Genomic DNA, 121,896 nt, shown 5'->3' with positions numbered 1-121,896 from the left:
AAAACCCTAGCTAAACCTAACACTAAGCTAAGCCTACACTAACTATAAAATTACCCTATATAAAAAAAAAACATTTATCGACTATGAATTTGAAAACAAAACTGTATTTGAGGGGCTATTAAATGGTTCAATCCTGGGAAAACTTTCAGAATGGAAGGCCCAGTGCTCCCTTTCTGTCCTCCAAATGTCTGCGCACCTGCTCCATATGGTGCTCCAATGTTGCCACCCTTAAGTTTAGATCAGAGAGTAGCCTCCTCTCCTCCCTGCAGAGAGCAGATGGCTGTGCTGGCGGGGCAGGTGGGGCTAGTGCAGCAGGTGGGGCAGGTGCAGCAGGTGGGGTAGCTGCAGCTGGAGTGCAGGTGGGGAAGCTGCAACTGGTGCGGCTGGTGGGGCAGGTACAGCAGGTGGGGCAGCTGAGGGAGGTGTGGCAGGTAGGGCAAGGTGTCAGGCACTAGAGGTCCTGGGCATAGGATCTGTCTTGGTGTGCTGGCTTGCAGTGGCTGATTCCGTTGCACTTGCTGTTCCAGCTCTTCGGGCACCTTTGGGGGAAAAGATCCATCTCCCTCGGGCCTTTTCCTCCTCATATCTTCCGTACATTGCCCGGTACCCCTTTGTCACCCTCTGAAAATGGTGATATCTGTCCCTCTGGAGTTTGAAGGTTTTGGCTGCCTCAGGTGACATGTTGTCTGTAAGAAAATAAACACATGACAAGATGTATGAAACAGGACAAACAACAATGGGTAACTAGTTTTTCAAAACTCAAGTTTACACCAACAGGAAGGTAACAGTCTGTAACAACTTTTCACAGCTTGAAGCTTGGTGGGGCCATTCACATGTATGGTCTATGTCAACTCACAACATCAAGGGTAATGAACCAAATGGCACATAGCAATGGCCGAGCTCTACAGCATCAGTGGATGGTCTCCTAAGTGAAATACTGACATTCACAAATAGTCAGACTGAGTCTACCAGAGGAACGTACACAAGGAGACTGAATTACATGCCCATTGCGGTCCAAGGGCATAACCTTTACCCATACTCACAAGATGCACTTGGTGTTGTAGTGGCATACAACTAAGCACTAACGTGTTTTACATGAACAAAAGTCACTCATCTGTCAATTACAATGCACTACATAGTCTGATTTGTCTCCACAGCTACATATTCATGGTTCATCCTGTATTCATCTACTTGAAGCATGTGAGTACTTGCAGGTCAAAAGGAAACTTGCCATACCACATTGTTAAAAATACATATTACATGCGAAGTAATAAAAGTTACAGTGGTGGAAAGGGTAGTTGGACACATCACATTGTCCAATAATACAAATCTCAATTCCAGCCTGTTGTAGGTCTGGGGTGGACCAGCCATCCAAACCTCAGATATACGACATGTCCCAACATGTGTATGAAACATGCTCATTGTATGAATCACTGTCACTGACAAGTGTAGCTGTAATGCTCATATCCTCTCTGATCACCATTTCATCCTCTGGTATGAGGCTATTTCCAATTGGATGAGATGTAATTTCCTCCAATTCAATGTTAGGAAGACTGAGAACTTGCTCTTTGGAGAGGCCCCTTTACTGTGGACTCCTGAATGGTAGCCGGTGGACCTTGGTGCTCCTCCTGCTCCCAAGTCCCTTGTTAAGAATCTAGGCATTCGCCTGGACCAGGCTCTAACCTTGCAGGAGCATGCTGCTCAGACAGCTGGCTCCTGCTTTCGTACGCTGGGCCTAATACGCAGAGTTTTGTAGATTGGAGTTGGTCCAGAACACCGTGGCGCGACTGGTCTAAAACGTCCCCCCAGGACCGCTTCCCGCTCTCTTCTCTGTCAGCTCCATTGGTTCCCAGTACGCGAGCGGGTTAAGTTTAAAGTTTGCTGCACCGTTCATAAAGCCTTATACAACCTCAGCCCCGCCTATCTTGCAGAGAAATTCACGCCGTGTATGCCCTCCACTCAGGTACTAAATCCCTTCTTGTGGTCCCCCGAATCAGGAAAGCCAGGCTAGGTGAGAAGTCATTCTCCCACCTTGACCCTCTTTACTGGAATCAGCTCCCCATTCACTTGAGGCAATGCCCGGACCATCTTCAATTCAGAAAGCACCTAAAGACCATCCTTTTCTGTTTCTGATTTTGGTCTTGTCCATCAGTTTTTCCTGTTGTCTGTCCAAAGTGCAGAGATACCCCTCCAGGGGTCGATTCAGGCGCTATATAAATAAATAAATAATAAATAAATAAATAATAAATAAATAAATAAATGCCAGTGTGTTCATGGCACCCAAGTTCGGACATGGACATCACCATCATCCCTTTTTCATATTGTTGCCTGTATCAACACTGTGAAACACAGATGCAGAGGCAGATAGGCATGTGACACAGATGTACAAGGAGATAGTGCTACAGGAATTTCACAAGGATACCATACTCCCAGAGTCACAATGGCCTACACCATGTGTAGTAAATAACGTCTGCCCATCTACTGTGGAGAAATGATTCTATGTACACATGCTACACTACCAAGCAGGCATATTTGCCATGGGGTTAGCAATGGATGTTGATGTTGACTTCACAACACTTCACCCATTGCAGGTACATGGTGTAACAAGTACACACATAATCAAGATCTGTAGCTCCACCATCAGGTTACATCAGTTAAAGGATGGGCCCAAAGAGCGTTCCCCACTGATGGTGCTGCTCGGCTAGGTGAAGGACCTCCCGACAGATAGCAGAAAGCTTGCTGCGCTGCTCCTGCTACTTGCTAAGCGAAGAATTGCAATGACATGGGGTATAACACGTGCACCACAAATCAAGGCATGGCTGGGAGACGCAGCGTTTCACCAGGAACAGCTGTCCGCATACTGGGATCTAATGCCCACACAATCCCGACCGAAAGAAACATGGGGCCCATTGCTGCTATACTTGGGGTCACTGGCAGCAGATGAGGAAGCGTCACACCCCTAGACCCCAGTAGATCAGAAATAACCCGCGACATGCCTGCCCTGTGCACCAATCGAGACTGACTCATGCCCCCTGACTTGACAAACTTGAGAGATCTCCTCCCCCCTCACTCTTTCCCCCTGGGCCCGCTCCTTCTCTCCCTGTTGAAAGTAATGGCATGTCCCCCTGCGTTCTTTCTGTTTTAATCTTGTGACCATTGAGGAAAATTGAATTTTGCCCTGTCATGTGTCCCTACGTGTTCCCCATTATATGTTATATGTGCATGATCGATATGCATATTCATCCCTCGCCCGAATACAGACGCAATTATGGTTGTGTCCAACGTTAGTATGCCAGTTATCCAGTCCCCCCTGAAAGCAACAAGTATTAGGCCTATGTTGCCAACGTCTTTACACTGTGCACATTAATTCATCGAGTTGTCCCCGTTTCTAGGCCTCACAGGGCCCGGACACCAGATTCAAGCCTCAAGTCTCCTGAAACCACTCCGAGGAGCGATGCAGCCCCTCCTGCATCCCTGACCCTTCACTTACTTTCTGCCAAGCAGCGCGGTGCCCGGCCTGGCCTGCCTGCCTGTCTGCCAAGAATATGTTATGCCTCTAGTTATCAGTTCAGCTCCCCGGCTTCACATTCCTAGCTAACAAACCGCTTAAACATCTTCATCTATAGTCTAGCTTTTCTGTCTCCATGCAAGAGAATTACTGAATTAATGTCCATAGAAGATTCATAGCACACACAAAATACACTAAGAAATATATGTATGCACCAGCCTTAGTGACAAGTAGCCTTTACCCTGATGACTTTTAGATTCTATCAACATGTTCTCCAAACACGAGATATCAGATATGCTATAGGTACATGTCGTCCTGACATCCCAGACTTTAGTCTCCTCTTCTAGTGCCAGAAGTCAGAGCCCCCAGTTTTCCCCAGTTACACGTCATGACTCGTTTGCGCGCACCAGTAGGTTAAAGGTTCCAGCTGCCCAGGTAGCCCCCTCCATGTATCCACCCACTTATGACACTTCTGTGACGTTTACATCACATGTCTCCGTGCACGCCCTGTGCACGCCTTCTTTTCACGCCCATGTGTTCTTATCTTTCGTTTGTCATTTGTTACGCCTACTGTATTCAATGCAATTGTACTGTTTTACTATATATACTGTATAATGTTAATGAGACGTTGCAGCTGCCATTTCCCTTTTCCCTGTGTCTGTCCCTTCCTGAACCTTTGCAGGTGATGGAACCCGATGGTCCATTGGCTCGAGCCATCTAATTAAAGCCCGTATGACTCAGATACCACGGATTTTGCCTCTTATTTATTGAGCTATCCTTTTCAGTTAATGGATAGAAAAATAGTACCGGTAATTATTTATTTATTTACCACATAATGGCGCCCAAACAGGGACGAGCCCCTTCCCCACGCGCCGGCGATGTAACGCAGGCCCCCTGACCCTTCTACAGCCGTGACGGACCCCTACTGTGCACGTGCAGATATTTCTGCTTCAAGTCTCCCTCAGGCCCATGGAGGAGACGGAGACTGCGGTCCGGCATCCAGACGAGGCGGTGAGGAAGGCGGGTCGTCCCGACCAAAGCCCAAGCCGAGAGAGCAAGGTCCGAGGTATCCAGAGGCCCACCTGTTTCCGAAGCCCGAAGCGCATGCGTAGTGTGTAGCAGTAACCAGACGTCGTAGCAGTCCAGTCCAGTCCGAGGCCTTCAGTTTTGCTTCCCGGTGAGTACCGTTGCTGGGGAAGTATCTAGACGGGTTATGCCCGGTCCGACGGGTTTGGGTACACAGATCCGGTCCGACGTGTTCACTTAGGTGGATACGGTATGACGTGTCTCTTTAAGGAGACCGGTATGTTCTGTACTGTTTTAGCAGTGCATCTAGTTTCTGTACTGTTTTAGCAGTGCATCCAGTAATTCTAGTAAGTCTGTTCTCGAGAAAATTCAAGTATTATGTTTTCAATGTATTTAGTAGTATCTGTTCGAACTGTTATTAATGTGTTTTTGCTGTCGTGGTATGAGTGATTGTTTTTGCTATTCATTACTGTGTTCATTGTGTATCGTGTTCAAGTTCAAGTACGGTTCAAATATGCCGCTGTTTTCTAAGTTACGTCAGATAAAAACCAGAAAAGGGTTACTCGAAGAATCAGTTCCTGTCCCTCCTAGGGACAGTCCTGGACATTTCATGTATCATAAGCATGGCTTAGATGCCATACTGTATCTAGATTTATGGGTGGATTACACCAAGCATCTTGAAGAGAAATATAGATGGCCTGTTTCAGGAACATGGGATGCCGAGTGCATCATGAGAGTAGAAGAAGCATTATGGAAAAAGAAAGCCAGACAATCCCAGAAAGATGCCATAGAATTATGGCGTAAAGAATCCCATAAGAGAACTGAAAAGGAATTCAGAAAAGCAGAATTAAGTAGGGAATCTTCAGAAAAAGCCCAAGAAAGGGAATTACTAGAAGAAGGTGAACGAGTTAGAGCAGAACAATCAGACAGACAAAGAAATGCCCTTATTAAAGGTATGTATCCCATTCTCGCCGAGGGTTTGCCTAAGGCGACCCCGGAAACACTCTGTAATTTACCGCCACCATTGGTCCCGATTAAGCTCCGTCATAAACCGACCGCAGCTGAAATCTTCCTTTCTTCCTATTTAGATGACACTGTCCCAGAATATGCAAATACGAATTCTGCTCCGCCTATTCAACCTCAGCACCCTGTTAATAATGTAATTACTGTACCTCCAGTCGTGGGTCCCGGGAATCCTGTCCATATGCCAGTACCCCAGGACCAACCCACATTACGTACACCTGCTTTACCAGTCACGTTACCAGCAGCCGCACATTCAGTATTAATTGACGATTCTAGTTCCGGAGGAGCAGGGGGAGGTACTCCTATCACCCCGCCTCAAACTAAGCGCCTGACGCTGAGAGACGCAGCATTACAGCGTACGCCAAAAGTGGCCACGTACGACGCACTCAAGAAGTACCTTACTGATTGTAGATATGATCCAGTGCCAGGTGAAGATTACATGATATTGCATTCCGTACGTTTACGACGAGTTGCAAACTTTTTGACTACCATGTCAGATATGAAAGAACATTTAGACAGAATATATCATTTCATCCGAACAGGGGAGAAACCAGAAAGTATTCACGAAGCCATGTCACATAGGAAAGTCGAGACTCAAGGCATGATTTTGCAATTTCTAATAAATTGTTTAATAAGAGAACAGGATCGTCCTGATAAAAATCCAGAAGAGATGAAAGTCCTGACAAGATGGAGTGACAATATAGCAGACGGAAAACACAAGACGCAGAATAGTATAGAAACTATGTACAGAAAGATTCGTAAAGAAATTATAAGCATACACGAGAGGGAGAAAGCAAGAATAGTAGCAGAGAAAGAGAATGACTCTTCAGACGAAGAGGTAGACGACGAGAATCCCACCAGAATAGCGTATGTAGGTAGGACAAGACCTTCTGATAGATACACACGCCTAGACTACAAGAAAGCTTTTCCTCCTCCCGTGCCAGAACAGTGTTCTCTTGAACAAATATTCCAGGCTACCGATAAAGTTCTGAAATTACGAATAGGTTACAGTGAGCTTAGTACCATGCATGAACAAGAACTAGCCCGATCAGCAGTTCGATGGACTAGTGATTCTGCCACGTATTCAGACGAAGTAGTGGCTCAAATGTTTCTGAAGCTGCCCCCAGCCGAGCAGCGACTGGTGGGTATGTACATGATCCAGCACCTCATTACACAGTACGAGAGTCAGCATTCTGATCCAGGTCCTTTATATAATGTATTGAACGAGTTACTCCTAAACCGATGGAAAGGTCTAGGTACCGATTTAATTAGTGTCATTTTAGAACAGCGCCACAAATACAGAACGTTCCTGACTCCGCATTTTGTTCCTGTTTCACCCCCATTCTACATAGACAGACAGAATCCGTTGCGAGAAGTGCATCCTGTTAAGGGAACGGGGGGTGAGCTCGAACGAGTATTTGTTTACACCCCTATAACGAAAATAGAACTACTCGAAATGAAAAAGTTAGTGCCCTGTCACGATAAAGATCCAGCAGGGTTCCACGAGAGTTAAAAGACATGCTCCGTATGGGAGAATACACGTATCCTGATATCATCAAAATGTTAAAGGTCCTGTTGCCTGCGGGCATATATGAAAAACTTAAAGAAAAAGAATGGGAGGTGGGAGAGAAAAAGATTGATTGGACCGCGTTAGAGAACAAAGATAATACACGAGTCCCAGGTACTGGTCTTGGGGCTAAAGCCAAAGAATTGCCCGAACTGTTAATACAAGTCTTGCCAAGATTACTAGCCACGAAAAAGGAAGACTGGGATGCCATCTCAGCCTGTAAACAGAAACAAGACGAAGACACTAGTGATTTTTATTCCAGATTTGAGAAATGTTTCATTATTAATAGCGGTTTGAAGACAAGTAGTGAGTCGTATCCACATCTTTTTGTTACTAAACTAGTTGAGAATTCTTTACCGCAAGTTAAAAATCGAGTATTAAAAGTCGAGAGTACATGGCAAGCTAATACCCCGTCCCAAATGCTACAGATGTTACAGTATTACCAGAACAGAATCAGGGAAGAGCAAGAACACGAAAGGAGACGTATGAAGGACACGAAAATGAAAGTACTAGTTGCACAGTCTGTTCCAGCAGATAGTCAGAAGAGGGGTACGAATCAAACCAGTCATTCTGCAGCTCCCGTTAAAGGGACATGCAATTACTGTAAACAGCCAGGTCATTACATAAACGAATGTGCAGTTCTGAAACACAACATAGCTACAGGTAAGACGAAAGAGAGACCGCGTCCTCCTAGACAAGAACATGTTCCGCAGGATTCGCAACCGCCGCAGAACGCACAACAGACAGTTACAGTACCGCAGCCTATAGCTGCCACACAACACGTTACACAGCAGATGTACCAGTACGCACAGTCAGATTATCCAGAATATCAGCAGTATTCATGAAACAGCCTAGAGAGGGAGGTTGGCTTGCCTCTCATCGAGGTTCCTGTAGATCAAGAGGGTCCCTATGTACACAGTCAAGTATTAGGGAAAGACAGAAAGTTTCTGATTGATACAGGGGCAAGTAGGACTACCATCAGTCATGACGAGGTTCCAGGGGCTCCGCTCTAAGGCTCAAGAAATGTTTCCCTGGGATTTTCAGGAAAGCCTATTGTTAATGAAATATCGAAACCAGTTTCCCTAGAAGTTGGTCCATTGTCCCGAACTACAGACTTGTTACTTACGAAATCATGTCCAGAAAATTTACTTGGTATTAAAACATTGAAAGAACTAGGTGCAGTCATATGTTGTTCTCCGGAAGGAGTGAGATTGTTTTTACGTGATTTTAAAGGTCATTATGTGTTACGTGATTTTGATCCAAGATTACTGAATGTACCACAGCATTTATGGGCGCAAGGTCCAACTGATGTAGGTTGTATGCACATTACACCATATCGTGTCACTCTGAAACAAGGTGTTGTTTTGCCACGAATCCGACAGTACAAATTGCCACCTGAGGCTGTAGCAGCCTTATCGAAAATTATTGACGAGCTCATTGCTCAAGGAGTAGTTGTAGAAACTGACTCCAATGTATGTAATTCTCCTATCATTCCGATTCTTAAACGTACAGATCCAAATGCACCTCCTGTTTATCGATTAGTGATTGACCTTCGAGAACTCAATAAATGTATCATACCCCAGTACCCAATGGTTCCAGATATCTCTTCCCTGTTGACTGCCATTGATTCCGAAGCAGAGTTCTTTACTGTTATTGATCTCAAGAACGCATTTTTTAGTGTCCCCATTCAATCCCCGAATCCTGGGCGAACAGTGTCATCGTTCCGATATTTAAAAAAGGCGACAGGTCGGATCCCGCCTGTTATCGCCCGATCTCACTGATCGATAATACGCTAAAGGTTCTGGGAAGGGTGATTTTTTAAACGGATAAGGAACTGGGCAGAGGACAATAATGTTCTCCATTGTAGTCAATTGGGCTTTAGAAGCCAAGTTGGCACTGTCGAACAATGCCTAAACTTAAACCTAATCATGGCCAAATATATCATTGTTAAAAAATCCCCTCTTTATTTAGGTTTTATGGATTTGAGTTCCGCGTTTGATTTTGTTAATCGTTCTAGGTTGTGGTCACTTTTGCTTGATTATGGTTTGGATGACTCACTGGTGTATTTTCTTTCTGACCTGCATCGGGACTTAAAAGCCAGAGTACGAATTAATAATGATGGTGATTTGTCCAATGATGTTTTTATTAGCAGAGGAGTTAGACAGGGCTGCGTACTCGCCCCACTGCTTTTTATTTTATACATTAATGGACTGAGCAGCACTTTGTGTAGGATTTGTAAGGATGTCCCAATTATAAACGGCTCCCCCATTACTACTTTACTTTATGCGGACGACGCAGTATTAATGGGGCGTACCCCGAATGCCTTACGCATTCTAATCTCTGGGTTTGTAGCCTTTATGTCAGATCTTGGTTTAAATACCAATTTTAAAAAATCTTTCATCATGAACTGTGGTCCAAAAAAGTACAATATTACCTCAATTAAATCTGGCAATAATATTCTAAAATGTACCAACACTTTTCCTTATTTAGGGCTGCTGTTCTCCAATTCAGGCTCATGGCAGCCACATGCTGCGCATGCTAGGAATAAAATTAGTAAGTCAATTAATTCAATTTTGTCTCTCCGACAACCCAAATTGGCTGATGTCGTTACACCCCTGCTTAACATTTATCGCACTCAATGCCAGCCAACGGGGACTTACGGTGCAGAAGTGTGGGGTTACTGTAACAGTAAGGCTCTCCAGTTGGAGGAAAACAGATTCTGTAGAAGGGTGTTGGGGGGAGTCCTCAGCGCCCCTACATTTATTTGTCATAATGAACTGGGGCTGCCGTATATTGCTGATTTTATTAGGTCTAGGCCTGCTCTTTTTTGGATCAAAATATGGTTAAATCCAGCAGCATCCCTAACGCGCAGTATAATATCCGACTGCTTGTTAAGTGATAGATCACAGTACATTCCCTGGTTAACTGCAGTTAAGAATAGTCTGGAAAGTGTGGGGCATGGTTCTTTATTTAGCTCCCCTAGTTCTATTGTACCTGCCCACAAGAATAATATTAAACAGGCATTGCTTGTCCTCTACAAAGAGGAACGCATGAGTTCAGAATCTATCAAACCTGCTGTTATCAGATATCTGAGTATTATAGACCCAGGCGGTGATAGCTTGGTTAATTTTTACAGATATCTATCACTACCTCTGGGAAAGTGGAACCGGAGTCTCCTGTTTAGGTTTCGGGATGGAAGCATAGTTAACTTGCTTAGCTTCCCCCTTGGCTATAACACTGGACTCGAAGAGCGGGATTGCTCATGCCCCCATGGTGGAAAACAAAGTCTGTTGCATTATCTCTTTTTCTGTGGCCATTACAAACTGTATACTTGCAAATATTTAATCCCGATTCTGCGTAAATATAACATCAGAGATCATAATTTCGCATTAAAATTTTTTCAAATGTTACATTTTGATGATGTTATATATACTTTAAGCTGTTTTATAAAAGCTTGTGTGAGATCGAGGGCAAGTATGGAACATGGATAATGGACAATAGTTTTAACGTAATCTGACGCATTTTTCGCATTTTATTCTATGCACATTATTAATTCACTGGAAACTGAACATATACTTAAATAGGTGTTTTGTTATAAATGATTGTTTTTAGAACTTTGTGATTAAGTACCCCAGTGATTAATGTTTTTCTCCTACTATGTATTTTGCACTTTATATTGGTACATCGTACTTTATGACATATATGCTGCTTAAGATCTGTATTTTAAACATGTGTCTTAACCTGTTTTAATTGTATTCATTCTGTATGTACTTTTATGGACTTATTCAAAATCCGAATAAAGATCATTTGAATTGAATTGAAAAAAATAGTGTCCCCATTCATCCAGACAGCCAGTTCCTTTTCGGATTCTGTTTAAATGGAAGAAGCTATAAATTCACACGTGCACCTCAAGGTTTCACAGAAAGTCCTAGTATTTACAGTCAAGCACTTAAAAGACAACTGGACAGTATTCACATGCCAACTGACACTGCCCTGCTCCAGTATGTCGATGATCTATTGATCACAGCCCGTACAGAACGTGACTGCGAACGTGCATCACTGACAGTCTTGTATTTTCTGGCAGACATGGGACACAAGGTGTCCCCTTCGAAACTGCAATTCTGTGTCCAACAAGTGGTATACCTTGGACACTTGTTGTCCAAGAGGGGTAGACAGTTGACACCTGACCGTATCCAGTTAATAGCACATCTTCCACAGCCCAAGACACAGAAGGAGGTACGAGCTTTTATCGGCCTCACTTCTTACTGCAGACAATGGATTCCTCAGTATGCATATCTAGCCAAACCACTGATACAGTTGACAACACAGGAGGCAGCCACATCGACTGTCCTCCCTTGGACCCAGGAACATACACTTGTTTTCAATGAGTTAAAGAAAGCTTTATGTAATGCACCTGTTTTAGCGACACCGAACTATAGTAAGCCTTTTACACTTTTTGTTACTGAACGTGATGGTACAGCATTATCTGTTCTCACACAAGATCAAGCAGGACAACACAAGCCTTGTGCTTATTTTTCTAGCACATTAGATCCAGTAGCCCAGGCTCTGCCTGCGTGCCTCAAGTCAGTTGCAGCCACAGCTCTAGCTATCAGACAAAGTGATTCCATAGTGTTAGGACACTCCCTGACAGTACAAGTTCCACACTCTGTGGAAGTTCTTTTAAACCGAACACAGACTCAACACTTGACAATTGCACGTTTAACAGGATATGAACTGACACTGTTTCAGCCACACATAGAAATCAGACGCTGCAACATTTTAAATCCTGCTACACTGTTACCCTCGACTGTTTCCAATCCTGCCACACATGATTGTGTGGAAGTTATTAACACCATGACAAAGCCAAGACAAGACTTGACGGATATTGCATTACCTGATCCAGACCTGACACTTTACGTGGATGGTTCATGTATGAGAACAAGTACAGGAGAGTTAGTAGCCGCGTATGCAGTGACTACTGAAACTGAAGTTATAGAAACACATCGTATTGACACCCTGTCTGCTCAAGCAGCAGAGCTCATCGCTCTGACCCAAGCCTGCATACGAGCCAAGAACCTGAAAGTAAACCTATATACAGATTCACGTTATGCATTCGGAGTCGTACACGACTTTGGAGTCCTCTGGCAAGAAAGAGGTTTCATGACCTCTCATGGAGCCAAGATTCAGCATGGCCCCCTCATTCAAGCTCTGTTAGAAACAATACATTTACCGACAGCCATTGCCATTATGAAGTGCAAAGCACATACGAAAGTCACTGACGCCATTTCCCAAGGTAACGATCTAGCAGATCGAACAGCCAAGCTTACAGCTCAGACCCCAGACACTTCAGTTAACATGACAAAGACAGACGTTCCAGTCCCGACAACTTGTATGACAGTCAAGGACCCTACACAAGATGTACTAGATATCCAGTCACATCTACCCCAGACGAAATCAAGAAATGGTCTGAACAAGGAGGGGTCCAGACAGATCAAGGATGGTTGACGAAGGGAAAAGCCACATGGTTTCTCCCCGACTCTATGGTTCAAGTCATTATTAATACAGCACATAGTCCAGCACATTTAGGAGAAAAAGCCATGTTAGACAGTATCCAGAACCTTTGGTTTAACAAGCATTTACGAGCAGCAGCAAAGCAGAAAGTACGTACCTGCATGATCTGTTGTCAGTTCAATCCAGGAAAAGGTGTTCCGGTGGAACAAGGTGGATTCCATCCTCCTGACCACCCTTTTGAAGTCCTCCAGATGGATTATATCCAGATGGAGCGATGTCGAGGTTTCAAGTATGTCCTCGTAGTTGTATGTGCTTTGTCCAGATGGACAGAAGCATATCCAGTCCCAGATTACACTGCCACGACCACTGCCAGGCAGTTGGTTCGTGAGTTTTTTCCCCGCTATGGTTTGCCCAGGGTCGTGTATTCAGACAACGGCCAGCCATTCTCATCCGAACTCATGAAACAAGTATCCCTTCTGTTAGGGTACCAGTGGAAGTTCCACTGCGTACAACACCCCGAGGCAGCTGGCCTCGTCGAGAGACACAATCAAACTCTGAAAATCCGTATTGCAAAAGTCTGTGCCGAGAAAGGTGTAGACTGGATGGTAGCCTTGCCAGTTGCCCTTTTTTACATGAGAATGGTTGCTCACTCCCGTTCAGGTCTGTCACCCTTTGAAGTCGTTTTCGGTCGTCCCCCAAATATGTGGGGTACACCTATGCCTCGTAAAATTACAGATGTTGACAGTAATATGCTGACAGATTACCTAGCTTCCTTGATGTCTGCACTACTCTCTTGTCGTTCACAGGTCGCGGCTGCCTTTCCAGACAACACCCAGGTGAAACCGCACGAGGTCGTTCCAGGAGATCTGGTATTGATCAGGAATTTCGATCGTTCAAGCCCGCTGGAGTCCCGCTGGAAAGAGCCGAAACTAGTTCTGATGACCACAAGGACCGCCGTCAAGATAGAGGGACGCAAAGGGTGGCTACATTCCAGCCACGTAAAACGTTTCCATGGACTCCGTCCAAAGACTTTTCTCAAGGACTGCCCCGATACTGACTCTAAACTCCCCCTGTTAGAGAAAACTCCGCAGCAGGAGTATAAATTAAAGTTACGGTCTAGCAAGTCAGACAGTTTAATTGTTTAAGTCCCTCTCGGGTGAAGCGGTTAGACAGGTTCCTGACATGTATAAGATAGACCCACATAGTGAGAGAGATAGAATCTCCAAGAGAATACGTTATTGTAAAAATCTGCGAAGTCGATGTATTATTACTTTATTGTTTATGTTATTTCTGAGTCTTACGATCACATGCATAAGTTATGTTTTACATGTATTTCTTCCTCCTTTTGGTTCGCATGTACATCTTTCCTCTAATGATACAGTAGAGCACACATTTAGTGACCTACCCCCTCACGAGTTATCCTACCGACTTGCCATGCGCAACAATACTTTTATCCGTATGCTACACTATTCACACCAGACCAGTAATGCTACTAATTGTTGGGTGTGTGGTCGGCTCCCCCCTTACCAGACACCGAAGGGAGTTCTGCCACTCTTTCCCTATCCGTTTTCACACAATGGTTCGTGTGGAGCATGGTTTACGTTGACATCATCTTTAGACGACAAGTCCCTTTTGAATAGAACATGTGTCCCAGACGAGAAAGGTCTTTCCCATAGGACAGGGTTAGATCTAGAAAATGAAGTATATGATCTAGGTAATTTCTCCTCCAATTTCATGGTTTTGGATGTTCAGTCCGAGACCACTCCAGATTTGCCTGATATAACAGTTCTACCAGTGAAAGGTGAATTATGTGTTAGAAAGAATGGTTCAGTACATCTAGGACACAGTGATTGTACTACTGTGGTCGAGTATAGTGACAGTGGGAAATCTACTTTCAAAGCCTCACGTCATTCATATTTTATATGTGGTCAGACCGCATATGTACGTTTGCCCCTAGATTGGGATGGAACATGTTACATTGCCTTCCTACTGCCACCAGTTTTTCTAGCCCCATCCGATTATCACAGAAATATACATCTAGTACACGTCAGACATAGAAGGGAGATCGAGTCCCCAATTGTCGATCAGACTGAAACTGCCTTAAAACAGTACACAGATTTCAATAAAGGTTTCTTTTTCTTCATAGGTCCTGTCCAGAATAGTAAATTAATACGCAGGTTAACCAGAACCCTTGAAGCAGTAGTGAATGAGACTACTTCCGCCCTAGGTAACTTAACAGAAGAGTAATCTGCTATGAGATTTGTCGTTCTTCAGAACCGCCTTGTTCTTGACGTCATATTAGCCGATAGGGGCGGAGCTTGTAGAGTCATCGGATCTAGTTGTTGCGTTTTCATTCCTAATAACCCACCGTCTGTACGTCATATTAGCCGACAGGGGCGGAGCTTGTAGAGTCATCGGATCTAGTTGTTGCGTTTTCATTCCTAATAACGCACCGTCTGTATATTCAGCTATAACAAGACTTCATAAAATAGCCCATCAGTTACACCAGAATCCAGGCACCTGGACATGGTCCGGTTGGCTCTGGAATATAATATCTGCCTGGGGATGGAAAGTACTGTCATTCCTAGGGATAGTAGTTATGATCATATTCAGTTGTTGTCACTGTTTACAATGTGGCCCTGCGATTTGCGGCTTGTGCGCTACCTCTTGTATTCCAAGTCCAAAGTCCCATTCCCAGAGGATAAGAGACGAGCAAATGATGCTATATGAACAGATAGATGGTATCATGAATATTGATGTTTCCTGAAGGAAACGTAGGGAACAAGGAGGGAATGAGGAAAATTGAATTTTGCCCTGTCATGTGTCCCTACGTGTTCCCCATTATATGTTATATGTGCATGATCGATATGCATATTCATCCCTCGCCCGAAAACAGACGCAATTATGGTTGTGTCCAACGTTAGTATGCCAGTTATCCAGTCCCCCCTGAAAGCAACAAGTATTAGGCCTATGTTGCCAACGTCTTTACACTGTGCACGTTAATTCATCGAGTTGTCCCCGTTTATAGGCCTCACAGGGCCCGGACACCAGATTCAAGACTCAAGTCTCCTGAAACCACTCCGAGGAGCGATGCAGCCCCTCCTGCATCCCTGACCCTTCACTTACTTTCTGCCAAGCAGCGCGGTGCCCGGCCTGGCCTGCCTGCCTGTCTGCCAAGAATATGTTATGCCTCTAGTTATCAGTTTAGCTCCCCGGCTTCACATTCCTAGCTAACGAACCGCTTAAACATCTTCATCTATAGTCTAGCTTTTCTGTCTCCATGCAAGAGAATTACTGAATTAATGTCCATAGAAGATTCATAGCACACACAAAATACACTAAGAAATATATGTATGCACCAGCCTTAGTGACAAGTAGCCTTTACCCTGATGACTTTTAGATTCTATCAACATGTTCTCCAAACACGAGATATCAGATATGCTATAGGTACATGTCGTCCTGACATCCCAGACTTTAGTCTCCTCTTCTAGTGCCAGAAGTCAGAGCCCCCAGTTTTCCCCAGTTACACGTCATGACTCGTTTGCGCGCACCAGTAGGTTAAAGGTTCCAGCTGCCCAGGTAGCCCCCTCCATGTATCCACCCACTTATGACACTTCTGTGACGTTTACATCACATGTCTCCATGCACGCCCTGTGCACGCCTTCTTTTCACGCCCATGTGTTCTTATCTTTCGTTTGTCATTTGTTACGCCTACTGTATTCAATGCAATTGTACTGTTTTACTATATATACTGTATAATGTTAATGAGACGTTGCAGCTGCCATTTCCTTTTTCCCTGTGTCTGTCCCTTCCTGAACCTTTGCAGGTGATGGAACCCGATGGTCCATTGGCTCGAGCCATCTAATTAAAGCCCGTATGACTCAGATACCACGGATTTTGCCTCTTATTTATTGAGCTATCCTTTTCAGTTAATGCATAGAAAAATAGTACCGGTAATTATTTATTTATTTACCACACCATAAAAGGTATCCTGCGACTGGAAAATACTCTTTGCAGTGGTACTGCGGAAGGGCTAACAGATATGCGATGATATAATGGCATGCATTTGTTGGAAAACAAGATTGTACATCAGGGAAGAGAGATGAGACTGCCTGCTGACAGTATAAGTGATGCTCAGTGATGGACGTTCTGTAACTACAAATTTTGAATAAAGAAAAGTTTTTAAAAAAAGAAAAAAGGGATGGGCTGAATGGGTGACCTAGTACTGAACATCTGTGTGCAAACATGTACAGGGGAATCCTTTCAGCAGAATGGTGGAGTGCGGTGTCATGGCAAAATTAATGATGATGTGCTCCAACATTCGGAAAATGCATGGAAGCAAGAAATGTGCAATAATATGGGACAACCCTGCACTTTCACAAGCACTGGTGCCATATTTAGCGTGGCACCAGTGCTTGGGAAAATGCAGGGGTGCCTCGTAACATAGTACATAGAGGTCATCCCTGCATTCAGAACATGTAGGCGTGCAGCACAGCAGATTTTGCTGCAACTCAATGCTACAACATCTTCTCATGAATATGCCTTATTGTGGTTGAGGTAATATCCATGTTATGCACACACAGGGTGGGATCAATACTCTACAAGACCAATCATCATAAACACTAATTTGGGGATAAAACGTACATGGAATAAGGCACTCACAATTGTTGTGGGGGTTCTTGAAGCCATTATTGTCCCCTTGTGCGAACAAGGGGTGCCCAGCTGTAAAACAGGGAATAGGAATAATAATCAGTCAAGTGGCACTTGTATCGTGTCGTCACAACTTATCTACATCGAACATCTAGTAATTTAAACCATGTGTAGGTTCATGTTGCATAGATGAAGGGGTGTGAAATGACTGACTCACAGACAACACGTGCTCAGTGAAGGATTGTGTTGTACAAGATAATCGGGGGACAATATGTGCTTCTCTTGTGACTACAATTTGAGAGTGGTAGTAACATCATTCATCACTGAACCTACTATTGACAGCTGAGTGTCAGAAGACACCTAACCTACATAACTTGTATTTCAAACACTGCAAGGTGTTGTTATTTTCCATCTCACCAGCACATCAGACTCTGAGACATCAGTCTAACATTATACTCACATACTTGGAAGCATTTAAACAGTCACCATATTGCCAACAGAGAAACATAGTGTGGATGCTCGTGTGGCATTGTGTCATGTTCATTAAGTACAAGGTGGTGCAGTGGCACTTAGTGTTTCTTAGGCAACCTTGTAAATATGGTCCTTATCACTGTAGTCCACTACTCCAAGGGGGCAGGCAATAGGTTCGGGGTGGGCACAGGTGTGGCCGGCACCGATCGGAGGTAGGAGGGTGGGAAGGGGGAGGGGATGCGTGCGGTCGGGAAGAGACTGCTGGAGAGGGAGAGGAGGTGGGGGAAGCGGCTAAGAAATCTTTTAATTACAAACGTACCTTTTCAACGCTTCCTCGCACGTCCCCCCTCCGTAGACCTCCGTCACTCGGAGTCGTCCGCAGGAAGCACACCAAGGCTCCCAGTCAGCCAATCACAACACTGAAGCGTTTTGATTGGTCTGAGGGACGTTTTTCGGTGCTCAGATGCTGACTGGAGGCCTAGGCAAGTTCTTCATGTAGGCTGCAGCGAAGTGCACATGACTGTTTTGGGCAGCCCAAGAGGGCAGTCCAAGCAGTCATTACGCACTTTAGGAGGGTGCAACCACTCCTACCCTTCCCCTGCCTCCTCATGCAAAGCTGCGGGTGAAAGTAGCAGAAAATATAATGATAATGACGTGAGTTATTATAATTGTATTTTCTCTATCTTTCACTGCAAAAATGCAGTGGGGCAATGCATGAATTTACAGTGAGATATAGTTTTTATGCAGGAGGGTGTCTCTTCATGCACAAAAACCTTTAACCCTACAGCGCATGCACATTCTGAACATGGCAGCAGGGTGCCTGCACAAGTGCTAGACAGGTAACTTAACACAAGCACTATAGGATGCACATTGGTATCTCTTCTCTAACACTCATACAGTGCATCCCTGTCCTGTAAAAATATCAGACTGTGGCATTGGCAAATTGGCCACAGCTCCACAGTCTGTGGATTTTGGGTACACATGCCCCTATGTTCAGCATGACATAACACAACAAGTTGCATATATCTATTGGCCACAGGGGACATGGAGTCTTCAGGCTGTTTCTGACCTGACATATAAACATTGTGTAAAGTTATTGTAGAGAATAATTTAAATACTCCTTGCTTCTTTTTTCTTCTCCTTTTTACTTCCTTAACAGCATCCCAGTGTAACAGTCGTCTCCACTCCACTGGGATCAACCTTCAGCTCTGAAGGAATCTCCCTTACATTCTAAATTCTACTTGGCAACTCTACAGTTATATTCATGGGACACACAGTGTGAAAGCAGAAAATCTATTTTATATATTTACCACCTTACCTGCCAACGATGATGCCCAGGTGGTCCAAGAGATCGCCCTCCCCCCAACGCAATCCTGCCACCGATGTTTTATTTGGTGGACCGGTCTGACCACACTAAAGATGTGCAGCGGTACCAGTCACTTTGCGGACCTTGACAGGGTAGCCCACCAATACACGTCACTCATTCTCAACCATCCTGGGGTGTTAAAAGTTCACCAGCCAGAGGAATCCCCAAATGCATTTTCTGACATCCACACCTCCCTTCCTTCCCCAACATCTTCCCCCATAGTCCTGTGCCCACTAAGAAATAAAATCTAACCTAAACTAACACTAACTAACCAATAATTAATTATACACCCAGTAGACAGACACCCAACGAGTACAAACGCAAAAAAACTGACGAATATGCAACACCGGACTAGACAGGGACAGTAAGGGACAGCATACTATACACCACAACTTCTCCAAACACAACCACACAGCTCCAAGGACGCCAACAGTGTGAGGGAAAGTGAAAGTGAAAGTGTACAGCACAATTCCTGGTTACAGGATGCTTGCTGACATCACTTCCTGTGCATTTGCGGCAAATTTTTGGAGTTGGGGACGTTTTTTGCTGCTAAAGGTTCAGAGTAAAAATTTCCATTGACAACTCATATACTTTGTGAGTTTTTTGTATTACGGTTATGAAAACTACACGCTAATGTGTAAAGCAGTAAAAGATAAAATAACAGTAAGTGGTATTTGACCTGTAATTGTACCATTGTTTTAGCTGTTGCATGCCTGGCAAGTCTATGGCTATGGCATGTGACATATGTTAGGCATGTAGCTTTCCTTGGTCAGATGTCTTTGGTTTAAAATGTATATAGACTCTCAACAAAAAATCCTTCACAGAATCATGATGCGCCATACTTCACAATGTTTGATTGGCAAAACATGCAATTGTACAGGTTATACTATCTTCCATATGCTGTATATGTGGCAAGTATTCACCCAATTCCAGTTACGTGTGTACTACTGTCATGGGATTGAGAGGCACACTTATGTGCAAACAAAGCATTTACTACTTGTGCTATAGATTTTGGGGCATGCATACAAGGCGCAACCGCCAAAGGAACGTCACTTTCGTTAATGCGCTGGTGATGTTAAAATCATCCCCATTTTTACAGTGTTGCACAAAGCCACTTAACATGCATTAACGCCCCTTGTTCATATTCGCCTTCCCACATCAGTCCATGACAGCAAGGGGTTGGCAAATTGGTGTTGGGTTGGAAGTTCCACCACAACACCCATAGCTTTTGATGCAACCCCATATTTACACATCTACGGCTGTGGCAACTTTAACAGCTTTGAGAAGGCAACATTAGACAGGCAAGACAAGGAGAAATGTATTAAGTTTGCCTGCATTTCTGGTCATTCCATGTTTGCTGCTTTCTGCAGCACACATGGATTAGGCAATTTCCCTTTCTAGATTATTTTTGCGCAGGAAGGTGTCCCTTCATGCACTTAATAAACAACCATGCAACAGAGTCACCCTTGCAAATGGCGCAAGTGTGCCTGCACTGGCACTGCCAGATTTGTTGGCACCAGCGCAAGGGCGCACACAAGGATGCACCATAAATACGGTACATATGCCTCATCCCTGTGTGTTAAGACAAGATATAGTGCTGTGTTACCAATCTTTGCACAACACCAGCCTTAGACCTTTCTTCATAGATTACTCCTAGCAATTCTGAATGGCAATTTCCTGTTTTAATGTGGGCAGCAGCATGGATCAGACATTTGAAGAGCAAACTACGAGGAAAATGCAATGATTGATCCTCGTATCACCCTTCTTAAGTGTAGGAGAGTAGGGTCTGCTATCCTATGGTCACCCCAATGTTTGCTTTTTGCTTCACTGGTTTTCGACTTAATGTGGCTGTGGGCCTGCCAATTAGACCCCCAGCCTGCTTTTCTCTCTCTAAATTCACAGACATGTACTATAGGTACATAACCAATTTGGTACTGGACACCTTGTCAGCCCCTATCCAGTGCACACTAGGTGCCAAGGGCATAGGTGCATTCAAGGCTTACCAGGGGCTGCAGCATATCTTTTGCCACCCCTGGCTGGTACTTAAATCGACACAACTGGCTGTTCCCACAGCTGGGGCAAGGTGGGGTACTCACCCCTTGCTTAGATGTAGTATACCTATGTCTAAACCTATATCTGGACACATCTATACCTATCAGTCACTCCTATGGCAGGCCTTTACAGTCCTGGAGGCAGAGTGCTTGGTTTTATGTGAGATGGTGCTCTAGCATGAGCTGAGCCTGTCTGCAGTGTTGGGACCAATTCCTTAATGCTGTTCCAGTGATACTGCCATACCATATACTCTTAAATGCATTATAATCCTTACGGTTATTGCAACTCTGGTTTGGCTTTATCAAAACATGTCGTGTTTGGTGTCATACACATTGGAATACTATCCCCTTGCCAGTCCTGGTAATGGGGATAGCATCCCACCCTTCTAGAGGGTGAAGACATGTTACTTACTGAAAACGCGGTTAATCCTAACTAGAGCCCCAGCAGCACAAAATGGGTGCTGCTGCCACAGACACATGTCTGGCCTTCTGCTGCTGACCGAAACTCGGCAGAGGGCGCCTGGACAAAGGGTTTCCTGTCACAGGGAGGTGTCACACCACCCCAGACAGGAGATAGTGGATTGTAGCAGGGAGGGTTGAAAGAAGCAAGACACTGCCTGGGGCGCACAAGGTGTCCCTGGGCAGATTCCAGTCAAACCGGTTCTGGGGCCATCCAGCCCCAGTCCTGGCGCGAAACTGGACAAAGGGAAAGGGGTGTAATCACCCCCTTCCCAGGTCCCACCCATAGGAGGGACCTAGCAGGTAGTCCAGCCCCCAGATTTGGAATATAGGTGGGAGCAGTGCCAAAGCACATCAGATTATCCTGACTGAAACTTATGAAATGAAACTCTGGACCCTTCGACATCCCACTCGACGTGGAAGACTGAAGAATCTCCCTTGTGGTCAAGGAGTGACCACCCTGTGCAAACAGGCACCATCCAGCACCTCAACATTTGCTTTGTTGCAGTTCCCGCCAGAACTCGAGCGACAGAGATTGACAAGACTCAGCTTGCCTGCCTTCTAACAGCCCGATCCACAGTCCCTGCAGAGCTGAGACCCGTGAAGGTGACCTGAAGCGTGGGAGCGGCCATCTTGGAAGAACTACAAAGCACTGACCGTGCAGCATCCGAGGCTCCCTTGAAGCTGTGCATTGGAGTCTGAGAAGCTCCAGCCCCGAGCAGCTTGTGCACCGAAGCTCACCCCTCCACACTCGACGAATGCTGCGTGTGGCCCTTTTGCATTTTCCTGCTTGACGCGCTGGTCCGGTCGCTTGCCTGTTGGCTAGTGGCCCCAGTACCGACGAAACCTTGAATTTACACAGCTAGTCTGGTTGCTCCAGACTGGCCCTCGCTCCCCTGAAAAGGAGCACCTGCTCAGACCTTGCTGGTCTGAGTATTAAGCCATCTTTGAATCCTGCGTGGGTTGCATTTGCCAATGCCTGTTGACTCCGATCTTGAAGCCGACACCGCCAATAGCGAGAATATTTGTGGGACAGCTCGTGAGTTACTCCAGGACATCCTCGGTGCCCCAGAAATCACGTGGCAGCGGAGAGAAGCTATATGACATCGACCCGATTGCGCCCAACATTGCCTTGTTCCTTCCTGGTTCCTTCCTGGTCACTGGATAGTGACCCAGACTCTGTCCCCTCTGCTTTTAGGTACTCTACAACTTCAATCCACCCTTGGATTGCACCGGACACTTCTCTTCTGGACGCCTGCAGTATCTTCATCTCCAGGCACCCTAGATCTTCGTGACGAAACCCGACACATCTTTGCACCTGTGCACCCGCTTCCTGTGGGTGAGGTAACTCTTGAACGCCGGTGTTCCTATAGTGGTTTACATCTCTAGTGTCTAACTCTAAAGTTTTGTCCTTCTAGTCCAGTCGGAAGACTCTTAAAACTGTAACTCGATAACTTTTACGCACCATTGACTTTACATTGGTACAAGCTTGTGCTTTAGGCACTGCACCCGAATCCCGCGGGCTACTTCCGTCCTAACTGCTGTTAGTCCAGTGTAGTCCAAGCGATTCACAAGGCCCTAGGCCTTACCCCTGATCGATTAGTGATTGTTATACCACTTTATTGATATATGGTTTGAGTGGCTACCGGCCTCATCCAAATTGTGCAACTTGTCTATGTTATACTGTGCTTTTATTTAAACGCTTGTGCTTCATTGCTCATAAAGAGTAGTGGGGATTATTCTAAGAATAAATACATATATTTTGATAATATATAACTTGTGTGGGGTCCTTTCATTTGATATTACAGGATTGCATATGGTAAAACAGCTGGCTTCACATGTTCTCTTGAGTTAAGCCTTTAGGCTGCTTAGTCCATGCTACCTCTAGGATAGCTTGTCTATAAGGTTGACTTACAACCACCACCATAAGGGATTGTTTGGACTGATATAAGGTGCCCCCAGAATTGTAGACATCGTACATCAGGCCAACTTCTCACATTGGTGAGCAGCGGTACGGATTTGAGCTTGCTGTTGTTTTACCTTTGCAATCTTTTATCAAATTGAAAGATCACATTAAGTACCATAGGTACATATAAATAAAAGCTTAGCATATTTAAGTTCTACTGAACTTAGTAGTTGTAGGTAGAAGGGCTTAGCACACCCTGACTACAACTCACTAGCAAGGTACAGTAGGAAAACACTTAGTGTAGGTAGGTGCATCACTTACACCAAACTAGAGTCATGTCTGGCACAGGTGAAGCTACAGGCTCTCTACCTGTGACGGTTGACCCTCCACAGGCAACCTCCAACTATGACAAATTCAGCCATAGAGACTTGAGTGCCTTGTGCACTGCAAGGAAGCTGAGAAAGGGTCACAACCCTACCATTCCTATCATGATAGCCATCCTAGAAAAGGATGATCTTGAGAGAAACAGAATAGTTCCCTCAGTGTCAGGAGAAGGAGTGAATCCCCCAGATAATGAGAACACCTTCCTAGAAGTAGACAATGAGGAGGCAGACCCTGAATCAGAAGGTGATGAGTCAGATCATGGTCAGAGGGATATCCAGGTGCCAGTGGTAAGGCTTAGCCAAGCCAACTTGGCCCTACATGGGAATGGAGAAGGACACTTCCCCAGACCCAATAGCAGGATTCTCCCAGGCAATAGGAGAGAGAGAACCCCTTCAAGGGATTCTCACATTTCTAGTGCCTCAAGGGAATCACAGAGAGGAATGACTTCCCCTCAAAGAAGAGAGCAGAAAGCCAGGATGAGAGCAGTTAATCTCCTAATAGAAAGAGAGGAATTAGCCCTGGCCCAAGCTAGACTAGCTTTTGCAAGAGAGCAGAAGTTAAGTGGGGAGATCCCCACTGGTGGCAGCATTATCCCAAGAGATAAAGACAGGTCCTATGATCATAGAAACCTGAGTAAGATTGTGCCCCCCTATAGAGATGGGGATGATATCCAAAAATGGATAACTGCTTTGGAGAGGGCTTGCATGGTACAGCAGGTCCCTCAAGAACAGTGGGCAGCAATCTTGTGGCTCTCCTTTTCTGAGAAAGGGAGAGATAAGCTCCTCACAGTTAGACCTGAGGATGCTAAAAACTACTCTGTCTTGAAGAGTGCTCTTATTGAAGGGTTTGGCCTAACCACTGAGCAATACAGGTTGTTGTTCAGAGACACCCAAAAAGCACAGACTCAAGACTGGACTGATTTTGTTGATTGTGCCACTAAGGCTCTGGGGGGTTGGTTGCAGGGAAGTAAAGTTTCAGACTATACAGGATTGTACAATCTTATAATGAGAGAGCAGATCCTTAATAACTGTACAAACCAGCTGTTGCATCAACACCTTGTAGACTCTGATCTGACCTCTCCCCAAGAATTGGGAAAGAAGGCAGACAAATGGGTCAGAACAAGGGTTAAGCAGAAACCCCAGAACCAAGGAGGTGATCAGAAGAAAGCAGACCAGAAGGGTGGAGATAAGAAAGAAAAAGACCAGAAGTCTTCCACAGACCCCCAAAATAGTAATAAGGAGGGTGGTTCCCAGAATGGTAACAAGAAAAAGAAGAATGATGGCCCAAAGAAACCTTGGTGCAACTTTTGTAAGTCCACGTCTCATTGAGGAAGTGAATGCACTAAGAGAAATCCAGTTTCTACCACTGCAGCCCTTAAGGCACCTGCACCCCCTAGTGCAGTTAGCAGTGGTAGTGCACAACCCAAGGCTATAGTGGGGCTAACCCTGGGTACTGAGATGGAGTCTGGCTTAGTCAGAATCCCTACTCAGGCAGTTCTGATCTGTGAGGGGGACATAGCTATGTCCTCTACTATAAGTCCTAATAACTTGGGCAAGTACAGGCAGACGCCTTTAATTAATGAGAAACTGGCTCAGGCCTACAGGGACACTTGTGCCAGTGTCACTATGGTGACACCTAACTTTGTGGACCCTGAACAGATGATACTAGGTGAGAATTACCTAGTGACCAACGCTAGCAATGCCACCACTACACATAGTGTGGCTGTTGTTAACTTCTCCTGGGGAGGGGTAACTGGCCTCAAGAAAGTTGTTGTTAGTGCAGACCTCCCAGTTGATTGTTTGTTGGGCAATGATCTTGAGGAATCCTTATGGTCAGAAGTGGAGTACAGGACTCATGCAGAAATGCTAGGGATTTCAGCCCATGTCCTTGCTGTAACCAGGTCCCAGGCCAAGAAGTGCCTACCTGAACCTGTGGTGGATCTTGGAACAATAGACCAACCACAACCCAAGAGAAGGAGCAAGAGGGTCAAGGCAGTGCCTTCCCACTTGCCCCAGGTTGAGGATCAGACCTCACAAGAGGGTGATTCTGTGATCCAAGAGGAGACTGTCTCTGAAGAGCTTGAACCTGATCAGGTTGAGTTTCTGGGGACAGGGGGACCCTCAAGGGCAGACCTGGGGCAGGCTCAGTTGACTTGCCCTTCACTTGAACCCCTCAGACAGCAAGCTGCTGCTGAGGCTGCAGGGAATGCTCAAGGTACCCATAGAATGTATTGGAATGATGGGCTCCTTTATTCAGAGGCTAGAGACCCCAAGCCTGGTGCAACCAGGAGGTTGGTTATACCTCTGCAATTTAGGGGCTTCCTTCTAACCTTGGCCCATGATATTCCCCTTGCAGGACACTTAGGCCAGAACAAGACTTGGGACAGGCTTGTCTCTCACTTTCACTGGCCTCACATGTCAGAAGATGCCAAGGAGTTTTGTCGCTCCTGTGTCACCTGCCAAGCCAGTGGCAAATCAGGTGGCACCACAAAGGCCCGCCTTATACCTCTACCTGTGGTGGGGGTGCCCTTTGAGAGAGTTGGGATTGACATTGTTGGACCAATGGATCCCCAAACAGCATCTGGGCACAGATTTATCCTGGTGGTAGTGGATCATGCCACCAGTTACCCAGAGGCAATTCCCCTGAGGACCACAACAGCTCCTGTTGTGGCGAGGGCCTTACTTGGAATTTTCTCCAGAGTGGGCTTTCCAAAGGAGGTACTTTCAGACAGAGGTACCAACTTCATGTCTGGATACTTAAAAGCAATGTGGAAAGAGTGTGGAGTGAACTATAAGTTCACCACACCCTATCATCCTCAGTGCAATGGGCTTGTGGAGAGATTCAACAAGACCCTAAAGGGAATGATAAAAGGATTACCTGAAAAGCTCAGGCGTAGATGGGATATCCTTTTACCCTGCTTACTCTTTGCTTACAGAGAGGTCCCACAGAAGGGAGTTGGCTACAGCCCTTTTGAACTTTTGTTTGGCCACCCTGTGAGGGGTCCATTGTGTCTTGTGAAGGAAGGATGGGAGTTACCTCTCAAAAAGTCTAAATTTGATATTGTGGACTATGTACTTGGTCTCCGCTCCAGGATGGCTGAGTACATGGAGAAGCGGTACAAAAGGGGGTGGTGACGGACGGAGCATCTGAATCAATCAAACACTCACACCCAGTCAATTGATCTGGGTGTAATCCATCACCGTTCTTTAGCCCACTCTGCCACCCCAGTTCAGACATGGCTATATGCAAATCAGTCTGACCCTGTGCCTCATGGGAACAGTCCAGCCCGAACTGCCAAGCCATGTCTTCCCTGGACCGGAACCAAGCTTCCGAGGACCGGTTTCTGGCATTCCAGCCGTCTTCAGCCCGGCTTGCTTGAATCCAGTGGCAAAGTGAGCAAGGGACTCACGTCTGAGCATACCCTGCCACACTTATGGTGGCCAAAAGCGGTACAAAAGGGGGTGGTGACGGACGGAGCATCTGAATCAATCAAACACTCACACCCAGTCAATTGATCTGGGTTTAATCCATCACCGTTCTTTAGCCCACTCTGCCACCCCAGTTCAGACATGGCTATATACAAATCAGTCTGACCCTGTGCCTCATGGGAACAGTCCAGCGTGAACTGCCAAGCCATGTCTTCCCTGGACCGGAACCAAGCTTCCGAGGACCGGTTTCTGGCATTCCAGCCGTCTTCAGCCCGGCTTGCTTGAATCCAGTGGCAAAGTGAGCAAGGGACTCACGTCTGAGCATATCCGTCCATCACCACCCCCTTGAGTACATGGAGAAAGCATCCAAAAACCTGGAGGCCAGCCAAGAATTACAGAAAGCTTGGCATGACCAAAAGGCTGTTCTGACTGAGTACCAGCCAGGGCAGAAGGTGTGGGTGTTGGAGCCAGTGGGCCCAGCAGCTCTCCAGGACAAATGGTCTGGACCCCACACCATACTGGAAAAGAAGGGAGAGGTCACCTACTTGGTGGATCTTGGAACCCCTAGGAGCCCCCACAGGGTGCTCCATGTAAACAGGTTGAAAGCATTTGTTGACAGAGAAGACATGGGCTTGCTCATGGCTACAGATGGGGATCAGGAGGAAGAGAGTGACCCTCTCCCAGACCTGCTTTCCCAAAACCCTGATGATGGCTCAGTTGATGGAGTAGCCTTGGCAGGCAGCCTCACTGACCAGCAACAGATGGACTGCAGACAGGTTTTGCAAGCCCATAGACACATGTTTTCACTTACACCCAGTCAAACTAACTGGTTCACCCATGAGGTGGACACTGGTGACAGTCTGCCTCTGAAGAATAAGATCTACAGGCAACCTGATCATGTCAGGGGTTGTATAAAGGCGGAGGTGCAGAAAATGTTAGACCTTTGAGTGATTGAGCCATCAGAGAGCCCCTGGGCCAGCCCAGTAGTCCTTGTGCTAAAACCTCATACCAAAGATGGAAAGAGAGAAACGAGATTTTGTGTGGACTATACAGGTCTCAATGCTGTCACTAGGACAGATGCTCATCCCATTCCAAGGGCAGATGAGCTCATTGATAAGTTGGCTTCTGCCAAATTTCTGAGCACATTTGATTTGACAGCTGGCTATTGGCAAATCAGGTTAGCTGAAGAGTCTAAAGCCAAAACAGCATTCTCTACCCCCAGTGGACATTATCAGTTTGTGGTGATGCCCTTTGGTTTGAAGAATGCACCTGCCACCTTCCAAAGGTTGGTGAATCAAGTCCTTTCTGGGTTGGATGACTTTTGTGCAGCATATCTAGATGATATTGCTGTCTTTAGCTCTACCTGGGAGGTTCACCTGATCCACCTGAAGAAGGTTCTGGAGGCCCTGCAAAAGGCAGGCCTGACTATCAAGGCTACCAAGTGCCAGATAGGGCAGAGCAAGGTTGTGTACTTGGGCCACCTAGTAGGTGGGGGTCAAGTTCAACCATTGGAGAGCAAGATCCAGACCATACAGGACTGGGCTCCTCCAACTACCCAGACACAAGTCAGAGCCTTCTTGGGCCTGACTGGGTATTACAGGAAATTTGTAAAGAACTATGGGTCCATTGTGACACCATTGAATGATCTGACATCCAAGAAGATGCCCAAAAAGGTTCAGTGGACAGTTAGCTGTCAAAGGGCATTTGATGACCTGAAGAAGGCCATGTGCTCTGCACCAATCCTTAAGAGTCCTGACTACTCCAAACAGTTCATTGTTCAAACAGATGCTTCTGAGTTGGGGGTGGGAGCTGTGCTTTCACAACTTAATGTAGATGGTCAAGACCAGCCCATTGCTTTCATTAGCAGAAGGCTGACCCCCAGAGAAAAACGTTGGTCAGCCATTGAGAGGGAGGCCTTTGCTGTGGTTTGGGCCCTGAAGAAGCTGAGGCCATACTTGTTTGGTACTCACTTCCTAATTCAGACAGACCATAAGCCCCTCTTGTGGCTTAATCAGATGAAGGGTGAAAACCCCAAACTACTCAGGTGGTCCATTTCCCTACAGGGGATGGACTTTACAGTGGAGCACCGCCCAGGGACTGGCCATGGTAATGCAGATGGTCTCTCCAGGTACTTCCACTTAGAACATGAAGACTTATCTGTCAAGGTTAAGTTTAATGTTCCTGCGTTTGGGGGGGGGGTTGTGTAGGAGAGTAGAGTCTGCTATCCTATGGTCACCCCAATTTTTGCTTTTTGCTTCACTGGTTTTCGACTTAATGTGGCTGTGGGCCTGCTAATCAGACCCCCAGCCTGCTGTTCTCTCTCTAAATTCACAGACATGTACTATAGGTACATAACCAATTTGGTACTGGACACCTTGTCAGCCCCTATCCAGTGCACACTAGGTGCCAAGGGCATAGGTGCATCCAAGGCCTACCAGGGGCTGCAGCATATCTTTTGCCACCCCTGGCTGGTACTTAAATCGACACAACTGGCTGTTCCCACAGCTGGGGCAAGGTGGGGTACTCACCCCTTGCTTAGATGTAGTATACCTATGTCTAAACCTATATCTGGACACATCTATACCTATCAGTCACTCCTATGGCAGGCCTTTACAGTCCTAGAGGCAGAGTGCTTGGTTTTATGTGAGATGGTGCTCTAGCATGAGCTGAGCCTGTCTGCAGTGTTGGGAACAATTCCTTAATGCTGTTCCAGTGATACTGCCATACCATATACTCTTAAGTGCATTATAATCCTTACGGTTATTGCAACTCTGGTTTGGCTTTATCAAAACATGTCGTTTTTGTGTCATACACATTGGAATACTATCCCCTTGCCAGTCCTGGTAATGGGGATAGCATCCCACCCTTCTAGAGGGTGAAGACATGTTACTTACTGAAAACACAGTTAATCCTAACCAGAGCCCCAGCATCACAAAATGGGTGATGCTGCCACAGACACATGTCTGGCCTCCTGCTGCTGACCGAAACTCGGCAGAGGACGCCTGGACAAAGGGTTTCCTGTCATAGGGAGGTGTCACACCACCCCAGACAGGAGATAGTGGATTGTAGCAGGGAGGGTTGAAAGAAACTAGACACTGCCTGGGCCGCACAAGGTGTCCCTGGGCAGATTCCAGTCAAACATGTTCTGGGGCCATCCAGCTCCAGTCCTGGCGCGAAACTGGACAAAGGGAACGGGGTGTAACCACCCCCTTCCCAGGTCCCACCCATAGGAGGGACCTAGCAGGTAGTCCAGCCCCCAGATTTGGAATATAGGTGGGAGCAGTGCCAATGCACATCAGATTATCCTGACTGAAACTTTTGAAACGAAACTCTAGACCCTTCGACATCCCACTCGACGTGGAAGACTGAAGAATCTCCCTTGTGGTCAAGGAGTGACCACCCTGTGCAAACAGGCACCATCCAGCACCTCAACATTTGCTTTGTTGCAGTTCCCGCCGGAACTCGAGCGACAGAGATCAACAAGACCCAGCTTGCCTGCCTTCTAACAGCCTGGTCCACAGTCCCTGCAGAGCTGAGACCCATGGAGGCGACCTGAAGCGTGGGAGCGGCCATCTTGGAAGAACTACGAAGCGCTGACCGTGCAGCATCCAAGGCTCCCTCGAAGCTGTGCATTGGAGTCTGAGAAGCTCCAGCCCCGAGCAGCTTGTGCACCGAAGCTCACCCCTCCACACTTGACGAGTGCTGCATGGGGCCCTTTTGCATTTTCCTGCTCGACGCGTTGGTCCGGTCGCTTGCCTGTTGGCTAGTGGCCCCAGTACCGACGAAACCTTGAATTTACACACCTAGTCTGTTTGCTCCAGACTGGCCCTCGCTCCCCTGAAAAGGAGCACCCGCTCAGACCTTGCTGGTCCGAGTATTAAGCCATCTTCGAATCCTGCGTGGGTTGCATTTGCCAAAGCCTGTTGACTCTGATCTTGAACCCGACACTGCCAACAGCGAGAGCCTTTGTGGGACAACTCGTGATTCACTCCAGGACATCCTCGGTGCCCCAGAGACTACGTGGCAGCGGAGAGAAGCTAAACGACATCGACCTGATTGCGCCCGACATTGCCTGGTTCCTTCCTGGTTCCTTCCTGGTCACTGGCTAGTGACCCAGACTCTGTCCCCTCTGCTTTCAGGTACTCTACAACTTCGATCCACCCTTGTAATTCTGGGGAGGCATCATGGGGATAAGTATGCTGCAGCAGAAGACACACTGCAAAACCCTTTGCACCAACCTTTCACACTAAGTGAAGCATGTACATTTGGCTAAATTTCAATGCAGCATTCAGCCACTTTACGTGGTTTGACACCACTTTGTCAATCAGGAGAAGAGGAGTCTGCCATCAGAATGTCACTGAAAATGACACTCTGTTGGCAGTATCCCCTGGTAAATATGGCACTAAGTAGTTATAACACATTAGACATGTCCTTTTACATGGGGAAATTTGTAGAATTGTATCCTGCATGCTGTTGCAAAAGTTGCTCATGTCTCACTATGTTCTTGGGCCCATATGTGCATGAATGTGTGGGGAGATTGTAGCATAGGATGATGTGACATTCATATGATATTTGTGTGTGTTCATGAGTGTTGTGCAGATACCCGGTGACAGACAATACTATGAGACATGACCATTTCCTAGGAGTGCATGCTCTTATTTGTGTTCAACTATGCTTGAAAATGTATAGATATGTTGACAGGTGTAGTGTTAACAAGTACCTAGATTGGCGGTAGAGGGAAGCATGACGGCCGGAAGCTAACGGCCGTGACGGAGCTCCTCCCCCTGTGTATGGCGTTTGATCTTCGCTAGCGGTTGGCGGTGGACGCAGTGGCAGCTCTGATTGCCTTCGGTTTTCCTCTCTCCTTGCTTATTGTTGCCTCAAGAGTTTATCGTTTCCGAGGGGGAAAAAAGCCTCTTACACGTTGGCCCTCGGTAAGACCCCTGTAATTGCGAGATATTTTCGTTGCGAGGGATATAACAATGAGTCCCTGCCTGTCGCTGTAGATATTCCCACGCATCCGAGGGGGGCGAGCTTAGCCTGGGGGTGCAGGGAACGAGTAAATTGTGGGGGTATATTTGACATTGGGGTTACTTCAGTAGTTGCCCGAATCTATCCCACACAGGATCTTGGCAGTAAGGAGCGGGAGCCTTGTATGGAGAAAAGTGGTCACAACGCTGCTAGCCTATACTCTAGCGCCCACCCAAGTAATCTGGGTTGTCCTTTGACAATATCCACTTCTGTGGTTGGGGTCAGTCGCTATACATTGCGAAATCAGGCTGCCAGTATAGCGCCAGTGCCCTCGAAACTGTCTATTTCCCCACCAGTAATCCAAATAAAAGCTACCTCCCGTAAAGTGAAGGGGAACCATAGTGGTGCAGATACCCCACCGGGGAGAGGGAGAGGTAGGAAAAAAACAAAGGGCGGTGCATCTGTTGCACCAAGAGTCACTCCATCACTGAAGTCCTTTTATAAAGTCCTTTCCTTTGGTACTTCAGATAGAGCTAAAAGGATGGCTACAATTAGTCCCACAATCACTATGGTGGCAGAAGATACTACTTTAGCTATGGCTCCTGCAGTGGCTTCAGCTTCAGCTAGCAGTACTTCCATATCTTTCCAGCCTAGCTCACTTCCTCAGCTTTTTTCGTCCCCGGTGCAGGATATGGTGCACCCAACAGTAGAACTCTCAAATAGGTTTTCTGCTTAGGAAATCCATGGCACTGAGCAGGCCGATCTGGGGGATTTAAAGGATGATGCAACCAGTCCTAAAGGAGAAGGTCCCCATGGAGAAGGTCCCCATTTACCCATTAAAGGCACACCTACAGATAACACTCTACAGACAATGTCAGTTCCTGGAACTTTGGCAGACATCCTACTGGGGTTAAAGGAGGACATTGGGAAGCGATTCACAATTTCAGAGACAAATAAGATCGCCATCCAGGCGTCCTGTGAGGCGTTGGCCCGAAAAGTTGAGGAAGTTTCATTAAGGACAGATGCACTAGAAGTGGAGCTACCTAAGATCAAGGAAGCCCTAAGTACCTCTGCAGGTGCTATGGATAAGCTGGTACAGCAGAATCGGGAGATGAAGGATGATATCGAGAGGCTTGAAAACCACTCAAGGAAGAATAATCTTAAATTTTTTAACGTCCCTGAAGATCTGGAAGAGAGCGACATAAAGGCATTTGTGGTAGTGCTCCTTAAAACGACAATTCTGAAGGATTCCCCAGATGTCGATTTAGATCTACTAGCTGACATCCAGAGGGTCCATCGGCACCCATATAGGTGGAACCCAGGGAAGGAGCGCCCTAGGAAGATTTTGGTGAACTTCCTTACTTATGCCACCAAAGAAAGTATTTTGTCCCTGGCCCTTAAAACAGGCTCTATAAAGTCAACTTCCTTTTCCAGCCCATTTACTTTTACAGTACGCTAAGATATCTCCCATATAACTGCTACAAAACAATGGGAGATGGGCAAGAGATTGGCAACATTTAACTCCTTGGGGCCCCGTGCCCCGCTGAAATTCCCTGCATCACTCTGCGTAATGTGGAATAATCACATGTACAACATACGCCAGATTGAGGATGCAGACAGTTTGGTTGAAAAGATCAGGGCAGGCAGCAAGGGGGGAAGTGGAGAGCTGATGCAAGTAGTTGTGCGGTAGGGATGGGCGACGCAGTTGCGTAAATGAACAGCAGGGCTAGTAACTCGCTACACATTATTCATAGCATATGTTATTTGTCCACTCGTTAGACAGCCGCCACTATTGACAATTTTTGTATCGTATTATTTATACACCACACTCAATCATACACAGAGGGCGGGCATCCGTTTAAGAGCCTATGCTCAGGAAGAAAGGGAGGGTTCCCCAGGGAGGAAGGGGGCTTCGGGGCTCACGGGGGGGGGAAGGAGGGGTAAGGGGGGCACGGGTGGGGTGGCAAGGGGAGAAAAGAAAAAATGGAGTCCTCATTTCACCTTAATCTTCAAGAGTTTCCAAGTGAACAGACGGGCGTATGGGTGTTCAGTTAAGGAGTGGGAGACGGAGGTCAACTAATGACTTGTAATAAGATACCATTTATATCTTGGACTGTCAACGGGCCCCGGTGTCCCAGGAGACGTAGGCTGATATTGAAATTTTTGGAACAATCTCTGGCCAAAGTAATTCTTCTCCAAGAAACCCACCTAAGTTCCACTGAGAGTAAAGAGATTTTTGGGAAACTTAGATGGATAGGATAATTTTGCTGTTCCGGGCAGATGGTGGCAAATAAGGGAGTTGCAATTCTGATTAAGACTGGGATCGGAGGATCCATAAAGTCAGTATTAACTGACCAGTCAGGAAGATGGGTCTTGGCGCAGGCTGACTTCAGTGGAAGTGAACAGACAATTGTATCTTACTACGGACCGAATACAGTTGATTCTGCCTGTCTATTCAGAGTTCAGTCCAATTTGGTGGAGGTCACTCCTTATGTGGTTATAGGAGGTGACTTTAATGTCCTTCTTGACCCCTGAGGGGATCGATCTAATTATAGCCAGTATGTTGCTGCCCCGCGATCCCGTCGGGCCATGGTCAACATGATGCATGAGTTAGGTCTAATGGATGCCTGGAAGGTCAAGAGGGGGACGGCTCCTGGTTTCACTTATTTTAGCAAAAAACATGGGCATGCGTCAAGATTGGACTATGTCCTTGTGGATAGGCCATGTTTAGAGGCCCTGGTTGATATTAGAATACTCCCTAGCATCCTATCTGATCATGCCCCCATTATGTTTACTCTCCTAACTGGTAGGGCTAGGGGTATCTCAACATCTAGATGGACTCTGAAAAGGGCTGTTTTAAATAATCAGGATATAGTCACTGCGGTCAGTACATCTACCGATAACTATTTCTCTGACAACATTGCCTCAGCTCCACTCGAGTTTGTTTGGGATGCTTGTAATGCCCATATTCGAGGACAGCTCCATAGCCTGACAAGCTCATATAATAGGGAGGAGGCAATGAAATTTAAAAATCTGGAAGATAAAATCTCGTCTTTAGAGATCATAAGACTGAGCACTCACCCAGATAACTTGCCACAGGTATTAGTTGATCTGGAACGCCTCCGCTTAGAATATCGAGGGCTGTTAGATCTAAAAGTCAAGGGACAATGGGCTGTACATGCTATGGAGAACTACAAATATGGCGAAAAAGCTGGGGCAATTTTGGCCCGTAAGATTAAAGCAGATCGGGTGAGGAACAACATAAATAGGCTAATTATAGATGATCAGGCAACCATATCCTGTCTCCAGGAGGATATGGAAAAACATTTGCTTTCCCTGTTCTCTAAATTATATGAGGAGGAACCGTCCCCAAGCTCTGTTAACACCTTTCGGTGGTTGGAGAGTAAGGCTCTACCCAGTTTAACAGATGAGAGCCGAGATATGCTCAATAGCCCCTTTTCGAGGAAGAAATTAAATCTTATATCAAAAAAATAAAGAACAACATCGGACCTTCAGCGTGACCGTCCCGCCGTACCAGTCCAAATACCATCCGTTGGATCTGGGGGTCCCCCAAGGCTCCTCGCTGAGTCCTACGTTGTTTAATCTATATGTAAGGCCGCTAGCTGAGGTTGTCCGGCAATGGGGTATGACAATGGTGTCATACGCCGATGACACCCAGCTAGAGGTCACGATCAGCGGGGATGCCGATGTGGATGCACCCAGATTCCAACAAGGACTGCAGGCGGTCGCGGGCTGGATGACGTCCAACTGTCTCCAGCTGAACGCCAGTAAGACCGAGGTCATGATTTTTGCCAAACAACCGGAACTTTGGGGAGGCAGATGGTGGCCAGGGGATCTGGGTCCTACACCTACCCCAGTCTCTGAGCTTAAAAACCTCGGGGTATGGTTGGACCCTTCCCTTACGTTTGCTTGCCACACTAAACGTACGGCGGCCTGTTGTTTTGGCATTCTACGGGGGCTCCGTCCTGTGCTTAAGTTTTTTGATGCCGCCACCAGGCAACTTGTGATCCAAGCCACTGTCATCTCTAGGCTGGATTATGCGAGCTCCCTATTGGTTGGCCTGAACCAGGCAGAAATTGGTCGCCTGCAGCGAATCCAGAATGCCGCTGCGAGATCGGTGGTAGGACTACCCAGATCATGTCCTACCTCCAGTACCCTGCGCTCGCTGCATTGGCTCCCGGTGGCTCAGCGGATCCAGTTCAAGGTCCTCTGTGTCACCTATAAAATACTTAAGGGGTCCCCGGCTATGATCTTGTCCAAACTTCTGGTCCATTACATCCCAGCGCGAGCCTTAAGATCTGCTGATTTAGAACTGGCTGTTGTCCATCGCTTTAAACGCAGTAGAGCTGGCGGACGTTCTTTCCAAGTCCGTGCGGCTGTGCTTTGGAATTCCCTTCCCCCGGCGATCCGCGCCCTCAGGGACCTGCTCTCCTTTCGCCGTGCGGTAAAAACCTTCCTGTTCCCCTAGTTTTATTTTTATGTTTGTTGTTCCGTTGTGTTGTGCTGCTACCTTGTCGCGGCGCCAGGACGCTCCTTCGCTGGAGCATCTGTGCGCCTAATAAAAGTGCATAACATAACATAACATAACATAACAAAGCGGCCGGGCCAGATGCCCTTCCCGGTGAAGTGTATAAAGTGTTTCAGGATGTCTTGGTGCCAAGGCTATGTGAACTGTTTAACTATGTTTACAACCCAGAGGGTAGGGCCCCGCCATCGTGGAAAGGGTCCACAATTGTGCTTATATTAAAACCAGGGAAGGACCCCCTTAAGGCAGACTCTTTTAGGCCCATCTCCCTGCTAAACGCGGATTATAAGATCTTTATCAGCGTTTTGGCAGGGAGATTGGCTAAATTGGCCCCACAACTCATCAATTCTGACCAGAAAGGTTTTATACCTGGAAGATGCAGCCACGAGTTGACCTTGCAATTGATTGGCAGTATAGACTTAGTGGTGGCGCGGTCGGAGCCCTTGGCGGTGGCCGCATATGACTCTGCAAAGGCCTTCGACCGTGTCAACTGGGGCTTCTTGTGGGATGTATTGAGTACCTTGGGTTTTGGTGTAACCTTTATCCAAACATTGATAGGGTTTATGAGGGCGCCTTGGCTGCGATATTATTAAATGGCTTCTTGACATCGCGTTTTAATATAAAGAGGGGAACTAGGCAGGGGTGCCCCATTTCGCCCCTCCTGTTCGACCTCTATATCGAGACTCTGGCACAGGCCTTGCGGATCGATGACTTGATTACACCCTTTAGAGTCAAGAACTACACCTGTAAGTTGGCTTTATACGCCAATGATTTGCTGGTTTATACCAGCAATCCGGCTGAATTGTTCCCTAGAGTCGAGGAGGTAATGACCGATTCGGCCTGTATTCTGGTTATTTGATCAATAACTCAAAAACCGAAATAATGTGTTGGGGGGTTGACAACTGGGAGGGAGTGCGAAGCAGCCAGTTTAGGTACTTGGGCATTATAATAACATCAGATCTCAATATTATAGCGCAGACTAATATCAAGAAGGTAGTTAAGGATATCGATCATTTGTTGTCAAGATGGCAAAACCTCCCTCTGACAATATATGGCCATGTCAACTTGGTCAAGATGGTAATCGTGCCTAAATTAACATACTTGTTTAATATGATACCTCTGTCGTTTCCTGATAAAATTCTGGGAAAAATTCAGGGGAAAATAGGCAGCTTTATCTGGGCAAATACAAATTCCAGATTATCCTGGAAAAAGCTAAAAAGGAAACTATTAGAGGGGGGACTTGCGCTTCCGGATGTCCTTTGGTACGCATTCTCCTGTCAGCTAAAAAATATCCGAAGCCTCCTCACTAGCCCTGAAGATTCCAACTGGGGGCAGATCTTGAACATAATGGTTGATCAAGAGGGGGGCGGGTCTGGATTTCTGTATAAATTTGGCGCACCAAAGTACTACAAAAAGGTACGCCTTAAGGTATTAAAACTCGCCCTTTCAATATGGAATAGAGCCAAAGGAATTTGGGGCATAAAATACTACTCCGACTTTGCCCCAATTTGGGAATCTCCGGGCCTGCCGCTATGCCTTGGGGATAGGCTGTCCCTTCCCATTAGGAGAGCAGGGATAACAATATGGTCGGACTTAGTAACACCAGAGGGGGTTCTTCCTTGGGAGAGTCTAAGATCAAATATTGGGGACTCCTTTTCCAGGTTCAAATATATCCAACTTTGTTCCTGGTTTTCCACTGAGAAGGACAACATCTGACTCAGATGTCTATCTTATTTGAATCTACACCGAGGGAAATATTTACCCAGGACCCGACCTCTGATTTGTATGCCCTCCCATCAATATATGAACTTTTGATGGGAAAGGAGGCCGTAGGCGCACTGCTGAGAAAAACTGGTTGCAGATTCTTTAAGTAAACCCGGTACAAGGTTCCCCTTGGTGCATGGGATCTGTGGAAAACACTGCAGAAACTATTACAGATCCCTAGGATTAACACGTATACGCCATTGTGGAAATCAGGTTTTTTTCCGAATCTGAGCGCGGACGGGGCCTGGAAATGCTGGGAACAGAAGGGTATCCAGACAGTGGGGGACGTAATGCTGAATGGCAGTATTATGACACTCGAGGCTATACAGCAGAAGTATGGTTTGCCGACCGGCCAAAGCTTTAAGTATTTCCAGGTCTCGCAAACGCTTAAAGCTGTTGGCTCTGTCGCTGCTCTTGGTGCTCGTAGTTCCACACTTGAATATCTATTGAAAGGAGGGAACAGGATACGGGTTATATACCAGGAATTAACCGAAAAGGTGCCAGATGATCTCGAGAAGCATGAGGCCGCCTGGGCAGCCAAACTGCAAGATCCAGATACAGATCTTGATAAAGCTCTGTATCTGGATAGGCAGGTACTTCGGTCCTCAAATCTGAAGGTACAGCATTTCAAAACTCTTTTTAATCTGTACTACACTCCATCTAAGCTGTATGACTGGGGTATGAGGACGGATAGTAATTGCCCCAGATGTCAGAAAGGCCCGGGGGACTTGCTGCATATGTTCTTTTTTTGCGAACAGCTTACCGTGATTAAAACCAAGATCGAGAAATTCCTAGAGGGGCTGCTAGGCTCTAAGATCAGTCTATCCCCGACAGTGATGATTCTCGGGAGCGATAGTAAGCTGGGTTTCAGCAGTGGAGAAACTGAGGCATTCATTTTCCTGGCTGTTGCCGTCCTACGTATTTTGCTGTCAGCTGCCTGGAAAGACCCAAATGCCCGACTTTTTCAATGTGGTTGGCCAGGCTTCTCGCTATCCATAATATAGAATCTACGCTGTACCTGCACAAGGGTAGGAAACTGCGCGATTTTGGCTGTAAAATATGGGCCCCCCTGAAAGAGTGGAGGGAGGGTCAGGCTTTAAATAAATAATTAATCAGGGTTGGGCCGCGGGAGATTTGATATCTGCAAATCTCCCCTGATGATATTATGTATTGATCATCTGTAAAATCTTAGCTGGTTATGTATATATATATATATATTTCGAAGGTTGTCACTCCAAGGCAAAGAAACCTCCACCAAAATATCCAGTAACAAAGAGTCGACCCAGAAGTGGTGGTGCAAAACGATTTATTTGCGTGAAGCCAGCGCTGCCGCCATGACGCGTTTCGCCTCCAAGGAGGCTTGATCACATGACAAGCTGCACGGAAGTGAGCAAGGCATTTAAAGCGACAGTGCGATATTGTTTGTCATAAACATGGAAGAAATACTATAATGCTGCTAACATGCAAATCATCGAGAGTGCCAATGGCAACACATTGTTTTTCACACGATAAAAATTGCACGGTCAATAAAATCATATGTACAGATTTCATAGAGCAAGAGCAAATTTCTGCAATTAAAAATGGATTACTGAAATTGATTTTCGCGCTGTGGCTTTTGTTCGCGTTCAAGCACTTCTGATTGCCAAAGAGGTCCGCGCCTGTTGTTTCCGCCACGTTTGGCGGTCAGGATTCAGCATTGAATATATATATATATATATTGATGGATATACCTATATGTTGCTTATTTATATATCTATATATTTATGTTTTGTACGGATCTTTTCTCTGCTCTATAAATGTAATTATATCGAATTGTATTTATAACCTGACCTGTTAGCATTTTTAAGACCCATTGTTTTATGAATTGACTTGTATACCTACTGTATAATTACTTGTTTTTTGATACCGTATGAATTCTCAATAAAAAATATTTTAAAAAAAGAGAAGGACAACATCGGCGGTAATTGGGATATTGAGTCTGCTCTCCAATCCCCTGGCTCTAGGAAGAAGGAAGTGGGTTTTTGGTACAGAAAAATGATTGAGGCGGAGGAAACACAGGCCCCCCCATTATATCAAATCTGGAGCTCCTCTAGGTTGGAGAATGCCTCAGTTACCCTTTACGATACATCTCTCCAAATTTTGTATAAGTATGTTAGGTCTGCCTCTCTTAAGAAAAATCATTTTTTACCATCAACAGGCTATACTACATGCCCAAAAAAATTGCAAAGTTTGTGAGCCCGTCCCCTCTGTGCCCTAGATGTGCACTAGTCGAGGCAGATGATATCCATGTCTTCTATGATAGTCCTATATTGGGTCCTTTTTGGGTTACTGTGGAGAAGGCCTAGAGAGTATTTTTAAGGTTAAACTGAGTTTGAACATAGTTAGAGTTTTGTTTGGTTTGGACACTGATCTTATTGGTGGGTTAAGGGGGACACAAGTGGCTTTATTCTTTAGCCTTATTCTCATTGCCCTTAGAGAGATCTGCAAGTTATGGAAGGATGCTAGTACTCCTTTATATGAAAACTGGCTTCGTGCAGCATTGAGAATTGCACGTTTAGAATCTGATGTTACACATAATGTAAATAGCACGGTTTGGGAACCTTTGATAGAATGGGGAAGAGAAATGAGGCTGGTCTAAAGCCCCAAAAAGGTCCTATGATTACACCATGCCTCGGAACAAAGGGGCATTCCGGGTCGGCTCCAGGCGAAAGCAAGAACATCAGCCCTGGGCGCCCAGGACGGAATGGGGTTGTAAGCATTTATTTGCACTAGCTAATGGTGAAATGAGGACCTAAAAAAAATGTTTTTAAAAAAACCAAGTACCTAGATTACATCCATTAACCTATCACTGTTCAATTGGTTGTGTAGCATTTCTGAGCAAGGTGTTGCCTCTTCATTGTGGTACCATTTGCTTTTTGGAATTTCTGACCACATTGTATTTGCCTAGGAGGGTGTAATTAGTTGTATGTCACCTTGCATGTTTGGGCCATGCTTGTTGGGATCCCTGACACACTCTACTCATAAGACTTGTATCAGTTGTTTTGTGGATTGAGACACACAGTAAGTTTGCTGTGATGAGGATAGTGCCTGCTATCAAACTTGAGTGCCATTCCACATTCATGGTGGTGGCCATAGGACATCCACACATTGTCATCATTGCATTGTTATCCTATTTTGTCTAAGTGCACATAAGTGAACGCTGTTGCTTCCTCAGCCATGACATGATTAACGTATGTCATTAAGGCCATTAGGATTTTTGGTATTTAGCTCCAAAATGTATCTAGTCTCAAGGAGACGGAGTTTGGCCTCACGGTCACCTCCCCTCCTTGACGCTTCGACACAATCAATTAGAAAAAATTGGAGTTTATCAGGAATGCCCAGATGTTTATCCTGAAAATGCCTGGCAACCGGATAGTTATGGTCATGCCCATTTATTGCAAGTATGTGTTGGAGTATCCGTTTGTGGGCGGGCAGTTTAGTGCTGCCCACATATTGAAGCCCACACGGACACTCCAACACATAGATGGCATAATGAGTTTTGCAATTGAGCCACTTTGAGATTGCAATAGGATGTTCATGAAAGGGACTTTTGAAATGGGTCCTATTGCTGCCATACCGGCAGGCTTTGCATTGGGGGCATACCTTAAAGCCCTTCTTTAGTGCTGCCCATGTAGTAGAAATCTTGGGCTCCAGAGTTTTACTGACCAGTGCCTTGGACATAGAGGGGGATCTTCTGAAAGTTAATACTGGTTTGGTATCAATTTTGTGACCAATTACTGGGTCACTAAGAACCAAATTCCAGTTGTTATTCATGATTTTACGAAGAGCCCCATGTTGACGATTAAATGTCAAAATAAGTCGTGGGGAGTTAATTTGCCCATCCCCTGCCAAGGAAGTCTCCAAATTGATGTTATTGGTTTTGGGAATCAGTGCCTCCTGTCTGCTTATTGAGTTTGAACGTCTAATAGCTTTCATGATATTTTCAATTGAATAACCCCTCGCGAGGAAGCGTATTTTACATGCCTCTTGTGCAGCCGCACATTCGGCATCCGTGCTGCAGATTCTCCTGATTCGGAGCATCTCCCCTAAAGTAATGCTCCGAATCAGGTGAGCCGGATGTTGACTATTGGAGTGCAGAATACTATTTCCCGCACTGGGCTTCCTGTAGAGTCTCGTATTAAGGGTAGAATCCTTCACAAAAATCTCAACATCCAAAAAACAAATGGAATCAGAACTCAAATTTGCAGTGAAATTAAGATTGACAGTATTCAAATTAATTAAATCAACAAAGGCCCTGGCACTTTCATGGCTACCCCTCCAAATTACAAAAACATCATCAATGTAACGCAAATATAAAACAATTGTGATGTATTCCTATAGGTTCTGAATCGATCCCCCTATTCCTGACCCTATTCTGGTTAAACAAACCAACAAGTTAACTAGCAGTCAGCCCATGAGGCAGAAAACCCCCATGATGCAGATACCGTTATCTGACGCAGTCACACTACGGCACAGGAACGTGTTATCTGATTAGGTCATAACGCTTGCGATCTAATTAGACAAGCGATATTCCTCCAGCCCCTGATAAGGCATACGGAGTTCTCTAAACAAATCAAACCTATGACAACCTGGGCAAAACCCTGCGGCCATTGTTTTGATTTCACCGAGAACTTCAGCAAAAGAATGTGCTAACGAGCAAGTCGTATGACATCCTTATTGACGTATCTATGTCCATCCTTACGTCAATCTCGGCACCTTAAAGGTATAAATATTACCGATATTGCCCTATGCAAACACACGCGGTGGTGACGAGATGGAGCAGCCATACTTGCCGAAGCCCAGAGCAGAGCAGACCCCGCTGGCGCAGCCCCGCCTTCCTGACGCGCTGAGAACGAGACGCGCTGCTTTCTCCTGCCGAGAAATCCAGCACCGGCGCTTCCGGGTAGCCCTCGCAGGCAGCCTGGAATATCGAGACCAGAGAGAGAGATACCATCCCTCATTCATCCTAACTTCCAGGTACAGAACTGAATAACCCCTCACAGAGAATTCTTTAGTTATTCACTTGGCAAAACAAACTTAACTTAAACTGTAACTTTCTAGTCCCGCCCACGCATTAGACTTAGGTCAGGTACACGGGGTAGGCGTATTTAGAAACACCAGTTGAGTACGTTTAGTCAAATGTATATATGCATGTAATATATTTAATCATTTTAAACCTTCATATGGCTTAGAAACCATATCAATGTTTTTACAGTATTATTTTATACTTCTGCTTTTAATGTATGCACTTTACTTAACTATAAGTATTGCAATAATATCGATCCATTTCTCTTGTACGAGAAAAGAGACTGATCAATAAATAACATCTTTTATTGGACACGCCCGTCTCTTCCTTTTCTCTACAATCTGATGAGACTAAGAATGCACGTACTGACTGAGTAAAATAAATTGCCTTTTGTTCACACGACTCTCGAGATATACTCTTGATTAGGGGAGAGCAAAGTTGTCATGTTCTATGGTTGTCAGAAACTAAATCCCTTCTTGTCTAATCAGGGGAGTTAATTCTTTCCTGAACATTCGAGAAAGTTTCTAGTGAACTCTGAGCTAAGCTGGCAAACCCAAAACTTTAAGTCTAATATTGACAGTAGTAGACCTAGTTAACGTCTGGCCTAGGCCTTTACTATTGAAGGTATTATTCCAATGCGCAGAGCCTATTGGGATGATAGGAACTACACTACATGGCGCCCAACGCGTTTGGAAAGGGCGATAAAACTAACGTAAGACATTTAAAGTAACTCAGTCGTGCTTTCTCACTCAGACCCCTTTTTCCCACTATACTCCAAAGACGTCTGGAGTGGGTGAAAGGTTATATCCGCCAGACCTCGCAGGAGGGAACTCCTATGTATGGTTCTTGGTTTAGTCAACGTTGAAGGATACACTGTTCCAAAAACATTGTGCATCTAATCTTTGTTTCCATAAGAAACCTGATCTGCAAACAAACAGAATAACCATCCTGTCGGTAAAATGGACAGTGATGAAGAAAGAGAGACAGTTAGAATAGCAACTGAACTCGCAGCAGCTGATGCTACTTTGCAAGACGCAGACCCGGAGATAATACTCATCCCGGTCATCAAAAGGAAATCTATAACCTTAAAACTTATAGAAAATGGACTGACACCTAGAGGTGGCACAGTCATATTCGTAATTGAGGCACACGAATATCGGCAGACAGAGGTATACTATTCATGGATACATTTTCCAGCAGCAAATGCTGTAACCAAGTACTTCCACTACTACAAAATAGAGGAACCTCCTGATATTTACACTCCTTTCGAGGAGGTGGAAGTACCACTTAAATTTCAAGAGCATTTGCTCTTATTTAATGGCGCCCTAAAACATAATAATCACATCACCAGGCTCGGTCCTTTAGGTAGACCAGGAGCAACGTGGCCGGTCCTAGCCGGATACACACCACATCCAGACATCGACGGGATGTCTGCATCAGAGCTTTTAACACAGCTAAAACAATTAATAAAAATACATAGACAATTAGTCCAGTATGTGATGCGGACTTCAACAATTCAGCCAGCAATTAAACTCCCACAGCTGACCCCTCACCAGGGGAACAAAAATAAAATTACACCACAGAACATCCAGTCCTGCCTAGGTAAAGTACCGGCTAAACGGGAACAAATACCTTTCTGGCTAGCGCAGAAAATCACGCAAATAGAGGCGGTGTTTCCAGACACCACCCCATTAGAAAAACACCGGATTCTGACTATCTGTCTTCCAATGGGAATCGCACCACACATTGAGGACTGTGACACTTGGGGTACAGTCTTTGCTTCCATCTACACAAAAACGCACGGTGTTCCATCCATTTCGGTAATACCAGATGTGCTAAAACAAATTCAAGACGAATATGGTCCAGAACCCGCTTTAACTCTTGGTATGAAATTACTAAAAGACTTCAAGCAGGTCTCGGCTATATTATTAGCCAACATAAAAGGTGAAGCAGCAAACGTGGCGATCCGCCAGAGGTTAAAGGAGACAGATATAGCAGACCAACCAGCTGAAATTGCCAGAATCATAGAAAAATCCTATGAGGAACTAGGTAGAGATAGTTTAGGTGGAATACCAGTAAAACCACAACTGATTGAAAGTCCTGAAAAAATATTTTTTAATAATAATTCAACATCACCAAAAAAGAACTGGGATGGAAACAAACAATCCAATCCTAAAGAAAAGAAATTCCAGTCCAGAGGAAGGTCTCCTAGGCGAAGGGAGAAATCTCCGAACCAAAGACCCAGGTCACCTCAGAGTGACCCCTCTGGGAAAAGATATAACCTTAGAAATAGGGATAATATAAAAAAGCCTGATAGATATCAAGACATTGATACACGTCCCTCTCAATCTTTTCAGACTTCCTCGCAGAAATCGGAAAGAAGAGGACGATCAGAACAAAGAGAAGAGCACACCAAGTCCAAAGACAAGGAACCTGCTCAGCTAAAAAAGAAATTACAATTCCCAAAAAAGAAGGTAGCCAGTATCAAGGTAGTTAACAATGCCGAGAATACTGAGGACACAACTGAAAAACGGAGAGTGGGCTCAGACAATGCTAGACAGCGCAGCAGAAGTGAGCATAGCTCGCAAAGTCCTTATGAATCATCTGGAGACAGTGGACACGAATGAATATCTTCAAGTGGAAACTGCAGACACCAGAGTTAGCAAACCTCACAAAATATACGAAATAACATTACGTATAGAGGGGGATAAGACTAGAAAAATAAGGGGACTATTTTGGGACAATCTCTCCAAGGGCTATGATATCCTTCTAGCTGAGAAAGACTGGCCACCAGAGTTTGTCAGGGAGTGCCCTCATGGCAAAGAAGTAATTATGCCTGCCTTCTCAAATCATATCCCAATTCATAAAAAATACACACTTGCCAGAAAGTGGGCAGTAGCTCAAGCCCCTGCTTTATATAAAAATCACGTAGGATGGGATGAGGACTCTCCTCCTCACAAAATCCAGTTAAAATCACAACCTACTGCACAAAGGCAGTACCCAATTAAGCAAGAAGCTAAAAAACAGGTAAAAGAAATACTAGATCAGCTAGAATACCAGGGGGTGATTGAAACTTGCACCTCACAAATGAACAACCCTTTGTTTCCGGTCTCCAAACCAGACAATTCATACCGTCTAGTTTTGGATTACCGACACCTTAACTCATGTTGCAAAACTTTTGCAGTGCAAAATTCGCATAGTGCTGCACTAATGAATAACATAGTGCGCAAAAAATACAAAACAACATTATACATCTCTAATGGATTCTTTTGTCAAAACATAGCACCAGAAAGCAGATATTTAACTGCATTCTCAATAAATGGCACTCAAAAACAATTCTGTCGGTTAGCCCAGGGGTACAAGAACAGCCCGGGAGTATTCTCAGCGAGAGTAACAGAATTACTACAAATATATGATGATGAAGCATTATCTTATGTCGAAGACATTTATTTAACAGATGATGACTTGGATACTCACTTGAAAAGAGTGAACACCATAATACTTGGGTTCGCAGCAGAGGGTTACAAATTCAACTTTAAAAAATCCAGAATTGCCCATCTGAAAGTCCTGTTCTTAGGATATGAATTATCAAGTGAAGGCAAAAGCCTGGCTGACAATTTCCTAGAGAAATGTGCCGTAATCCAAGCACCTAGAACACTAAAAAACTTACAGTCAATTCTAGGCTTCCTAAATTTCGGAAGAACATACATTGCAAATTACGCAGAAAGGGTCAAACCCCTTTATGATCTAATTAAACCAGATTTCAAAAGAACAAATTGGACTCAAATACACACAGAAATTCTGAGATCCTTACAAACAGACATACTAATTAAAACAAAATTAGAAACACGTGATAATACACGCAATCTTGTGATTCGAGTCATCCCAGGGAGATGCGGATTCACATACCTGACCTCTAATGAGGGAGAAAAGGTACCAATTGCATTCAAATCACACTTGTACACTAAGGCTGAAATGAAATTTAGCCCAACGGAAAAAATTCTAACTGCAACACAGACAGCTATAGCAAAAGAAAGAGCCCTGGCACAAGGTAAACGAATAATAATCGTGACACCGATACCAGCCCTAGAGGCTGTAACAAAAGCAAGCATTCCAAATGCTAAAGCGCTCCATCCAAGATGAATACAATGGGCTAATTCTCTTGCTGCAACAGACGTGGCATACGAATTTGATCCTAACTTAAAAACACAGGAATTTCTCCAATATGAATTCGAATGTCCTCCGCCGACCGAAATTCTGCCTCTAGAACATTACGGCTGTATAATATATACAGACGGATCAGCACAACCCGCAATAGGGGGTAAACAAGCTTACAGTGCTGCGTGCGCGATTGTTAAAGGTCGCTGGCACGAAGGGAAATTTAAACCAACACTCACTAAAACACAATCCTTAGGAGATTGTACAGCTCAGCGAGCTGAACTACTGGCATTCAAGATGGCGCTTGAAAATACCGATCGAGAATTCCCCACACTCATAGTGTGCGATTCGTATTATTGCGTCCAGTCTTATAATGAATACTTGCAGATCTGGCTTCAGAATGGTTTCAAAGATGCGAAAGGTGGCACAATCAAGCATAAAATGCTCTGGGAACAAGTAGTTCTTTTACAGAAAGAACTACCAAAGACTCACGTGATACATACGCTGAGTCATCAACGTGATGGCGTTCACGTTGCAGGGAATTCATTGGCTGATGAGGCCGCGAAGGCAGCTGTGCAAACGGCTTCCGTAGCTGCCATCACCCGGTCAAAAACAAAAATAGACAGCGAAATATTACAAGCTGTCAGCGCTTCAGGAAAGGATTCGATAGAAACACTCCCGAAAGGCTTTCCAGTAAAATACACATACATAACTGATGCAAACAATGTTCCTTTTGCTCGAATCCCTGGAGTGGGGGATAGGGCAATTCCAAACATGGAACATAGGTTAGGACTCATTATAGCGGCACACGAAGGGCTTGCTTCTATACATGCTGGCGTCTCAGCCACAGTATCATTATTAAAACAGAGATACTGGTGGCCACAAATGAGAAGACAAACAAGGAACTATGTTCTAGATTGTGAGATATGTCAAAAAATGAAAGTATCAACGGTGAGACGTCCAGCGCAGACGCCCCTTCTAATCTCGGATAAACCATTAGCCTGTGTTTACCTAGACCACTGTGGTCCCTTACAAAGGGATGGTAACTATAAATATATCTTGGTTGCAGTGGACTCATGTACGAGATTCATATGGATGTGGCCCCAGCGAACGGCTGACGCCAGAACTGTTATAAAAGATTTGCGAGTCTTTATCGGCACATACGCAATCGGCATGCTGCATTCAGACCACGGTCCTGATTTTAGCTCTCGGGCTTATAAGGAGGCCATGGTCAGCATGGGCGTGACATTGCGGTACTCTTGTCCATTACACCCTGAGGGGAACAGAATTGTTGAAAGAAAAAACCGTGAAATAAAGCAATCTATAACGGCAAAGGTATTAGGTTCGGGAGCATGGGTGGGTCAAACATCTAATAAGTGTCCAACGTAGTCTAAATAACTTGCCAAGAAATTCTCTGAGGGGATTCAGTGCGTACGAATTATTATTTGGAACTAGGATGTTGATCTCTGACATTGATAGTCAGACTTCAGTGGTGAAAGGAAAAAGCTTTGATATCAAAGACCGTTTGGCTATTTTGCAGGACTTAAACAAAACAAGAAAAGACCTGAGCAACATAAAGTTGAAACAACAGCCAACAACCACTGAAGAACCACCACCTGTCCCAGCAAGACCTGTCTGGATTCCAAAAGTCGGGGATATAGTCAGGGAAAAGATCGCGGTAAAGAAGGAATTTGGGCCTTCTTACAGAAAAGCAGTTCCTGTCTTGTCTGTCAACAGGACGAGATCAGTTGTACTACCGCCACTTGCTGGTAAAAAGGAGAACCGAGTTGTATCCATCGACCTGGTAAAACCACAATCATGTGGCCGATAACAAACAGTAGGCCAAGTGGACTCCCAATAAACACCAAGGTTTGCTACCAGTACAGAGGTCCTAACAAAAAGGCTAATCACATTCGAAACGCCTACAGAAGAACAACAAGGACTATGCAACAATGCAATGGAACTTAGACCTCTGAAAACCCAAATAAAAACATTTAGCAGAGACACACCAATCTATAATGAAGTACCAAGTACAAATGCAAGAAACAGTAATCCTGAACCAATTGGAACAATTGACAGAACTGCATCCGGCTACTTCATAAACTTCGATGATTCCTCCGAAGACTTCAGTGAATCAAAGACACAGCCATCATCAAAAACCTTTAAAGATAAAGCTAAAGAACTTTTGAAACAACTGAAAGAAACATATCTGATTTCTCCATGGATTGAATTTTGGGTGGGTTTTGGTGCATTTATCCTCATACTTTGGCTCATCATGCTACTAACTTTGGGACGCTTCATTGAGGGAAAATATGCCAAAATGGACACAGCAAGTCAGAAAATCAACTTAATCCTCAAACCCCACACATCTTCACACGTCGAGAAAAGAGAACTTTCTTCAGTCAACTTCACAGCCAATCCGATACCGGGTGGGGTAGCATGGGACAACACTGACTACGAAATTTATGGTCCGGTCGAAATCCTGAAATATCCACACCAAATTAAGATCTCCTTGAGTGACTTTGTAAAACCAAACTCATTTGCTGATGATTGGGACTTCGAAAGCATTAATAATATGATGTCTGACTTAGTAATGTCTGCTAAATTTACCAAACATGATTATTTGCAGGGTTCTACAAATTATGATAGTATGTATTGCTATAACCACTATGGCAACCATTTTTTACATAAATCTGCACAACCTAGAAATGTTTTAAATTATAGCCAATGGGAACATTGTGCAACACCTCCAAAAGGAAGCTCAAGAACCATCTATGACATATATTCACACTTTTCAGGTTTTAACACAAGTAATGCTGAAGCATTTTATTTCAAATTGTCAAACAAGACAGGGACCAAGACCATGATAACAAACACAAAATTGATATATTCAGACTCATTCTTTGAAAAAATGAATACTTTTGGTTTTGATTATTGGGACAAAAATGTTGAATTGAAAAGTGTTTGGGGTACAAAAGAATGGCAAGTACAGGGTATAGAATCTTTGTTTAGAGCCTGCATGATCCCAGAACAAATTATATTTTTAAATGACACTGTTCAACAAACCACCTGTCTTGGCTTAGCCAAAATCAAAGACTTAAATAAACCGTCTATTCCAAAGCCAACAATGTTCAGCAATAGCTCTAATACAGATGAAGAGATAGACGTAAATTATGTATTAAACCAAAACAGAACACATCCAGATTGGAAACAGTGGTTGATCTGGCCCACAGATACTAATAACTGTCAAGAACGATTCCTGAACAAAACACAGGGGTTCAAAATGACCAGGCCAGACCCTAGATATCCTCAAAGACAACACCCAGGGATAATAACCACCTACAGTGTGGGTAAATTATGCCTTCAATGGCTACAAACTTCCACACTGGCAGAAATTAAGCAACACCTAACTTTACTTACTGATGGTGCTGACTTGCGTGATTTCATTATGGGACCACGCAAACAGCGTCAAAAGCGTTTCATAGCAGCCTCTGTATATGCAGCATACAATGAGGCCTGGAAGGTTACTCAAATTGAAACAGCAGAGAGAATACGGGAAATTGACCGTATTAATTTGGAAAAATCACTTTCTGTAGTGGACAATGGGTTAATGACTCTGTCCTCCAGAATATTTTCTTTGGACAGCATTGTGTCTTCAGCAATCGACATATTATCGCAAGACTTACTGTTATTACAACACGGTCAGTCTCAATTGCGTTCTATTGTACAGCTTGGCTGGACGTTACAAAATCTGCGTTCAGGCTATGTGCCTTGGCGTTTAATCAACACAACGTCACTATTCAATATCTTTAACCTTACTGATAGACAAATCAGTATGGCACAAAAGGGTGCTGATTATACAATCCTGAGCATTGAAAAACTTGAGAGATTACCAGTGACAATGTCAGAACGACCTGTCAGTGAATGGATAATACATTGGATAATAAATATTCCAATCTCAACCTTCAGGTTTCAATACTGCCAAAAATATATACAGGCTGGCATGTACGAAAAATTGGGAAAGGGATACATAAAAACAACATGGAACCTGCCCTATTCACATGCATGTGTCAGTAATAAAGGACAGAAAGTGTTTCTTAGTGGCAATAATTGTGCGATGTCACTAAGCGGCACACTTCTGTGTAACGGAATTAGTTTGCATGGAGCCTGTGAAGGGAATTCATACAACCTTTCATGTCACCAGCAAGGCGCACCTGCGACAGAAATAGAACCATTCTTTCAAAGACTCTATAATGGGAGTTACATTCTAATTGTAGACCGCAGATGTTGTAGTCTTATGCCCGGGACTCCTTATCTAGTAATTACGACTGCGAAGGTCAAGTGCTGTGGATGCTCATTGTTCCCCAGCTCCTTTCCAGACAGGGAGGCAAGGGCATGGCCCAACTTAAAAATTACTTCTATTCGAATAGATACTTTAAGCAGAATGAAAACAGTGCTTCTTCAGACGCCTACAAGACTCACGTCATCAAAAGAAACGTATGATCTACAAGTCGCAAGGACGACTGCAGAGATACATTCATTGTTATCAACTAATTCCCCCATACATTTCGCGGAAATCCGGAACGAAATCTTAAATATTTCTGATACCAATGGGGTCTCACAGGTATTTAAGACAGTATTTTCGATGGCATTAACACCATTCAAAGCCATACTGGGTATTTTTCCAGATTTCGTCCATTCGATTTTTGGCGGACTTCCCCTGATCTTGGGACTAATTGCAGGAATCCTATTCTTAGTCCTTATTTTTCGTTATGGCAACCCATGTCACAGAAAAAACTCTTGCGACAAGGGAAGAAACAATCCTAGCCATTGGATACCGGGACCGGATATCAAAAATCCTGGGACTCTCCCGGCTTAGAGACCTAAACATGACTTGGTTTCTATCATTTCGACCAATGTGGCAAAGATGTGTTTTACCTGTATTAAGGTGCCTGCTATGCGGAGAAGAATGCGTGTTAGACACCTGTCTGACGCTACAATCAGATGCGCCGATGGATGCAGAAACATTGTTGAGCCCGATCAAGGTTCATGCTTTGTGCTGCCCTCAAAGGCTACCAATCCTGATGACGGCATTTGTGGAAGCTTCACCACTACGATTGAGGGGTAGTGAAGTTCAAGATGAAAGCAGCATCGATCAGGTACGACCTTCTGTCAGTATTGCAAATCAGAATGTCAATGGAGACAATCATGCGCAAGAATGCATGGTTACACCTTTTTCCGAGTTAGTGGAACTTTCCCAGGAAGCTGTTGACAGTTTTTTCGAAAGCCTAAATGATATGATGTTCTCACCAGAGCAGAAATAGAGACTTTTGAGCAAGCTCGCACACGGCGTTCCCTGAATTCGGCCTTCAACTTTAAAAATAAAGTCACATGAACAATTTCCCTCCAGTTCACGGACAGCAATTTTTCAGCAGCCCCATAATATTTTTTGCATATTTTTCGGGACACTATCTTCTGCTTAAAGTAAGAACTATTCTTAAAGAACTAAGATTCCTAAATTTTAGATAGCTTATAAACATTAGCTGCCCGCTGGTATGTTCATTGTTATTATATTATGTGATGAAATGGTCTCGAACTTTTTTCTGTATTTAGAGCCATTTCATGTGTGAATTCTTATATACCAAATAGCTATGATGTATGAAAATGTGTGATTACTTTAGCATTATTCTACAGCTTGAGTGCATACTATACATATGACTGCAATTTTTCCGTATATTTGAAATTTTCAGAATGCATTTATGTATTTTGGGGTGCTAAGGTATACCCAATGCTCTATAGTATGTTGTACTATGTTTACTATGCCTAGATTAGTAAATATGTCCATAGTTAGCGTGGAGTGGGTGTGATGTATTCCTATAGGTTCTGAATCGATCCCCCTATTCCTGACCCTATTCTGGTTAAACAAACCAACAAGTTAACTAGCAGTCAGCCCATGAGGCAGAAAACCCCCATGATGCAGATACCGTTATCTGACGCAGTCACACTACGGCACAGGAACGTGTTATCTGATTAGGTCATAACGCTTGCGATCTAATTAGACAAGCGATATTCCTCCAGCCCCTGATAAGGCATACGGAGTTCTCTAAACAAATCAAACCTATGACAACCTGGGCAAAACCCTGCGGCCATTGTTTTGATTTCACCGAGAACTTCAGCAAAAGAATGTGCTAACGAGCAAGTCGTATGACATCCTTATTGACGTATCTATGTCCATCCTTACGTCAATCTCGGCACCTTAAAGGTATAAATATTACCGATATTGCCCTATGCAAACACACGCGGTGGTGACGAGACGGAGCAGCCATACTTGCCGAAGCCCAGAGCAGAGCAGACCCCGCTGGCGCAGCCCCGCCTTCCTGACGCGCTGAGAACGAGACGCGCTGCTTTCTCCTGCCGAGAAATCCAGCACCGGCGCTTCCGGGTAGCCCTCGCAGGCAGCCTGGAATATCGAGACCAGAGAGAGAGATACCATCCCTCATTCATCCTAACTTCCAGGTACAGAACTGAATAACCCCTCACAGAGAATTCTTTAGTTATTCACTTGGCAAAACAAACTTAACTTAAACTGTAACTTTCTATTCCCGCCCACGCATTAGACTTAGGTCAGGTACACGGGGTAGGCGTATTTAGAAACACCAGTTGAGTACGTTTAGTCAAATGTATATATGTATGTAATATATTTAATCATTTTAAACCTTCATATGGCTTAGAAACCATATCAATGTTTTTACAGTATTATTTTATACTTCTGCTTTTAATGTATGCACTTTACTTAACTATAAGTATTGCAATAATATCGATCCATTTCTCTTGTACGAGAAAAGAGACTGATCAATAAATAACATCTTTTATTGGACACGCCCGTCTCTTCCTTTTCTCTACAATCTGATGAGACTAAGAATGCACGTACTGACTGAGTAAAATAAATTGCCTTTTGTTCACACGACTCTCGAGATATACTCTTGATTAGGGGAGAGCAAAGTTGTCATGTTCTATGGTTGTCAGAAACTAAATCCCTTCTTGTCTAATCAGGGGAGTTAATTCTTTCCTGAACATTCGAGAAAGTTTCTAGTGAACTCTGAGCTAAGCTGGCAAACCCAAAACTTTAAGTCTAATATTGACAGTAGTAGACCTAGTTAACGTCTGGCCTAGGCCTTTACTATTGAAGGTATTATTCCAATGCGCAGAGCCTATTGGGATGATAGGAACTACACTACACAATGTTGTTAGAAATGAAATCATGGTGTTGGCTGATCAGGACCTGCTCCTCCCACAGCCCAGCGTGAAAGCACGCGTAGCTAGGCGAGAAGCAGGCCCCCATCGCCACACCTCTGACCTGATGGTAAATTGCGCCATTGAAAATAAAGAAGTTCTGTTCGAGGCACATTCTAGTCATCTCTACTAGCATCTTGTTATGTGCCGTCGGTTGAGGTAAGTCTTTGTTGAGATAATGATCCAAAGCCTTAAGTCCATCGCCATGTCGAATCGAAGTATATAGGGATGCAACATCCAAAGTCATAAGAACCATGTTGTCTTCCCAAGCAAATTGTTCAATTTTGCTCAAGAAGTCAAAGGAATCCCTAACATAGGATTTGAGATTTTTGACATGGCTTTGTAAAAAGAAGTCTATGTACTTTGAAACATGTTCCAAAGAACTGTCTATGGCTGAAATGATGGGACGGCCTGGTGGTATATCACTGTCTTTATGGATCTTGGGGAGCAGGTAGAAGGAAGGAATAACTGGATAATCCTTTTTGAGGTATTTGAACTCCTCATGTGTTAATAGCCCTGCACTTCTCCACGTTTGGAGCTTGTGATGTTGTTCAACCCATGTGTTTTTAACAATCTGGATATTGCTTCTGCGGTAGCATGACACATCATTTAGTTGTAATTCCGCTTGTTGGAGATACATATCTTTGGGCCAAAGGACCACATTTCCGCCCTTGTCGGCCTGTTTCACAATGATGTTATGGTCCTGTTTTAACTTTGTGACCAATTGTTTATAACATCGATTTTGTTTGGAAACTTGAAACCTCTTTTTGTTGGTTGTTATATATAGATGTTTTAAATCGCGAACCACACTCTCCTGAAACGTATCCAAATTGTCATGGACCATGATTGGTTGGAAGGTTGATTTGGGCTTAAAAGGCGTAGTCCGTTGTCCAGTTTGTTCTAATGGAACCTCCCTCAAAATCCTTGAAGAAGATTGATTTTGTAAATCCCATAGGGTGTTAAAAGTAACCTGACTTTGACTGCTGGCAAAGATAGGACTGGATGATATTTCAGATTGATTGATTCTCTTAGGTTGTTGTTCAAAAAACTTTTTAAGTTTAAGTTTTCGTGTGAATCTATATACATCCATGCGAGTATCGGCATAGTTCATGTTGCACGGAGGGCAATATGATAGTCCTAAATTAAGTATAGCAGTTTCAGCAGGAGAGAGTTCCAAGTTAGTGAGGTTGACTACTGTTTTGTTTTTCGTGTTTTCCTTTGGTTGCGTTTCCATTAGCCCTGTTTGCCAGGATTGTTGCCGTTTGAGGTGCTGGGTACGGCATTTCCGGCGTTGCCAGCGTTTGTTGTTTGCCCGCTGTTTTTTGGTGTGCGGGTTTTGTGCGATCGCAGAGTTTTGCGTCGATCCTGGCACAGGCAATCGACCTCCTGCGCCAAGGAGAGCTTGGTAAACCCCACAGTTGTCTCACGATTTGGGTCTACTTCAGCATCACTTTCCACCGCTGAACTTAGGCTAGAGAAGGAAGTTGCAGGTAACCAAGTGTCTTCCCTTGGTTGTTGAATCGCCATATTAGAACGTGCTTTTGCCTTCACTGTGTCATATCTTTTTGCGAAAGTGAAAACTTGCCCATTCGCATAATCGATTCGGTCTCTCTCAAACTTAAAAGCCTTTCTTTTCTTTATTATTTCTTCTTCTTTGGCCAGTCGAATCATCATATCAGCTCGCATTTTTTTAATTACATCTGTGACTTCTATTTTGGATATTTCATCCTCTAAAGTGTCAATCTTGGACTGTAGCTTAATGCGATCCCTTTCAGCATATTTCACTAGTATACGTAAGTATACACTAGAGCAATCAAGATTGGCTTCTGCCCATTCCGCTAGCATTGCCGGGTCTGGGTCCTCGTAGCTGGGAGCAATGGTACTCCTCAATCCCCTGGGCACACGACCCACCTCCAAATAACGGGAGAGAGACCGATGCTCCCACCACTTAGATTGCTCTGCTCGCATTAAGCGTTCCAGTCTTTTGAATAAGTCTCTTGTAGTAGTTGTTCCCGTTTCCTGTATAGAAGAAATGATACTTGAAGACCCCCCAACCGGGGAATCTAAGAACATGGATTCAGCTGCCTGAGCTCGATTGCGCAGTCTGTCGGCGGCCATTATTGTTAGCGCTTTTAGATGTGGCTATAGTTTCAAAAACACTTTAACGACAAATTGGTATTTTAGAAATAAATGTCCTACCAATTGCCGCGCACACTTCTCACTGCTGTTTCCTCAGTGTTTTCCGGGGTTCCAAAAAACTCAGATCCAGTCTCCGAAGCACCGAAGACAAAGGACACTGGTTGCCGTCCCACCGAAACACATTCACGGTAAAGCAGGGGCGTTGCGACTTTCTCCTCGCCGGAGACAGTAAAGGGTCCCAGAACAAACCGGAACTGAAGCTTCCTGCCGCGTTGCCCTCGTTGAGAAGGAGTCTTACTCGTACCTGGAAAGCATGGGTACTGCAAGTATTTCGAAGGTTGTCACTCCAAGGCAAAGAAACCTCCACCAAAATATCCAGTAACAAAGAGTCGACCCAGAAGTGCTGGTGCAAAACGATTTATTTGCGTGAAGCCAGCGCTGCCGCCATGACGCGTTTCGCCTCCAAGGAGGCTTGATCACATGACAAGCTGCACGGAAGTGAGCAAGGCATTTAAAGTGACAGTGCGATATTGTTTGTCATAAACATGGAAGAAATACTATAATGCTGCTAACATGCAAATCATCGAGAGTGCCAATGGCAACACATTGTTTTTCACACGATAAAAATTGCACGGTCAATAAAATCATATGTACAGATTTCATAGAGCAAGAGCAAATTTCCAGGGCATTGAACGGTGGAAAACAACACAAGGAAACATATATACATGTTAATTAATTCTATCTATGTACAATGTAAACACCAGCTAATTGTTATACATTATGCCCAATTTTTCTCAAAAGAAAAAAATGCTCATACATTAATTAGCAGCATTAATCCAGAATATTATGACACAAAAATCTAAATAGTGATGATTCTCGGGAGCGATAGTAAGCTGGGTTTCAGCAGTGGAGAAACTGAGGCATTCATTTTCCTGGCTGTTGCCGTACTACGTATTTTGCTGTCAGCTGCCTGGAAAGACCCAAATGCCCCGACTTTTTCAATGTGGTTGGCCAGGCTTCTCGCTATGGTTTTGATTCTTAGAAAACCATTCTAAGATGGCGCTTATGGTACTGCTGAGGGTTGAGTCCCTTGTTGATGTTCATGAATCATCACATGATTTTATTTAAGGTGTGTTTTGGATTATGGGTTGTGACACCGACGAAGGCTTTTTGCCGAAACGTTTGTCTGTTTGTGCTAAATAAACTGCACGCTGCCTAGTAATTCCCCGGAGTGCTGCTCTCTTCTTTCCATACCAGGGAGAAGTTCTTTGAGCGTAATATATATATATATATATATATATATATATATATATATTGATGGATATACCTATATGTTGCTTATTTATATATCTATATATTTATGTTTTGTACGGATCTTTTCTCTGCTCTATAAATGTAATTATATCGAATTGTATTTATAACCTGACCTGTTAGCATTTTTAAGACCCATTGTTTTATGAATTGACTTGTGTAACTACTGTATAATTACTTGTTTTTTGATACCGTATGAATTCTCAATAAAAAATATTTTAAAAAAAGAGAAGGACAACATCGGCGGTAATTGGGATATTGAGTCTGCTCTCCAATCCCCTGGCTCTAGGAAGAAGGAAGTGGGTTTTTGGTACAGAAAAATGCTTGAGGCGGAGGAAACACAGGCCCCCCCATTATATCAAATCTGGAGCTCCTCTAGGTTGGAGAATGCCTCAGTTACCCTTTACGATACATCTCTCCAAATTTTGTATAAGTATGTTAGGTCTGCCTCTCTTAAGAAAAATCATTTTTTTACCATCTACAGGCTATACTACACGCCAAAAAAAATTGCAAAGTTTGTGAGCCCGTCCCCTCGGTGCCCTAGATGTGCACTAGTCGAGGCAGATGATATCCATGTCTTCTATGATAGTCCTATATTGGGTCCTTTTTGGGTTACTGTGGAGAAGGCCTAGAGAGTATTTTTAAGGTTAAACTGAGTTTGAACATAGTTAGAGTTTTGTTTGGTTTGGACACTGATCTTATTGGTGGGTTAAGGGGGACACAAGTGGCTTTATTCTTTAGCCTTATTCTCATTGCCCTTAGAGAGATCTGCAAGTTATGGAAGGATGCTAGTACTCCTTTATATGAAAACTGGCTTCGTGCAGCATTGAGAATTGCACGTTTAGAATCTGATGTTACACATAATGTAAATAGCACGGTTTGGGAACCTTTGATAGAATGGGGAAGAGAAATGAGGCTGGTCTAAAGCCCCAAAAAGGTCCTATGATTACACCATGCCTCGGAACAAAGGGGCATTCCGGGTCGGCTCCAGGCGAAAGCAAGAACATCAGCCCTGGGCGCCCAGGACGGAATGGGGTTGTAAGCATTTATTTGCACTAGCTAATGGTGAAATGAGGACCTAAAAAAAAAAAAACAAAAAAAAAAAAGTACCTAGATTACATCCATTAACCTATCACTGTTCAATTGGTTGTGTAGCATTTCTGAGCAAGGTGTTGCCTCTTCATTGTGGTACCATTTGCTTTTTGGAATTTCTGACCACATTGTATTTGCCTATGAGGGTGTAATTAGTTGTATGTCACCTTGCATGTTTGGGCCATGCTTGTTGGGATCCCTGACACACTCTACTCATAAGACTTGTATCAGTTGTTTTGTGGATTGAGACACACAGTAAGTGTGCTGTGATGAGGATAGTGCCTGCTATCAAACTTGAGTGCCATTCCACAATTATGGTGGTGGCCATAGGACATCCACACATTGTCATCATTGCATTGTTATTAACCCTGGGCGGGCGGCTACGTTCCGTGCACGGAGTGTGCGTAGTGCCGGCTTCTACGCATTTTGCGTAGCAGGCGTAGAATCCGGCACTATGCACGCTCCGCAGACGGAGCGTAGCTGGCCGCCACCCGCCTCCCTCCCGCCCTCCCTAAATACTTTAAATTAATGGTGTAAAAGAATTAAAAGGCACTTACCTTGCCCGCCGCTGCCCGCCGCGTCCCCGGGGCTCGCTATCTTCATGGCTGCCGTCTTGTGTACTAATGCGCATGCGCGAGCGGCCGCGCATGCGCATTTCTCACGAGAAATGCGCATGTGCGGTCGCCCGCGCATGCGCATTAGTACACAAGACGGCAGCCATGAAGATAGCGAGCCCCGGGGACGCGGCGGGCAGCGGCGGGCAAGGTAAGTGCCTTTTAATTCTTTTACACCATTAATTTAAAGTATTTAGGGAGGGCGGGAGGGAGGCCTGCGGTGCGTAGTGGGGCTACGCGGAGTGCGGAGGTGGGCGTAGTTTCTCGCCCACTTCACGTAGCTCCACGAAGCCCCACTACGCCCACTACGCCCAGGGTTAATTGTTATCCTATTTTGTCTAAGTGCACATTAGTGAACGCTGTTGCTTCCTCAGCCATGACATGATTAACGTATGTTTCAGTGTTTGTGATGAGTGTTGTAGGGATATTTCAGGTTAGTACAGTGTGGAAAGCTGAGTCATACACAGTGTTTGCATTTCAAGACATTTGACATCCTATAGTTATAGTGGCACATGTGTGAGGTGTAGTGGAAGTATCATCTGCAACACCGGACATTATGTGTATAACTGGTGAATGTTGTTGTCCCTCCACTGTATTGCTGCAACAGTTGATATTTCTACCTTATCCTTTTCTTCTTCAGCCTCCCCATCTTCCAGGTGATCCTGTTCACCATTGTCATGTGGCCATAGGACTTTTGTCTGCACACATATTTTATGTGAGATGCAGTACACCAACATGATTTCGCACACCTTTGGCAGTGAGAAGAGACGTCTGCCCCAGGGATATATATTTGCACCGGAAGCAGGATATCTTAACTCCTAAATTCAGATGAATGATGGACCTGGTGCTGAATAGGGCACAACACTCCAAGCACATAGTATTTGCCAATGGTGCCCCATCTCCATTTTGTAGTTGACATACACTGCAAATTTACTGATACGAGGTTATGTTACAGGTAGTGTCATATACTCTGCTAGATGATTGGTCTGTGTGACAGACATGAGTGGATCAACTACAGTATACCTGAAGTGTAATGTTCAAATATGATAAAAAGCCTACAAGCTGTTAGTTTAGAGACTGCTTGTTTATATATATACTTAAAAATTTAATTAGTCAATGTTTAGAAGTGATTTTTAAATTAATGTGTCATTATGTAATGATATTATTGAATTTTCCAACCCTCCTCTGTGTTGCTGCTGCTGTTCTGGCAAGTTGCCTCAGGTCCTCTTCTTCTTCCCCTCCATTCCATCCTCCAGATTTTCCTGATCAACATTGTCGTCGGGCAAGGGTGCATTATTTCAGACACATATGTTGTAGAGTATACAACAGACAAGTATGATTTTGCATACGAGGGGTGGTGAGTATAACCGTCTACTGCCAGATTTGTGTTGTCCAGACACCTAAAACGGGATTTGAGGACACCGAAAGTCCTTTCAATTAAGGACCTGGTGCGGCCAAGTGCACCATTGCAGGCCATCTGTGCCTGGATTTGAGGATTCTTTAGCCTTGTCATCACCCATGGCATACGTGCATAGCCTTAGTAAGCCGAAAAAAAGGAAAAAGAGTTACATTAGTCTACAATCATGGTTAGGATGAGAAGTAATTAGTCAGCATTGTGTCCATTGTCCAGCTTTCTACATTCACCTTGCACACGGTCATGTACATGCCATTAAACAGCATCTACCTTATACAAGTGTCAGTTGGGAATAGCTTACACATTACTACGCAGCCGTTTGCATTGTTCCCTGTGATAACTCTATTTTTTGAGATTCAGCTAAGAGCCACTGCCTGCTAGGATGTGATTAGTCACAATTGTCAATATATACTTAAAGATTTCTGAGGCAATTGTCCAACATGCTTTAATTGTGTGGATGTAGGGGTACCACTCCAAATAGTGAGTCCTCATCCCTTCAATTACATGACACATGGCACATGACAGTAGCTGTAGGAGTTTCTTCCTTCTGGAGCACATTTTGCGAGCATTTTTGTATGCATCTACACGTTTCAATGTGTGAGGCACGGACATGAAAGTGGATGTATGTGATCCTATGAGATATTTATAGACACATGGTGGTGCCCAGTGTCCACTTTAGGGACACTATACAGAAGTTAGTAGATGTGTTGTGAGGTTGCACAGAACCATTGAACAAGCAGACTGTGTACACTGCAATGCAGGTCACCTTGGGGCCAGTGTTGGCCATAACTTTGACAGTATTCGGTATCCATTCATTCTGTGTCTGCACTGGCAATAGCAGCGCAAATTTCCTCTATGACACTAACAAAATGCCCTTGGAGATGTTGTTGTTAGCTGTAATAGGGGATGTGGTGTATGTATGAGAGGGCACCTTGCTGCACAGTCTGGGCCCTTGGATGAGAGCCACTGCAGTTCTTCAAATGTTGTGCAGACTGGATGGGATGTGTGTCTTTGATTTGTGATGTAATGCTGCATAGCCCTGAGTAACTATTGCAGTATTACTGTAGGTATTTGATTTGTATCTCACAGAAGTGTGTTATGTCATCTCCCCTCTTGCCCATGGGAATGGCTTGTGGGTCACAGAGTTCACACAGGGGGTGCTTTGCTTTCTCAATGTCTAGTTGTACCTGATGATTACGATGTGTTGTTACATGAGTGTCTTAGACAATATTTGGATGTGCACATGGTTCCTCATGTTATTTTTCTGCCATTGTACATCGCTCATGCGCTTACTCGCAAAGGCGCTAGCTACGCTGTTCAGAGCTTCCTGTCTGCTTATTTGCACATTTTATTCTTAACTCCCGTCAGATCTGCTAAATTGCACACCACTATTGCACACTTTGTTTTAAATTGTGGTCAGTGCTGCACATTGTCTTTTAAATTTGTCTACTGCTCAGTGTTAGGATTTTATATTAGGAAACTCCCTCTCCCGACTCACCCTGGCGTTTTACTCCTCCTCCGGTGCTCCCTGCCACTCACCCCAGCGGTCATTGGCCCCGGTCCACCACGGCTTGTGCCGCTTGAGTAGAGGGTTCTTCTGTCCAATAGCCGGGTCCCCCCAGGGAGTGACGCACTTCGGGGGACGGAGAAGGCGGGCCTTCCCCCTGTCAACACTACTTCTGGGAAATGCCGGCTCTGACGCGCAGCGGGGGTGCCAAAGGCAAGCCCGTCTCCGCCCGTCAGTGCCCGGCCGGGTCCATGGGCCATGACCCCTCGCCCCCCCCCATCGTATATTCTAAGCAGGGGCTGCTTTTCTTGAAGTATGGAGCCCAATTGCTGCCCGATAGAGTGTTAGCAAAACTCGAACGTGACGGACTGCTGAAACCACAAGCAATTCCAAGGAAGGCAAATATCGCCCCTCTACCGGCAAATCCTTTAAAGCAGGCGAACTATCAAGGGTGCAGGTTTACACTGCTTAATACCCGCTCATTACAGAGGCACTGCCTTGAGGTCTTCTCGCTTTTGCAAGAAGACATCCTGGACCTCCTCTGTGTCACAGAATCGTGGCTTAATGTGCCTTCTATGCCTGATTTGTTGGCGGCGTTGCCCCCTAATTTTACTGCCATTCATGCTAATTGACCTAATAATATGAGGGGGGGGCGTAGCTTTACTTTTCAATGGTGCACTGAAAACTGAAACCCTATGCTCTGAATGTATTGAAGGCGCAGATGTACTGGGAGTCAAGTTTTGCTCCCCCACAGACTGTGCGGTATTCCTCCTAGTCTACCGCCCACCGAACACCCCAACTAGGTTTATGGAGCCTTTTTTTAAATTAGTTCATGATCTTCGTACTCATTATGAAGGATTGGTGGTGCTCGGGGATTTTAATTTTCACTGGGAAGTAACCCCGAAGGACGGCCAGGCAAAGCATTTAGAAGAGGTTCTAACCTCCTTGGGACTCAGCCAAATGGTGGGTGGGCCTACACATGAGAAAGGCCACACATTAGATCTGGTCTGGTCATCCCGCTCACTGACTGGTCCCATAGTCATCTCTCCGTGTTCCTGGTCAGATCATTATTTAATTGAGGGCCAATATTCACTCTGCACAAGAAGGTCAAATGCCAAGCCTGAACGAAAAACATTGCGTAGTTGGAGGCAGTTCAAAGCGACCGACCTGACAGCCATCTTATTGCATCCTGATAACCATTCACTCTTGAAGGATGACCTGGAGATTGAGAGCGCTACCCTGCTGTCTAAACTTAGGGATCCCATCGAGGTTGTGGCACCAGCACATAAAATCAAACTGGTAGACAAGGGTAAGGGGAAACCCTGGTTTAATAATGCACTCAGGGAACAAAAACAAGCTCTTCGCCAATGTGAGAGAGCGTGGCGCAAATCTCATGAACCCAGTGCCCTTTCCGCTTATGTACGGAAGTTCGCCGCATACAAAAAAGGCATCCGATTACGGAAGGCCGAATTCTATGAGGCTACAATCGTGGAGGCTGCTAACCCGCAGAAAGAAGTGTTCAGGGTCCTAAACGATTTGAGGATGGTTAGGGTGCAAAAATCGACCTTTAGTCAAAAGGATTTCCATGATTTCCAAACCTTTTTTCTGGGCAAGATAAAGGATTTGATGACAGAAATCAGTCACACTCCGAACCTTCTCTGTTCAATCGAGTCTCCTCACCCTCCCCCTAGGCTGACGACAAACTTTTTGACTAGTTTGCCCTTCCTTACCAAGGAGCTTCTGTCCATCCTGGTGGGACGCGTGAAATCAAGCTCTCCAGCCAATCCATGCCCTCCAAAAAATTTTAAGTTAGCATGGCCGGGAATGGAGGATAAAGTGCTTGCCCTTCTGAACTGCTCTTTGGAAACGGGGTTTGTCCCCTCTAATTTTAAGGAAGCCCGGGTGATTCCGCTTCTAAAGAAACCAGGCGCAGATCCTTAAAACTTAAAGAACTTTAGGCCAATTTCTCAGTTGCCTTTTTTGGCAAAAATTCTAGAACAGCATGTTCTACATTCCCTTACATGCCACCTAGAGTCTAATCATCTCCTCGAGTTCAATCAGGCTGGGTTCAGAGCCCATCACAGCACGGAATTGGTCATGCTTTCCGTGCTGGACGACCTGAGACTCAGGGCTGATAGGAAAATTCCGTGCACTCTGGTATTACTGGACTTATCCGCGGCGTTTGATACCGTTGATCATTGCCAATTATTATCGCGGATTATGGATCTAGGAATCCAGGGCACAGCTCTGGCCTGGCTGACCTCCTTCCTTAGGGACCGCTCCTAGCGTGTCCAATTAGCAGATCTGGTGTCCCACCCAGCCAAGCTGGCATGTGGAGTGCCCCAGGGTTCAGCTCTATCACCTCTGCTCTTTAATATCTATTTGCAGCCCCTGATAGCAGCACTGAACCAGATGGACTGCAGGGTTTATAATTATGCCGACGATACTCAAATCCTGATCCAGATTGACCACTCACCTAGGGCTCACCTGAGAATGCAAGATATTCTCAAGTTCACCATCAACTGGATGTCGGCTAATTCATTAAAAATAAACCCCGACAAAACTGAAGTCCTAGCGGTCACCACAGCTTCAAATCCCTGGAGTGATCTGTTTTGGCCGTCAGAATTGGGGCCCTTTCCGGAACCCGCTGTGGCGGTAAAAATTCTTGGTATCAAAGTTGATGCCTTGTTATCCATGACACAGCAGGTGTCGGCTGTGGTCGGAACCTGTGTCAGTTTGCTGCGTCAGCTTCGGAAGTTGTCTTCACTGTTGTCGTTTTCCACTCGTAGACTGGCGGTCTCAGCTTTAATTCTGTCACGTCTTGATTATGGTAACCCTCCATACTATGGTTTACCAAAAAACCTCCTGGCTAGGCTCCAGGTTGTAATGAACGACGCTGACCGATTAATTTTCAAAAAACCCAGGCAAACCCATGTTACGCCCCTACTACAGGACCTACATTGGCTTCCGATCACTCAGAGAACTAAATTCAAAAGCCTCTGTATTGCGCACACGGCCATTCACGGCTCAGGCCCTAGATTTATTAAGGACCGATTGATTAACTATACGCCGAGTAGGACTCTTCGGTCAGCTGATGCCTGTAACTTGGTCTGCCCCTGGTTTAACCTCGCGTCCATCAGTGGTAGAGCTTTCTCTACCACTATGCCTCAGGCATGGAACAGCCTCCCAGTTAAACTACAGAAGGAAACTAATCTCCTTCCCTTTAGGAAGAAATTGAAGACTGTGCTTTTCTTGGAGGCAATCGGGGCCCCTCTGAGCAGGGTTTTTGCTTCCCTAACTGGTGTTGGACGTCCACTGATAGCGCTTAGATACCCCTGGGTGATAATGCGCTTTCTAAATTCATATTAACATAACATAACATTATGGAAAAGGCTGATCTAACCTGAATGCAAAGCGAAGTGGTGGTATGTGTTTTAATTTGACATACCCAACATCCATGTTGTTCTATGTTCAATTAATAACAAAATTATGTTTTTGGCTAACTGAGTAGCCACCATTGCACCATTGTGCGCATGTCATCTTGTTGTGTGGTGATGATGTTAGGTTGTGTATTACAGATTTAAAAAATATTGACATGAAATCTGTGGTTCTCCCTCTTACAATGATGTGTGATACAGATTACTGGTACTAATCATAGTTAGGCCTGGGCGGTAAATTCCGTTCGCGGAATTTGGGTAATTTTGCGTTCCGCGGAGAACGCAAAATTGTCCAAAATTCTGTGTTCCGCAACTTCGTGAAATTTTTTGCTTGTTTGCGGTCTCAAATGCATGTTCGCGAGATATTTCCCCCGAGCACGCAAACAGCAATTGTGAACAGTAAAAAAGCATCGAGAACAAGCAATTCTGCGTGTTTGCGGAATTTCTGCGTGTTCGCAGCGATTTTTTACCATTTCGGGGAGATTTGCGTAACGCGATTACGCAAATTCCGCTCACCCCTAACATAGTGTAGATGAGAATGAGCCCTATACTTCTGTATCCTCATTTGGGATTCTGTATGGTGGCACACCACTTGCACACTGTCACATGGTCCCTCTATATTGGATGTGTATAATCAGGTTGTGGGCTAAGTTATTCTTGGCTCAAAACGGTTAGCAAATTGTCCATGGTATACATAGTGACATTTGCAAACTGTGTGATGTCCTTTGTAGTGGCCTGCCCTACATACTACCTATTATGCCTTGCAATGTTCTGCAGACTTATTTCACATAACCAGGTAGGAATGAAATTACCATGTGCTCCACCACGCATCATGATAGATAGACTGATAGATAGATAGATAGATAGACTGGTTTATGTGGGTCACACTGGCTTAGTGTGTGTCTACATTTGCAACTCAAGGGCGTAGGGAAGCACCTGATAGGCCAGCTTAAGCAGGGGAGTTTGGGATAGAATTTATGTTTTACCGCCCTTATTAACTATCATCTCTGGCTGGAGTGTCAATGGAAGTCAGAAAGAGACACTTATAAACAGTGGAAGTACCAGGCTATAACTGTGTGTCAAAGAGACTTAAAACAGTGACAAAGGGGAGAGACTTTATTTAAATAGAAAACAAAATTAAGTTAGATGCAAATGCAATGCAACTGAAGGACAGAAGGAAACCAGAATGCAAATGAGTAAAGAAGGAAAGCTAAAAGGAAGCTGGATGGAACATGAATAAAACAAAATAGAAAGGAATATGAAAAAGAAAGGGAGAGGGAAGAAAAGAATGAAGCTTGGAAAGAAGGCTAAGAAAAAGAAAGAAGAAAAATTAAGATGGAAGAAGACAAATAAAGAAGGAAAGCATAAAAATAGAATGGAATGTAGATCTGAGTGAAGGATGAAAGGGCAAAAGCAGGATATAAGAAAAAGAAATAATTCACAAATAGAAGGAATACAAAAGATAAGGAAAGAAGGAAAGAATGGCAGATGGAAGGACTGGAGTGTGATTAAAAGAAAGGATGAAACAAGAAGAGAAGAATGGGAAGGTGAAAAGCAAAAAAGAAAATTAAACTAGAATATTGATAAGAGCAGGAATATAGAAATGTGTACACGTGAAATACAAAAAGAATGGACAGAAGGAAAGGATGATTAAAAGAATTAATGAGGATAATGGAAATGGAGGAAATATACAGGAGGTAGGAAAGAAAGATAGTGAGAAAAAGGTAAGAATGAAAGCCATAAGCAGACCCCCCAGGAAATAGCGGCATGGATTAGCAAATTTAGCAGCACAAAAATGGAAATTTAGCAGCACAAATATGGAAATTTAGCGGCAATTTTGCGGCATTTTATTTGCCCATTTTCCCTACAACAAACACAGATATCTTTGCTTTTTTAGTTATTTAACAACATGAAGCTAGGTATATTTGGTTTATTTACAATGTAGACACTTTGTTTCCCTCGAAAAGCAAAAGACTGCCCGTCAGCAGCACATGGCAGCAAAACAGCGTTACAGGCGTCCCGTGTCGCGTGGGGCAAGGCGGCGCTTTATAGAGCGGTGTCAGCGCCTCCCCAATGCAGCAGCTGTGCCCAAAACCTTCAACCATTCTGTATCTAGTTTTCAGGTGTATGACACACTTATGTGATAAATGTGTAAGGTGTGTACTGTCTGCATGGCTTCTTGTTAGAACGTGGTGCTTTCAAATGCAGAATACACAAGAGTTTGAGTCTCCTTTTGTTACTAGTTTCATATTTCCCCCAGTCACACCTCATACTTTGGTTGCCTGCCCAGTCTCTCCAAACTCTGATTTCTAGTGGAAGTGGATGTTGTCACAGAATCCAATTACCTACAATTTATGCAGCTTGGGTGTAATCTTTAGCTAATTTTACAAGTGGAATTCGATTTTAGAATTTCCTGTCAGGTACTACATTTTCTAGAAGCAACAAACACTTGAAGGTTGAGAAACGTCATGATCTGCCATAGTAGAAAAGCACTCTAAGAATAATGTATTGGTTATTTAAATAAGCAAACAATATTCCCCGACGTAAACAGCATGTCAGCTGCTACATGGTAATCTTAAAAGAATGCAAATGCGTCAAGGGTCATGCTTTTTTAGTGTCAGCAAACTATTTTTCTTGTTCCCGGTCGACGTAATAATCGGAGCCAGAGATGAGCTGATGACCCATTGAGCATGTAGTGTTCAATAAGTGAGTAGGGGGGAGTTGTGGGTGGAGATGGGCCTCCGCTCTTCTGTGGGAGAGAAGGGTGGTCACTTTTAACTTCCCTCTGCTCTGAAATCTTCACTGGCTTTACATTTTGTTGTTACTCAAATCACAGTGGAGTGGATGCTAGAACAGAGGAAATCCAGAACAAGCCTGGGGGACAATGCAGTGACAGTTGTCAACGTTGATCAAAATAAAGGTAACGCAGGTGGGCCGCGGATGGGTAAACTGGTGTGGAAAACTTTCAGAGTAAATGAAATTTCAAAAAGAAAATAGCAGTTGGTATTACTACAAAGAAGTTTTTCTACAGCTGATATGGAAAATGCCAGAAAAATATTTCCTTTCGGATAATTCTGCGCCCGATTCACTAAGTCAGTGCGTCCTAAAGTTTATTTTAAATTTAAATCGAAATGTAATTTCTCAGAAGATGGTATACACAAGTAAAAAAAAAAGAAATCACAAATACTTTTTCATATGAGTAACATCATTGAAAGGGCATTTGGCAGGGAAGTGTGTGCACACCCACAAGCAAACCTGTTAGTGGGGTTCAAAGGTGTTTCTAGGGCTCATTACGGAAAATAGTTAGATATTTACTCCTGTAGAGGAGAGGGGTAAAACCATGTTATGGGAGGGCAGTGTACGAGAATAAACCCAGAAATGGTGCAGCATTGAGGAAGGGGTTCGTACCCCAATGGAAAATGATTGTCCCATGGTGAAGAAAAATATAACATGCATAGCAGTGCTTAATTTGTTAAATAATAAGTGCCAGGGCCCTGAACAGGAGGCCACTGCAGCTCGCACCACCCACTGCTAGCAAATAACACATTATGGTCCCGGAAAGAATAAGTCAGGCCCGGTCCAAGGAGGTTTCCCCTATGCAGTTGTCATAAATGGCATCCTCAACCTGTGGGTTATGGACGGAGGACTATGTTAACGTATTCCTCCTGGTGCTCCCATTCCTGGACATGCAGACTAAAAACTCTTATGCGCCTGGATACAGAATCAACAGGTGAAAAAGATCAGTTAACTTCTGCCAGCATGAGGTGTATTAAAATACACTTCCTAGGGCTGTTTAGGTCTGTTCGAGTCAGAACGCTTGTTTTTTTCTTGTCTATAAATTATACAGAAGAGGGAGAATTAGACACCAGTGCTTCCCATCCATACTTAAGTGGAAAACACAGCCGCTGCGGAATTACAGAACATCAACAGCACAGTGTAATGCATCTCTGCATTTACAATCCCCTCTGTGTGGCTTGCTGTGCAGCTCTATGTGTGTCTTTTGCTCAACAAAAGTATATTTCCCCTTCTCATAACAACAATTGTACCAACATAAAAGAAGGCGGGAATGCAAACTTTAAACAGCGCCGTTAAACCAGGATTAACCAAATACAGTGAGGCTCCTGAAGAGGTTTGAGGCTCCCGGTTATTTTACTGCAGCATCCCATGACGCAAAGAAAACTGAAAATTGTGCTTTCGTGTGTTATGCCGTTTCCCACAATATTTTTCCCCGTAGGTAACATGGGTGCTACACTAGAGGCCCCATCACCAGCGCCTGTGCTGCGTCCCTAATCAGTATTTCCCTTCTTTATTTACATTTCATAAACGGTCAGGCATATGCATCAAAGTAAATACCGGGAGCAAATGGGCAGATTCTCAGAATTTGCCCCTTTGCTCCCGGTATTTTTGCATTTGGGATGCATCATCCCAAATGCAAAAATCGCAATTTAAGGAATCTCTAAATTGATATTCCTTAAATTGCGATTGCATTTAAGGAATCCCAAATTGAGATTTCTTAAATGCAATGCATGAAAGTCAAAAAAATAGCGAATTCGCTAATAGGGGAAGCAAATTACCATGAAGTTGGACTTCATGGTAATTTGCTAAAACTTTGAACAAAGCACTTTTGTGCATTTTTCAAAGTTTCATGTTGCGCACACACATGCCCTTAGGGCATGTGTGTGTGTAACATATGTGCATAGATCAATTTCAGGGGTGCAACAGGGTGTCATTTTGACACCCTTGCACCCTTGAAATTGCATGAGCAATTTGCGAGTACCTACTGGTACTTGCAAATTGCTCATGCAATCTCCAAAACATTCCTATGGGCCTGTAGGCCCATAGGAATGAATGGGACAGCATTCCTTAATTGTGACTAGCAATTTGCGAGTAGCAATTAAGGAATGTTAAGGAATCGCTATTTTAATAGCGATTCCTACATGCATAGGCTTTTGCTATTCCTAAATAGCGATTCCTTAAAAATCGCTATTTAGGAATAGCAAAAGGCTACGTTGATGCATCTGCCAGTGTGTTTCTTAACTGGGGTCTCATGTTGACAAGAGTGTCCTATATAACAGCCACGCGGTGTTAACCCGAGGCTCAACCCTTGGCTTACCCACCAGTCAGTAGCCACCGCGTGAGGTGACCTGAGCAACCTGGGACACTGGCCACTATCGCCATCTCGTTCCCTTTCGCCCTCGAGCCACTAGGTGGCACTGCTGCCACACCGCACGGTGCAGCCCAGCACGTAGCACTATTGCTGCTCGGCCCTCCTGCGAGGGCGAGCCAAAAGCGCCGCAAAAAATAGGACAGACCCCCCCAGGATATAGCGGCATGGATTAGCGTTTGTAAAAATACTGCAAATTCTACAAAAGTGCCGATTTCGTGGGCACTTTTGTAAAAATCGTGGCATTTTTACAAAAGTGCCGATTTCGCGGCAAATCGCGAATACACAAAATCCTGGAGGGTCTGCATAAGGTATTTCTGGTAAATATGCAGTTTTCGCAAATTCTTATTAAATAATGCTGCAAAATGCATAATGTTAAAGCATTGTACTGAGGGGAGCAAATTCCACGGGCACTTTAATAGTAAGTGTTGGGATCAATAACTTTGGAAGGATATTTTGATCCTTGAAGGTCAAAGTGGGTGGTATTTTATTTTACTGGCTACTCTCTTGGAGCAGCATATTAACTATATGTTGTACTTTTGCATTATATGTTTGGAGATAAATGTTGCCACAACAACAATGTATCTACAGTGGAATTCAGAACATGACCAATTTGACATTTCTTTCCTACATGATTGAGTGCCTTGTGGTCTGTTGTGTGTTAGAGTTGTACTTGCCAACAAGCAGGCCATTCCCATAGGTCTCATTCTGGAAACACTGGTTGATGGCACATTGGCGGAAGATGTATGAGTCATTCACACTGCCAGGGAACTTTGCAACTACATTGATGAAGAGTCCCAGATGGTACACAATTGCCTGCACATTCATAGAGTAGGGATGCATCCTGTTTCGATATATATGTGCAATTTCAGCAGGAGACACAAGTTGCATATGGGTGCAGTCCATTGCACACAACACATGCGGGAAGCCAGCAATGGCATCAAAGCTATGCTTGTTGTCCAGTTGTTCATACACAGCATTGGGGAAGTGGAGGTACTGTGGCGTCAGACTTATAATGGCATCCAGGACAGTGGACTGTCATAGATCCCGCCAAGTCAGAGTAAGGGGTGGGCACTGCGGGACATAGGGAGTCGGCCTTAGGGGGTGGTGGTCCAAAGGGCCATTAATTGCTCCAGGAGGGGGGCCCACTTCCTTTTGTGTTCACCGGATGGCTCCGGGGACGTGGTGGTTCGCGGGGCCAGATATGGCCGGGGGGGGTGGAGGGGATGCTCTGGCCCTTTCCCAGTATTATATATTTCATAGGCCCCAGGGAGGTGTTGGTCCCTGGGGCCCAAGGGGTCTCTACAGCCCCCCTTTAATTGGTTAATTTATTGCCATTTGCAAGTAGGTCCTAACCATAAATACCAACTGGCGACCACCAGTAGGTAATATATACATATGTGTGTGCATATGTTGGTATGTGTGTGTATATATATATAATATATATATATATATATATATATACATACACAAGGACCCGGAAGGGGTAATGCGTAATGCTGGTGCACCTGCAGGAAAATCAACAGCAAACAGAGTAAATGCACGCTCAGGACACTTCCAATGATGCACAGGTTTCATGACCATTCTACTGCGTGAAAGTGTCAACCGTAGTGGCTTACCATTATTGACTCCTTTTGATGGTTGCAGTGGTGAGTGTGAAAACCGTAGCCAGCAGGATTGGGAAGCCACAGGGTGTACATGTGCAATAATTAATTAATTTTCACTTGCAGCGGAGCGCAAAAAACCAGGCATGGATTAGCTTTGGGAGCAGCACAGTCAGTGGCCGTGGAGGATGGGCTAACAACATACTCCAATCGGAGTGGACCTCCAATGATTTAAACAGGCCCCCAGGTGGAACATCATCGTATGGTGGAACAGGCACTGAGGAAAGCTGTAAGGCTGAAACGAGTCTGCCCAGTGTTTCACAAATTCAACTTTTCTATGCCATGCACTTGTTATTTTGCCATTAAAGTCTACTCATTGTCACACAGCATGTGCCGGACCTGTTCTTAGGAGAGTGGGAGCGGACTATATATATATATATAGGTGGAACACATGATGAATCCTGCAAAAGCTCTCAGGTATTTGGAGAACTGGAAATGGAAACTATTGTCAAACCCATCACTCATTTCACGGAAAAATCAAGATTTACTCCCATTATGTCAAGGGATTCCTTGGACATTTACAGCAAGCAAGCAGTGGCAAAAATAAAAATACTCAACATCAATATTAATAAAACTAAAAGAAAAGTTTCAGATCAAGAAAGGTGAAATGGCCAGCTCAATGAAAGAGTGAGAAATGACAAAGAGTAAGGTTGTGAGGATCTCTGATAAAGTAGGAAACATTGTTTTGTGGCCTCTAAAAGAGTACATGATTGAGGCAATAGGCCAGCTGAACAATACGGAGTGTTACAGAAAGGGCTCTTTCCAAAAATTCAAAAGCACACATGTTTTTTAACCAAATTGTTGGGTTGGAAGAATCTGGGTATGTTGAACAAAGATGATTATAAATACTTTCATCCCTAAAGTGCATAAGGACCGATGCAAGCCACCCGGAAGATAGATTATTGCAGCGTGTGATGGACCATTTGAAAACGTCACGCTATATTGATTTTTCCCTGCAAGAGCATGTTCGTAAGTTAGAGTCATATGATCAAGACACTATTGACTTTTTACGTAAAATGTAAAACATCCAATGGAAAAGAGGGTACCAGTTAATAGCACATGTATAAGAAATGGTGATGGAATAAGGGCAACTGAGCACTGTTTAGCTAGCAGACAGCTGCAATTTGTTCAACACCACAGAATGCTAAGTGATTTGTTGACGTTCGGCCTGAATAATAATCTGTTCCTTTTTAAAAAGCAGGTATACCAACAGGTGCAAGGAGTGGCAATGGGAGCAAGCTTCTCCCCCAGCTATGCATGTTTGTTCATGGGCCGGTGGGAGGAGCTGGTTCTCAAAAGGCAATATGACCACGTTTGCAAAGAAAAAATATTTTGTTGGCTGAGATTCATAGATTATTTGTTCATAGTATGTCATGGCACGGAACATAGTGCCAATGAGTTCATAGCACAGGTTAACATCAATGATGTCAATTTAAAGTTCACCTCCTGTATAAGTGAGGATAGTGTAACTTTCTTAGATGTGCAAATCACGATAGCCAACAATGTTATGGCTACAACTCTGTACCGAAAAAACACTGCGGGCAATGCACTATTGCATGCATCTAGCACACATCATCCCCATTTTATAGTAAGCATCCCTTATGGGGAGATGTTGCGAATATGAAGGATATGCAGTAGCAAGAAGGATTGTGAAAGTAAACGAAATAAGAGCAAGGTACGATATCTGCAGAGGGGATACAGGAACAAAACCAAAGATAAAGCCATGGCAAAATCTAGGCAGAAGTCCAGGGACAATATACTCACATACAAAATGAGGCCAGATGGAGCAACTAGTAACATCATTGATGCTCCCAATGAACCCACAAGACTTATTCTGACATTCTCAAAACAGGAGAAACAGATTAGGGGGATTATGAGACGCAGTTGGCTCAATATATTAGATGATCCCATAATCAGTCTATTTCTCCCTAGAAAACCATATTTTACCTACAGGAAAACTGCATCAATGAGCAATGCCCTTGTGAGGAACAATCCTGAGGACCAAGAGGCAGGGTCATGGCTGACATATAGAAAAGGGTTTTTAAATTGTACAAGTTGCAAGGCATGTACGTTTGGTGTAAACAAATCTTTATATCACACAGCTTTTAATGATAGTCCTCGGTCTATCAAGAAACATCCTACCTGCAGAACACAGTATGCAGTCTATGTTTTAGAATGTAGCTGTGATTTGAAATACATTGGTAGCTCTAATCTGGCTGGTCACAAAAGGATCCCACAACATACTAGGGCTATCACTAACAATGACCCTAGTTACCCAGTTGCGAGACACTTTAAAGAACAACATAAAAGTAATATCAAGCATTTACAATACTATGTATTAGATGCACTACCTGCTGAGAAAAGAGGGGGAAACAGGGAAGCAAAGTTAAGGTGCCTGGAAACTCAATATATATTGGAGTTGGATACTAAATATCCGGGGGGCTTAACATGAGCGAGGACCTATACACTTACCTATAAAAATTAAAAAAAAACACACAGAATCCCCTTGACTCCAGAAATCTAGTACGAAAATAGAAACCTCAAACTGAAATTGGTATTTTTTTTAATCTAATGTTTATAACATCATGCTCAGACTATGTGCTTACAAACCAACCCGCCATGGGCTATCAACATACTCCAATCGGAGTGGACCTCCCATGATTTAAACAGGCCCCCAGGTGGAACATCATCGTTTGGTGGAACAGGCACTGAGGAAAGCTGTAAGGCTAAAATGTGTCTGCCCAGCGTTTCACAAATGCAACATTTCTACGCCATGCGCTTGTTATTTTGGCATTAAAGTCTACTCATTGTCACAGAGCATGTGTCGGACCCGTTGTTAGGAGAGTGGGAGTGGACTCTCTCTCTCTCTCTCTCTCTCTCTCTATATATATATATATATATATATATATATATATATATATATATATATATATATATATATATATATATATATATATATATATATATATATATATCGAGAGCATTTATGACCCGCTGTAGATGCCGGCGCTCCAGTTTGGCGAGGTGCGATTTCTACGATCGGGTCAATCGTTGAAATTTTTACCAGATTCCAAATGGAAAATGAAACGCACTCGGTGCGTTTCATTTTCCATTTGGAATCTGGTAAATATATATATATATATATATATATATATATATATATATATATATATATATATTCACTGAAAAAACCATAGGTTAGAGACCATATATAGTTAGCTGGACATTTTATTGACATAAAACCAATGAAATTCCATATATAGTTAGTTGCACTAACTATATATCGCGCACCCGCAATCCACTGCTGATGATGTCACATATTACATCATTCATGACATAGTCAGTGACATCACTGATGACATCACTGATGACATCTCAAATGACATCACTGATGACATCACTGATGACATCTCAAATGACATCACTGATGACATCATGACACACCAATACCAGTTACTACATACGCACTCACTGATTCCTACGTCTACACACACATTCACTTATTCACCCAGACAAGATGGCGGCCGCTCCGGACTGTTTACAATGTTGACAGCTACGCTGCCGGTTAGCTGCCCAGTTAGCTGCCCGGTGAGCTGCCCGGTTCGCGCACCGGGACGCGCCTCTACGGCGTAAAATCGCAAAAAAAATTTTTTTTATTTTTTGCCACGCGGGCCACTTTAATATCCCCCTCATCAATCCTAGGGGGTCAGGAGTGGTCTACCTTGCCCCCTTTCCTTCATTTCCCCCTTCGTTTTTCACCACATCTTGTCTCTCGATCGTACCGAGAGACAAGATGGCGGCCGCTCCGGACTGTTTAGAATGTTGACAGACACCGGAGAGCCAATCAGCTTCGCTTCGCGAAGTTCCGTTACGCGTCAGGTACGCGAACCGGGGTGCTAACCGGAGCGCTGTCACAGATATATATATTTTTTTAAACGTTAATTTCTCAAAATCCACTGGAGCACATATATTGAGACATAGCAAAGGCACGTCAGGCAAACCATATCTACAATTTTGCCAAGTTTCATGTAAATCTATTCAGCCGTTCGAGCTAAAAGTGAGTCCAACCGCCCTATGGAAAAATGAATGGGAAAACACGTTTTGGGACCCCCCTTTTTTCTCGGCCCCCCTTGACGAAACCCCCCCAAATTTTCAGGGGCTTCTCAGAAACAAAATGTTCCATTTTCCTGAAAATTTCAGCCAATTCCGTCCACAAACGCCAAAGTTATTAGACATAGAATTTTCAGAAATCCCATAGAGAAAAAATCCTAACTATATATACCCACTGGCTATCGCCAGTAGGTAATATACATATATAAACATATATAGTCTGCATATCTATATAAATATAAATGCATGCATACTTATACATATATGCATATATATGCATGTTATTTACATGAAAGTTTTAAAAACACTAATAAAAGCTAATTTTTTTTCACTTGTTGTGAATAGATGCATTTCCCTTTAAATTGTAAAGGATATTGTGTTGACCATGTGACTTACCACACTATTTATGTCACTTCCTTTCTTCTTGGCATGACATGTGATCAAGCCTCGGCTGAGGCGAAACGCGTCATGGCGACTGGTGGGCGTTTAATTACACAATAAACTCACTGGAAAACGAGAGCACCGAGTTTGTGGCTTTTTTCAACTTTTCGTTAACAACGGAAGCGGATGCCGAGTTGGTTTCGAACTAGTGTGAATATATGCATATATATGCATGTTATTTACATGAAAGTTTTGAAAACACTAATAAAAGCAAAGCTAAAAAGCCACCTCATTACAAACAGAATGGCTTTAACTTAAACGAGGGCGAGATCTATTGCATTTTCAATGCTTGTTTACTTTGGTTCTATCAAGAAGGCATTCAGATGTGTCACACATTTGCCATAAATTTTGAATGTTAGCACTCTAGTTGCTCATTAGATCACTGTAGTAAAGCTAGTGCTCACCAGGGAAGTCTGCTGCTAATCATGGTTTGCAGCCATTTTCCTGCATTTTTTATCCCGCAGACTTTCAGTCCGCATACCATTATCCCGCAAGGTCATTGACCTCGCATACCATTATCCCGCATTTTTTCAAAACGCATGTGCATTTATCGCGCATGCCTTTACAAAGAATTACGTTTTAAAGGCATGTATGATAAATGCATTTGCGTTGTGAAAACCACGATGACGAGAGAGGTAAGTGGGTTTGTGTTAATTTTTTCGTGGGTTAGTGATTGTGTAGTGTAGTGTAGTGTTGTGTAGTGTAGTGTTGTGTTAGTGTAGTGTAGAGTTGTGGTGGTTGTTTAGTGTAGGGTCATGCTGGGGGTAGTGTTTTAGGGTTTAGGGTTGTGTTGTAGTGTTTGCGTAGTGTAGGGTCATGCTGGGGGTAGTGTTTTAGGGTTTAGGGTAGTGTTGTAGTGTTTGCGTAGTGTAGGGTCATGCTGGGGCTAGTGTTTTAGGGTTTTGGGTAGTGTTGTAGTGTTTGCGTAGTGTAGGGTCATGCTGGGCGTAGTGTTTTAGGGTTTAGGATAGTGTTGTAGTGTTTGCGTAGTGTAGGGTCATGCTGGGGGTAGTGTTTTAGGGTTTTGGGTAGTGTTGTAGTGTTTGCGTAGTGTAGGGTCATGCTGGGGTGTAGTATTTTAGGGTTTAGGGTAGTGTTGTAGTGTTTGCGTAGTGTAGGGTCATGCTGGGGGTAGTGTTTTAGGGTTTTGGGTAGTGTTGTAGTGTTTGCGTAGTGTAGGGTCATGCTGGGGGTAGTGTTTTAGGGTTTTGGGTAGTGTTGTAGTGTTTGCGTAGTGTAGGGTCATGCTGGGGTGTAGTGTTTTAGGGTTTTGGGTAGTGTTGTAGTGTTTGCGTAGTGTAGGGTCATGCTGGGGGTAGTGTTTTAGGGTTTTGGGTAGTGTTGTAGTGTTTGCGTAGTGTAGGGTCATGCTGGGGGGTAGTGTTTTAGGGTTTTGGGTAGTGTTGTAGTGTTTGGGTAGTGTAGGGTCATGCTGGGGGTAGTGTTTTAGGGTTTTGGGTAGTGTTGTAGTGTTTGCGTAGTGTAGGGTCATGCTGGGGGTAGTGTTTTAGGGTTTAGGGTAGTGTTGTAGTGTTTGCGTAGTGTGGGTCATGCTGGGGGTAGTGTTTTAGGGTTTAGGGTAGTGTTGTAGTGTTTGCGTAGTGTAGGGTCATGCTGGGGGTAGTGTTTTAGGGTTTAGGGTAGTGTTGTAGTGTTTGCGTAGTGTAGGGTCATGCTGGGGGTAGTGTTTTAGGGTTTAGGGTAGTGTTGTAGTGTTTGCGTAGTGTAGGGTCATGCTGGGGTGTAGTGTTTTAGGGTTTTGGGTAGTGTTGTAGTGTTTGCGTAGTGTAGGGTCATGCTGGGGGTAGTGTTTTAGGGTTTAGGGTAGTGTTGTAGTGTTTGCGTAGTGTAGGGTCATGCTGGGGTGTAGTGTTTTAGGGTTTTGGGTAGTGTTGTAGTGTTTGCGTAGTGTAGGGTCATGCTGGGGTGTAGTGTTTTAGGGTTTTGGGTAGTGTTGTAGTGTTTGCGTAGTGTAGAGTCATGCTGGGGTGTAGTGTTTTAGGGTTTTGGGTAGTGTTGTAGTGTTTGCGTAGTGTAGGGTCATGCTGGGGGTAGTGTTTTAGGGTTTTGGGTAGTTTTGTAGTGTTTGCGTAGTGTAGGGTCATGCTGGGGGTAGTGTTTTAGGGTTTTGGGTAGTGTTGTAGTGTTTGCGTAGTGTAGGGTCATGCTGGGGGGTAGTGTTTTAGGGTTTTGGGTAGTGTTGTAGTGTTTGCGTAGTGTAGGGTCATGCTGGGGGTAGTGTTTTAGGGTTTTGGGTAGTGTTGTAGTGTTTGCGTAGTGTAGGGTCATGCTGGGGGTAGTGTTTTGGGGTTTAGGGTAGTGTTGTAGTGTTTGCGTAGTGTGGGTCATGCTGGGGGTAGTGTTTTAGGGTTTAGGGTAGTGTTGTAGTGTTTGCGTAGTGTAGGGTCATGCTGGGGGTAGTGTTTTAGGGTTTAGGGTAGTGTTGTAGTGTTTGCGTAGTGTAGGGTCATGCTGGGGGTAGTGTTTTAGGGTTTAGGGTAGTGTTGTAGTGTTTGCGTAGTGTAGGGTCATGCTGGGGTGTAGTGTTTTAGGGTTTTGGGTAGTGTTGTAGTGTTTGCGTAGTGTAGGGTCATGCTGGGGGTAGTGTTTTAGGGTTTAGGGTAGTGTTGTAGTGTTTGCGTAGTGTAGGGTCATGCTGGGGTGTAGTGTTTTAGGGTTTTGGGTAGTGTTGTAGTGTTTGCGTAGTGTAGGGTCATGCTGGGGGTAGTTTTTTAGGGTTTAGGGTAGTGTTGTAGTGTTTGCGTAGCGTAGGGTCATGCTGGGGGTAGTGTTTTAGGGTTTAGGGTTGTGTTGTAGTGTTTGCCTAGTGTAGGGTCATGCTGGGGGTAGTGTTTTAGGGTTTAGGGTTGTGTTGTAGTGTTTGTGTAGTGTAGGGTCATGCTGGGGGTAGTGTTTTAGGGTTTAGGGTAGTGTTGTAGTGTTTGCGTAGTGTAGGGTCATGCTGGGGTGTAGTGTTTTAGGGTTTTGGGTAGTGTTGTAGTGTTTGCGTAGTGTAGGGTCATGCTGGGGGTAGTGTTTTAGGGTTTAGGGTAGTGTTGTAGTGTTTGTGTAGTGTAGGGTCATGCTGGGGGTAGTGTTTTAGGGTTTAGGGTAGTGTTGTACTGTTTGTGTAGTGTAGGGTCATGCTGGGGGTAGTGTTTTAGGGTTTAGGGTAGTTTAGTTGTTTAGTGTATGCTAAAGGCATATTCGTTCTAAAAGTTTTCGTTATTTTAATTTGCGGCCTAATAGTACATGCGGGATTTTTTTGGCGGACTGATGGTATGCGGGATTTCGTCATATATTCGCTAATCATACTTTCTATGGCAAAATGAACCCCCTCATTTTGTTCCTTTTTAAATTAAATGTTTTAAGAGTTACCACTTTATTCCAATCAAGATGGCTTCAGGTGTGCCATACCTTTGTAATAAGTAGGACTGTTAGCACTCTAGTTGTTCTTTAGAACACTCTGGGACATTCTGTCATTGGGCTATAGTTGGGCTACATCTGGCTGATATTTGGGCTACATTTTTTTTTTGTCTCTGGTGGCCATCTTTGGGCTACATTGGGCTACATTGGGCTACATTGGGCTACATTGGGCTACATTTGGGCTCCAACATATATATAGCCCAATATATATTTTTCAAAGTTAATTTTCGTAAAAACCACTGGAGCCTATATCTTGAGACATAGCAAAGGCACATCGGGCTACCAGTCCCTACAATATTGCCAAGTTTGGTGTAAATCCATTCAGCCGTTCAGGCTAAAAGTGAGGCCAACCGCCCTATGGAAAATTGCATGGGAAAAACACGTTTTGGGACCCCCCTTTTTTCTCGGCCCCCCCTTGACGAAACCCCCCCAAATTTTCAGGGGCTGCTCAGAAACAAAATGTTCCATTTTCCTGAAAATTTCAGCCAATTCTGTCCCCAAACGCCAAAGTTATTCGACATAGAATTTTCAAAAATCCCATAGGAAAAAAATCCTTTCACTGAAAAAACCATAGGTTATAGACCATATATAGTTAGGAATTAGCATTTAAAAAACCTTATTTTACTCACACAAAACCATTGAAATTCCATATATAGTTAGTTGTACTAACTATATATCGCGCACCCGCAATCCACTGCTGATGATGTCACATATTACATCATTCATGACATGGTCAGTGACATCACTGATGACATCTCAAATGACATCACTGATGACATCACTGATTACATCACTGATGATAACATCCAGTGACTGTATGTTTCTGTAAAGTTAAAATATGTCTTATATATTGAAGAATGAGTGGATGTATAAGTGTCTGGATGATGTATTTAGTAGGTGCATGACTGACTGTATAAGTGAGTGATTAAATGTGTCTCACTGAGTGCATGGGTTAGTGACTAAACTGTTTTAAATTGTGCACCATTGTGTCTGTTGTTTTGTAATCTGATGCAATTGTTGATCATTAGCTATATGACTAACTATATGGGTTATTGATTAGTTGGCCAAGTATTTGTATGGGAGATTGAGTGTGTGTGTGGGTGTCTGGGAGGTGTATGACTCTGTGCATAGATGTGTGAGCAGTTGATTCACTAGATGTATGGGTTCAAAAGTGCATGTGGAAACAGCTGTATGGGCGGTTTACTGTGTGCATGAGTGTATTGGTGAGTGAATGGATATCTCAGTGCTACATGTCAAAGTAAGTACATATGTAAAACACAGTACATGTGGTAGTTGACATATATAAATAACTGTGCATAAGAGCCAGTGAATGTGTGAGTGGCTGTATGGATTATTGTGAACTTGTATCAGGGATTGTATAACAGAGTAAATATGTGTTATTATATGTTTCAATAAGTAAGGTGTGTTTAACTATATAGTTGAGGAAATGGAGGTGTGATTGATTCTTTGCAAGACTGATTAGGTGTGTGAGTAACTCCATGGATGAGTGACAGTCTGTGAGTGTCTGTTTACACTGAGTGTATCTAAGGTTATATTAGAGTCTGAAGAGGTTCATCGTATCATCACATGAATGATGTCATGAGTAATGTCAAATGAGATGTCATCAGTGATGTCATCAGTGATGTCATTTGAGATGTCATCAGTGATGTCATCAGTGATGTCACTGACCATGTCATGAATGATGTAATATGTGACATGATCAGCAGTGGATTGCGGGTGCGCGATATATAGTTAGTACAACTAACTATATATGGAATTTCAATGGTTTTGTGTGAGTAAAATAAGGTTTTTTAAATGCTAATTCCTAACTATATATGGTCTATAACCTATGGTTTTTTCAGTGAATTTTCAAGGTTTTGTAAATGCTAATTCCTAACTATATATGGTCTATAACCTATGGTTTTTTCAGTGAATTTCAATGGTTTTTTAATAGCAAATATCATAAGCTGTCGATTGTCAAGTACGTGGTAAGAAAAAACATTTTCGTGTTTATGCACACTGATCTGCTTTCAATGCTGCCCCCCCCCCTCATTTCTATTAGGAGTACTCTCTCTTTGCAGATAGTGAAGGGTAGTTAACGCAGGCCTTTGCCCCCGTTGTAATCCGTTGTGCCTGCTTCTCTCTCCATTTGATTGATTGTTATCCAAGCATTTACTGTTTTAGAATTGGTGCTCTTTGGTTCATTCTCTATTTACAAACAAGCACAGAGTCGCAATACTCTGTTTAGTCTTTGCAGATAGCGAAAAATCGTGTAAAAAAACAAAAGGAATCGAGCAAAATCAGTAGGCCACTAATGGGATCTCTTTTTGACCTCGCTAAAATAGAAACATTAGGAACAACCTGTTGAAAATAGCAATGTGTATGTACATAAGCGGCGTTCATTTGTGTTCACAGTACCCCTTGTTGATTGTTTGAATCGAGCATTGAATTGTTCGAAGTTGGTTCTCTTAAGGATCTTCTCTGCCTGCAAACGGGGAAGAATAGGAATATTCTCTCTCCCTTTGCAGATAGTGAAGGGTAGGTAACGCAAACCTTTAACACGTCGTGCCTATTTCGTTCCTCATTGATTGATTGTTTGCCCGAACATTGACTGTTTGGGAATTGGTTCTTTTTGGAGGTATTCCCTGTTTGCAAATAAACGTAGGAAAATCTTTGCAAGTAGTGAAAGGGTAGGTAATGCGGACCTTTCTCCCCCGTTGTAATCTGTCATGCCTTTCTACTCCCCACTGATTGATGCACCTGTTTCACCCGGACCATTTACTAGAGATAGGTCATCTGGCCCGACCAGAGAGCACCCCTAGTGAAAAGGACATATGCAATAATAACGAAGTGATCACTGTATCCTGTTAACAGAAACTTTAGCATGAAACAACCTGGAAAGAAAGGAATAGGAAAACGAAAATCAGTAGGCCACTGATGAACTTTTTATTAAATAACAAACAAAGAAACGATAACAATACGTAATGATAAAACCTATTATTGTCCTAGAAACAAGAAACGTTAGAAGTAAGCCCGTAATAAGAAACCTGAAAACAGTAAGAGAAACCAAGTGTGACATTGCAACGGCCACAAGGCAACGAGGCTTCATCGCCCCTCACTGCCCCAAAACGTGTCTGTCCCACCGCCTGCCACGGCCAAATAACGGCAAACTGGGAAAGATACAAGTCAGCAGACATCCGCCCCATTCTGGAAACTTCCAAAGTGCAACAGGTTTGCGGCTACGCCCAGCCGGAAGCAACACATATAAGGCGGGTCCTGCTGCCAACCGTCGGCAGAAGATCATCACGTAGGGTGTAGCCAGAGGAAAGGCCGAGGCCAATGGGACCCGGCCAGGGGGATTGCTACGACAACCCTGGAGAGTTGCAAGAGGGGGAATGTCTGTGTCCTCGACCCTCCCCTCTCTCTCCCAGTCCGGCCACCATCAACCAGAGGCCGAGGCCGACGGGATCCGGCCGCGGTGGCGGTAACCCTGGAGAATTGCAGGTTAGACCCTCTCTCTCCCAGTCTGGGCCAGCATCCATGGAGGGCCTGGGAGAGGAGAGGCTACTGCACGAAAGGCCCAGGAGAGGCACCACACGCCAAGGCCTGCCCCACCGGATGAGCCAAGGAACCCGTTCATGGGGCCAGAGCAAAGGGCGTCCGGCCGCCATCCACCGGAGGTCCGGCCCAAAGACGGACGGGACATTTCTTCTTTCTTTTATAATGGCTGCGACAACACTGGGGGGGGATGTCTTGCACATGCCTCCACCCCCCCCCCCTCGTCCTCATCGCCTGGTCCGGCCATAACAAATGTCAAGCGAGACGCCGTGGGGTGCACTGGGAGGGAGAGACGGTGCGAACAGGCCTCTCCCGCCTCCCCAGGTGGAGGCTTCCCAGCTGCACCCTCAGCGCTCCAGGCACCCGGAAAAGGGTTCTTCCACTGTGGCGATGCTGCAACGTCTCGCCCGGCAGGGTGGAGCCCGTCCGCTCATTTGACCCCGCGATCGCCGGTAGCTACCGAACTCTCAAAATGGCGGTCGACCTGGCAAGAGCGGGCCCAGCATAAAGAAATGGCCCGGTCACTGGTTGACTCCACCACCGTAGTCCTCCACGACCTTGAAGATTCTAGAGGAGCCGCGGGAGTCCCCGACCCCCGCAGACACCCCCGATGGGGAATGACTGCCATGATCGCCCGTGGAGTGACGAAACTGTAGCCGCGGGACGTCGGCGCTCCCATGCTGGCGCCAGCCTCAGTTTGAATGACTAGAATCCTGCAGACCACAGTTCGGATCAGTTCCGGTGAAAGCACAGTGTGACCCGGTAGGAAAAATTGTTGCACCCCCTCCCCTTTTTGACTGATGGTTCAAACCACCGATCCTTTCCTTTGCCCTTTTAACGGAACTTTGGACTGCCTCCCCCCCCCCCGGGGCGCCCCACGCCGTTATTCGGAGGGCAGCAACTTACTGGACATCACCTTGGTGCCATCCACATTTCAGCGCGTTCTGCTGCCTTGGAACTATTCGCACAACAGACCGCTACTGACGACCCACCCCCCGGGACGCCCCACGCCGGATACCCAAATCAGTGCGGCACCCAGGCAACATCACCTGGGTGCCGTCCAGAAATCTGGACGTTGTGCTGCCTTGGGACTATTCGCACAACCGACCGCTACTGACCATTGTTCCTTCTTTTTCCCTAAAAATGTTTAAATGTTTTTACTGTTTTTGTTTTGTTGTATATATTTATAAGTTATTAAAGTTTTATATTCCTACTACTTTGTTGGAGTGCTATATATTTTTAATGTGACACATAATTGTAAAAACTTTGATGTACAAAGAGTCATCCCTGGAATCTTCCGCTTCAGGCTCGGTCCCCTCCCCAATCACAATACAGGATGGTTTTCAGATAGTAGGAACGCGTGTGGTGTGACGGATCTCATCGGGTGTGGGCCTTGATCTACTATAACTCCTTTGAAGAGGGGTGATTCTTTACAGCTGGGGCCATAAACTACATCTACAGGGCTAGCTGATAGCCTGGGACCGGCCTGGACAATCGGACACAGAGGAAGAGGAGTGTCAGAGGGTGCGGTAGTGAATAGGGCAAAAGGGAGTGTGATTCTCAGGGAAGAGCAGCGCAGATGGGGGGAGGTTTATTGCCCATGCATAAGACAGAGAGCGGGGGTGACCAGTGCCTGGGGGAGATGCTTGCGAGGGTGGGGAGCCATGCTACGGATCGACAGCGTGCAGAGAGTGGGTCTGGTCAAGGCATCTAAAATGGCTGCCGTGCACGACAAAAGTGTGGCATTTGAAAAAAGGCAAGATGGCGCAGACAATGTTTTTCAACACTTCCTGATTTCCTTCGAATCGAACGTTAACAGACGTTGGGGCATATTACCAAAGTTAAGCGATATTTATCGCTAACGATGCTTAGCAACGAATTTTTTACCGCTAAGCATCGTCAGAAATTATCGCAGATAAACCTTGCTATTATCAAGGTTTATCGCAAATGCGATAAAAAACGGCCGCAATGCATGAATATCGCTGAAAAGTCCGCGATATTCATGCATTACCGAGCTAATGCTCTTAGCCATGTTATCCACCTCCCATTGGATAACATGGCTAAGAACTGCTCAGGGCAGGTGTTACTTTTTGGAGATATTCGCGCTTAGCGCGAATATCTCCAAAAGTTGGTAATAGGAGATAGCGATGTTAGCGACTGTTTCCAGTCGCTAACATCTTGGCATGCCCACTTTGCATGTCATTAGTGATAAATATCACTGACATGCAAAGTGGGGCCCAAGATGGTCGCTATCTCCTACTAGCGGTCGCTAACTGGCGTTAGCGACAGCTAGGTAATAGCGAGATAATTTTATCTCCGCTTTCTTGGCTTTTAAAGCCAAAAAAGCGGAGATAAACCCCCTTGATAATATGCCCCGTTATCTCTCCCACACTACCGGTCCCCCTGGGCTTAAATGCCGAGATGGTAGGGACTGCATCCCGTGGAGATAGGCCGAGACGTCACTCAGCAGAAAAAAAAGTTTAAAAAAAGTCTATAAACATACAATAAGTTAAAAGTCAATCATTCTTCTTTCCTTGTAGTACGCTCCCCAGTCCGCTTCCCGTTACGCTAACCGGGCGCACCCCACCAAAAAAACGATTTTTTTTTTTTTTTTTTTTTTTGCCCCGCGGAGCTTTTTTAAAGCCTCCACATCAAACCTATGGGGTCAGGGAGGATCTACTATGCCCCCTTATTGTCATTTGCCCCTTCGCTTTGGCCTCCTCTTGTCTCTCGATCCTACCGAGAGACAAGATGGCGGCCGCTACGGACTGTTTGGAATGTTTACAGACGCCGGAGAACCAATCAGCTTCGCTTCACAAAGCTCCGTAACGCGAAAAGTACGCGAAGTGGAGCGCTGCCCGGTGCGCTGTTACAGATATATATCTTTTTTTGAACGTTAATTTCTCAAAATCCACTGGAGCACATATATTGAGACCTAGCAAAGGCACATCGGGCTACCAGTCCCTACAATTTTGCTAAGTTTCGCGCAAATCCATTCAGCCGTTCGATTATTATTTATTTATTTTTTTTTGCCCCGCGGGGCCCTTTTAAAACCTCCACATCAAACCTAGGGGGTCAGGGAGGATCTACTATGCCCCCTTATGGTCATTTGCCCCTTCGCTTTGCCCTCCTCTTGTCTCTCGATCCTACTGAGAGACAAGATGGCGGCCGCTACGGACTGTTTGGAATGTTTACAGACGCCGGAGAACCAATCAGCTTCGCTTCACAAAGCTCCGTAACGCGAAAAGTACACGTAGCGGAGCGCTGCCCGGTGCGCTGTTACAGATATATATCTTTTTTTGAACGTTAATTTCTCAAAATCCACTCGAGCACATATATTGAGACCTAGCAAAGGCACATCGGGCTACCAGTCCCTACAATTTTGCCAAGTTTCGTGCAAATCCATTCAGCCGTTCGGGCTAAAAGTGAGGCCAACCGCCCTATGGAAATTAACATTGGAAAAACGCGTTTTGGGACCCCCCTTTTTTCTCGGCCCCCCCTTGACGAACCCCCCCCCCCAAATTTTCAGGGGCTGCTCAGAAACAAAATGTTCCATTTTCCTGAAAATTTCAGCCAATTCCGTCCACAAACGCCAAAGTTATTAGACATAGAATTTTCAAAAATCCCATAGAGAAAAAATCCTAACTATATATACCTACTGGCGACCGCCAGTAGGTAATATATATATATATATATATGTATATATATATATCAAGCTCCAAGGGAATGTCCAACAGTCAGGCAGCACTCGAACACAGAGTAGCATATCCCCATCAGCTTTAATCAGGTAAAAACAATTGCGCTGGTCCGTTATTAAAGCAGCAAACTGCAACCCTGACGCGTTTCGAGACTTTTCTCTTTTTCAAAGGGAAGACTGCAGTTACAGGCACACTCACGGCCACACCTTCCTTTTATTACATCTATCGTGGGTCCTTATTGGTCCGCTCTGTATGAGCATTCACGTAGTATTATGGGTGGTGTAGTCCGTTTCTATGCCTCTGATGGTGGTGCCTCATATTTACTGACACTGAAAGGCTCCGCACGAGCCCCGGGCAACGCATCGTAAATATTTATATATATATCCTAGCACATTCTGAAAAACGGCATTTTCGGACCACAGAATGACGGACCACCAAGCAGCAGATAAGTATTTTAGGAAGATTTATTAACTCTTCTCATGGTTTTCTTCTGGCATGACGCGTTTCGGTTAACAAGTAACCTTGATCACATGGCGACAATGCAGTATACTTCCTCATTAAATACTTAATTTTTACAATCATTCTCACCACGTGGTGCATGAAAAGTGAAAACATACTATAGCTGACAATTTATATATTCACTTAAATATGCAGTATTACATTCACATCAACCTATTATGTAAACGGTTTCAATATATACCAGTCATTTATATATTTCTGCATGAATGCATTATTTATAACTGTGCAACATTACGCCATAAATAATGATGATAAATATTTGCATTTACAATATTCAAAAATATTTAAAAACTCTCAAATTCATTGCATTCTAGAATTCATATATACCAGCATCAATGCTCTAAAACCTAATTGTATTTGTGCAATATTACGCATTGGTTATGTAAAACTCATAAAGATATAAAACTTTAGAGTTAAAACAAAATAACGGCATTAATGCCTATAAAACCAATTCCTGTGCAAAATTACGCAATTACAGTGCAAAGAGAGGGGAAAAAGAATCCCACTGCATATGTGCAAATCTGACTTAAAAAATGACTGTTCTTTGTATTAAAAGAAACCGATAATTAGATGTTTTTGTAATATACTCGCATTTTATGAATAATCTTAGGATCTATGGTTAAAAGTCTGTTCCCCGGCCAAAAAACCAACCTAGGGTATTACATATAATAACAATATTGTCAGACAAAGTGCTTAGTGCAAAAAATGAAAAAATGTAAGTGATGAATAAAAACAGGAATGAGAGATTTTTCTATATAGAATTTGCATTATTACTTCATTATTGGTGGTTCATATTTAGTTTTTGAATCTCTTTCTTACAAGAATGTGTGCATATCCTCTGTGTTATTTAGTCCATTTGGAGCCTTGCTGTTAAGATTTATTATATATTTTGTCTCCAGCTGCCTTAGTAACTTTTCTCTGTCGCCGCCTCTTTTAGGTACCGGTACCGAATCAATGACATAATATGACAAACAATTGATGTCTTTTCCATGTATCGCCTTAAAATGTCTGGCTACCGGATTGGCGGGATCGCTGTTGATAATTGCTCTTATATGTTGTAAAATTCTCACGTGCACTGGTTTTATGGTACTTCTCACGTACCTAAGTCCGCAAGTGCACGAGAGTATATATACAGCAAATTCTGTCCGACAATCAAAGTTGCCCTTAATACTTTGTTCAATTTTACTGAAAGGTGTGCTATACTTTACAGTGTTAACACCAAAATTGCATGCCCGGCAGGTTGTGCATTTATAGAAACCCTGTTTGGTTGGTAACCACATGGAAGCAGGGGCCCCCGCTAGTGTAGGTTGTGATACATATGTGGCCATGTTCTTGCACTTCCTAAAAGTTACCTGGGGCTTCTCCGGAAGGTCCTCTTTTAAAATGCTATCCGTTAATACAATTGGCCAATTTTTATTTAGTATAGCTCTAATTTTGCGTTCCTGCCTGCTAAATGTAGTAATCAGCCTGGGCGCCTCATCCTTATTTACAATATCATCTGCTGACTCAGTGCCTGTTGGTAACAGGTCTTCTCGGGGTCTCTCACTGACTTTGTCCATGGCCCTAGTAAGCATATCTTCTGTGTAGCCCCTAGCTCGCATCCTTTCCAGACTTTCCATCTTACATTTTTCATATGCTTCGGGGGTACTGCAAATGCGCTTAACCCGCAGTAATTCCCCTTAGGGAATACTGGCTATTAAGTGTTTAGGATGTGCACTTGATGCATGTAGGGTTGCATTCCCTGCTGTGGGTTTCCTATGTGCAGTAGTCATTAATCTGTTGTTAATTACCTGTATCTTGACATCTAAGAATTCGATTGAACGTGTACTACATTGAGACGTAAAGAACAGGTTATAATCATTTGTGTTAATTTTCTCAACAAATTCCTGCGCGCTCTGACTGTCACCCCTCCACACAATGAACACATCGTCTATAAAGTGCAGCCATAGACATATTCTTTCTTCCATCTCTTGTTGGTATTGTCCCATGAGGACCTGCTTCTCCCAGAACCCAACGTGCAAGCACGCGTAGCTCGGGGAAAAGCAGGCCCCCATAGCCACCCCTCGCTTTTGTCTAAACAACTCCTTCCCAAGGGAAAAATAATTATTGTCAAGACACCAAGCAATCAAGGACAAAAGCATCTTGTTGTGCAACACATACTCTGCTGGTCGAGTATTTAAAAAGTATTCCGCACCACGTAGACCCTGTTTATGGTTAATGCTGGTGTATAAGGACTCTATATCAAGAGTCAGAAGTACCAGATCATCAGTCCAAGGTATATTGTCAATCCGTTTCAAAAAATCACCAGTGTCCTTTATGTACGATGGCATGCCTTTGACCAGATCTTGCAAATAAAAGTCTATATATTGGCCCACTTGCTCCGTCATACTGTTGATTGCTGGTATTATTGGACGACCTGGTATTGGAACTTTTCCTTTATGTAGTTTGGGTAGCAAATACAAGAAGGGCATTGCTGGATGAGTATATATATATAAAATTTGATTTTTTTTTAAAGATAGAGCAGAAGCTGTTGCTCCTGGAGCCAGGGACCCAGGAGGGGTGGTGCGTAATGCTGGTGCACCTGCAGGAAAATCAACAGCAAACAGAGTAAATGCACGCTCAGGACACTTCCAATGATGCAAAGGTTTCATGAGCAATCTACTGCGTGAAGGTGTCAACCGTAGTGACTTACCATTATTGAGTCCCGTTGATGGTTGCCGTGGTGAGTGTGAAAACCGTAACCAGCAGGATTGGGATGCCACAGGGTGTACGAGTGCATAAACCTCCCAGAATTTACCAGCTTCTTATGTGAATGTCCAGGACTGGATCCTTACAACACTTCATGCACAAGGCCCTAAGAGGACCTGAAATGCACTTTAACTCGAATTTCTTATTGCTCTGAACAAAGGAGCAAGTTCAACACTCTGCTAGAGGGGCTTGAGCAGGTTGATGCAGCCCCAAGGAAATTTTGTTTAAAACAATTGAAACAAACGATTGATAAGTTTAATAGCACAGTTCTACAGATATTGGCCAAAATTCATAGGTTTCACAAGCAGTATTGAAGAGAAATTTATGATATATTTTAGCACATCAGGGTGCAGTACTCAGGATAATTTTTACTTCAGCAGTAAAGTTATGTGTTGTAGTAGCCTTTAAGAAAATTACATGCTGCCCCTTAGGGTTACCTTCAGTGCTTGATGGGCTGATGGCCCCTGAAAATACCCTCAATCACCTACCCTACAACGAGCTTTCAAGCGCTCAAGAGTCTGGAATCCAAGAGTAACCTAGGAAATGCTGTTTTTTTCTAATTTACATTCTGGGACTTGCAGTCCTATTTATCCACTAAACATTAGAAAGAACAGCACAACCCTGGAAGGGATGAACTACGCAGTCTTGGGCTTGTGAAACTCAAGAGCTATGGGTTTCTCTATGAACTTGTCAGTCCAGTGGTGTTAGGCAATGCACTTAGTGTAAAGTGGTAGGATTACAAGGTTTAATTTACCACCATATTGCATTCTTGGATTGATAGTCTTGGTTTAGTTCAAACGCATGTTCACAGATCAAAATATTTTTAAAAGGAAAACCCCGGTATGCAAACAAGGTATCCCCGGTGCTTAATTTGACCTGTTTATTTCTGGTGCTTATCCCTAGCACTTTTCATGAGCAACAGTTAAGAACACATTCATTTACAGGGAGATTAAGTGATTTCCCCAAAATCACAGGATGTAGAGCCACTTCTCGAACCGTGGGGCATATTATCAAGGGCTTTAGCGTGACTTTTTCCTGTTAAAGCGGCGATAATTTCATTGCCCTATTAGCAAGCTATCACTAACAGCAGTTAGCGACAGTTTGTAGGCGATAGCGAGCGGTTTGGGGCCCGCTTTGCATGTCAGCGATATTTATCACTAACTTTTTCCTGTTAAAGCGGCGATAATTTCATCGCCCTATTAGCAAGCTATCACGAACAGCAGTTAGCGACAGTTTGTAGGCGATAGCGAGCGGTTTGGGGCCCGCTTTGCATGTTAGCGATATTTATCACTGACGACATGCAAAGTGGGCGTACCCAACCTGTTAGCGACTGAAAGCAGTCGCTATCGCCTATTATCAATTCAGGCACAGCGATAAAAAAAGTGCAGTAAGCGCGAATATCGCCAAAAACTAACGCCTGCTCAGACCACTTCTTAACCTGTATATCCAATGGGAGTTAAATAATCAGGTTAAGACCCGACTGGCATTAATGCCTGAATATCTCTAAATTTCCAGTGATATTCACGCATTGAGCCGCCATCACCGGATATTTTATCGCATTTGAGATAAACGTTGCTAATAGCACCTTATCTCTGCGATAAAATCCGGCAATGCGCGGCGATAAAAAAAATATCGCTAAGCTCATTTAGCGATAAATATCGCTAGTTGTTGGTAATATGCCCCCTTGTTCCCCAGCTCCGAAGTCAGTAGCGCTGGCCATTATGCCACATCCTTTTCCCACTTTCACGGTTAGAAGTTGGTTCTGTTCTAGGCAGGGCTAACAGGAGATATGGGCTGGTGCAAGCTGCCTCCTAACTAGATCCGGGCACTTATTTTTGTTACAAATTAACCACTGGGATAGCCTCATAGCCCCACATGTACCCCGATAGCCTGTTCCAATACTAAAAACTGTAAATAGAGGATTCTTGAGTTTAACAAAAGCGCCCAACTACCAAACTTTGGTGGATGATAAACTCTACTTGAGCACAGCGCTCCTTTTCCAAACTGGTAAACATATTTTCATTGTTTCAATTTGTTTATGTGTGATATTTCATAGCCATATGTTTGACACTTCCAGAGACATTTTATAGAGACTAGATTCAAGCAGTGAAACCCCAGTAATGAGTAAAAAAACATAAAGTACCCCCCTTTTTATGCAACTTGGGCACTGCTTAAGAAAGTTCACTAACTCAGCTGTTGCGTTAAAAAATAATCATAGTGAAGGCATTGACAGGTAACAATTTTTCATTATAGTAAGCATCAATATGCTGCCAGCATTTTAAACTGATAGGGTTATGAAACAGGACAGACCCAGTGTCTCAAATGAGTAAAGTCCCATTGGGATCATCAGTTTATCAGTATATGGTGCAGAGAGGGTATGAATGGACATGACCTGTCTCAGACCCCCGGAGAAGCTGCTTTACAGGGAAGTGCCATTTATTTCTATTCAGTATACACAATTGCTCTGCAGGTAAGAGCTGGAATGGAACCAGCATGTTGCCTAACCACTGCCAAATTGTCAGTTTTCAGGCTCTACCTGAGTGATTGTGTGTTGGAGCTGGTCTCTCTGTGCTCCGAGGAATCTCAAGGCATAAGGCTCCGGAGTTACTACTCTAGTGCTTGTGGTACTACACCGAGCCACTGAGGTGCCTTTTATGGCAGATGGCTACATAGGGAGTACTGCTCACTGGTGACAGATATTCAGATAATTAAAGTTATCTGCATCATAGAGAGTAGAGGCAGCCGACTACCAACTTTGTGACATACAACATCTATCCATAACAACCACTGACCTCCGCTTGACCCATGGCAGACCCTTGGCAGACAAAGGCTACAGGGAACAAGCTTGGTGGTTGGGGGTATTTTGTCTCTGGTGTCCTGTAGTCCTTCCTACTATGGCTCTGGGAACTTGCCTAAATACACCCCTTCTGTACTTGACTTTCGAGTAGCGAGGGTTCACCGTTAAAAGCCAACCAGGTTGATGGTGCCGGGTGCAGAGGCTCGAAACTCAGCAGTTAATCAACCAAAAAAATAAATCCCTGTCTATCCCAGTGCCTGTCTTAATAAAAAGAGAAGAACCTTAATGTTGCTGGAAAGGAACTACTGAACGGTAATAGGGATTCTTTTACAGGATTTTATGATTCCACGGACGAGTACTACCTAAGTGATACACCATCTGCATAATGGTCTCTCCTAGTTCCTATGGTGCACCTCATATCTACAGTGTCCAGCCAAGAAAAAAGGTCATAGGCAACAATCAGTCACAAGGGCGATCAAACTCATTAAGCGCCGTCATGTTCGGCAACGCATAGGTCAGTTCTTTCTGATATTAAGTTAAAATGTGCACCGCTGCAATGTCAAATTTGCTGATGGCAGGTTTATCTTTATGAGTTCTATATACATTCTTTCAGTTTCCATGTTCTCAGGCCAGGTGGTACATGTACACAGAACAAATGTTTGGTGTGGTGCTGGTGGTGTGTTTGTTTGCATCATCAGTGGCAGTGTCAGCATCAGTAGTGCAGTACTACAAGCAGCAGACACTCTCCTTACTTGGGCTGCTGGTCTTTGGTGGTAACGGCCTCGGGCAGATCTTTTGCTTTGACAGCAACACGGCAACACGGGTTCTCAACGTGTTCACAGTAGCAGTTCCATTCACCCTGCAGGGGTGCAGACAGCATACTTATGTGGCTTGTATTTTCTTCTTGCAGTTCTCCTCATGTACTGCATAGGGAGATGAGATTACTCCTCACGACTTGGGTTGATGATAGCTTCAATCCCAGTGTTAAGTCTGCTCTTTTCAGTGCTCCACATGCTGAGAACATGCCTGGGATTTTCCTGGACAGACTCTCCTCCTGCAGGACTAGACACTTTCCTATTTGGATTGAACCTTCGTACTCATTTTCCAGATAGGGGATGTTGATCCAATATCTAAAGTCTTGGAACTGATTTTAGGTGGTACATATCAAATGTAGTTATCTGTCTACAGTGCTTACAAATCCCTTGTGCAAGGTGATGTCTCTCACTACAGGTAGTGATAAAGTTGGTGCAAGGCAAGTGTACAAAACACATGGGCACGATCAAGTGTGAAGTCTCTGAACCTGGCTGTCATCAGCCCTTGTGAAATATATATCTGTGAAAGAGAGAAGGCAGGCTCTGCCTAGAAACTTCCTCGATTTTAACAATTCAGTCTGCTAACTCACCCCTCTCACCTACCATCTACAAACATAGGACGGTTTAGAATGTCTATTGGTAGTGCTGTGTCTATCTTTCTTCTCTTTTGTGACTGGAACTCCATCCTCCTGCTTCAGGAATGCAACTAATACATTTCCACTGTCTGGGGAGCTACATTTCATCCTAGACCCTGTGCCATACCAGGGGACAATTCAAAACATATCTCACTGTTCCCAGAAATCAGACTTTTACATACAAGTCTTGCTACCACACATTGACCATACATATACAATGCGAACCCTCACATGGAACGCCTGTTCAAAGGTCTAGGTTACATCTAAAAAGAAGTTTACAGTAGTGGGGCCTGAAAGCCGCACTTCCTGTAAAACAGACAAAGAAGTCTGCTCAGGACTATTAATCCACAAGAGTACTTCAATGTCAGTAGAGAGATCACACTTGGGGGCATATTTACAAGAACTTAACGCCGCTGTAGCGTAAATTTTTTGATGTTGCGCTGATTTTTTTATCACCTTATTTACAAACTGCCACTAACAGCAGTTAGCAGCACTTTTTCAGCGAAAAACGTGAATTTTCAAGATCGCCAATTCTATTAGCGGGACTTAACGAAAACTGAGATGCAAGGTAGGCGTCCCTGTGAAAAAACCACACTTCGCGATATTTACAATGAAATTCCAGAACATCGATAACCCCCCAAAACTGCTGCTAACTCAAATTAGAGGCAGTGTTTTAAGAGCAGAAAATAGCGGTCTTAAAATTGGTGCAAACACTTGGGCCCACATATAACATGTCTGGTTGCTGGACAGCGCTGCAAGGAATATTGTACACTGCCCTGCGCTGAAACAAAAGGCCAGGAAGGCACCCTATCAATAAGATAGGGATCATTCCTGGGCCCCAATCATGAAAAGTTTCACTTCACTGCGATAAAACAGCCATTGGACACTTTTCATTGTGCCCTCCTTGCAACACCATGGCTGCGCCATGTTTGCTGTACTGTGCTCCCTGTTGCAATCAATGACAGATACATCTGACATCCTGACATCATGCATTACTGCAGTTGTGCTGCAAGAAATCAAAAGACACACAGTTGATGGACGGAATGCAGAACAAATCAAAGCATTCACCCCCAGTCAAGAGATCGGGGTTAAATCCATCATTTTTTTTCTCACCATGCCACCCAAGTTGTGTTGCAAGCATGACGCAGCTGGGGCCACCCTATCCCTATGGCACTGTGCCACCCTTACGCCTGACATGAGGCAGGCCTATATTTTTGACACAGTTGCATCCTAGAATTGTTGCAGTGAAATCTGATAGATTACACTGCACCACTCCTACAAGGTTTTGTTGCGTGGGAATGCACACCCTGCATACATCGTACCTGACGCAGGTATAATGTGGCATAGGGCTTTACAAGGTCGTGCATATACCTAGATGCATCACTTCATAAATCCGGCGCAATGTGGTGCAGCATTCACACTGCAAGTATGTCAAGAAAATGACACACCAGCAATGGTAAGCTGTCGGAAGGGGCTCATGAATAAGCCCCCCTGTATTTTTCCTCTACATTGACGAACTATGGCTGCCATGCACCAAAGCAGGCACCCTTGCGCCATGCTGCAAGGGTGACTGTGGTGCGGAGTTGATTGATCTGCAGTAAGAGACACCTACCTGCACAAAACCTATCAATACAGGGTATTTTCACTTTCACTGTGTGCTGCAGAATGCTGCACACATCACAAAAGTGAAACAAGCATTTGCAATGCAATAGGTCTCGCATTAGGAAAGTTTGAGCTATTGGAATTGTAAATGACAATTTTTTTATTTATGTGTTGTTTTTGAAAATAGCTAAATTAATAGCTTTATCATTTACAATGCCAATAGTTATAACTTTCGCAAATGTGACACCTTTAGCAGTTGTAATGCAATATGTGTTGTATTTACGTGACTTAGATGTATTGATATTACAAATAACAATGGCTTTTCATTTTTTTAAATAATTAATACTTAAATAAAAGTTATTGTAATTTATAATGGCAATAGCTTAAACATTTGTAAATAACTTTTGTGAATATTATGTTTAGTGTATTTTATTGTGACGAAAATCCAAGAACAGAAGTGAAATATTAAGATCTTTTTTGTGACATTTGTAATAAAGCTTGAAACATTGAGAGAACATATTTGAACCAGTTGTTGTTGAATGGTTGCACAGATTGATGTTGTGTTGTGGTGGCACTGAGTGATGTTTTGGTGGCGACGAGTGATGCTGTGGCGTTCAGTGATGCTGTGGTAGCGCATAGTGATGTTGCGGTTCCCCTGAGTGATGCTGTGGTGGTGCTGAGTGATGCTGTGGTGATGCTATAGATAGATGGAGTGAGTGCAATAGATAGATAGAGTGAGTGCGATAGATATATAGAGGGAGGTCGAGAGATAGAGGGAGGGCGATAGATAGAGGGAGGGCGATAGATAGATAGAGTGAGGACGATAGATAAAGAGAGTAAGGGCGATCGATAGAGTGATGGCGATAGAGTGAGTGCGATAGATGGACAGATAGAGTGAGGGCGATAAATAGACAGAGAGTGAGGCCGATAGATAGATAGAGTGAGGGCGATAGATGGCGATACCACATCATCCAGAAGACCATCATGTACTGTACTCATGTCTATTTGGCTGACAAATATAACCATTTCTAGCAGGTCTCAACTCACAACCAGGACATTGCCAGACGAGAGACAAAATCCAAGAATAAACTCTCAACACGTTAAAAGAACCCTTCCTCTCGACTCGTCCAACAACTCCCCTTCTTTGCGGCAAATGATCTATGACTAATCTAGGACACCAGCGAGGTACATTGCGCCACTACCTTCGGCTATGTTCTTGCTGTGCAGACACCTAAATACACACAGAACATCATCCTTAACAGAAGGAACAGTTCTGAGTCTGAAGCAATTGGATGCAGAAGTGGCAAAGAATAGGTCATCGAGATTTCAGCTTTTCCTTTGTAGGGCAGACTCGATCCCTGCACATTTGTAACAAATGCACGCTGATGCAGGAGTGGTGGCTGCAATAGGTGACTTCAAGCAGCAGGTTAAGGAGGATAACCATAGGCCCAGTCACAGCAAAATGTATTTGTGAACGGATTGTTTAAGATGTTATTAAGTCTTCATTCCCTTAAAAAACCTACTCCTACTGCTTGTAATTATAGAGCATAATAAAACCATACAAAATTATCAATAGGCTGTACTATGTTAAATAAAATAGTCAAGTTTTTTAAATCCACTGGGTATAGCAATATTAATTTAGTTTATTAGCGCTTTTAACCTAGGCACAATATAAAACAAGCTGCTTTTTGTCTCATTTCACCGTGGGTGTATCAAGTCCCTTGTAAGCTACATTGGCCGAGTTCACACTGCATTACTTATGGCACAGTCACAGTGAGAGAAAAGCGCAGGTGTGGAAGTGCATGCCCACATGCAGTGTGTTCTCACTTAAAAAACTATGCTTTCTCGATGACCTATACTCGTAGCAGCCAGCCTGGTCGGCACTTGGCCACATTCCTCATCTCAGGTAAACCACAATGCCTGCACCAATTTCTCAAGACAACATGGCACGAATGTAATATAACACTAAATTGTGTTCGAACCTTCCACTGCAGCTCTCTTTACTTAATCTAATTTAGAATTTGTGAGTTTCTCAAGCTTTAAAAAGCATGTCTGCAGGGAATCTCTGTTGCCGGAGACAGAGATGGGAGTTGCCTTCCTGGGCAGATGCCTCGTGATGGAAGCGACCATGTCCTGTCTGCTTGGGAGGGGGGGGGGGGGTGTTAAGGGTGCCAATATGTTCAGATGCAGTTCTTGTGTGCATGCGATGGGGCACCCAGACCCCGAGCAGTACCTGCCGGGTGCTTCGTGCAGTACTCCCCTGACACAGCCCCACGAACGTTCTACAGCAGCCGCTCCCTCTCAGACACCTCTGTGTGTCTGGTGCACGAAAAGAAGACGAGGCGGAAGAGGGGGCGCACACCTGCCCGGATACGCTGCACCAACTTACCTTCAGATCTGGTCTTTTTTAAGTATTAAGCACTGACTTTAAGTTTCGGGGGAGCGGGGGTGGGGGGAGAGGTAGTCGGTCCCAAAACCATCTCTCCAAAATGCGCAACTACCTTAAACAAGGGCTTGAACATAAGCCCCTCGGAATTTGCCCCTAACTCGTTACTGCTGCGAGCATAAAAATCACGACTCCCATTGCAGTGGCGGGCCGCGAGTAGCTGGAGCTACGGCTTCTGTAATTTTTATGCATACCAGAGAGGATGGAAGTCAAATGAGAAACTAGGTCGCGGTCAGATGGGCTCCCGAGGAACAAGTCTCTTCTTCAAAATTAAAAGGAGACGGGCTAACAAAGAATCAAGCATTTGTTGCGGGGTGTGACTGCGGGAGAAGGCAGCATGTAGCTTACGCAGAAAAGGATATCACAGATAGTTCCTGGCGCATAGAGGGCAGTCACTTTGGGGGCCACTGACAGGCCCCTGGTGTTTCCCCGAGGTGCTTGTGGTGGGAACGAGGGGTCGAGAGAAAGATAAAGACCCCAGCGCTAAGGAGCGAGAGAGCTCGGGTGATGCTAGACGCTACTGTTGGAAATGCAAACGTCAGACACTCACCACCAACCCGGAACCAGAGAATACAGGTAAGCTGCGCACGCTGCCACACACACTGCGCATGTGCGGCAAAGTTTTTTCATGCTCAGTGCGCATGTGTTGTTAAAACAAGAGCGCCGATTTGTTCTACGAAAGGATGGCTACAGGACATTAAACTGAGAGCACGAACTGGTGCGTGCGCCTAATAGTAACACTTACATTTTGAAGACCAGGTGATGCAGCGGAGATACCAGGAGAGTCGCGACAAAAGAGCCAGGTGAGGGGGTCGGGGGGGAGGGTGGCTGTGTGCATGTGTGCGTGTGTGTGTGTGAGCGCGTGTGTGTATGCAGTGTGTGCGTGCATGTGTGTGTGCGTGTACATGCGTGAGTGTGGCTGTGTGTGTATATGTGTTATTCACTTGCTGAGAATGTGGGATAGGAGAGGTGCACGGCGCCGGGCTGGGCGTGCGCGCCCATGAGGTGAAATCGCCGAGGGCTTGCGTGTGCACATCCCCTGTCTCAGATTCCCAGGAAATGGCCAACAATAGATACTTCGCTGGACGCAATGCTTCGCATTGCTACACCAGCTCGACCTAAAAAGAGGATTTTTTTTTTTTTTTTTAAAACCTTTATTGTGCAGAAATTGCTCACAAATACGGGCCTACAACCCATCGGGCCGGCCACCACAATTATAGAAGCACATTGGTCAGGACAGAAGCTCCAGCAGGGTACCACAGTAATCCAAACGGGAATCAAAGGCGAAAAGCCACAGAGCAACCACCACGAGCAGGATGAGAGAAGGTTGATTTTATAATAGAAGAAGGGGTATAGCAGAATAATGGCAATCATTAAGGTCCAGAGGGCCGTAGCGGGCCGCGAGCAAGCAGTAATATAGAACACAGGAAAATTAAAAAAGAACAGTTACATGTTAGCAAAGGCAGAACGTGAGTCCCACATTAATAAGCAATTGCAACCGCTGCCCAGCGCCCACCCACCACTACGAGAACACACAATGATACACAGAACGGAAAATAGGCTTGCAAAACAAAGAGCCCTCCGCTACAACAACCCAGGGGAGGGAAGAAAAGAAAAAAGGGGGGGGGGAAAGGGAAAGGACATCGGGGGAAAAAAAAAGGGGGGAAGAAAGAACGCGGCATCACAGCATGCGCCCCATGGCTAACAAAGCACTCAAAAATAGACCGGCACAGGGAACCCGTGGTAACAGGAGTAATAGATGCATAGTAAACCGCGACGGCGGGGAGACCAGAAGGCCCATGCTAGCAAAAAACACCCCAGGGGGCCCACATGCAGACACCGCGTCTCGAAAAAAGGGGATACATAAGAGCCATAGAACCAAAAAAGGAAAAAAAGGGGGGGGAAACAAAATGACAGACCACCCCCCCCACCCCGCACACCCCACCCTGCACCCCTGCAGAAGGCTATGGCCTACCCCCCCAGCAGCGTGCCTGTCGCCCTAACCAGAAACCCGAAATATAGAAGAGTTAAAAGTAAAGAAAGAACCACAAAGACAAAAAGAAGAAGGGGAAATAGGGAAACAACGATGGGAGAGGAGCCACATAATCAAAACCATCAGCTCCCACCCCCCCGTCCGAACATACTTAGTGCCCACGGGAAGATAGTAATTACAAGGATAAGTCCAGGAACATGAAGGAGAATCGAACATAGTCATACAGTCACAAACGGATCATCCGACCATACCGCAAAATAATAGTCCACCGAGGCAAGTTCATCTCAACCCTGTCCTCGTCTATCCAAAGCCGTAGGCATACAACGCACCAGGAACCAGATCATGAGGAACCAGAGGCGAATAGCAGGGAGTCCAATCGTCGATCCACACAAGTCATATCGATTTCGACCCAGATGAACAGGAAAAGACGGCAACCACCGCAGGTATTGCAGGCACAGTTCCGCCGACAATAGGAGGAAAGCCGTCTCGGCGGAGCAACCACAGGATCTTCGTGCGGCCATTCGAGGCAAAAAAGGAATGGGAGATCCAACGAGACCGGTCCGGACGGGACCCGGCCGGCGGACCCCCAGCACAGGGGAAATCACATGATGATTGAGAGCAGCGGGTATCCGTACACCCAAACAAGCGGTAGCCGCCGGGTCCACGACCTCCAGGAAAGTCCCAGCAGCACACAGCAGCGATGAAGCCGCACACACCGGAGGGGGCCCAGCAGGCCCGGCAAAATGATCATCATCCAGTCCAGCGATAGGTGCGGTCATAGAAGCACTCCAGGAGCGCAAGGCGGCGAGAATGTCGCCAAGCGTAGGCTCACCTTTACGGTATTCAGCAAACGTGCCATGCGGCGGACCAGCGTCGCCAGTCTCGGCCCGGCTGAGAGACAGGGAGCCGGCCGCCATCTTGGAAGCCCGGCGGGGCCGCGGCAATCTCCAACCCCCGTCCGGCCACAGGCGGGGTCACACAGGATACAGCCGACCACAAGCAGAGGCACCCCCAGGGCAGGAAGGCGGGCCACCAGGATAAGGAGGGTCGCCGGCTCCCCCACGCCACCGGCTCCGTTCTCCGAGTCCGGGCGGAGGGACTCAAAATGGCCGGACAGGAGAACAAAGGGGAGACGAGCCACATACACGGTCAACCCCCGTCCATGGAAGGCAGCGCCTCAACACCAGGCCGCAGGATCGCCGGTCAGGCCCGGAGAGCCGTCACCGGTCTAATTGCACATCGGCCTCTCCGACCGAGCCCACACCGCCACCAAGGGTCAGCTACAGCGCTCCGCCCCGCCCGGGCGCCGTCGAGGAGTTTCAGGCCCGCCCGCTCCGGAGGCCCCGAAGCGAACAAGGGCGCAGCTCAGGATCCGCGGCACCTAGGAACAGGCGGATCAGACGGTAAGTGCCAGCGAAATGTCGTAGTTCCATAGTCTACCAAAGAATACTTCCCGGGGCAGGATAAGACACAGGATAGACGTTCCAGGCAGGAAAGCGAACGGAGCCGAGCTAAAACGCGGCCATCACGGACGCAAGCTTGGCTCCTCCCAAGAGGATTAATGAATACATTTATCCTTGTAGCGCCTCCCAAACGTCACCCTTGGGGAGTTATTAGATTCTAGCGCATTCCGAAGGTTTACAGTCTCTCGTAAACCTGGAAATGCCTCAGATTCCATTGGTTTGGCGTGGGAACCTACACAGCAACACCCAATGAACCAGTGGTGGCTCCTCCGCTATGGCGGAGGAGCGTCGCCTCACTGCTTTTAAGCAGTACGAGAAGTAGAAACATAAAATGATAATATCTTTCAGTTAGCAGGACAGGGGAGGAGTGGTTTGTCCACTCCCAAGTGCGCAATGACTGTTTTATCTGCCCTATCGGGCTGCCAAAACCAGTCATGTGCACTTTCCCCATTCTCCACGCAGGCTACATGACAGCCTGCGTAGTGAACATGAACAGGCCTCCATTCCCTGGTGGAGCATCGAACCAGGAAGCTCAAAACCAATCACAATGCTGCATTGCAGCGTTGTGATTGGTCAGTGGGGCCTGGCTGTGACTCCTGTTCCTCGGGGAGAGCAGGAGCAGAGACGTGGGACCTAGTGGTTTGCTAAGTTATATATTATTTTATTTATCATTTATAACACGCACCCTCCAACAACTGCGACCACTGGCGACTCCCTGCACCCACCCTCACCCCGCCACCCACAAGCCATGCAAGCGGCCACTGCATGGAATGCATTTTTCACACTGTTTACTGTGTGAAAGGGGCATATATTTACAAGTCCATGAAAAGCCACATAAAGTAGCTTTGCGTGGCCTTGAAAACATGCTGTGGCACATTGCGCAACCTGAATGTCAAACATGTGACGTCACAGCATTGCTAGAGTTCCACTAGGATATTTGAGATCCTCCCACAATTCATACTTGGCAAGGTCAACGACACCAAGGACCTCATGCCATTGCAGCTTGGACCACCACCACCCCTGACATGCATTGCATACCTGGACAACTGCTCTGTTCCCTTTGGGTGATGAATGGACCTGATTCCCTCTAACTGCTGACCTCGGTAGACCGGAACTTCAGCAACAGGAAGCTGGAGCACACAAACCGCCGAAAGTCAAAGACTCTCCGGAGCGGTCTGTAAACATAGAAGAAGGGGAGAGTCACAACCAGTCAATTGGGGAGCGTTCAGGGAAAGTGTCGGGATCCTGTCTCTGAGTGTGATTGTGCATCATCAGTGCTGCATGCAGCTCCTTCAGCCCCTCTTGTACAACATGCTGCAAATTGGGGGTGGCTTGTAGTTGTGTAGGGGATGCCTGCTCCTCCTACGCCTCCCAGTACAACTGGCTCCACGAATGACAGTTCGTTACACAGACCCTTCACTCCCTATCCCCAGCACCTGAAGACCAGTAGATTGCAGCCAAGTCCAGCACTGTTCAGCGGTGTCAATGATTTGCATGTCAACATATGAGATCACTATCAGCCTTTATAGGTAGAGGAGGGAGTATTTGATGCCCAACTCTGGGAGGCATTGCTTAACTATTAGAGATGAGCCCCTCTGCTCCCTTGTGGCGTAGTCAGAGCAGAATAAAACTGTTGCGTTATCCACTTTCACCTTCCCCAGCTTGCGTACCTCTCTCAGGACAGCATCATGATCTGTGTACGAGGCAGAAGAGAAAGGGTCTAGGACCTGTACCCGAAAGTATGCGACTCGCCAGCACCACAAAAAGGAATGGGGAAAGTGCACCCACTGGCAGTAGGTCACACAACCATGTCTCAGTAGATGCCACTGCATCAGCCCCTTCTGCTCCCTCTGGCAGACCCAACACCCTCGAGTTGTTAAGCTGGGAGCTGCCATCCACATTCTCCGCTGTTCTTTCCAGTGACTTCACATGTACCTCCAATTCTGCACTTAGGGTACTCGGAGGGACTTTGGCCAGTTCTTGCTCATTGCTGTGTACTTTGTAAGTCAGCTTGTGCTGATCTGCTTGGTCCAGGGTGAAGTCAACTGTGATTTTGTTAATGCGGCCCTCAAAGGAAGTGCTCGCTTGTTTGAGGGAGGTACCCACTGAAAGTACAGTCTAGTTTGTAGTCCAGGCTGTTCACTATCACCTGCCCCAGCAGCCACCGATCCCCAGCCACTTGGTTCACCGACACGAAGGAGCGGCCAATTGTTTACGATGCCCCCATCTGCAGGTGGGCCATCATTGCCTCAGACTACCAGGCAATATGTATGACATGAGGTGCAGTGCAGTGTGGCCAGCATGGCCTGCTCCTCTAGTCAGGTGTATGCTAGCCAGGAATCTTTGTTCAGGTGGCACCAATGGAAATCCCTCGTACACCTGAGAGCTCACTACAAGGAGGCGACGAAAGGCAGCAACATCCGGTCGCCTCCTCCAATATAACTAGATTCTGTGCTCCCCAGCACCCCAGTGAGGGATGGCAGATCAAGAGGTGCACCCAAGTGCCTTGTCCTGAACCGACCCCGTGCCCCTGGCACCCGCCGCCTCCAACGGCCGATATCAGTCACTAGAACCAGTTAGTGGAGTCCCCTACCAGTCTTGTGCCGTGCCCTCTGTGATGTTGGTCGGCCGCAGCACAGGGACTGCTCAGGGCACGGTGTGCACCTCCCACTGACGCTAGGCTTGGGCCCGACTCAACTCCCGGGCCTGTTCAGCCCTGTGTCTCACCTTCTCCAGACCTCAACATACAACACCGAGGCTCAGTCAGCTGCACTCTCTCCGAATCTGTGACTTAGCTAGCAGTAGCCTCAGCCAGGCGGAATTTCACAAGCCTGGGTACAGCAGAGGCCGTTAAGTCTGCTGGGGAACCTCCAGATTCAGGTTATGCAAAAGGGTCCTCTTAGGCGTGAAGTCGCAGCGCTCCTACCACACAAGTTCAGCGCAGCTCAGGGGCCCCATCCTCCACAGGGTCCACTAGCACCACATCTTCCGGCCTGTGATGCAAAGAGGTGCAGCCCAACACTGGCAATCTCCTTCGTGTGACCTGGTGTAGTGGTAGCGTGTGTTATGCAATGCAGACCTCCCTATGTCGGGGCGCAGGGGCACTTCTACTGATCACAGCTCCAAGGGGCTCCAGGTGGTCTTCTCACACAGGACAGCAACGTGTCTCCATGCGACCTGCCAAACTTCGTCCCCAGGTAAGGGCGATCGGCTACGCCTCAATGTACACACCATAGCCCACAAGCTTAGGCCCGATGCGGTCCGCCTCCACTGTCAAGCCACAGCAACTCCATACCACCGTTGCCTCCCACTCTGGGTCTCAGACGCAGGCCCAGTGAGGCCTCTGGTCCCAGCACACTGTCCGCGCCTCCAGGCATTGGCTACTATAGTGTTTTAAGGATGGCGCTATGAAAAGTGCTGCGCCACTTTTCAGAAAAGAGGCCCTGATTCTGCATTTCCTCTTCCCCTGGGACTCTGGCTGGTCATCCTGGTTGTTGGGGGGGGGTGAGGGGTGGTGGTTTGTAGACCTGTGCTGAACATGACCCTGGCTGCTCCATTCTAAATTCCATTGTTTTTCTTTTCTTTTTCTCATTTGAGGTGTATTTATAGGTTATTTTTGCCTCTTGAGGTTGAAAAGTGCTGTTGGGCTGACTAACTTTATTTTTCATGCTGCTAATTGGCCTTTCATCACTTTACTCTCGCTAACATAAAAAATGTTATCGCGTTGACGCTAGTGTTAGAGGCAGTATTTACCTCAGCTAGCTGATACTGTCGCCAGGTAGCGACGTATTGTAAATACACTGGTACCATGGAGATAGTTGTCAGCGATACAGGGCGATTAGAAAATTACCGCTAACTAACGCAAATGATAGTTAGTGGCATTTCTTGTATATATAGCCCTTGGTGTGCTCGACCTCCAGGTCACAGAACAAGTTCAGGATCTTGACTTTACCATGAACAGGCCTTGGCATTAGTGCACATGCAAGATTAACTTTTTAGCTGGGCCAAAAAAACATTGTGATACCAGATTCATATGCTTTCCGGCCATGCAAGGCAGGGCTACATGCCTGTTTACCATGTAGGGAACTTTTCCATCCCCACATCCCCCAATCAAATGTTTGGGTGGCAGAAATTCATATTAGCTAAATGCTGTCTGTCAGAGTCTTCCCCAGCACAGTGTTGATTAATGTTTTACACACACTGCACACACACAGCCCCTGGTTACGAGTATAGGTGCTATTTATCAGACCTGATAAATAGCTATACCGGGCATGCTTTATTTTCGGGTAAGATAAATAGCACCTATTATGAGTTTCTGTGGAATAACATGTGGATTTTGGTGTTTAATGCATCAAAATCCGCATGCCACGGTAAATGCCAAAATGTTGGTATTTAATGCATCCGATAATTTAAAAATGTGTGACAAAATGGCCCAGTGTGGGAATGTGAGATTAACTGATAATTTGTGTTAGTCTAATCTGTGATGCATGGTACTAGACAAGCCTGGTAAATTCGAATGTAGCTGAAAAATAAATAAATGTGCGTAATTGGTGCTGTTATTTGATGGGTAGATTAAATGGCTAACCTCGGGTTAAACTTGAATTACAAAAGGAAGTAAACTGTTCCTCGCCTTTAAATCGAGGCTTTGGCCGCCTTGTGGCTTCTCCTCGTCTAAGAAGCAGAGCAGACTGGATGCAAAGCGGCTCTGCTGCTCGTTAATCTTACCAGGACTCTGAGTTTGTCCCTGCACAGCCGCTCAGAGGAGAGAGCCCTGGCGGTAAATCACCTGCTGCTCCCCCTCCCCAGGGACATCAACACAGGCCTGGAATCCACGTTCTGAAGGTTGATTACGTGTTTCTCTAATAAAGCTCAATTAAAGTGACATTTTCATTTTTCACAGGTATGAATTGTGCAGCCTAGATGGTTTATTTTATCGGCCCTTACATGCTGCCTAGTTCTCCATTGCATTATGTACAGCTGTATTTATGCTCCATACAACGTGTAAATTGCCTCCTCTTTTGGAGTATTTTAAATTGCATTATTTTTGTTTTTTCTTGGTTCCATTAGAACATTAGTGTGTGATACTATCAGCCACCCAGGCTTTTGAGCCAACAGCACTTTGCATTCAGAGATTTTTGAATCTATGTTTTAATATGAGTGCCCAGATTTACAAAAAATGCATGCAATGCTCCCTAACAACTAAAGATGATGTGTTGCGTTACGTAAAAATGAGAGAGCAGAACAACTTAATGCCTACCAAGACATGCCAACAGGCCCGGCTCCAGGAATTTTAATTTGGGTGGGCCAAGGGTGCATTTCGGTGGGCCACTGCGGGCTTGATTTGTTGCATATATGTCTAGGCAGACCTGCTTCAGGGTCCTCCTTTATCTCTTCTTAGTCCTACGAGGCCCAGTACAACTCACTCTTTTCCAAACCTCTTTTTAATGTTATTACTCTCAAAAAGTGTTTTTTCCATGTAGTGTTCCTTTGATGGGAAGAGGAGGTTTCTGAGGTGGGAGTATCAGGCAAGTGACACTTCTCTGGCTACCTCTGTGCGAGCCTTCAGGGAGAATCCCTCTTCATTACTACCTCCACCTGACCACAGACTCTGCAACGCACTCCCTTACAGGCTTGATTATCCACTATTCCTCTCAAGTGCACCTTATCTCACAGATGACCTTGGGCCCCAGCTCCATATCAGGCACCCTCGGGCTCCACTTTCATTTTTCACGGTAAAAACAGTAGTAAAATCACCTTCATACTTAAAATATTGAATATAACAGTAAATATAATTAGCACGCAATTTAAAGAATGTTCCACAGTTGCCCTTATGGCCTGACGGCTAATTAAATAAACAAAAACAGAAAGGCCATGACAGCGCTGATGCAAAAGTCTTTTTTGGCACTGCACCAATAACCACTTTCTCCGTAAATACCTTTACTACCACCTTCCAACAGTGCCCCTCATCCCTCCATGGCCCCCCTATTGACCTCTTCCTCAGATTCCCTCACTGCTACATGCCACAAGTGCCCCTCATCTCCTCATAGCCCCTCCCCCATATGACCTCCTCTTCGGATTCCCTCACTGCCACCCTCCACCAGCGCCCCTCATCTCTCTGTAGCGCCTCACCATCATGACCTCCTCCTCAGACTCCCTCACTACCACCCTCCACCAGTGCCCCTCATCTCCCCATAGCCCCCCCATTGACCTCCTCATCGAATTCCCTCACTGCCACCTTTCACCAGTGCCCCTCATCTCTCTGTAGCCCCTCCCCCATGACCTCCTCCTCAGACTCCCTCACTACCACCCTCCAACAGTGCCCCTCATCCCTCCGTAGCCCCCCCTATTGAACTCCTCATCGGACTCCCTCACTACCACCCTCCAACAGCGCCCCTCATCTCTCTGTAGCGCCTCGCCATCATGACCTCCTCCTCAGACTCCCTCACTACCACCCTCCACCAGTGCCCCTCATCTCCCCATAGCCCCCCCATTGACCTCCTCATCGAATTCCCTCACTGCCACCTTCCACCAGTGCCCCTCATCTCTCTGTAGCCCCTCCCCCATGACCTCCTCCTCAGACTCCCTCACTACCACCCTCCAACAGTGCCCCTCATCTCTCCGTAGCCCCCCCTATTGAACTCCTCATCGGACTCCCTCACTACCACCCTCCAACAGTGCCCCTCATCTCTCAATAGCCCCCCTCTATTGACCTCCTCATCTGAATCCCTCACTACCGCCCTCCACCAGTGCCCCTCATCTCTCTGTAGCCCCTCCCCCTCATGACCTCCTCCTCAGACTCCCTCACTACCACCCTCCATCAGTGCCTCTCATCTCTCCCTAGCTCCTCCCTCCACCCATAACCTCTTCCTCTGATTCCCTCACTACCACCCTCCTTTAGTGCACCTCATCTCTCCCTAGTTCCTCCCTCCACCCCATGACCTCTTCCTCGTATTCCCTCACTGACACCCCCCATCAGTGCCCCTCATCGCTCCATAGCCCCTCCCACTACCTTCTCCTCAGATCCCCTCACTGCCACCCTCCACCAGCGCCCCCATCTTTACGTAGCATCTCTCTCATATGCATTTCATTTGTTGTATAGTGCTAATCATATCAGTGTCAGTACATTATACAGAGATAATGAATCATACAAGTATGTAAATCAGTCTCGAGGGAATGTCACATAAGCCAATGAGGATTACAAGGTGTAGGAATCACGTGTCATTCATACTGGTGGGCAGTATATTTTAAGAGTGTTTGGTCTGGGGAAACACAACCGTAGGATTTAAAGAGTATTCCATGGGGGGTCAGATTTACTGATAATAATGTATATCTGCCCAAACATACTCATTTTTAGCAACATTAGAATGATGAAAGACTGGGGAAGTGCTAACTATATCACAATACAAAAAAGCGAAGTTCTAACTATACCATTCATGTTTGTATGCAGCTCTTTGGTGACAGTTCATTGGTCACTGTCCTATGTTAGGATTCTAACTTCTGAACTGCAAGTAACACAATGATCTCTGTGACTAAGGCAGTTACCCACTGAGCTATCCACATAAAATACAGCTCAGCTGCATTTAAAAACTACTAACAGACAAATTATTGCACTTCAGCAGGATCATTACTCACCAGCTTTATCTGGGCATTTTGTATTGTCTTATTGTTGTCCTGCATCAGCTATGATAATGATAAAAACTGTTTAAATGAAGCACACACGAAGTATGTGTCCTGCTGGGCCTGTGTAGATTTAAAAAAGAAAAACAATTTAGTAACACATTCTCTTACCTACTCCATTAGTCAAACTTTGTGTCACAGCCTGATGTGAAGCTGCTGCAGGGGTCAGGAAAGGTGACTAGGAATAAACAAACTTCTTTTCTCCTGTGCTGCATAGAAAAAGAAATATCAACGCAGCAGGACAGTAGGCAAAGGTTACCAAAGGTTACCATTGTCAAAGAAAGGAGTTGTGCCTTTCACCATGCAGAGATGAAGTGGTGAAAAAATAAACACAGCCTCCTTGATATGTAAATGGTCTTTTAAAGACATGTGAAGTACTTGCATGCAGCTGCAATAATCTCTAAAACTGTCTGTGTGTGTGTGCCCGGGAAGCTGTCTCAGCCCAGGCTGACACACACGACCTGTGTGTTGCACGCCTGCATTCAAGCCCTCAATGCGAGGGCCAAGGCTCCTGTTTGGGTGAGCCAAGCTCATGTTTGGGTGGGTCTGGCCCACCTGGCCCACCCGCTAGAACCGGGCCTGCATGGCAATGTTTTCTTCCCTGCCTTCGCTTGCACACTTCAGGCTGCCATACATCAAAGCACATACTCTTGTGCGTTAGTGCAAGGATTTGTGTGTCCTGTAAGGAAAAGTTTTTTTGCTGGAATGGGATCATTTCAGGACACAAAATATCCTTCAACTATTTTCCTGCTTTGTACGTGAGCTCTACAATGCAGCACGCATGCAAAGTTGGAAAAACAAGGAGAAACATTGAAAGCATTTCTCCTCAGAATGCCTGCCTCGAAGAGGATTAAGATTTTGGCACACATCCATGTCTATGAATTTTTGTAGCTAGGAATTTGCATCAAAACTCAAAGGTAGGAATGCCCATGTAACACCCACAGAATGCCCCCTTGACGCAAAGCAACACATAGCAGTGCATAGCGTATTGTTGCGTTACTTTAAGAAACTAGCCAATGCAAATTCTGATTTGAGTTGGATAGCAAATATCAGCATAACACTCGGAATCAAGTGTGTACAAAGCATTAGCAAATCTGGCCCTAAATGTCAAACAACAAGTCCTTGATTAAAATGTGCTATTTGGTAAAAAAGCAGAAGTGGCTGAAGGTGGCATAGCAAGCTTTGTGATTTCCACAGCGATAGCTGCAGTGAGATGGGAAAAATGGAGCAGAAAGGGAGCAAAAGCATAAGAAAATAACACATATTTGGAGGCTAGCCTTTAGGGAAATCCTTGGCGATTGTCTGACGCAATATCGGTAACAAAAATATCCTTAAAAATATCTGGGACACAAATATAGACTTTATATACTTCGCATGGAAAGTCAAAAATATTGACATAAAAAATATAGAAGACCAGAATATCACCAAAACTGGGTAAGTATATGGAACGTTAACTACTATATATTGTATAAACTCTAAAACATACAGCATATTAACATATTAACTTTAAAAATAATATTGCATTTAAAAATGCTTTTTAAAAAACGTATTATAACATACAAACTAACAACAAAAATATATACTTTACAATTAAAGAAATTATATTATAGTGAGATAATAAAACATATAATTTGTAAAAAACAAATAATAAAAAATACTAATAAAAAGAATTATAATAACATACACCAGGATAACACAATATTACAAAGGTATATAATAGCGAAATTAACAAATAAAAGAATGAAAAAAAATACAAAAATTAAATCAGTAAAATAATTTACATCAAATATATATATATTCTAGCGATAATCTGGAATGAATGCCCAGCATTCAGCGGGGCAACACTCAACAGGTTCGATGTACCACAAACAAATCCTATGATAATCTTTCATAATCAACAAAATTGAAAGTGTGCACCATACCAAGAGTGAGTATAGTACTATATACTATCTATCTATCTATTTATCTATCTATCTATCTATCTATCTATCTATCTATCTATCTATCTATCTATCTATCTATCTATCTATCTATCTATCTATCTATCTATCTAACTATATTCACTGAAAAAAACAAAAGGTACAGAGACATTATAGTTATGTTCAGATTTTATACCAATCAAGAAACTATAATTCATGCTCTAAGGTAACTATAGCTTGCGCCCCAACCATGCACAGTTTTCTCATTATTTAATTTCACAGCAAATGTTGCAGTGATATTATCAATGAAGTCATAGAAGATGTCATGAGTGAAGTAAAATTGTTGTGTGTTTCCTGCATGACCCATTGTAGTTTTCCCTATGTTAGACTAACTGTGCACTTTGTAGGCCTCATTTTCTTTTTAACAGATGTTACTACATAAATACGCTTGCTTTGTGCTAGAATGTACTTTCACATGGAACCTGCATCTGTTTTTCGGATTCTGTTCTGTTACCGCGATCCTTGAGTGGGTCGAGAGTTTTGGGTTCTGTGGTGCCAATTCACTTGTTTCTTTGGTAAGGTTAGGAGAGCAAGTGAGGCGCTATAGCTAGTCAGAATCGGGCTCATAGATACTGAGGTAGTATGGTGTGGCAGTTCTACTTTGGGCGCGACTGCGCCGCGAGGGAGTCTCAAGGACATAAGGGGCATATCATAGCCCAAGACTCTGTGGCTACATAAGCTGTGTTTTAGTCAAAATTTGACCTAAAACTAACGGACAATCCAATTTTGAACACTGCTATTGCTCTATCCTTACAGAATAAATAATAAATGAATCCTCATCTTTGAATACCCGACATGGTCCACTGCTTAGTAAGGAGATATAACATACCTGAATGCCCCACGACAAGACTCTGACGGATTTATACCACTTTTTTGGTAATTCGTGCTAAATAGTGTTTGAAGCCTTGAAAAAGTTTCTAGGAAACGAAACACGTGTGGGCTGCTGGTACAAAGCTTGAAATGAGGATTGCCACATCAAAATGATCATCCTGATTATATTGTTAATGTTTTCAACTCTGTAATTCTGACATATACTGATAATAAATTGGTACTGGAGAGTACAATATTCATGTCCTGCTGGTACTTTGAATCTATTTGCTCTAATAACTTTAAGAATTGACACTAATTTGAATAGGAGTGCAGAGGTTTGTCTTTGTTTGAGAGTGAAAGGATGTTTGCTGTTACCACGATCCTTGAGTGGGTCGAGAGTTTTGTGTTCTGTGGTGCCAATTCACTTGTTTCTTTGGTAAGGTTAGGAGAGCAAGTGAGGCGCTATAGCTAGTCAGACTCGGGCTCATAGATACTGAGGTGGTATGGTGACTCAATCCCTACATACTGATGTTCTATGGTCCTAAACATAGTGCTGTTCAAGACCAGAATCCCTGCAATAATATGTGGGGTAATTAGCGGTGCATGGTGAGGGTGTGAGTTATAGTTACCTTAGGGCACAAGTTATATTTACTTGAGATAACTATAACTACAGCTGCTGAATTTCTATGGTTTTGTGTGTGTAAAATCTGAACCTAACTATAACGTCCCTGTAACCTTTGTTTTTTTCAGTGAATTTCTAAGGTTTTTTAAATGTTATTTCCTAATTATAATGTCCATGTAACTTTTGTTTTTCTTCAGGGAATTTGTATGTTTTTTTAATGCTATTTCTTAACTATAACATCCCTGTAACATGGGTGTGTGGGGGGTGTGTGAGTGGGCGTTTGAGTGGTTGTGCATGTGTATAAGTGGGTGTGTGAGTGTGTGATGGGTGTGGGTGCATGTGTGACTGGCTGTGTGGGTCTGTGAGTGGGTGTGGGAGTAGCTGTGTGGGGGTGCGAGTAGGTGTGTGAGTGGCTGTGTGAGTGTGTGAGTGGTTTTGAGAGTCTGAATGGGTGTGTGAATGATGAATGGGTGTGTTAGTGGTTATGTGGGTGTGTAAGTGGGTGTGTGAAAGCTGTGTGGGTCTGTAAGTGTGAGTGGAATTGAGGGTCTGGGAGTGGGTGTGTGAGTGGGCTGCATGGATGTGTGAGTGGGTATGGGGAAACAACCTTTACAATGCAATTTTCCAACGCACTACATTACAACGAAACTTTTACAATGCAACATCCATTACAACGCATGCCATTACAACGCAACAATTACAACGCATGACATTACAACGCATACCACTACAACGCATGTCATTACAACGCAGACATTACAACGCATACCATTACAACGCATAACATTACCATCCAACACTTACCCTACTGTTGCACCCCCTGGAGTTAGAATATTAATTTTTACCCCAACACTATCCAATTCTTACCAAACATGCAATGTAATGTTATGCGTTGTAATGGTATGCGTTGTAGAGGTAGTATGCGTTGTAATGGAATGCGTTGTAAAGGTAGTTTTAAAAAAATGGTTGTAATGGAATGCGTTGTAATGGATGTTGTGTAGTAAAAAATGCGTTGTAAGGGTATGCGTTGTAAAAGTATGCATTGTAACGTCATACATCCGTGGGTATGTGAGTGGCTGTGTGTGTGTGGTGTGTGTGTGTGTGTGTGTGTGTGTGTAGGTGGGTGTAAGTGGTTGTGGGTGAGTGGGAGGATCTGTGAGTGAGTATATTTTTTTATTAATTGAATCAACCCGAATTCTGGAGGATCCAGGGAAGATCTGAGGAGGCTCCGTGGATCCTCGAATGCTAAATAAAGAAAGGTTTTTGGACAATTTCTTGCCCATGAGGGGTCCCTCGCAGACCCCTCTATTTGTCACATGAGCTCAGAGTAGCTCTACCCGGACCCCTTCCATCAATTAAACATTTTTTTTTTTTTATTGATGACAGCTTCAACACTTTACAAACATATTGCAGATCAATGCATCACGGAGTACATTTACAATGCATCATGTTTTAACATTTCCAAATCTATGGTGTTCTATCTGTTGATATAGTACTTGACCAGTGTTACTTGCTTTGTAGCGTGATGTGGCGCCGCATCATATGCGGAGGCTCGCAAACACTCCCTCTATATTCATTCCACTTTCCCCATATTTGCGACAATTTTCTGGGACAACCCCTTGCTTTGTATATTATCTTTTCCATTAACATGCACCAGTCCATATCTCTCTTCCATGCAGAGATTTATGGTACTTCTTGAGAGCCCCACATTCTAACGATGTTACGCTTAGCAACTATCATTCCCAGTGTCACCCAGGTTCTTTCTTTACTGTTTCAGTCAGTAGGCTGCCAGATATTTAATGGGCAAAGTCCTCTTGTGGGTTCTATTTTCGTCCCCAGCACTTCCCCCATACATTGTATCAGTGCTGACCAGTATCTTCTAATGTGTACACACTCCCAGGCAATATGGAGGAATGTGCCTTCTTGGCCACACCGTCTCTTACACACAGAGTCATCTCTGTAGCCCATTTTCACAAGCGTTGGACCAGATAGATATGTTCTGTGCAGTATTTTTAGTTGTACCAGTCTTAGCCTTCAATCACTTTTTAACCTTATTTTCTTTCCCTGCTGGGAACCAAGACCCAATTAACAGAATGGTTGTCGCAACATCCTTCTCAGGTTGCGGTCAGTCAATCACGGCATTGCTGTCGGCACATGGACTCCTGAATTAAAGGAGGATCCAAGTAGGATCCATTGGAGATTTCCACGTCCTTCAGTGGTGGTGCCGCCATGAGGGCAAAGGAGTGTCACCACACCAGTGAAAATGAAGGGAAACATGAAAAATAAAATCGTAATAAAACAAATTGATTACCATTTTTTCTTTCTGGCGACCAGCCAATCCGAAAGGGCGGGGCTGGCAGCAGGAAGAAACAGTGGGCCAAGTGCACTTCAGTTTAAAGTTTGCATGCCATTTTGGCCAGCTGTCTTATGATGGCTAGCCTGACATGTGCACTTTAAACACTCCTAACAGAGCTGTGTGGAGAGCAAGCAAAGGCATCCAGGGACTGAAGGAGCATCGGACCAAGACACTCCAGCCATTCCTTGTGCAGCTCTAATGCTGCTGCCTGAGCAGCATGAAAGCAACACCAGGATTCGTAGCGGGGATTTGGAGGGGGCTGTGGGAGCTTGCTGTCTGTGCTGGAGATGCCACCAAGTGCTGAGACAAAGAGGAGCAGGGGGTAAGTAAATCTTTAATTTTAATTTAAATTAACTTACTGAAGGGTACTGTGATAAACTTGCAGTGCCTTCAGCCTCAACTCCAGAGCTCTCAATTGTGACCCATTATAAACACTGTTTAAAATGGACCACAACTGAGAGCTTTGGTGTTTAGCCTAAGAGCACTGCTGAGTGTTTTTACAAGTGCCTGTCAGTGAGCTAAATATTTGCCCCACCACTTTTGTTTGCTGCTGGCTGCCACTGGCATCCCAAGATATTCAAATTTGGATTTCAGTTATCATGAAAACAACTGTCCCTTTAGTAATTGGCCAGCCCCAGGAATGGGGTCTCCACGAGCTACGTTCCCCCTTCCCCTTTAGCCATTAGCTAGGCCCAGCGGATGGGGACCTCAGGGCTGAAATCAGTCCGGGAGGGAGCCTCATGGTCCCCCTCACTCTTTAGTACTGGGTCGGGCCTCGGGGGATGGGTTCATTATCAGCCTGGGAAAGGGGGCGTGCCACCTCCCCATTTACAAAGGTGCTGGGCCCCAGGAATTCGGGTCCCAAGGGCCAATATCACTGGGCCCCAAGAGACGGGGACCATGGGGACGAAATTGCCCTGGGGAGGGGGGATGCATGATCCCCTCCCCTATAGAATCGTTAGCCCTGGGGAAGTGGGTCCACGGGTCCTCAAGTGGCCTTGGGAGGGGGGCCATGTACCTCTTCCCCTAAACAAATGTGGCAGGCTCCGGAAGATAAATATATATATATATATATATATATTAGATTTACTACTTCCACTCCAAAAAAAATGCACATTATTTAGAATATAGTAAAACTATACAATTAACTATTAAATTAAAAAACGTAAACATAAAATAATCATCTAATATTCAAATTGATAAAAACAACAAAATAATTCATATAATCATTCATTTGGCTAAATAACTAGTAAATCAATGTTACCAACATTTTAAAATAATCTGTTAAATAACTAAAAAGTGCATCATTAGTTAACTACATAACAAATGAAAACCTATATTTGTTTGATAATCAACTAGAAAATAGATATTTAAAATATTTCCCACCCTATTCCCCATAAGCCCAACAAATCACCCAAAAATTTATAAAATTTACAGAAAATACAAAGAAATTCATACTGTATAACCAAATAAAAAAACAGTAAAAATAAACATACTACATGTTAAAATAATAACAACTTCTAACACAAAACTATTATATCCGAATGAAATATTGAAAGAACAATATTATGTAAAACTACATTTTGAAAAAAACAATATAAAAGACCTAAACAGAATATTCTTACCTTTTATATTCTGTCATACGATTTTTTGAACTTCACAATATTGTTTGCTTTACTCAAAACTTGTTCAAGGCTCATGGTTGGGACATGTGATTAAAGGATTGGTATCTCCACTAGAGGTTTCAGGGAAAGACTCTCATTTCTCCTAGATGTTGGTCCAATTCTTCATAATGTTATTCCAAAAGATGTTCAGTAAGTCTACACAAAGTTGATTGGGTTCAGTAGAAGACGTCTTCAATACTACTGGGTCAGAAATTTCCTGCAAGAGTGTAAACAATTTTCTAGTGTGCTTTGAGGTTTGATTGATTTGGATAACATAGTGCATCTTCTTTGCTTTCTGGACGGCTTTTTTCTAATTTCTCATGTGGACTTTTTATGCATCTGTACCCAAGGGATCCTTCAATTTCCTCCATTGTTGCTCCTGTTTGAAGCCTTAACTTTTTAGTTGAGCCAAGTTTGATTTAAACTCCTTATAGCTAATCTTATTCGCTTTTGGTTTTTAAGACTGCAACAGCATTGAGTGCCTAGGTTGTATTAAGATGGAGGCATTTATGTATGGAAGTTGGATTAGTGTCATCTAAGTTAGTGGGCTGACCTTGTTTAATGCTTCTAAGAATCTTGTCAGAAGAACCTTTCAAATTGTACAATCGGATGCTTTAAGAATGTTACCACTCTAATGTTTGAATCCTGTTTCTACCATGAATGTGACAAAGTAATGGTCTAATTAGAAAGTTGGCATCACAGCTAGTTCTTGGGTACTAAACCCATGGCAAATGCTTAATAAGTGTGCGTCCAACTGTGTATTTTTGGAATTAAGAATGACTGAGTGACCACTAATGCTCTGGAATTTACACAACTTTTGTAGCTTGATTAACCAGAGTTTGAAGCCTCCTAGCCGCAGATTATTTTCCCACATATTTTGGACTGATAGAATTAAATCTTGGTCTCCCTGAAGGAATGTTAAGCAACATCATGGTGTCCAGTACATCAGTGTCAGAATGGAGTTATGGAGGCTGAGAAATGAGTTGTGTGCATTCAAGGGAAAATGTGTTCATTTTTTAGATATCAATGCACATAAGTGATTCATGGTAAATGATGTCTAAGACTCCACCTCTGCAATTTGCTCCTTTTTTCAATAAGAGAACTAGCTTGATGGGAGCAAGATTTCTATGGAGGTTGGGGTGTGACATGTGAATCATGTTTCTGTGAACCCTAGAATCGCATAATTCTATTCTTGACTTAGATTTTGAATTTCCATGGAGTGCTTAGCCAGAGAATGGGTATTTATGAAGCCTGTATAGAATGGTATGCATCTGAAATTATGGTACCTGGGTTGGGGAGGGTCAGTTGAGTAATATTCAGAAAATGAAGTTGGGGACAGATTGTGTGTTGATGTCTCAAAGTTGCAAGGAGGTTGGAAGGGTGAGTGACATATGTACTCAATGTACATTTAATCTTGGAAAATTCTGGCAAGTCTGGGACCAAAGGGCAGAAGAATTTATGGGTCTGATTCCCAAAGGTAAACTTACACTTTCGTGTAGGTTTATGATTTTTGCAACCCACAAAGCAATTTTATGCGTAGTATCTCTATGACTGCAGAGTCTCCACACTCTTTGCAGCGGCTTTGCACATAAAAATATAGGACGTTGCGAAGATACTAATCGTAACATTGCTTTGTGAATTGCAAAAAAATGCAAACTTACACAAAAGTGCAAGTTTACCTTTGTGAATATGGCCCTAGATTTTCAGATTTAAGTAAAGGACACTAGGAGTGGGTAAATGAGTCATGAGCCTATGGGCGGAGGAGTAATAATTTATGAATGGTCACTGTTAGATTTGGGGGTCTCTAGTTGGCAGAGGTAGGTACCTTTGACCAAATAGGGACCCTTGCGTCTAGTCAGGGTAAGGGGGTACACTCCTTAAATAACCTCTGCTCACCTCCTTGGTAGCTTGGCACGAGCAGACAGGCTTATCTCAGAGGCAGTGTGTAAAGCATTTGTGAACACATACAGTAACCCAGTGACAACACTACAGTTGGACACCACACAAGTTGTAGTATAAAAATAAGTATTTTTATATAGACTTAAGATCAATGTTCCTTTGGATGCGTAACGCTATACTACAAAAGTGTTGCAGGGAAGGTGATGCGTGGGTTCCTTACATGCAAGAATGGTGATGAGTAGGGTCCCTAGTGCTGCGTAGGGGATGGTTCTTCTCCGCCTGGGGAGGTGATACATTGGTTTCTTACTGCGCTTCCGTGGCGATGCGACCAGCAGCGCCATGATGTGATGAAGATCCGGGGCAATGAAACAAAATTGCGTCTTCTTCTTGACGCGACAACGATGCGTGCACGCCAGACGGCCGTGCGGCGACTCAACGATTCTTCTGAGCCGCGACAGGCCCTGCAACATGCTTCTCTGGTGATGCGACGGCATCTGTTGCAATGGCGACACTCTGCTCCGGTGATGCGGGGCGCTTCGGGTGATGCGATGGCGACAGCGGTGGCACGCTTCTCCGGTGATGCGATGGCGTCTGCTGAGGTGGCGACACGCTTCTTTGTCTTGAGTGGCACTTCCAGCTCCCAGTGACACGCAGACTCTCAGAAGGGCCAGCAACAGCAGGCACTTCAGTTCCCAGCAAGGGAAGGCAGGGGAGCTGGTTGGTGTAGTCTGTTGTCCCTGAGACTTCAGTAGGAGGCAAGCTCTATCTCAAGCCCTTGGAGATCCTTTACAAGTTGATTTGAAAGTAACACAAAGTTCTTTCTCCTTTCTTTGGCAGTCAGGCAACCACTGCAGGCCAATACCCCAAACAGCACTCAGGTTAGGGATAGTCTCCTCCTCAATTTCTCTGGTTCCTCTCCTCAGCAAAGGTTCTTCTTGTTTCCCAAAAGTGATCTAAAGTTCTTGGGTCTGGGTCCCAAATTTACACACTGTCTCCTGGAATCCCCCATCCCCCGTCACTCAAACTCCAGACAAGGAATACACAACCTAGCAGAGGCAGGCTTGGACAGTTAGGCAAGAAAATATCTACTTTCTAAAAGTGGTATTTTCAAACACAGAATGTTAAAACCAACTTCACTAAAAGATGCATTTC

The 121,896-nt window shown here is 44.6% G+C and overlaps 1 long non-coding RNA gene across 1 annotated transcript; it reads right to left on the bottom strand.

Annotated features, from left to right (window-relative positions):
• Positions 1-310: 310 nt before the first annotated feature.
• LOC144761566 (uncharacterized) lies at positions 311-111,470 on the bottom strand. Its single transcript, XR_013595790.1, has 3 exons — positions 111,370-111,470; positions 17,280-17,357; positions 311-686 (listed from the first exon to the last, which is right to left on the bottom strand). It is a non-coding gene; the product is annotated as an uncharacterized LOC144761566 (long non-coding RNA).
• Positions 111,471-121,896: the final 10,426 nt, after the last annotated feature.

This window comes from Lissotriton helveticus, chromosome 6, assembly GCF_964261635.1.
Source record: "Lissotriton helveticus chromosome 6, aLisHel1.1, whole genome shotgun sequence".
NCBI lineage: Eukaryota > Metazoa > Chordata > Amphibia > Caudata > Salamandridae > Lissotriton > Lissotriton helveticus.
The sequence above is the reverse complement of the archived record's forward strand: the minus strand, read 5'-3'. Positions and strand labels throughout refer to the sequence as shown.